This window comes from Camarhynchus parvulus, chromosome Z, assembly GCF_901933205.1.
Source record: "Camarhynchus parvulus chromosome Z, STF_HiC, whole genome shotgun sequence".
Taxonomy (NCBI): Eukaryota; Metazoa; Chordata; class Aves; order Passeriformes; family Thraupidae; genus Camarhynchus; species Camarhynchus parvulus.
Window position 1 is genome coordinate 38761189 of NC_044601.1, and position 144179 is coordinate 38905367.

General features: G+C 38.5%; 3 protein-coding genes across 10 annotated transcripts; all 3 read left to right on the forward strand.

Annotated features, from left to right (window-relative positions):
- The first annotated feature begins 10126 nt into the window (after positions 1-10126).
- FREM1 (FRAS1 related extracellular matrix 1) lies at positions 10127-72455 on the forward strand. Of its 6 annotated transcripts, XM_030968390.1 has the most exons (38): positions 10127-10394; positions 11723-11883; positions 15207-15702; positions 20776-20870; positions 21390-21691; positions 22194-22390; positions 23061-23384; positions 24762-24870; positions 26670-26801; positions 28345-28689; positions 29352-29494; positions 30064-30260; positions 31394-31484; positions 32515-32682; positions 33240-33448; positions 34041-34134; positions 34521-34773; positions 36497-36694; positions 37900-38085; positions 39070-39266; positions 40039-40267; positions 41842-41986; positions 44099-44240; positions 45497-45692; positions 46418-46682; positions 51609-52023; positions 53141-53342; positions 53794-53938; positions 56124-56253; positions 57620-57692; positions 58560-58709; positions 59895-60133; positions 60847-60894; positions 61172-61327; positions 61519-61644; positions 62312-62427; positions 69606-69691; positions 71060-71259. In XM_030968390.1, the coding sequence occupies exons 3-38, from the start codon at positions 15475-15477 to the stop codon at positions 71257-71259; spliced, it is 6531 nt and encodes a 2176-aa protein (XP_030824250.1). In that variant the 5' UTR covers positions 10127-10394; positions 11723-11883; positions 15207-15474. The 6 variants fall into 6 exon arrangements, 5 of the variants coding, with proteins under 5 accessions (XP_030824250.1, XP_030824249.1, XP_030824253.1 ...); XM_030968389.1 differs by lacking the exon at positions 11723-11883 and having other exon boundaries at positions 71060-72455; XM_030968392.1 differs by lacking the exons at positions 10127-10394; positions 11723-11883; positions 15207-15702; positions 20776-20870 and having other exon boundaries at positions 21453-21516; positions 71060-72455.
- Positions 72456-79608: 7153 nt separating this feature from the next.
- On the forward strand, positions 79609-81341 carry CER1 (cerberus 1, DAN family BMP antagonist). Its single transcript, XM_030969179.1, has 2 exons — positions 79609-80136; positions 81048-81341. Exons 1-2 carry the CDS (start codon positions 79609-79611, stop codon positions 81339-81341), a joined length of 822 nt encoding a protein of 273 aa, XP_030825039.1.
- Positions 81342-90320: 8979 nt separating this feature from the next.
- Positions 90321-127884, forward strand: ZDHHC21 (zinc finger DHHC-type containing 21). 3 transcript variants are annotated; one of them, XM_030968950.1, is made up of 9 exons: positions 90321-90479; positions 93698-93790; positions 96942-97140; positions 97917-98015; positions 100735-100846; positions 101773-101911; positions 109761-109877; positions 122242-122285; positions 122774-127884. In XM_030968950.1, the coding sequence occupies exons 3-9, from the start codon at positions 96987-96989 to the stop codon at positions 122904-122906; spliced, it is 798 nt and encodes a 265-aa protein (XP_030824810.1). In that variant the 5' UTR covers positions 90321-90479; positions 93698-93790; positions 96942-96986; the 3' UTR covers positions 122907-127884. The 3 variants fall into 3 exon arrangements, with proteins under 3 accessions (XP_030824810.1, XP_030824809.1, XP_030824811.1); XM_030968949.1 differs by having other exon boundaries at positions 90321-90460; XM_030968951.1 differs by lacking the exon at positions 109761-109877 and having other exon boundaries at positions 90321-90460.
- The last annotated feature ends 16295 nt before the right edge of the window (positions 127885-144179 follow it).

The window sequence follows — 144179 nt, forward strand, 5'->3', positions numbered from 1 at the left end:
ATTTCAGTGAGGCTCTATGGGAGCTCAAAGATCCACCTAGACAATGATAATTTATTGCAGGATTACAGGTTGGATACTTGGCCTGCAGGGTAAGCAGCTTTTTGACCAGTGTTTAAAATCAAGATAACTTAAGTTTCCTGGTTTTGAAGCACATTGATAGAATAGGGTTGAAATTAATATACTGTTAAAAATACTACATCTGATCTTACTGTCAGGCCTCTGATGGTGCGCTGCTGTCACCTGAAATCCTCAACAGCTGGCACCAGCAAGGGGGGGATGCCAGATGCTCAGCACCTCTGCAGATCAGTGTATTGCAGGAGGACATCCAAACACAGGGCAGCCAATTGCCATATCCAAGGGAATTTCCTGGCCCTGTCTGGTACTGACACAACTAAAAGGGATTCACTATGACAGACTCCTGCAAAGAGGAAGATGTTAAAAATTGTCAGGACACAGCTTCAGGATTGAGAAGAATGAGGCTCCAGAGGATTTCATCCATGACTTGAATGAAGATTGGGAAGGAGAAAACATGTGCTGAACACATTAAAACAGAAGAAACAGGTCATCAATTTGGATTAAGAATTTTTAATTTTTTTTAATTATAACTTCAGTAAGACCTTCCCCTTCTCTTTTTGGTTTGAAACACAATGACTTTCTGGTTTTGGTATAACATGTTTGGTCTACTCAAATAAATACTTTAAAAATAGAGGTCTAAAATGAGTTTTGGCTAAGACTGTTGGCCTATATAGAGACTTAAAAAAAATATTGGTCAAGGATAAAAGGTATTTTTTTCTATTTGCATTATTATCTTTTCAATGCACAATAAAAATCTGTGGATCCTAAGGAGTAAATCCTGGTCCTAAAGGAAAAAAGAACTCAAATAATTGTCAGGTCTTACTGACTTTAGCAGAGACGGTCTTCCATCTCAAAGCTGACCAGAATTGTGTGGTTTTGTAGCTTTCCTGCACCCTGGTTTTTAACAGTCCTGATAAGGTCAACTTTGGGAATAAAGGCACAGTATTACAGGCAAGACAATGTTTTCTCTCAGACAGACGATTCCTTTTGTCAGTTGTTTTGTTGGTCAGTATCCTGCATCGTGCTGGAGAAAAAAGGGAAAGGCAGGAAAAAGGAAAAGGCATGTCAGGGAAGTGAGGGGTGTCTGCTGGCCAACACAAACTTACTTTGAACATTGAAGTCAACATAGAGTTTACATTAAACACTGAGGTCTGGTCAAGAACTTGCCCTTAAACTTCAAGAACTGCCCCTAAACATTGCTTGTAAATGTAATTGGCTATACTTCCCTGGAGGCTAGAAAAGCTTGACCAAGCAATTCCCTGCTTCTGCAAGTCCCTCTTTTGGGGAGGAAGTCCACTATATTAGGAAGATGCCGTAGTAGAGAGAGATCATAGATGTAAAGGATAAATTTTTGTTTAAAATATGGAAACTACCCAAAATTTGCTGATGTACAGTAGTTACCAGTTTATCAATGCATCCCTCAGTTGTACTAATGACCCTCCTTTCCATCCAGTAGTTTTGGTATTTGGTTCTAAATACCATGCTGTTTTACACTATTTTTTTCAGACCGTAATACAAGCTAGTTGACAGCACATAGTTGAAGTCATTGCCTTCTTTGGCCACAACCAATATATAATTTCATGGAATGTACATCTGAGCTAAGTGTTTGTAGGATGACGTCTCTCTGACACCTCAGTTTTCTGCAGAAGTGCTATGGCAGTGTTGTGAATGGTGGGAATAGGCTTGGTGAAAGGAAAGAGGTGTGCACGGTTAGTTGTTTCCTCATAGTCCCCTCTCATGCCAGTGAGACCTGCCAGTTCACAAGAGAATGTTTTCCTGTCAGCCTGGGGAGACAGAGCAGCCCAAGCCGGGCCTGAGGAAGGAAAGATGTTTGCAGTCATTCACAGCAGCTAGGTCTGCCACAGCTGGGATTTCTGCTAGCATCCTGCTCCTCCACCTTGAGCTCCCCCAGGTCCTACCTAGCAGGCATCATGTCTGTGTTTATCACAAGGCTCCAGCTCTCTCTGTGCCCAAGCTGGTGAACACAGAGGCAGTGAATTTCTCACTTTGGTCTGGAGCCAATGCAGCACATGTGGGAAGAGTAGTTCTGTCTGATTTGTTTGAAGTGTTGCCCCAGTAGCCCATGTTCTGGGCTTTCCCAGAATACAAGCAGCGCAGAAAATGTCTCCCAACAGTGGGACCCAACAGTGCTACTTCCCTCTGAAGTCCCTCTGAAGGAGGATGTACACTATGGACGCACACCTGTGGTCTAAACAGTCAGTAAGAGAAGGATCCTTGAACAGAGTTAGCATGGCTTTTTCCTGCAAACTTTAACAGTGTATGCATGGCCATGCAAGTGGCTTCAACTGAGGAATCCCCTCACTTATGTACATACTTCTCCTCTCCTCAGCATAGCAGCCAGGCTCAAATTTCTCATGTTGCAAGCATGGAAAGAGAGATAAGAGCATGTTTGTTTGTTTATTTAAAAAATAGGGCAAACTTATCTTATGATTTCAAACTCTTTTACATCAATAAAACTTTTTGAAACCATTCCTTCTACCTTTTTTTAGGATGGAAGAGCAATTAGCAGAATACAATAGCCTCAACATAGTGAAATTCATTAAAGACCATGAGTCAAGATCATATCTGTCACCACAGGTAAGAGGTCTTTGATACTGTCTGTATAATTCCCTTCTGTGTGATTGCAGATGTGATCTGAGTACATGACTTAAAAGGATCAAGATACAGTTTTTGGCCGAGTTCTTAACAGGGTTTTTGTTGATGTGTGCACTGGTTTGTTATAATAAAGCTATTTGCTGCAAGACTGAATAGTTCATAAGTGCCACTGGTGAGTCTTTTGGCTTGTCCTGGTTCAATATTTGAACTTTAGTGAAGAGAAGTTTGGTACACTTTTTAATGGTGACCCTATGATGCACATTTAAATATGTCTGTTTACAATTTAAAACTGTGTAATTGTCCCAGACAATTGGAAGTGCAGTCTATACATTTGTGACATTAAAACTTTTTTTTTTTAAACCAGGTTGTATTTTAAAATATGTCTTTTTCAGGTTTTGACGTCTCCTTAAGTATCCAGTAATGTTGCTGCAGGTAGTGATGGGCTAAACTGCTAGGAAGAACATCCTGTCAGTTCTTACATCTGCAGAGGACAGGATTACCTCTCCTCAAAAGCTATAAAAACTTCAGTTCAGAAGTTCCGTCGCACTAGAAAATGAACTAATATTCACACACTGAAAAACTCTGTATATACTCAAAATACTACTTTTTTTTTGGTAGAGGTTAAATCAGAATCAGACCAAAATCCATTTTTTGTAGATTCAAGTAGAGTTACCTGCTTTCATGCTGTTTTACAGTTCTAAATCCTCAGCTGGTGGCTGAAAACAGTCTGATGGCCATCTCAGTTCTTGTGCTGAAGTTGTTGAGGAGCTCTGAGGCTATCTCCTCAGGTGATCCTGCTTCAGGGCCAGTGAGCTCTGGAGAAATATAATTACAATTATATTGTAATTATACTGGAGCTGGGGTCAAACGGATGCCCCTGAAGCTCTCCTGAGAGATAGTGAAGTGCCTTAGCTCAGTACTGCTGCATCCTCCAGGACAAAGGTCCATGTTGACATGGCTGCACATCAGCAGGTGTAAAGTGAACCCCTTCTGCACCAGCCAGGCAGAGTTTGCTCAGCATGGTGGTGTCCCACAGGATAAGCTTCCTTTGGGCTGGCAGTCACACATATCTTCAAAGAACTTAGCATTCTTGAATTCAAGGTAGATTATTTTTTTCAGATGATTCAATGTGACATCTAATTCAGACTGGAAAATGCCATTTTCCAAAGTTGTGAGCAACTGAGACACGCAATGCAAATACAGGTGCATGCATCTCTAATTTTCCTAATTACAGCCATGCACACTGTAATGCTGTTAAGTAGGTTTCTAATCACTCTGCCCAGGCTCTCTTTGGCTTTCTATTCTATCTGCACTAATAAAGTTATTGTAAATGTCAATCTAACAACACTTAAGGTGTGCCCCAATCCATCCTATGAGATGAGGTTTAATGAGATTTTGAGCAACCTGGTCTTGTAAAGGACACTTCTGTCCATGGCAGGGGGTTTTGGATACATGATCTTTAAGGTCCCTTCCAAACCAGAACACTCTCTCATTCAAGAATTCCATGAGACTTGTTGGTGGCCTGGAAATTCTCCAGCTGGTTCAACATATGTGTTGTAATGCTCTCAATTTGGGTCTAACCTTGGGTACCTTTGGCTTGGGAAAGGCAGAAAATGTGACAACTTTCTTTGTCCCTCATTCATATTTCTGTTCTTTCATAATATCTCAGCTCTTTCTGCAGGCATCTGTTTTTCTGGCCAGCACCCTACGCTCCTCAAGAGACTTTGTCCTTTTTCACTCAGACCTAGGCTGGCTCATTTAAAATTCTGTTTGGCCTGCCAAGAGAAAAGACATCTCACATTATCATTCACTGTTACTCTGTAAAGAACGTCAGCTGGAAAGAGGTTTTAAATGAAGTATATTTACTTCCTTCAGTTTTTTTTTTACTCAGCTTGTCCTCTGACCAGTGCAGGAAGGATGGTTCAAGAAAGAAACAGACACTGTGAAAAAAAACTAGGCAGTTCCAGGTGAAACTGAAATGGACCTACATTTGGCCATTTGCAGACTTAGAAAAGAAAGAATGCAAAAAATAGTACAAATAGTGAAAGAAGAAGAGAAGGTAGAATTGATTTTTCTTTTTTTTAGAATCTACCAACTACACCGACTAGGTGCTGAATTTTTAGAAAGTCTCTGTTCTTCATAGCATGTCTGGGTGTTTTGTGATGTCTTTTGCCATTTCCTTTTTTGTATATGGAAGCTCATGAAGTTAATACAACTCAAAACACCTATTCAAGATTCTTTATCAGACATTTAGAGGTTCTTATTTAAGAATTTTCTCCTCTTTTTATTATCTACTGTAATCCTGAGTTCTTGAAAAGGAAAATATGATTCCTTGCTTCCCGTGACCAAACATAATTGCATTACTTGCATAATTTCTTATAAAATTCTTGCTGAGTTGTATCTGCTTGTACACATAAAGATACAGATCTGTGTCAGGATGAGGAAGCATTTCTTTGGTCTCAACAGATCATGTCTTAACAGTAATGTGCTGTTGAGTGAGAATGTTGAAACAAAGGTGTGTGAGATGATGCTGCTGGCCATAGCTGGCGTCTGGGTTTCAGGCTCTCCTTTCCAAGCCAGTCTTTGTTCTGGCCTCCTCTTCTTTTCTTTTTGGCTTTGTCTCTCAAACCTCTCATGTTGCCCATTCTGTTCCACCTTCCTTAGGTCTGCATCTGCCCAGATAACAATGAGTACTGCTTGTGCTGCAGCTGGGCTTTGATAATAAAGTAGAAAGATGACAGGAATACCCACATGTACAGTGGGGATATTCTAGAGGAATCTCCATTTTTCCCGTTGCTATGTTTCATTCATTACAAGAAGGAGTCAGATCTGGTGCTGTTAGAATTAAAATAACGCATCTTCCTAGAATTCCCTAAACTGTCCTCAGCAGGTGCAAACCAGTGCAGTTTCTTTTCATCTCCTACCTCAGAAGGCTCCTTCAATTTTCTTTAATTAACCTCCCATCTTAATAATACCTTAGCTGAATGCCAAGAAATGAAAATTCTTCAGAAGTAATCTTTTTAGAGGATTATAGAAGCTTAAAGCACCATTCTGTGCTTAAAGACTTCTGCGTGCCTTCGGAACAGTTGGGGATTGCAGAGGTTTTGGGAATATGTTGTCACACTTAAAGCACTGCTGTAGGTAAAAATGTACACTTCAGAGGCAAGGGAGGTGCTTTATGAGGATCAGTGTTCCTGGTTTTTAGCCTGGATAGGACGTGCAAGGATAAGCATAGAATGATTTCAGTAATCTAAAAAGTATGGGTTTTCTGGAACTACTGCTTAAGGTCAGGAGCAGTATCTGCTGTGTGTTAGACCTACCATATTATGCTTCTGAGCATAATGCATTCTGCGTTTGCAGAACTTGCACCCTTCTGTAGAATACAAAAACAAAATCTGTACATTGTTTGGAAAACTCTTTTTGCAGATCTTTCACAGTCAGTAGCAGAGTGAGCTAAATAAGGAAAGTCAGTGAAACTTAAGAGACATGAACTGTGATGAAAATCCATTTGTAGCAGCTGTGGTCTAAATCCATATGTGGTTTAAAGCCAAAATAAAGGCCCTGCTCCACAAAAGGCTCAATTTTCAAAGACTGGATAAAAATCTCTGGAGTCTCATTAAATTCACTTTGATTGATCTCAATTAAAACAACTAAGGAACCTTTCCTGAGTGCAAATTACCTAAATAGCAATAAGGTAATATTCCTAAAAATCTTTCAGTTTGAAGTAAATTGCAATTGAAACAATTCCCCCTTTGCATTAATGAGGACACATGGTCTGTGAGTTTTGGTTGAATGCTTGGACATGTAACAACAGACTTCAAAGAAAGAGAGGGAAAACATGGGCATTTCGAACATGCATTTTGAAGCCCAGTTGTGAGCACTGTTACAAGAAGTGGGCAGACTGCCAGCATGAACCAATCCTTCATGTATTTTGGGATTATTTTTAACCTTTTTTTAGCCTACCTTTTGAACACATGGTGTCTACCCTTTCCCTCCTATGAATCTTGATGTGTGAACAATTGCTTTTTCTATCGCTTGTTAGGTACATTAAAGAACAGGCCAGCTCTTTTCTAGCAGGAATATAATTATTTCCTCTACCACAGGGATATTGCCATTCCTCCAAGGTCTTCATTTAGTGCTGCTCTCCAATGGTGCCAAATTAAATATTTTCATGGTGCTCAACCTGTCTAGGATCTCTGAGACCAGGAAGAGGTAGGAAATGTTTTATTGTGACCTCATGTGTGACATTTGTGTGACAGACCAGACCCCAGCCACCCTCAAAAGCTAGAAATGCTGATTGTCATCTTAGCTGCTGCCAGCTATTTCATAGCATGTTACCTAAAGGTTTGAAACGCCTAACCTTTAACTTTTTACTGCAGATGAGGAGGGTATGGCAGCAGCTTTGAAGACAAAGAATTAATACTGTTATAGGTGCTGGGAGCACAAATACAAACACTCATGATTTCTAGAATTGAAATTCTATGATGAAGCTTAGACACACAAGCATGTCTTTTAATGCTGCAGGAAGTGTCTTGCAGAATGGTGGTAGCTGAGTTTCTCTTCCTATGAAATTGTTATGGTCTCTACTATCCTGTTCCTCTGCAGGACAAGCCTCTCTGGTCACACAGTCCCACAGCCCCAGTGGCCATGCATGCTGCAGTGAGGCTGGCCTGGAGGGCATGGGGGGAAAACTTGGCTGGAGGGCATGGGGGGAAAACGACTTGGCTGCTTTCTATCCAGCTATGCCTAGTCCCTCTTACTTCTCTGAAAAGAACACCACAGCCTTGAAGAGGTGTTTTTCTATTTACAGCATGTATGCTAATCCCTACGGATGTTTAATTTGAAGAAACCTAACTAGTGGCGATGTGCTCTAGATACATTCAGGCAAAGGACTGCAGGGGTTGCCAAGATGCCAAAGTCTTTGAAGATGTCCCTCCACTGTCCTCTGCAACATCTGAGGGGTTAGCCCAAGATACAAAGTCTTCTGGGAAAAATCAAAGTCTTTAAAATTAGAGATAATAGAACTAAATAGGGATTTCTCGAAGAAGCCACTCATTATGCTGGAAATGACACTCATATTTGTCTCAGACATTCAGGCAACATTCTGATTTTTTGATCTGCTCAACATAAACCAAATATTTTTGTGCTGCCTTGTTGTATTTTCCATAATGCCATTCTCTATACCTAATGCCCTTCTGCAGCCAAAAAATTTGAATAATTTGTCTTTGGTCAAGAACTTCGTCTTTATAGATTCTCTGCATGTATTTGCCAGTGAAGCAGCCAGTAATGACCCAGTGCATTTGATCTTCTGACAGCTGTGCTCCATGTAAGACATTGATGCATTAGAATATTTTCTTTAAAAGTTGTATGAAGAATGGACTGCTGCTATCAGGTATTGTTGTTCACACAATGAAATTTATGTCATGTAGTAAATACCTGGAAAATAATTGTATTTTTTCGCTCACAATGTAGCAGATCTTCTTGTACAGCCTTCAGATTAGGACAGGAACAATTCTTTATTTTCTTTGAGAACCTCATCCTCCTTACAGGAGTGTTGACTGAATGTGCAGATATCAAACAACGTGGGTTTAGGCCTTTACTTATCAATGTAAGTCAAAATGAAAAAGCAGAGATGGGGCTGTGTGTGAGGTGTCTCGTGTGTGTGTGTGTGTGCGTGGTTACTCTTGCCTACTTTGTGCCTCAAGTAAGGTCGTTTTTTTAAATTTTTCAAATAAAAGCCTGTAAAGAAAGTGGCTGATTTTGACTGTATCTTGTTAACAAAAGCTTGCAGAAAACTTTTAACTTATTATCTTCATATCAACAATCTGGACTGCATGATTTTACTAATAATTGATAAAAAATATATAATGTGCTTAAGTTTCATCTGTGGGAAACAGAACTACACAATTTCCTGTGTGGGCAAACATTGAAATGGAAAGACTGAGTGTTGTACAAAAGGCTTCTCTTCAGTGCTCTGGCGTTTATCAAGAAAAGCTTGTGTAATTTTGTTCTATCCTTTAGATAATGTGACCTTGATAGATTGCAAAAATTAATTGTAGTTAAGGAGTACAATAAAAAACAGAATGCTAAGTTCATTGCTGCAGTAATAAAACTGGTTTGAAGACTGCTTCTGCAATGATATTATTGATTAATGTGTGACAGACTTTAAAATAAGCTGCCACTGTTTTAATCAGCCTGTAAAGACAGTTATGCTGATGCTCCTAATCAGACCGCTGTACAATACAGACAGGCCATTCATCACAGTGAATTAGAAACTACGTTTCAGCAAGCAAAACCAGAAACACACAGGCTAACCCACAGCCATCTACACAACTCAGAGGAGACAAATATTTATTGCAAGTTTTTCTGAAGCCTGATAAAATGTGTGGTCTGAAATCCAGGACAGTACATTACTCTAATAAGAGCAATGTACCTCAAGGAAATTTTTTGTGCGTGGTGGTTTTCTCCCTAGGGAAATATAGGCCAGATTGTATCATATTACACATTGTGTAGCTTTGAGTTCATTTTAATTTTTAACAGTCATCTGTTTTCTTCATCTGTACATAAGTCATGCCACAGGAACATCTGCTGGTTCTTTTCTTTCTTCCTATTGACTTCAGTTTTGCATTTTTATATTGTGGTTTTGTCTCCATATGAGGGTTAAAGTCAGCTTGCTTATTTAAAGAAGGACAAGGGGAGACAATGTTGCAGCACTACAATTGTGCTGGATTTGACTCCTGTTTACACAAGCAACCTGGAAGTCAGTAGCTCTTCCCCATGCTGTCCCTCTTGCCCTTGTCCCTGTGCCCTATTGCTGGGCTGAAAATGTTTTTGTTCTGTATACTTAAAAAACTCTTTAGGTTTCTGTGCTGAGGTGGATTAGGGTAGTCTGTCCCTGTACTGGGACTTTGCAATTGATTCTCTGTGCTCTGAAAGTTAGGGCTGTCAGGTTTACTCCTCAGAGTGCACCCATGACCCACTGTATGATAGCAAATTTTACTTAGAATCTCATCAGCTGGTTAAATCTGATGTGAATCTCGTAACAGAAAGCTGGAAAGACATCTTGAATCCTATGAGATATTTAATAATTGGTAAGATTTTGCCTATACTCTTTGTCTTTCTTGCTGTTCTGAATGGGAAAAAAAAATTATAATTTGAATACTACTGTAGTGGTGTGTTTGTGTGCATTTCAAAGGAAATAAAGTAGCAAAAGTGGGGTCAAAAAAAAAAAAGAAAACAAAAAAAGGAAAGAAAAGAACAAAAATGAGCAAACATTAGCAACAGCAGCTTAGCTTCTGGTCCCAACAGACTTAACTAGGAGAAGGGGAAAAGAAAATCTGGAGCTGACTGGCAGAGAAACATTGCTGCATGTAAACACTACAAGGCATCTGTGAGTGCTTTTATCATACGGAGCCTGAAAGTATTTGCAATTTGTGACTCTGCAGTCAGGAGCAGTCTTGCAAACAAGGAGTGTTTATTGTGGATTTTCAGTACAGAGAAAACTACAGCCAAGCTGACCAGAAAGACTGGAATTTCATCTATCTATCTCCCCTCCCCCTCTCTGCTTTCTCTCTATCGCTCACTCGTTGGATTTCTTTCTCTGCCAGCCTTTTAAAACAGAAATTACTGGGTCAGGGACATACATCTTTCCTCTTTTTCTAGTATGATCTCATGTTCAGCCTCCAGCAGAAACTCTGCTACCTGTAAGTATCTTATTCAAGTTTGTTGTACCCACTGAATGCTGTGGTGTTTGTGGTTGTAATAGTGCTTAGCAGCGTGCAGAGTTCAGTTTGTTGCTGAATGCTGCAGCAGAGCAGCCAGACAGTAATTTTTGAGCTCGAGATGGATGAAAACTCAGTTCTAACTTTGAGGAAAGCAGGCACTGGGTTTTGCCAGTGGTTTAGTAGAAGCTAACTTGAAAGTTTGGATTCCAAACAGCTTACTTTATCCTAATATTCAAGTTGATATAAATTTCTCAACTATGCTGGCTTTTTTTTTCATCAGATATAATGAAACTTTGCGGTTTTAAAAGCTTGGAAGAGCTCATTAAGATTTATTTGCTTAGAATTGTCTTATTAATGACACACTCTAGAAGAAATGTGATAAAAAGCTCTGAAATATAGACTAAAACCTTTTGATACTAGTAAGTCATTAAAAAGGATATATTTCATTTAGTTGGGAAAACTTATTTTTTAAATGCATGTTTTAAAATTGTACACTTATTTTGCAATAGGGAACTGTCAGCATTTTTACGTTTTCTTCTTCATTCAGACAACTGATTCATCTGAAAGAGGCAGAGGTTTATTAGTCATATGCGTGAATAAATGTTTAAGTGTGTCTCTTAATACATATGCTTACAAAGGTTTTACATTTCATCTTGATCTCTATGTATTTGTCTGGAACCATCACCTTTTAAAAACGAGTTGCTTTTACTGTGTTTTGCTGAGATATTCCAGCAAATTCTGCAGATAATTATACACTGTTTCTTCAAATGGTTATTAGAAGGGGATTTTTAAAGTTACATATTTTCTAGTTAGAGAATTCTACTAGTCAAAATCTCAGCTAACTGAGGATTGCACTTTACCTTAGGCAAAATGCATCTCTGCCGTTGGCATGGGTCCAAGGTGTAACTACTTACAGGGTGTTATCTGCCATTCCTTAACTCAGCAAATACCTTGCCAGATACTTAGCTTCTTGGTGACCTGTAATTCTTGTTTGTAGTGCATGGAAGAGAACCATTAAATAGCAAACAGTCCAAGGGGTGCACGTGTTAAGTGCACATTCTCCTAATTTAATAGCTCATGATACTTTCATTTCCCTGTGCCAGATTTTAATTGCTATAATAATATTAATCTTGTTTCCTAGAAATCATGGAAAGCTCTTTCTTGTTTTCTTTAAATGTGTCCTCAACATTTTTTGTATGTTCTTTCTGTTTCTTGCAAAGTTTCTTGCAAAGTTTTTCTGGTATTCATTAAAACAAATCAATCCAACTTCCAACCCACAACAATCATTCTCCATTATCCCCTTCCAGCTTTGCAAAAGATTAGGGCAATTTTGATCCATCTGCTGAGGGAAATATCCCAGGAAACCAGAGATTTTATCACATACGAGAAACTCTTGAAGTCTCATCCAAATCCCAATGAAGGCTTTGGGTGTCATTGAGACTTGGCTCAAAGCCACTTGTGATTACAGGTATTTTAGTCAAGTTTTAGTTATTAAAGCTGAGACTTACTGGTGCTGCGTCAGATTTTACTTTCAATTGGTTTGTGTTGGTAGATAGCTATCTAAATAATTTGTATTAATCTTTTACTTACATCAATGTAGCTCTGCTCACAATCAGACTCACTAGTTGTTATGTTTGTAATTAACCATTGCATCATTTCTCACATGTGCACCAGCAGCCCTGAGAGAAAACCAGTTCTGGCACTTGGAGGAAATTTTTAAGAGGAACCATCCTCTACATTGTCCCTGGTATGTCCCTCTGTCAGCTCTACAGACTCACACTCACTCCATTTCAGAGGCCCCTTCTCCCTCTGCCCTCCCCTCAGGCTCATCTGCTGAGTGGGCAGGAGCTGCCAGCAGATGAGTAACTCGCTGGAGCTTCCCTTGCCAAGTGTCCCTTATTCAATGCCTTGGGCACACCTTTGGGACTTATCTTTTAGGCTTCCAAATCTCAGAGCCAGCTTGGACAATTGCCTCTAAATTTGGGAAAGGAGATCTCCTTGCAGGTTGCCACATTTTTTATACCAGTATGGCTTTATATTTGATCTCAGGGGAATTGCTGGACAGGTGGCAGAGTATAATGCTGTGTTTTTGCAAAAATACACCAGGTTATTAATTTCGATCTTAGCAATCAGATGGCTCTGCTTTTTCAGCTTAGAGGCAGCACATGATTTAGGGTGAAAAGGACCTCTGCAGGTAACTGTGCCTACCTCTTTTCCAAGAAAAACCAGTTTTATGGAAAATTTGGCTTCAAAGTTACATCAAGCAACTCGGGCCTTGATTAGTTGTTTATTAAATAAACCTTGCTGTTTTAGTGGGTTTGTATGTCTCTTCCTTGTGCTCCAGGCACTCTTCTGTTAGAAGTCTAAAAATAAGCAATAAAGATTCTCCTTCAGGATGAACAAATCCAGCTGTTTTGGCCCCTCTTCATAAATTAAATCTTCCATCCCCACTAAGGAATAACAACTAGTGTATGATATATCACGGAACTGACATGACTGTTCTGCTTCTGGGACCAAAGCTGGCAGATTTCTGTGAGCTTGTACTCACATGGTACACCTGGAGTTGTTCAGTTGTTTCAGTTGTTTTGGCATATAGACAGACCCTTAGAAAGCTGATGAGAAAACAGCTTAATTTCAGCCCAATTTCCTTCTATGTTGTTTGTGAATACCATTATTTCATTAGGTCACAAGGTACATCTGAAATATTTTGGTGCACTTGGAATCAAACAGTCCCTTAGTTTTATGTCCCTTCTGGAGACACCGGTGACGTGGCAATGAGGAGCAGAGGAGAACCAGGTTCAGCTGTGATATTAAGGGCAGAGAAGTAAGGAGATTGTAAGGAAGTTCAAAGCAGCCACGAAATGTGACAGTGGTGTCACCAGCAGCTATGTATCTGCTGAAGAGCAGAACACTGTCAATCAGTATAAATACCATATAGCACACACATGACTTCTTTGAAGCAATGACCTTCTTTACAGATAGGGAGGATGTTAATACCTTGGCACTCACCCCAAAACCTTCTCATTTTTATTGTCATTATGTGTTGAAAGAATCTCTTGCCGTTTCGTCTTGCTGTGATTGTGTAAATAATTGAGAAAGTGAGGTTGTACTTCCCAAGGTCTTCACTTGGACACCTCAGGAGACAGTCCTGCAGCATCCAAGTAGAGGCCAGTGGCTGCAACATTTGGGGCAAACATACAGTGATACAGGAGCTCTGTCTGCACCTTAAGGCAGTCAAAGCAAGACTGTAATACACAGTGACAATAGGCCAAATTTGTAGCAGAGAATGTCTCATACATCCACCATGAAATTGATCAAAATGCTCCTGAATCCTCTTGAACACTTTCTGTTCTGTTTTTGACGCTGGAAAGGGCAGCATAGAAGCCACTGCCTGCACCCAAGGTTTACAGCTGTATTCCGTGCTGGGATTTATGGGGCAGGCACCAGAAACAGGTGTAGCAGAGTCAAGATGCAGAAGTCTCTGCATGAGTATCATTTTCAAACTGGTGATGAAGCTATCTCTCAACTTTGACATCATTTTATGATAGCTATCCACATTGGAGTGGAGCAAGTCAAAACTATCCAGGTTTTAATTTTATAATTTCTGATGAGGCACCATGTAAGAAAATGCCTGTGAATAAAGCTATTTTTCACCATATTTCTATGCCTCAGCCTGCTATTATGGAGCAGAGAATTGGTGGCATTGTCATGAGATGCAAGCCACCAGGTCTGTGTGTCAGAATCATTAACTGCCTCTTAGCACTTTGCCAGGTCCTAGTCTGAAACTAAAATTTCTAATTATTTTCTTAGCTGAATTTTCTACCATGCATTTCATTTCTCTTCCACTGGCTAGAATTCTACATTTTGTCTCAGATTTTCTTCAGACTGGTATGGTTTCAATATTTTAAACCAAAATGGAAAGACTTTCAGATAAATAGCTAGAAAACTAGAGTAAAAATTTGCATTCCAGACTACATAGTCAACCTACATCTAACTTTGTATGTATGTGAGACTCATTGTCTTCAATCTTAAACATGTGATAAAGTGAGTGGATCTGTCTTGTTTAACTTTTGGAAGTGAATAATTTTACAGAACTTCTGAACTGCCAGTTGTTTTTCAGTGAAATTTAAATCTGGGTGGATATTTAGATTCAGTTACAGACTGCTCAGATCATTCTGCCAGAAACAGTAGAGTGAACACTTACCTATTAACAACAATAATGAAAATAAAGACATAGAAGGACTTGTTTTTCAATTCACTTTCAGGAAACCTCACTGTTGGTTGTAAAGTTGTGGCAAATAATTGGTCAGGGCATTAAGAAGTTACAAAACCTAAAGGAATGTTGACACTTTTCTATCTTGGAATTCTTATGATCTTCTCAAATTTAATTAAATCAATATCACTTCCTATTTGTGCTGCAATTTCAGTTACTTTGGTGGATTGTAGAAATAAGGCTTTTAAAAGGATTTCAATAGTGCTTGTTTGATGCCAGAAAAAAATTATTTTCTTATGGGGTTATAAACATGAAAGGTGAAGATTCACTGTAATTAGGGGCACGAGAAACTTGTATAATTTATTTTCTATATTATCTTGTCTTCTTTATTTCCGTTGAATTTTTCTCAGACTTTGGGGTTGTCTGCTATTTTCTGATCATGTGTGCACTGAATGGTATTGAAATGAACTGCATTTGTCAGAAATGGTGAAAGTATTTTGTATGTGTTAGTTGTTTTGTTTTCATCCCTATAGTTGCCTGATGCCTTATAGCAACTTCTTTCTCTTGTTTTTTTTCAGGATTAACAAACCTTGACAACACATTCATCATTTTGTCAGGCTTGACCAATGAATTTTATAAAAACCTAAGGATATTTTGAAAATATCTGCCCAATAACTGCCCAAATTTCAGTCAAGGAGAACCTATTAATAGAAAACATGTCATACATTTTTTATCTATGACTAATAATGCCTTCATTTCACGGTGAAAGTCTGCTGGTGGAGGAAGAAGACTCCTTTTGTTAAGAAATTTTTTCACGGGTGGAAAAGGCCTGCGTCCGCCTATAATATGAAGCCCTTTGAGAAAGGCTGGCTGCTTCTACTGCTGCCTGTCATGTTAAGAGTTGTGTGCTCCTCCTTTATTAGTGTGAACCTTGGGGTGAAAGTGATGAAGGGACAGTCTGTCTTCCTGTCAGAAGAAGACCTCAACTTTTCCATCCCCAGAGAGAAAGATGTCTGCAAAGTAGAAGTGATCAATGAACCAATAACACAGAGGGTTGGGAAACTTACTCCACAGGTATTTGGGCTCTGTTTTGCTGCCTTGAATGTTAGTGTGTGAAGGTCTGGGAGAAACAAAAAGGGGCTGCTTGACTGATTTTTGTTCTTCTTTTGGGTAGTGACTAAAAGGCATGAAACTGAATGATGTGTGGGATTCAGCCTTTTGCTGAAGTAGACAGCTGGCAGAGAACTACAACCCTGAAATTCAAAAGCTGAGCTCAGTAGCATAAATGCACAGAAGTGAGTCTGGTCATAGTCTCCTTTCACAAGTGAAGAATGGGTATTTTAAAACTTCCAGTCAGGAGATATCCTCCAGTCTCTCAGCTGCTTTTTTTCTCCCATTGAGGGTAATTCTACAGTGCCCCTCGAATGATGCATACCACACTACAGCATTTTCAATTTTAGTCACGGAGCCGCTACTTAAGGGCCAATTAAGAAAAAATCATCACATACAATAAGCACATTGTGTGCAGCATTGTTTGTTCTGCTCTGCAACAGCCAAATTGTTAGCAGATGGCAAATACATTAAAACTCCCCTGTTTTCTTTTCAAATGTTGAGCTTGTAGGAATAATGAAATTTATTTCACCTATTACATTTCTGCTACTCATCTGCTTTACAAATTGCCCACCTGAGTTATAGCAGGAAGGAGCTGAACACAGTTGTCATGAAGATGTAATGTTATAGACAGAAGATACATGGTTTTAATGGTTCATAACCAAGAAGGTTTTGGTGTTTGAAAAATTCTGGTTTGTGCCACAGCATACCTTTTCGTGTGCTTGTATATGAATATAGTTTTTAACCTCCTTTCCAGGGTTTTTGGTGGCTTATGTGAAGATAGGTGAAAGAGCACCGATCTCAGTAGATTTTTCAAAACTTCTGTCTTGGTCATCAGTATTATTTTTTGCAAGGCACTGACAAGTACTTCAGCTGAATCAGCACTCCTAAGGAGCAGAGGCATACCAGGGAAAACAGGAGGTGATGGACAGGACAATGTGCGATCTTCTCTAGAGACTGCCTTAAGTAGTGTAGTGCATCTGCAGAAACTACCCAGGGCTTGTTTTCTGCCAGCCAGGGACACTGACCTTAGTACCCCACCTCTACTTCCCCAGTACAGGTTGGTCTTGACTCCTACAAACACAGAACCATTAAGGCTGGAAAGACCTTGAGGAACAATGAGTCCAACCATTAACCCAGCACTACCAGGTGCACTACAAACCACGTCCTTAAGACCTACCTATATATGATTTTTGAATGTTTCCAAGTATGGTGATTCCACCATTTCCTTGGCGGACCTGTTTTAACGCCTGACCAACCTTTCAGTAAAGAATTTTTTCATGATATACAACCTAAAGGAGAGAAGGAAAAGAGGCACTTACATGTGAAACTTACAGTGAACCTCTTCTGTAGGCAGTCTGTCTGGCTGAGGAGTAATTTTGCTTTTAACTTCTGCCTCAGCTTCTATGTGCAGTGGGACCCGGGTATTTTGAAATATCCACTTTGCCCTGTGTAACCCAACATCTTTCAAGCACATTGCTAGAGGCCGTTTTCAAGAGATCCCAGGAGATATGCATTCACTGCACCTTATTTTCCAAACGACCTCCTCTCTCCCAGCCCCACATCTGTTAAGCACCTGCTCTTTCATGGCCCGGAATACCTGCCCAGGCAGCTGAGTGTGGAAGCTGCAGGCACACATGTAGAGGGACAGGCTCTGCTGGGCAGAGGGCCATAGGGCATCAGGCTGGACGAAGACTGTGCCTGCTAGTGGTGCCTGAGCTTTCACCATTCCTAAAAAAAGGTGCCAGAGTCCAGATCTCCTTGTGCCACTCATGATCTTTCTACAGGAAATTCTGCAGCCAGAAAATGTCTCTGATATAATCTGGTTTACTTCCATTAAATTGGGTAATGTTCTAGGAATGTATGACAATTTAATTATAAATTGTAATTGAAAAGCAGTTGAAGAGGAAAAATCCAAAGCCCAACAGTAATTAGGAAAATATTTAGATTTCCTTGTCTTACCCAGTGAATTTATAGACAATTAGAGTTGCCTGTTAATACAAAAGGAAAACATATCAGGAAACATAATCCAGATGTTTCTTTTTTGCAAAGTAGATTGTGTCTAAATACACATATAAACTGACTGTCAGTCAGTGGTAACAAATCTTTGTTCTAAATTTTCCAATCTCTTGTTACCAATTAAAATGTGGAACTAATGATGTTTTAAAAATAAGGACATTAATTCTTTGATATGATTGGACCCAGTGAGATGCATCCCTGAGTCCTAAGGGAACTGGTTGATGTTGCCACATTCCACAATATTTGAAAAGTCATGGCAGTCAGGTGAGGATGGCTATGGTACCCATACTATAAAAAGGTAGATCTTTCCTGGGAATTATTGACCTGTCAGCCTCTGTTCTGTGCCTAGGAAAATCATGGAACAGATCCTACTAGGAGCTGTGCTAAGGCACATGGAGGACAGGGAGGTGATTCAAGACAGCCAGCACGGCTTCACCAAGGGCAGGTCCTGCCTGACCAACCTGTTGGTTTTCTGTGAGGGAGTGACTCCATCAGTGGGCAAGGCAAGGGCTCAGATGTCTTTTATCTGGACTTCTGTAATCCCTTTGGCCTTGTCCCCCGCAACACCCTTATGTAACCAAAATCCTACTGGCTTTGAGGGTTCTACACTGATTTATGTTAGTGAAGAATCTTACTTTCAGTGTACAACATTAAGCTTCTGAAACTACCATATGAGTGGGTTTTGTATATAATATATATTTTTTCTTTCTTCAAGATAGCATACCACATAACTACTTCTTAATTTTATTTTCCATTTTTGCAGACTCTCACATAAGACTATCCATTTTATTGCTTAAACATCATGTTCCTTTATGTTAGTTTGTACTAAGGAAGAAAGGACATTAAGTAAGAAAAAGGAGTATTTTTTGGTTTTGTTTGAAAAAAAAGCAGAGCACATATTTGTACAGAATTTGTAAATAATGCAAAACAGAGGAGTCACAACATAGTCAAAATTTTCATCATATGAGAGTAATTTTGTCTCCCACATATTGTTCTTGTCCTTGCTTTCTAAGTAGACCCAACAAATAAAACCAAGTGTACTTTCCATAACACCACAGATTATACCAAGAGGTTAATCCGTGTATGTCTGAAAATCAACTACCTCATCACTTAAAAAACCCCCCAAAAAACAACTAAAAAAAGGAGAGACTGTACAATGCACTTCTTGACGGAAGTTAAAAGCAGGCAATAAATTTTAAAATTGCTTGGAATATAGAAAAACTATCACATTGCTTGAACACCTGAGAATTACTTCAGTGGAAGTAGACCTTTTGACTAATAATGAAAGCTGAGAAACTCTAACTATTCTTCCATTAGAGAAGGATGTAAGTTATATTTTGTGTAATGGTTAGAAAGAAAAAAAGTTCAATAATTCTTAAATCCTTTAATGTAAATCCACAAGGTGGTCATGAGGTGCTTCAGTTAAGTATGTAGTAACTTAATTTAATTAAGAATTAATTAAGAGTTAATTTAGAATTAAATTATTACATAAATTTTACACTTAAAGTCAGAGCATCCAAAGATTTCCTCTGTGAGTTACACTTTCAGTCAAAATTTTAGAATCTTACTAAAGTCCCTCAGCCATTTCACCATCATCTAAAGTGGTTAGGGGAATGAACACAATTCATGCAAGGCATTTGCATGAGTTGGCACAAAGAATCATTTTCATGATTCTTTTGTCATATTTTAAAAAATTACTGTCATTAAGAAATTACCTCTTCTTTTTTTGAAAAAAAAATGTGGTTAGTCAGTCAGCCATGTACATATATTAACAGCTATTAGTTATGGCCTTATTATGTCTGTTAGTGAGTGTTGAACAAATTTCACTTTGTGGAAGTTCATATAACCATTTGTGAATACTGTCCCAAATAATGCAATGAAAACTATGTTTAGACAGTGAAATGCTTAGGAAATGCAGTGATTTTGGTTTCTTGCTGGCTAGAATATGCGTTTTGTCTCTGTAGATTTGAAATATGAGCATCTTCCATCCTCCATGGACTGCATAGGGATTCCCTTTTATCACAAGATTAACACAGTCTATCAATGCTAGGAGCTTTCAGCTGGTGATTCAGTAAAGAAACAATTCTGCAAGGGAATTATAAATTGCCAGTTTTGCCAATTGCAGTATTTGAGAACATGGAAATTGTATTCCTCGTAATCCAAATCCCTTTTCCAAAGAACGGGTGTGTCAAAGCAATCCTTTTTCTATTTGTGTCAGGCGTGTTTCCTCATTGCTTTTCTTTCACAAACCAACCAACCATTAAATAAATCAATCTGCCTGAAAGAAGTGTCTGCCTTAGATGGTTAAACTGTGGCCAGACAGAGTCACAAATTTTGCCAATATCAGGTATGTTGTCAGAATTATTCTATTTTGAATTAGCTGTAGGAAAGCATAGGTATCTGCTTGCTTTTGTGCTGTGGATTACATTGATTTTGGGGCTGGATGTTTGTATGGCACAGAGATGATGTCTGATCTAGAAAAGAGCTACTGTACAAAGTCAGTATCACAAAAACTGGGAACAATTCTAAGTTAGCTGTGTCGTACTTTTTTGGTATAATTGTGGTGGACATAAAGCAAGATTTACTATATAATCAAGCTATTGTCATGAGCAACTTTAAAAGTCAATAGGTCTCAAATTATAATGCTGGAACTGCTGGCTTTTCAGCACCACTGCACTTGTACATACTGCTGGATTTATCTACACCCTTAACTCTGCAGTGGTAAAGAAGGTGAGGTCAAACTATTTGCTGTACTGAGGAGGGACTTGGCAGCCTGAAACAATCACATAGGCCCTTTACCCTTCTAATTGTGGAGCACAGGCAGCCCCATGTTAAGTGGTTGCTCTGACTCTCACTGGGGGACCACAGTACAGGTGAATACCTGTTCACAGAAATGAACCACATATTAAACATTTTGTTATTCTGGTGCATTCCAGGCACTCAGAGAGAAGTAGAACAGGGGCTGTAAAGTTAACATCCTTGGCAGTGTGGTGCCAGTTTATTCTTTCTCCTTCATAGGTTTTTGACTGCCACTTCCTTCCTAATGAAGTCAAATATACCCACAACGGATGTCCGATTTTAGATGAAGACATGGTCATGCTTAGGCTGTACAGGTAAGCAGCAGCAGCAGATCACTCTTCACTGTCACCAGGAACCCAGTTGACCTTAGCAAGAGCAAGCAGTCAATTTCTTACAGTTAAAGCATGTTCTGCTGTACATGATGTAACCACTTAGATCCAGTATCTGCATCATTAGTCAAGAAGTGACCATCTGTTTACAGAAACATTTCTCACCATGTATTGCAGATACGCTCATTTAACATGTAATATGTATTGCTGGCTTATTACGCACAGTCAGTGATTTTTCATTATGTTGTGGAAAGTGGAAAGTCAAAGCACTTTCAGAACACTGCATGTTCTCTGCTGCCCTGCTGATAGGGACAGACGCTCTCATATACACACAGAGAGTAACCCTTTCTTTCACACACACACATCCTTATAAGTAGGGGAATTTGGGCAGTAGGATCTATGTTATGGTGATTCAAGGCTTGAGCACACAAGAGAGAAATGCCCAAATCACAAAGCAACAGAAGATGGCACGAAGCATAACTAATTTTCTTCTGTCCCTTGCAGGTTTACAGAAACGGAAACCTTTGTAGAAACATTCACCCTTCATGTGCAGTTACTTGAGCCAGACTGTAACATCATAAAAATGCGCTCCCATGCGTTGGAGGTCCCTGAATACTACGGTCTGTCCAGGGTGATTGACAAGAATGTCCTCACCTTTGATTATGACAGGAAGATAAACCTGGAGTGCACCATTTCCATAATCTCTTCAGAAACTCACCTGCCTGCTCATGGCCAGCTTATTGCCGGGAAAGTGCAGCAAGGGCAGTTTAGTGGAGATCAGCCATGGAGCTTCTTCCCTGGCACTAGTATGACATGCTTTTGTTGTTTGCATTAGCACCTTCAGAGAGATGCAGCAGATTAAGTCTGGAGCAGTGGGCTGTTTCAGACGTGTGTGTAACAGTGGGTATCGTGTGAAGTTTAATGAACAGCTTGAGCTATCGTGGGCCTGAAAGGGACATGAAGTTTTTGTGAGGCACCATGCAGATCACAGATCTGGGTCAATAATTCCTTGCCTGGATTCTGGCCATGTTTCTGGCCCATAGATGTGTGGACCAATGTGACAGCTTGTGTGTGCCAAGACTCGGTAGAAACAGCACAGGTAATTGCTGGAGGCAGCACCTAACCAAAACACCAAGGTAGGATGGAGTTGGAAGACATCAGTTGAAAACAAAATCCTGTAGGAGAAATTAAGGATAGGAGCCCTACTTCTCATCACACTGTCTCTCTCAGGGCTGCTTTAGCTACATGGGTAGGTTCCCCATGGCGGTTTCTGCTCTGATAACTTTTACTATTGCTTTTGGGTTACAGAGCACAGCCTGGGCCAGCAGTGCAGAAACAGGAGCTGTGCACTGGGACTAGGAGATATCAACAAGAAAAAGATGAGCTGTGAGGAATTTCTGAGGATGGGAATTCAGTATCGACACCTTGACCCCCCTTCACCCGACACTGATTATATTCCTGTGAGGTTGGATCTCTCAGACAGCAGAAGCAAAACTCTGCACAAGGTAGGTTTTTATGCAAGTTTATAAGGTCTTATTGTCATCTTGTGGTTTTTGTCATTGTTGTTTCTTTTTTAACAATTTTTTTCCTCCTTGTCACAGTTGAAAAGCGATAGGGAGCCTTTAAATTTTTTCAGTTCTTAGAAATTTGCCAGCTAAGCTAAAGAAAGGCATTATCTCCATGCCTCTATGATTAGACCATTATGGCTACAGAGAAACAATTCTGATTGATTGCTCTCAGACATAAGTAGTTTATCCTGAGAGAAAAATTAATTCTGGCACAATTCCACAACTTTCGTACAGCGAGATCTGCACTGACTTCAGCATACACAGTAATTATAAGTTAAGAGCTCTGTGAACATATTCAGTTAATAATAATTAATAGCTTGTGCATGTTTCTGTCAGATAAAGTTATTCATTAAACTCACATCAAATTAAGTAAGTCATTTCAGCCTCAAATTAAGGACACAAATAAGACTAGTGAACCTGAAAGTCATATTCATGATGTCTCAATATTTAGTCTAGGCATTTTCTAATTAAAATATCTTAATTTTTCTTTTCAAAATAATTATTTCTTAACATGTACCCTGATTTGCTATGTGAAGCTAGAAGAAATTTCATTTATTTTTTCTCTTTACTTTGCCTTTTCAGTTGTCTCATTTTTTTCCTATTGTAGACGGAGTATGCATGGCTCCCTGTTCAGATTAGAGGTGCTGTTCCCAACCAAATACCCAAAGCTGCTCCAATGGCAAAGTTCATGCTGGAAGTAGATCAATTTATTTTAACGCCTATTACAACCACAACCATTGATGCTGAAGACAATGAAACTCCAAAGTCCCTGCTTATATTCAACATCACCAAGCCACCTCCACAAGGCTTTATCACTCACCTCTCTGACCACACAAAACCTATTGGCTCCTTCACGTGGAAGGATCTCAGTGACATGCTCATTGCTTATCAGCCTCCAAATAACAGCCACACAGAGAGGAGGAATTATGAGGTAACAGTAGGATGTGTGAACATTTGCTGGTTTTCACCTCCTTAAGATTAAGTAAAATGGAAATAATCATAATCGTATGTAATGGACATTTTCAGGGGAAAATTTTTTAAAACTATATGCAATACAGGAGCAGAAGCAAAATCTTTTACCACTTTCTCCTATGACACATCATCTTAACTAACACAAAATAGATGTTTATTGCTCACTCCATAAGAATTTCTTTGTACTGAAAACCTTTTATCCCCTCTGACTGAGGAATACCTAAACAGGATTTTTTTTTTAGTAAGAGGAATAGTGAAATAACAGTGCTTGTACTTCTACCCAAGAGGCTTTGGAAAGATCAGTGGTGCCTTTTCCACACAGCTCTTATCCCTGCATGATGTTACTGATCCCTGTGATCTGTGCAGAGGTGACATATTTAAAGTCATGAAAGATAGACCAGTTAAAGGCCAGGAATGCTCTTTGCCCTTACAGCCTACCTGCTGTGATAATGAGGCTTTAGGGATAACAAAAAGGGGCTCCCAACAGTTCCTGCTGGGAGTAGTAAAAGCATATAACTAACACAGAGAGCATGATGGAAATGATGAATGAGGTCAGGTTTCTGCCTGCAGGTTCTTGAGTAAGTTATGAAATAACTGTCTGATAAGTTACTTAAGGACTTATCAATCAAAGCAAAATGGTTGGTACTGAAGTAATAAAACTGAATAAACAGGAAATCAGAGCAAGGCAAGCTGAGTAAATAGTTGCCTGGAAAGCAGAGCAACAGCAACAGTAATTGGCAATTGATGCTGACTTGTCTCACCTTTTTTTTCTTGGCTGTCACAGGAACCTCATTTCCCTGTTTCCTTAAAGTGAGGACCAGACATCCTACCAAAACATCTGCTCCTTAAGTGCCTCATCTCTGCTCTGCTTTCAGCATTATCTGATTGCATGTTCAAGATTTTGACTGTTCTGGAATCTGAAAATTCAAGAGTTTGATTTTTTTTTAAATTTCATTTTTTCTGTACTAGTGCATATATTTTCTGTCATATCTATTTCTGGTCCTACACATCTTAAAAGAGCAGGAAATGTCTCCCTCGCTTTTTATTACTGCTAGTTAAAAAAAGCTCTATATTAATTGATGATTTAACTGTACCCCAAACAAAGTGAAAATTACACACACTACAAACTAAGTTTCACAGAATTCACTGCAAAGAGCAAAGAAAGCTCAGTTTTGTGCAGAACTTATGTGGTTCTTTTTAGAAGCTAAATCAAGTTTTGTTTATTAACATATTATCAGATGCCTGTAAGATCTCTCAGAAGAGAATGCACTATATGTGTTTTGGAATACATTTGGTTTCCAGTTTTCAATAAGCAGTTTATCTCTTTTCACAACAGGTGGAGTTTGAGGTGCATGATTTCTACTTTGAAAGGAGTTTACCACTCACTGTGCATCTTTCTATCAGAACAACAGATACAAATGCCCCTCGGGTTTCGTGGAATACAGGTGAGATCTCTTATGCTAAGTTAATTTTGCTTCAGAATCAATAACATTTTGACACAAATATTTGACAAAGCTCTAAAAATCAGATTTACACCTGGAGTCTAAGGATTATTAAACTGAAGGAGTAGAAATGTATTTTCCCCTATATCCATTTTGGAGGGAACATGTTACAACAACTTGAAAAAGATCTAATGTCTTAACTGGAATGAAAAATAAAGAAAAAATAGTTACAGGAAAACTGTGATTTATTTATACAGCATTTTCTTGAATAAAGGACTGTACATTAAAAGATATGAATATTAAGGGCTATTCCTATAGAATAGGAAGAGTGGGGTAACATGTGGGAAAGACCAAGGCTTGTTGGTGTTGTTTAAAGTGGAAGCGTCGAAAAATTAACAACTAGGAAAAAGGGCATGATATACCACCAGCATTTGAAGCCTGGAAACCTTACAGGATTAGGTCTAACTCAAACAGATTTATAGTGCCTGCACTGGAAAGGGAACAGAGTCTCTCATCTAGAGTGCATTGATATTTAATCATCAAAAGGAAAAAAATATAAGATCAAACACGTCTAGAAGTTAACACCAGGGAAAGCGCAGTTTTCCTATGGTAGAAAAGGAAAGGTTCTGAGAAGAAAGCACCTCATGTCTTCCAGAGAAACCTCACCTGAAATTACTAACTAATTAAGAAGGAGCACTGTCCTCTGTCAGGAAGATCAACATATGTTTTTAACTGCAGACTCACAAAAAAATCTAAATGCCCAGTTTCAGACATTGTGAGATTTCAAGTGCAATGCTCTTGTAGGTGCAAATGTGCAGAAATGTGCCTCATTAGATTATCAGATAATTAGAAACCAGATGTCAAGGAAATTTCCTGCCTTACCTTTCAGATACCCTTCTCTGTGAGTCACAATTGCAGTAGCCAAGACTGAAGCCATTGCACTGCAAGGACTGAAGCCATTCACAGCAGGTGGCTTCAGTGACCCAATGGATGTCCTGCTTGACTTCCCACACTCACCACACACACACAGACAACTTTCTGTTACTGCCTCAGTCTGGGTTTCCCTTACTGGAATCCTGGCTGTTTCCTTTATGTAATTTAACTGTGGTGCAGCAGCACAAAATTAGCTCAAACTGGGTGTCTGCAGGGAGGGACCCCAAACATAGGAATCCCTGACTTTTATACCCCCACAGTCTGTGTATACTTGTTCCAGTGGTGATATTTGTTCTTGTTGCAGTCTCTGGGTGACCAGACACACCCCATGCTCATTGATGGCTCTTTGCCTGGGGCTCCAGATATTTCCCGCACCCAGGACAAAATGTGCAACTTGCACGTGAAGCTACCTGCACTAGGTGCATTCTACAACACCAGAATTGGTTATTTCTCTGGAAAAGATTCCTTAAAGACAATGAAAAAATTCAAGTATGTCAGAAGTTGTTGTCAGACTTTTAGGCGGCCTTACAATCATAGCATTATTGGAAGTATTAAGGTTGAAAAAGACCTCCAAAATTATCTTCATCTGAATATCACCATGCCCACTAAACTATATAATGACATGCCTTGTCTGCTTGTTTTTTGAACACTTCCAGTGATGGCGACTCCACTACTGCCCTGGGGAGCTTGTTGTAAAGCTAAATTATTCTTTCAGTGTAAAAATTTTTCCTAACATCTAAACCTCCACTGGGATGCCTTTCATACACAGATGTGTAGATAAAATTAAATATTCTGAGCTTTTTTCCTGGTTGGAAACACCTTTAGAAGCTTTAGATGCTGACAGTGATGTAACTCTCTGCTCTTTGTAGGACTCAACCTCCTAGAGGGGCAATCCCGACCCATCACATGGCAGCACTTCCAAATTGTAGACAACGATGACATCCAAAATGTTCGCTTGGTCACAGTTGATGGCTTACAGCATGGGCGGCTCTTAGTCAGAGGTAGGTAATTTCAACTGCAGAGACTGGAAAAATCTCCTCTGTGATATAACAACAGCTCTGCTCCCTCTGCTGACCACCTTCCCCTGCTACAACCATGCTAGGCATGTGTATTAAAACAGGAATGTTCAAAAAATTCAGTATTTAAACCTTTATTTTCTTAATGTATGTTTACACTCCAAAGGCAAAATTTTAGAGAAATCAGCTATGCTTTCATTGAGAAACATGATTTGGGAAAAGCACAGTCAATATATTTTCAGTTCTTACATTTTTGCTTGCAGATGTTAAGGAATGCCGTTACTGGCAGCTTTAAGGTTTATTTCAAAAAATTGAAATTAAATTAGACTTCTAACTCATTAGCCTTCTGCATTATCAGTATCACTAGTTCTACTCTCCAGCATATCAGTCACCACAGTGCTTGGGGAAAAGGTTATGTAATGGAAACCACTCTGCTCTTTGGCAGGGTGGGAACATGTTGCCACTATCAATGCTGAGTTTTTTTGATAGTTGAATGTGTTCATGCAAAATGCTTAACCTAAAGAATAAAGAATAAAGAAAGGTGTTGTTTTGAATATAACAGACATAGAAACGATTCAGCAGTAAACTTAACTCCAGAAAACTCCTGACAAGTAGTCCAGTGTCTGCAAGATCATCCTCCTACAACGCTACAGACAGGAACTGTGTGTTGGCAGCAGTGCTAGGTGGGTTGTAGCAGTGCTGGCAGTGCTGTCTCTCTCCAGAGACAGTGTTAGGGAGGCTGTGCAGCCAGTCAGGGCCCATCTCCTGGTGGCAATCCTGCCTGTGCATACTGAGTTTGAGGGTTTCTCAGGCTACCATGCACCAGCCAGAGCTGGGTATTTTATCTCCAGTGACTGTGCCTTATTCTCTTTTGTCTCTCCTCATGCCAAGGAAAACATCACCACAAATTCTGGAAATTGCCTTTTTTTTTTTTTTGTAAAACCACAGAGGAATGCTTGGCTTCTTTTCTTGGTGGCCCTGGGGAGATCATAACTTTTAGTGCCAGCTTGCAGTTCTTGAATCCTTTAGCTTGCATGAATATTTGTCTGTATGCATAACATTTCAGTGAAGCAGAGGTATAAAACTGTCTTATTACAGACCATAACCTTAATATACCAAAATCCCTACATCATTATATTGTACTTGAAATGCAATCCTGATCTTTAATTATAAATATATATATATTGATATATTCTTTGATGCTTTAAATGCCTGTAAAATGCTCTGATAAGAAAGTAGAGGTTGAAATTAAAGTGGAAACAATCACAGTTAAAAATCCTTGATGTCTCCAGTTACCTTTAGTGACATTTGGAGGATTTTCTCTGCTGTCACAGTTACAAATTTTGCATTCTTGTTAGCCATTCCAACTCCTACAACCTTTTCTTTGATAGGTGAATTTGCATTTAATTTTTCTAGTTAGCAACATGCTGTTAATCTATCTCCCTCAATTATCTTCATATTAGTGGAAAGATACTTTTATGGCCTGAACCACACATTTTTGATGTGTTTTCTTCCACTGTTTTAACAGGAGGGAAAGGATTCATGTTCACTGTCTCTGACATTCAGGCTGGAGTTGTCCACTACCATCATGATGACAGTGATTCTACTAAGGACTTTGTGGTATTTAGAATTTTTGATGGCTCCCACAGTATTCGTCATAAGTTTCCAATAAATATCCTCCCTAAAGATGATAGCCCTCCATTTCTGATCAGCAATGTGGTCATTGAAGTTCACGAGGGACAGACAATCCTGATTCAGCGCTCCATGCTCCATGCTTCGGACATGGATTCCAGTGATCATTACATACTATTCAATATTACCAAGCCACCACAAGCTGGAGAAATCTTGAAGAAACCAGGACCAAACTTGCTAGGTAATGAGGCACATCCATGAATGTACATTTTTCTTTGTCCCCTCCTTTTAAAAATACAGTAAATTTTACATTCAGACACCTTATTTTGGCTCAGGACAAATAATGGCAGATTTGGACTTATTTCATTGTAGTGTAAAAGCCCATCACTAATTAATTTTGGTCTCTGCACTAGCATAACTGTCCCATACAATATGTACTGTAATTTTTCCATTTTGAGCCCATTTTCCTGCAGTTCTTTACTCTGGAAAAAGTATTGTTGTGAGTTAGTTTACATGCAAAGATCTGTGACAAAGTCAGAGCTAAGATATGATCCTAATTATGCTAAATGCTAAGAAAACTCTTCTTCCATGTAACAACCCAGAAATTCTTGTGCTAGGCTGGACAGGCTGCTAGTCCTGCAAATTCTTTTCTGACTTTTGAACAGGGCTTTCGACCTGTTTGCTTAATTTTTGAATGATCTTTAAGTGACACAGAAAAGAATTTGATGGTGATCTTCAGAGAATGTGGAAGACAATGAGAGAACATTTCAAAGGACTTGCTCCAGCTAGGGTGAAAAAGAGGACATTATACTTCCCCAGTTACTTGGACAGCTAATGCATAACTTTAATGTAGCATTAAAATAATGGAGTGCTCAATAGACGATGACTTCTTCATTTCAACAGGATATTCTGTCAACAGTTTTCTTCAGAGGGATCTATTTAATGGAATGATTTATTATCATCATTTGGGAGGAGAAGTATTTGAAGATTCCCTTGAGTTTGTGCTATGTGATAGTCATGACCCTCCAAATCTTTCAGAGCCACAGGTATGGAATGGAAGAATCTTTGCAGTCTCGTGAATTTTTTTCTTCAAATGCTGATATCTTCCATGTTCTGACAAGCTTTCAAATAAAACTGGTATAGATTTTTTCTGATGACAGTCATCACCACAAACAGTGTTCTTTAGGGCTATTTCTTGTTCTTGCTTTCAATGGGGTAACTCTCTCCCTGGCTGAATAGAGTCAAGTTCATCGAAATCACTTCTTCCTATGCTATAAAACAAAATGTTGAAAACAAATCATATTTGGGGAGAGTACAAACAAATTAAACAACCATCCTGAAGTCAACTGAGAAGAAACTATTTTTTTTCATGCAAGAGCCCAGCATACTGAATTTAACTTTGCATTTAATTTAAGGGGAAACCTCTAAGATTCAAAAGCTTTGCCTTTAACTGTTATATACCTCCATTAATCATGTGTTGATGATATGGCATGACAGCCACATGTGTATCTCACAGTCCAGTGATCCACTTCTGTGTGCTTGTTGGCAAACAGCTACTTGGGACGCTCTCTTACTGAGAGCAATGGCTGATGATTCTACTGTCTCCCAATTGCAGGTGATGATGGTTCACATTATCCCTGTGGATGATCAGCTGCCCAGAGAAGCTCCAGGAGTGACCCGCCACCTGGTTGTTAAGGAGACTGAGATTTCTCACCTAACTAAGAAACATCTCCACTTCATAGATGTGGAAGAGCAAGACAGGGAGCTCACATACACCATAACCACTTCCCCATTTTTCTCTTGCACCCATGGGTAGGTGTAACCTGACAAACATTTCAGATGGGACAGGGGAATGACCCATGTGAGAGCAGCAGCCTCAGTGGCAGTAATATACTTGTGCCTCAAGTTCTTCCTCTGTTTATTGAAAGTCCAAGTGACAATAGCTGGATGCAGCTCTCCTGTTGATGATTAAGGGTAAGCTAGAGCCTGAAGCAACAGAGTAATACACAGAGTAATAAAAAATAGATAACTCATAGTTGAACTAGAAATAAGAAGGAGTAAACCTTGTGAAATACTTTCCTTTTGTTTGATATGAATTTTCCACTGACTTTTGGGATTCTGTACAGCCTCAAGCCCAAGTCACAGCACCTCTTCTAACTGTTAAAATGGGGTTGACCTGTGCCTGCCCCAGACTGAGACCAGGAGGTGCTGCAGCTTTTTCAAGAATATGTATCAGACACTCCTGATTGTGGACTAGGAAGTTGTGGAGCAGGAAACAGGCAAAACACACTGTGGGAGCAAGGGAGGTATGGAATGAATTGGTGTAGTAGCAGTTTACGTCACTGGTGCTGTCATCTCATTAGAACATCAGCAACAATTTGCTAAATGAAAAGTTTTAAATCCAGAAATTGCATGGTTTAAGCTGAAGATTCGCACTTTCAATTTTGACCTCAAGCAGCAAAGGATCATTATGTAGCTGGGAGAGAAGGTTGTTTCCCTAATCAGTCAAATAGTCACATCCAGTTTGCTGGTTATTGCTGTTGGAAAGCTGGGTTGCTGGAAACTGGTTAATTTCAGAGTTTATAAGATGCATGAAGCTAGAAATAATTAATTTTTCCACTCAAAGATAAATGCAGGTGTGCAAGTAATAATAATAACACTGTGATGGGCTAGACTTGCAGGTGATATAAATAGTATCTGGGGTGTGTAGAGATGCACTCGCAGTAATTCCAGAGCTTGCTTATGATATGATTTTTCATGATCATCCTGAAAAGTATTTCTTTTGGTCAGTTTTCTGTGGTAATGTTAAAATGGATAACAAGGATGGAAGAAAGGAAAATACTTTTCCTTTCAATGCAGGTGGAAGTTTGAGCTAATTTGAAATGCAAGATTTTCTTGTTCTTTGGTATTGCTATGCAAGATGTGACACATATATTTTTGTGTAGCTACTCAGATGCTGGGAAGCTGTTTATGGTGGACACCATCCCCAAACTGGTCAAGGATCCTGCTGCTCTTGCACTCCAGTCATTTACTCAGGTTTGTTATGCTACCTGATACCATAATGAGTTCTAAACAATTAAAAAAAGTTACAAGTGTACAGATTTTATTTGACAGGAAAGCAAGAGGTGAAAACTGAGGAGCAGTACTATCACAATCTTTGCTTAAGAAGCTCAAGACTCTATTCCAATAAAATAGATTTTAAAGCAAATTTCTATCATGTTTCAGTTTTGCAATCTGTAAACACAAATGTCCTAAAACCAGCAGGGGATACAGTTGTTTGGGTAGGCTGAATTTGGCTTCACATGATGGAAGAGGAATGAAAAAGTATGCATAATGTGGAAATGAGATCTTGAACAGTTTCTTGCTTCATCTCAGTGTCTCCACCAGTAGATACCAGTAGTACAGGATAGAACAGGCTGGAACAGACTTTCTCAGGATTTTGTAATTCAGTTTTCATGCTTTTGTAGCTTGACAAATAAGTATCACTAAAGTGTCCTGTTTTATATCCTGCTATATGGTTAAAGTGGCATAATGATCATTGCAGAACCATAATGAGAGCTCTGACCCTACAGACCCTAAACCATGTGCCTAATATGGGTATCTGGATGCAAGATTTTAATGTTTCTATCACTGGCCTGTCCTCACCATGAAACACAGGGCACGCATTTACTATTCATACTAATGAGGGCAAATTCAGCTGCTATGGGAGATGTTAGATTTTATGAATTTTTTATTTTAAAGTCACAGTTAGAAAAGGTTCTTGGACCAGCATTTTGAAAGGGATCCATAAAGAAGTTCAGGCCATGACCTCTGCTATCACTTCTAAACCATATCTGTATTTTTTTGCTAGAAGTTTGAGTACTTGAACGTATAATCACCTCATTTGTATCTAAAGATGCATTTAATCAAGGTATGGCTAGTAGCTAAAGTGCACATACAAAATTTCTAAAGTTTGTTTTGATGGTTGGATAGCCCCTAAGCAGGGGATGATAAAGATCCCTAATGTCATGGATTATGAATATCCCCGTCATCTCCTCTTACATGCACCCTTCTTCTCTTTTTGTAGCATGCTGTGAACTATATGAAAGTTGCTTATATGCCACCCCTGCAGGACATCGGACCCGAACCTCAGCAAGTCCAGTTTGTTTTTTCTGTCAGCAATCAGCATGGAGGCACTTTGTATGGGATCTGCTTCAATATTACAATTCTTCCTGTGGATAATCGAGCTCCAGAGGTAGGGTGGTGTGTAGGGTAGGAAAGTGAGAAGGAAGGATTTGGAAATTGCTTTGGGTAGAAACAAAATGAAGAGAAATGTTCTGATTTTACTGAGATAAAAAAATGAATTTTCTGCAGTATCAGGGTTTCAGAGTCTTGCATACAGCTTGCATTGGGATAGAAGTACCTGGTGAGTACTTCTCTAGTGAAGTCTGGCGAGTGTGCAATGTCATTTTTCTTGATAAGCAGAGGACTACCTTTGGCATCTATATATATGTACAAAACATATATGTTGCATCTTGGTTAGCAAAACTGCATCCCTATTTTGTGTTGCTTATTGCCTTAGGAGGTCAGAAGCCTCCAGAAATTGGATGAGAACTAGGATGCACATATTATAGCCCACTGTTGGTAATTTCCTTAGCTTTTTCTAACACAGCAGAAAAGAGATATCCTTTGGCATATTTTTTTTTTTATTGTGTCACACATCCTTATAGCACAGCAAATGGGATTAACCCTGTTTGCTGTGTATTTAGAGGTGCAGCAGCATGGAAAGCTCAGCATTTCTCCTCCCTGCAGGTTTTTGCAACCCATTTGAGAGTGCAAGAGGGTGGCATGACCCCTATTACAGAGGGACACATTCTCATCTCTGATTCAGACACGAAACGAGAGCATCTCTTCCTGCTCCTGCAGAGGCAGCCGCAGCATGGGGTAGTGGAGCTGGATAACATTCCCATGAATGGAGGTGACAGGCTTTCCTGTGAGGACCTGCGTACCCTGGCAGTCAGGTTAGAGGAGTGGTGGCTGTCTTTTGTGGTAGCTGAGGCTCTCAGTCGAGTGAGCTAAAGCCTGAAGTGGTGCAGGACTCACCATAGCAGTGTTCGCCATACCTCTGGCAGAGCTGCTCCAGAGCAAGATTGCTGGCTGAACCTTGGGATTTACAAGAAAACTTTTGTTAACATTAATTAATGTAAAGAAGAAAATTTGCTTCTTTATTTGTGGCAAGAACAAGACACAACTCATGCAGAATTAGAGCTCTCTTGCTCTATTTCCATCTGTTAGAAAGTAGGCACCCACCACAGTCCTGAAATACATGTTTAGCAAACACCTCACAAGCAGCCAGGACACACATGACAAATCCTTAGGGAAACCTTTCTCCTGACTGATGAATGGCTTTCTTTGGGAGTTTTCTTCTTGTAGGAGACCCCAAAAGCCCTTTGGAGAAACTCTGCTTCAGAATCAGCAGTGTTAGGTGTACACACTTATATAGGGAACAGCTTTTTATACTGGGAGGGATACACATTGTAAGGCATGACCAGAAAACATGGATTCTTTTTATCTGTGAGAAATCTGTGTAGCTCTGTAATCTTTTTTCCACAGATATCGTCATGACGGCTCTGAGACTCTCACTGATGAAGTTTTCTTTGCAGCCTCAGATGGCATCCATTTTGTAGAGTTCATCCTGCACGTCAAGGTCAGTGTGTTGTGTGTTTCTGAGAGCAATTTTCTGTGTGGAGGCAAATGGTTCAAAGCTTGACTTATGAAAGTCCTTGCATTACCTTGGAAACTGGAAGAAAATGGATATACTAGGCTTCCACTTCAACCCTAGGTTTCAGGTTCATGTGGCAAATTTAGGAGGAGCTTTGACTTGCACTTCGTACTTAAACTATAATTATCTAGTTTGGTTTACTTATGTCTTTTATGCTTAATTCAGCTGGTTTCGTTTTGTTCATAGAGAAAGCTCAGTGTACTCTGACAGTGGCATCAAACTGTTAGTTTGAGCTGCAAAGCAGTGTACTGAAACAACTGGCTTCTACTGAAAGGAACAGTAAGAAAATCTTAAATTATTTTTCTGTTTAGGTGTCGCCCGTGAATGATGAGCTACCTGTTATGCAAACAGGCCTTGCTCCCGTGCTCCACTGCCTAGAGGGTGAAGAAGTAGTCCTCTCCTCGGAGTACATTTATGCCACAGATGTGGACAGCGATGACATGGAGCTGGTGTTCATGCTGGCCCACGAGCCGCAGCACGGGGTAGTGAGGAGAGCTGGCACTGCCGTGGATCGTTTCTCCCAGGCTGATGTCATTGCTGGTTTAGTCACATACAAGCACACCAGTAAGTGAGCTAAGGACAGAATTAGAATGAAAGATGGTCAGACAAGTATTAGTAAAAAAAAATCTTAACCTGAGTCCACACCTTTGCAGTTCCAGTAGGAACTTAGAAACCATGAGTTGTGACTAGGGAAAAAAATAAACTGGTTTTAAAAAAGAGCTCTCTGATAGACAGCTACCAAATGTTTTAATATGTTCTCCAAATCCCTGCCTGAATTGAAAATTATATTCGAACAAGCATATGAAAGCACCATAATCCAGGAGGAACACTTTCACTATTGCTGACAAAATATCTTGGGCTTTTTTGACAAAATTATTATTAAGTACAAACTAGAGTATTTTGATGTGTTTTATGACAATAAAAACCCCATTTTTACTTCTTGCTTGCCTTTCCAATCTAGAAGGCTATCTACTTTGAACAGCTCATAGTCTTTCCATACCACAAGATAAAGAAAGTTCTGACTTTCTTAATGAGAAAAAAATGTTTAAAAGGCTTTATTTTGTGGTTTTATTGTTAGTACCTTTTTAAAAAAAATTTAATTACTGGCAGAAATTGAGGGCTGATAAACTCCCTTTCTTATTTAAATTTATCCTTTCATTGGGATTGATTTATCCTTTCTACATCTCTGAATAACAGCTTTAGTGGTTTTTTTCCCCAGAAACATTCTGGTTTTCTGTTTAATTATTCTGTAATTCTGTGTTAGCATGGAGAATAGATGTGGAATTTTCAAGCTTGGCACTGTCTAAAATGAGCAGGTGATATTTGAAAAGGAAGTACTTAATTGTGGCCACCAACAACAAACTTTTCTTCTTCATTCTAAAGACATCACAAACTGTATTTCAAAGACAATATTTTGCAGAGGCAATGAAGTTTTACTTTCAAGGGTGTCATGTTTGTGGTTTTCACTTCCAAATTTCTAACATTAAATGTGCTGTCAGTAGGTATCACAAGAGAAGTCTGGGAGTCACTTTCCTTTGCAGGCTGCATATTAATGATATCTTGCAGCAATGTAAGACACAGGCTGCCAGAAGTGCTGACAGCTGGAATGCTCTGAGCCCACAGATGCTTCTTGCAAGGGGTGGCAGTTCCCAGTGCTTCCCAGTATCAGCTCACATTTTAACTGTGATTGCATATAGGCATAATATACAGTACAGTAATAAAGTACAGTGATAAAGTACAGCCCTTGTTATATCCATTTTGTAAGGATAAGAAGCACATAGGAATACATGCATTACTTGCTATATTAAAATTTGTCTTTTGAAAAAGCATGGATATTACCATTTGTCAAAGAGGAAAACATATATAAAAGAAAGATTTTCCTACATTCCTTGAGAAGTGCAGAAAAAACACTTTTCTCACACAATATAAATTTTGTACGTATGGTAGTGTACAAAGAACAGAATCTTGAGGACTATTAGCTGTGTTATTACCATATAACATAATATCATAACATTACAATTATAACATTATAATTACTATAAAAATAATAAGACTCTTTTCTACACCCTCTTATTATATCATAGAAGTGAGCTGGTTAAAATTAATAATTAACAACAAACCAAATCTCTAACCAAGCAAAACACCACCAGTCAGAATTAAGAATTCCAGTAATTTTGCTGCTGCTTTCTTTTTCTTCTGACTTGATATTGAAGACTGTCCTTGCAGGATAAAAATTAGTCTTCAGGAAGTTTTGGTAAATAATTTCTTCTAAATATTTTTTTCCCAGGTGGTGAGATTGGTCTGACTCCTTGCATTGAGATCTTAACCTTGATTGTCTCTGATGGCGAGGCTGGCCTAGATGTGAAAGGCTGCTGTTATGATGGACCTCCTTCTCCCCCAGTTTCACGTGATGATCCCTTTCCTACCTATGACCTTAACATCACTGTACTTCCAGTGGACAACCAGCCTCCATCAATTGTAACCGGTGAAAGCTTCTTCTCATTATAGCAGTACAAAGGGGGCTACCCAGTGCTGTAATGGCTCAAGACTCAGAGTGGCTTTTTTTGTTATTTGATTTTTAGCATTAGAAATAGTTAGTTGAGATCAGCGTACAAAAGTTTTGTATCAGAATTTTCGTCAATTTTATTTTCATTTCCTTGTACAGTGCAAATGCCCAATCCAGCTGCCAGTGCAAGTCCGAGCTGGCTGCTCTTCAGCTGCGTGTTTAAAGCATGCAGCTAGAGATAAGAGCACTCAGATCTGCTTCCTACCATGTCTACATGCTGATTGCTGCATATGTAAGCTATGTCTAGATAAAAGTGATTTAATATGATCTATATCTTGTCCCTGAACTGAACTCATGGCTCAACAAGTATCAGGTTTATACAGAGCAAAAGCATAAACATAAATAGAGATATTTATTTACCTTTGTGTGTAGAGCATAAAAAAGAAATTTGGGACAGAATCATTATATTTAATTATTTTAGCAAATAAAGACAAAAGCTATACATTAATAGATATGAAGCCACATTTTCACAACTAGTCTTCAGAATCTAAGAAATTCAGTTAAAATGGAAATAGAGTTCATCATGTACATCTAGTCCAACTGCAACCCATTATGTGAAATTTCCATCAATTTCCTGGGCTTTTTAGTGTGGTCTGTGGTATACATGATGAAAGTATGTTTTCTATATGCTTGTCTCTTTCAATGTCATTTGTTTGTAAATATCAGGTATATGTTATGTATCTCAGAGACTATTTAAGCATATGTATGAGTAGTTTGTAATTTGCAGGCACTCACCCAAGTAATGTTCTGGAAATGAAGCATTGTCCCAGCAGGGAAATTAGGCAGTGATGCATGAAAAATTGTTCATTACGAGCAATTCTTAACAGCTCTCATGTAATTAATGCTCTGACAAACAGAGGTAACAACTGTTTTTGAGCAGTATATAAACCTTAGCTAATAACTTAACCAGTAAAATAATTTCATGATCCCCTTCTTCTCTACTTCTGTGATGGCAAAAGCAGAGATGTTGGTGAAAGCAGAGAAAAAACCGTTAAAACAAAACTCCTCAGTAATTCAATATTTGTTTTATTTCCACCCTTCGTTATTATTTCCATTCTTAGTAACAAAAACAACACTAAAATCAGCTCATGATCAATAATGCTTAGCATGTTTTTTGTGCACAGGTGCAAGCTTTGTGGTGGAGGAGGGCTCCTCAGCAGCCCTTACTACCAAATATTTGTTTGCCACTGACCCTGACACCACTGCAGATGACTTAGAGTTTGTGCTGGTTTCTCCTCCCCAGTTTGGTTACATTGAAAACATACTGCCTTCTCCTGGGTTTGAGAAGAGCAACATTGGAATAAGCATAGGTAAGTCTTAACAATTTAGGATAATCAAGCAGATTAGATCTGGAGGGCTTGTGGAAACTCTGCAGTGGGCTCTAGTGGTGCAGATGCAGGTGTGGGCATTCATACGGGCTTATGAGGAGCGCAGGTGCTGACAAATGAAGAGCAGTGGGACTTTGTGGAGGAGTTCAAAGGGAGACTGAAGCAATGCAAATATGAAGAATTGGCCCTTGAAGCAAAAAGGCAACCTTGTTTTATGCATCCAGCTGAGATCTATTAGAAGTCACGATATGAGATACTAATCTGCTCTCCCTGCCTTCCTCTTCAGTCCCCCATGAAAGACTCCAGTGTCCTTTCACCTACACCTCTGCCAATTAAATGCAGTAGCCTGGGTCCAACATTTATTTCCAAAGCAAATTGAAAAAGTGATAGAGGTGGCGTTTGACTTAGAGGGTGACTTCCCTTGGCCACTTTCAAACTGCGCAAGGCAGTTTCACCCTCAGCAGAACAGACTGTGACATGCTTTGTAATGCTATCAGCTTTTACCAGCGTCTTCAGCTGGAATCACTGAGTCTTTAAGTTCTCATTTCTGTGGTCTGTCAGTCAAAGTATAACTAGAATAATATAATCATAGAATCATTTAGCTTGGAAAAAGCATCATGTCCAGCAATTAACCTAGCACTATCAAGGAATCTTGGACCTCAGATATTTTCCTACCTGTTATTTGAGGTGGTTTTATGTGGACTCAGTTTTGTAGTCTGAACTGAAAAGTGAGAAGGTTCAGAATCCCACCTGAGGCAAAATTATGCATTTTTGGGGGGGAAAAGGGCTTGTTTCCTGGAGTAACATGTGCAATGTAACTCTTACAGTCAAAAAATGACAAAGAACTTAAAAAATTCAAGTTATTTGTTCTTTGAAAAAAGACATAGTTTCAATTTTTAAAGTGATGGATAAGACTTGGAGGCATGAAAATATTGCACTAACTAATTTTCTTTTTTAAATCTGTAGGTTCATTTCAGCTGAAGCACCTGAAAACCATGAATATAAACTATGTTCAAGCCAGGCATGTGCGAATGGAGCCAACAGAAGACAAATTTGTACTTTATGTCACTGATGGGCTGCATCGCTCAGCAGAGACTCCATTTTTTGTGCTAATCAGCCCAACCAACGATGAAGTTCCAGAGTTCATAGCCAGGAATATTACTGTAAGGAAATAAGCAAAATGCCTGTCATAGAACTACTTTAACCAGAAACCACTCTTTAATATAAATAAGAACATTGTCCTGATACCTGTTCCTCTGCATATTTCCCTTACTTTGTGTAGTTCAGCCTACTTCAGGAAACAGCCCAGCGAAATCCCATGTAAACCTATAAGATAGAACTTCAGTGGGATAGGAGCAGTGCATAGATCTTGGAAATTTGCACTTAAGTAAAAAGAAGTGATCAAATCTTTAAACAAATATATGATCTAGAAAGCACTGAGATCTTTCGTCTCCTGCATTCCTAAGAGCTTTCACATTTTTAAAAGAGTACTTTTAAATATTTCTGGCCTAGCTTCTCCCTTCTCTGTAGACTGTCATGAATATAAATAACTCTGTGAGCAGAGTGTAAACTTACTGTAAAGTAAAAAGTGGATGTATAAATGTATATGCATCCACATTTTTAGATACCTTTATATATTCAAAGGCTTTCTCCTTTGTGCATTTCTGAGCCCTAGATTTGGGACTGATTTAAGGCATTTGCTATTAATTTGGACAAACATGAACTCCTTATTGCAACTTCTCTCTTCGTTACTGTAACCACTTACTTTCTCTGTCTCTTAAACTGGTTGAAATCAGTAGCTGGTTAAAAAGCTACTGGGTAAGGGTGGATGAATCAAGAGATACACTTGTACACAAAAATACTCATGAAACCATGCTAGAATTCTATGATTTCTTTTTATGTAAAAGAATTGGATGTTTTTTCTCTCACGTTCAGGTTCAAGAAGGGGAGATGAAAGAGCTGGATCTGTCTGTTATCAACGCAGTTGATCTGGATGTGCCTCAAGATCCTCTGGTATTTGGGGTTGTGCAGAGGCCCTCATATGGATTCCTTATTAATGGTGTTCACGGCAGTGATGTTCTACACTATAAAGAGTTAATTAACCATGATCACCACAGCCATGGGTTGCTTGTTCATGGCTTTTCCATGGGACTACTAAGGAATGGTAGGTGCAGCATTCGTCTTACAATGGTCTTTCATTATTTTGATGAGGCAAGTGGCACACCAAAGAAATCTTCATAATTTGTTTATTTGCTTGCTTTATGTTTATTTTCAAGACAATGTTTAGGAATGGAAGTTGTCCATATTTAATGCTATGCTTATCTATTGATTTTAGGAACTGTCTATAAAACCATTCTGAGAGACCTCTGTATCAAAAAGGGTAGTAATACGAGTAGGAAAATCATCTGTTCCAAAAAAAAAAAAAATAAAAGGAATAATGTAACATAATTTAACATCATCAAATAGATTTGTAAATATTTTGCAGTACCTAGAATAGAGAGACAGCAAGACTGATTTAAAAACACATTAACTGATCATGGGGTTTCTTCAAATGCTCACAGAATTGTAAAACATTTTAGGTCGCAAGGGACCTTTAGGGGTCAGCTAGTCCACCTGCCCTGCCATGGGCAGGCACAAATTGCACTGGACCAAGTTTCCTAAAGCCACATTCAACTTGACCTTGAACACTTCCAGCGTTCCACAACCACTCTGGACAAACTGTTCCAGTGTCTCACCACTCTCACTGTAAAACATTTTGTCCTTATGTCCAACCTAAACCTACTCCTGCCCCTTGTTATGTCTCTACAGGCGTTGGTAATGTCTCTCTATGTCTCCCACAAACCTTCTTTAGACATTGAAAGGCTGCAATATACCATATGTCTAGCAATAAGCATACAAATTGGGACTCCACAGCTTAGCATGAGCAGTCAGCCTGCTTTAAAGCAGCAAATCTGTAATGAAAAAGTGTATTTAACAGTGCAAGGAAAATCCCTCCTGACTGTGGCTATTTAGTACAACATGGAATCTATCAGTATTAAGAGGAGCATGAATTCAATACTGTCACTCAAATTTCACTTCAGCCCTCAAAAACTGAGAAAAGATTTCTTGTCTCTCTGCCTGTCTAATATGAACCTCCAGAAATATCAGGGGCCCATTCCAAATTCTTCTGCCTTCCCAAGTCTTGGTTTTGACTTTCTTTTTTGGCTTTTTCCTGTTGTTATCCACAATTGTGAATGAGCCATCTTTAGCCTAGAACATCTGATTGTCCATGGTCATAAACACAAGGCCAGCTGTCCTTCCAAAGGCTTCTGCAAAGTTCCATGAGGATTATTTAAAGCACAGGAAAGTGTTGCCTGACAGTTTCATCCTCTCTATGGTTCCCATCAAAGTGATTTGGAATAAGGAGAGGAGAAGAAATGTACCTTTTTCAAATTGACAGAGACTCATTTTTTGGAGAGCCACTCCTTACTTAGGTCAGGCTGGTGACCTTGAGTCAATACTACATTGCTAGATCACTGATCAGCAGTGGCTCATCAAACTCATCTTCTGATAGCTAAGGCAAACTTGTTGTTACCCTAGCATATGGGAAGGGGAGATGGAAGAAAGGTGATTGAAGCAGAGTGAAATGATGAGAGGGATTTTGCAGGAGTCAGATTAAGTTGTTCTTTCCATTTATCTCACCCATTGTCCCTCTCCCTCTCTTTCTCTCTTATTTTTCCCCCTTCCTGCCTCACATAGGAATGAAGCTGATGTACATGCATGACAACTCTGAAAATCTCACTGACAGTTTTAAAATTCAGCTATCAGATGGAAAACATAAAGTCCTCAGAACCATTTCAGTAAAGGTCATTCCAGTTAATGATGAGAAACCAGTGCTGAGCAAGTAAGTCACATGTTCCTGTTCCTGACAGTGGGATGTTTAGACAAAATGATGGAAAAGAGAACGAAACACCAAATCATAGAATCATACCATTGCCTGTTTAACAAAAAAAGTTTTTACTGAAAGGAGAGCTTTAGTGTTGCTTAGTGTTGCTCTGCATTAAGCAAATAGAGGAAAAATAAAAGTGTGGGGGGAAAAATTTTGGTTGTTTCTTTCATAAGCTTCTTCAAGATGTTTGCCAGCTGTTGTGTCTCTGCTGAACACGGACCACCATGGTACTGCTTTTCTCAAGACCTGCCTAAAGTACCTCTCTGAAAGCAGCTCTGGATTTTGGAATGGGAGGATCCACAAGGCTGAAGCAGGGGAAGGGCTTTCCAATAATAATTCTCTTTTATATTCTAAAACTTTTCTCTGCCATGCTTCAACTGCTGCGAAAGTACACACTAACTCCCCTTACACTTCAAAGCTAGGAGTCATAAATGAACTAGACATGATAAGAAATTGCCTGGCAGACCACTTATAGATAGGCAGCTGGCTGCAAGAGACCCAAACCTCCTGGGTATTTTAAAAAGGACCTTATCCCTTGGGATCTCCAACTGATGACTGTCACAAAGCATCAGGACCTCCATACTTGTGACAATTTTCCAGCCCCAGACCGACAGACAGGAAGCTAAGAGTCCAAAGGTTTTGTGGGTATAACTCTGAAACTCTAAAGTTTGTATTTCAGACTCACAACTGCCACTAAGGAGGGAATTTCTGATCCATCAGGGTATTTGGCCTGCTTTCAGATCAGAGTAATTATTATTTTTTTACCAGTTAGACCTTCCTGCAATAACAAATGTCAGTTTCTTAGTTAAAAGATTTTCAATCACCACATAATGCTAACATGAGAGAATTTTCAGTTAGAATAAAGAGTATAATTTATGTATGCATATATCATATACAGATAATTGTTGATAATACCTATTTGTTCCTCACATGCTATAGCTTGTTGATATGCCGTTTTCCACCCCTTCTCTGTGAAAGAAGATGATGAAGTGAAAGAAGTCAAGTGTTTTTAGCTTTGCCCAGCTAGATCCAGAAACTGTTGCTTCCTTGTCTGGCAATATTAGGTCTCACCATTTGCCATTCCTGTGGTGAACAATTTCATAGATTGAAACATTTACTCCCAAAATAGCTATTCATTTACAAGTTACTGCCTCTTACCTGTTACTCCTCCACTTAGATGCGATGTGTGGCCAGTATTTAAGCAGTAGTGCTTGAAGAAAATGTTCAGTTTGACACTGAGGTGATTTAGCTGACACATTCAGTCACTACATGTTCACTATAGGGTACAGAGTTCCTTATACTAGTGCAGTTTTACAGCTGAATATTGGGCAGTACCTGAAAGCTTTTCTTAACCTTTTGATCTTGGGTCACTGTCCACCCCAGGGATTTTCAGCTCTCATCTCCATTAGTTATGGTCAACAGACTGAAGAACCTGTGATGGGATGTTTTTGGCTGGCAAAGAGTTCCTCTTATTCAGAGTGATTGCCAAAACCTCAATCTGTCACCTCTTTGATTGCATCCTGTAGCAGAGAGTGCCCTTGGGGAATGTAAAGCCTTCACACATTCCTCTTGAGAGCTTCTTCCCAAAATGAGATGTGGGTTCTAGAAGGAGCACAGAGAAGAAGCCAGTTAGATATGGTTGTGTCTCCTACAGATAAAGGTGAGCCTTGGAGACTAGTTGTTTGAAAGACAGTCATTTCCTAAATAAGAAATCAGTTCATTAGAGCCACTATTGCTGTGCGCTGTATTGGCAGTAATAATGCAATCTACTAGTTTAGATTGTCTTATTCCTATAAGTTGTATGAAGGTAAGCAGAATAGGGCACAGGGGAATGAGAGATGTGTTAAATTAGTGTTTTAGGTATTCTTGTTGTTTTTTACCATTGTAAGGAGAAGGAAGCATTGCTTGTTTTTTTTTACTCTTTTGAACTGAAATAGGCACCCTTCTTCTATTCTCTCTGAAATGGTCATTTTTTTTAGCATTTGGTTAAATCATATTCCTGGCAGAGAAATTACATGTTGAAAAGGTTCCTTTATTGCATCAATATGTGACTTTTAATTTTTTCAGGAAGAACGATATAGAGGTGAACATAGGTGAAACTCATATAATTTCTAGCGCTGTTCTGTCCGCAGAAGATAAAGATACCCCCAGGGAGAGAATTTACTACTTGTTTGAAAGACTTCCAGAAAATGGTCAGCTTCAGCTCAAGGTTAGTCTTTGTACTTCAACAAAAAGCAGGCATGCAAAGAACTCTCTCTTTTTAGGGCAAAATGAAGTTCATTTTCCTTTTCTCCCAAATGCCTGTCATATTTTGAAGTAGACAGCTTGGTCAGTTTAGTTGTTGAAGGAGCAACAACAGTGATGCTGTCCCAGAGGCTTTGGCACTAAAACCCAGATCCTGAACAGGAGAAGATGGAAGGTAAAAACCATGGCAGACCATCTGAGGTGAAAATTGAGAGATTCTGGAATAATAATCCCACAAAGGGGGAAAATCAAGCTGGGGGGAATTAAAAAAAACAACCCTTACTTCAGTTACTTCAGGGTTCAGAAAGCGTGGAAGGAGTTGCATGTTAAAGAGTGAGTAATACCCCATCAACTAGAAGAAAATCACAGGGGGAAAGAAGGGAAAAGGAAGATGATAGAAAGGATGTGTCAAGAGGAATCACAAAAATTAAGATTAGAAATGGAAGGCAAGATGATAATCTGTTGACCTAAAATAAGAAAAAGAAACAAAGATTGAAAAAGATACCTCTTTTAAATAGTGTGCATATGTGATAGAAATAAAATTCTGTTTCTAAATCTTGTGAACTTGGAAAGCATTTTGATGCTGGATCTTAACATCAATCTGTGGATCACATGAGACTTGAACTTCATGGACCAGTTCAGTTTAGGGTACCAGGCTATCTTCAGAAAGGCAAGGAATCTTATAGTGTAAGTCAGGTGTTTTTTGGTTTTGTTTTGTGGGGTTTTTTTTGTTTGTTTGTTTGTTGGTTGGTTGGTTGGTTTTATTGGGTTTTTCTTTTTGCAGCTGAGGACTTCCGGGGCTTAAAATTTCCATGCTTCCCTGAAGCTATTTCCCATACTGTTTTAGCTATGATTTCAGATAGGATCAGGAGCAGATTTGTGAAATTACGAAATAGAAAACATAAGCTGGGTCAGGAACTATTTAATTTTCATCTTGGTGTCTGACTGAGCAGTGTGCATAAAATGATTTCCTAGAGTAAAAGTGGCTAAACTCCATATTACTCTGTATTATTAAGGATCATTGTATCTTCTCCAGCCTTATATCTGCTGGAAAAAACTCCAGTTATTTTCTGCCCTTCAAAACATACTATGAGGAAAGAGCCTATAGAAAGAAAGCCAGGTAGCTGCCACTAACAACCTATATAACTACAAAGAAACACAATTAACTGAGAAGGATGCATGGGTGATTATTAGTTAATAAAGGATGCTTGTGTTTTCTAGGTAGGACAAGGGTGGGTTACTCTCCTAACTGGAATGAATTGTACTCAGGAAGAGCTGGATATGAACCTTGTGAGATACGTCCACACAGGAACTGTGGGGTCCAAGAAAAAAGACAGCTTCACATTTTACCTCTGGGATGGGTACAACAGATCCCCAGCTGTGGACTTCTACATAAATATCAAGGACTTGGAAAAGGGTAAAGATCAACTAAACTTGATGTTTTACAGTGCCTGTTTCTGAAACCAAGATACCTGAGTATGTGTCCTGATCCTTTCCTTATATAGGCCCTGGCCAATGTCCCTGCAGATCCTGTAAATTTAACTGCTCGGATTTCACTGTTGGCCAGGTCCTGGGATTTGAAAAGGCTCTGCTGAATACAATGTGTTGCACCTTGCCTCCCAGGACTACCAGCTGCTTTGCAAATAGAGCTAAACATATCTTTCTGAAACTAGCTTTATGTCTGAGTAAAGCAGCACAGAAAAATGGCAAGAATATAAAAAGTAGGCAAAAGACTGTTCAAAAACAGCTCTGTCTTCCAGGTTATGCTACAGTTTTATGGTCTCTCCTTTTTTATTTCCTCTCTATTAGAAACATAAAGGTTTACCTGACAATGCTAGGATTGGAAGATGTGTCAAAAGAGGCTGTGGTCTCTTCATCCTTGGCCTCAAAAGGGTAATAGTTTTCAGGTTCCAACAGGATAAAGGCCCAAGCAATGTGGCAATGGCTGATCTCATGGCTGACCCTGCTTTGAGCAGAAGGTCAGAATAAAGATATCCTGAAGTCCCTCCCATGTTGAATTTCTCTATAATATTTAAGTCTTTTAATTTTTCTACCAGTGACGGCTTTCCTGTGGCTAAACAAGGCAGAAGAGATCATCCAGTTCAACATGACTATTTTAGTGTTGTTTTGTCTATTCTGCAGGAGACATTGCTATTTTTACAAAACTCCTTAGAGTGCCAAAAGGAGATCACAGCTACATTACAACTGATATCCTCCTTGCATTGGACGGTACTGACAGGCCAGAGGAGCTCCTTTATGTGATAACCTCCCCGCCCCAGTACGGACAAATAGAGTATGTCAGCTATCCTGGCATCCCCATTACAAGCTTCAGTCAAATGGATGTAGCACGACAGATTGTCTGCTATGTTCACAAAGCCAAGGCAGTTGTTCATGAAGATATGTTCAGGTAAGGGGTAGTATCCCACCCCACAACCTCTTCCTCTTGAATTTTTGAGGTATTTAAAAAACCCGCACTACACAAAAAAACCCACCCCAAACCCCCCAAAATAGTTTACTAAAAGAGCTGGAGGCTCTGTGTGAATTCCCAACAGCGCATCTATTTCTACTGCAACAAATATAGTTGGGAATGCTTTGGTAATAAATGAATTTTCTCATTGACTCTGAAAACGTAATGAGAGACACATTTACTCGATACCAGCTTCAACATTATTATAGCACCCAGACATACACAGCTGTTAAGATTTAAGCGAGAGAGAAGGATTGAGGACATACTTGGTGGAATGTTCCTTTGGTTTCTTGCTACAGCTGGATGTACTCAATCTACTTTGACACTACCATTGGCATGCTATTTTGACACAGAAATTCATGTAGACTCTTGAAATTTTGAGGTAAATCCATAGGTTTACCTACAGGTCCAGTTCAGCAGCTTAATGATAATTATTTTCACCTATTTCTGAAATTTTACACTTAGAACAGTTTAGACTAGGTGCATTCATTTTGTTCTTAAATTAACCTCTCTTGGTTATAAAGTAGAATGATGCAATGAATCATTCTGTGTACTGTGGACAGTTTTGTAAAAAAGGTCAAAAACAGGGAAAAGAAAAAGCTCAAAAATAAATAAAATGTTTCTAAAAGAAGAATGCTTACTTTTTGCTAATATTGGTAATTTTCTCTAAAAACAGCTTTTGACAGAAGATGGACTTACTGTAAAATTCAAAATTAAGAGCTTATTATTTTTCATTTGTGACTATGAAAAATTAAAGAATTGGCTCTTAAGAGCTGCAATTCAGAAAAGACCCCTTTTTACACTCTCCTTGAATAGACTTCTGATCTGAATGGCTTTTTCTGTGAGGCATGATGAAGTACAAGAACATGTTGCATCACCCAGTTTGACAACTTTTTTGCAGGCAAGTCAAGCAAGTGGGGCATGGAGATGTTAAATAAATCTCCCTGTGATACTGGATCAGGTAGCATTGTCAAGAGTTAACCCAAAAGTAATTCTGAAACTTTCTTCAGATGAAACATTTTTAACCATCCCTTCCACTGCATTTAGTGTGGTGGAAATTCTAGTTAGGAGATTTGTCTGATTCATTTGTACTCACTACAGAAAAAGTGAGCAAATATTCCCTGGTTTTATGTTTCTTAATTGTGAAACATGTTCACCAAAACTAGAATTAGATTATCTGAGTAAGGTTACAGTCATGCAAATCCTAGTCTGGGCAGTGTAGTATAGTAGCTTGTGTCAGTATGACTCCCATATCACACTATCAAAAGCAGATCAAACAATTCTAGGCAAATTGAAAGTGTGTATAAACCCAATGTTTTCTGTTTAGGCCAATGGCTAAGAAACAAACCAGAAAGTCAGTCTTATTAAAGTGAGGTTTTGATGCTTTAATAAATATTGATATTTGATAATTATTTTAATCCCAATAATTCCATTCCTTGATGTTATCATTTGGAAAATAATTTGGTTTTGTGTAGACATATAAATATTCCGGCTGAACAGTATTATTATTCCAACAAGGAATTAATTATATGGGTAATTGTGGGAGGAGGAGAAATTAACTGACCAGATTTTTACTTCCCACTAAAGTACTTCCTTCAGGCGTAAATTTACCTATATTGTTTGGTGCTGTTGGCCTGGAAGAAAGATTTGGCAGTGCTTGTTTGGACAGATGACTTCAAGTGATTAGCAACCTGACATCAGATGCTGGCAGCAGAATGCTAAAAGAACATGCTAATGTCCTCCATTTTGACATGCTGGCTCGATTTTGTAATGAGTTGGCACTATTTATGATTCCATTTTTATCTTTTAAATACCATGACAGATGGTAGGTCCTGTAGCCAACTCCATTGCCATCAAATTGCAGAAAGCATGAAATGTTGGTAGTTGTGAAATCAAACCATGCAACATGTCCTCCAAACTTTGCCTGGGAATTGTATCCTAAATTTTATCAGAGTGAGAATACTGGCTGCTCTCCATTCCTGAGGAAATTACAAAGCAGAGATAAACTAGAAATAAATAACCAAAATTTCCCAAAGTGCAGAAGGACATCTTGGACACAGGCAGTTTCATCACCTGTGACACTAAGCAGTGAATGAAATTCATGGTAAATTTCAGTCTGATGTATCCATGCAGGAGCTTTGTTCCTATCTGGCATTCTGGAGAAGTCTGGATGAATATTCAGATTAATGAACTGAATTATCTAAGTCTTTCTCTAAATATTGTTTGAAACATCATCCAAAAGATTTTACACCATCAAAAGAATGAAAAAAATTCACTTCTGCTATAATGCTCCAGGTGTTTTGAGAGAAGGTTAAGGTTTTGACTGAAGGTGCTTTACCCTTTTTCTCCTAACACAGTATTTATCATCATTATTCTAGTTCTGTATTTGATTTCAGATCGTTTGCAAATAGCACAACCCTTTTACCATTGGCACAATAGCATTAGGTCAGTGTAGGCAGATGTCTCTGGGTTCCCAGCTGGGAATACCATCCTCAGTAAACATATTTCAAACTGCTACATAGTCCCCAGTCTGCCTATGCTCATTCCCATCTGTTTCATGGCACAGTGCCAGTTTACAAGTGATCAAGCTGTAATCATCCAGTGTTGGTGAAGGCAATGAGGAGCTTTAGATGGACAGTCTCTGTGACACAGTAAGCTGCTCCATGACCTACTGAAAGTCACTCCCATTCAAGTCACGCAGAAATACACTAGGTGTTGACCCTGTAATTTTAAAAGTACATCTTCAAGGTCTGCAGTCAAGAGATCAAGGGGAAACAGATAACTGAGTAAATGTCAGCCACTCCCCATTTCACTTAAGTATGGTAGAAGAGTGTTACATGGAAAGCAGCCAGCTAGGCTGGCCCTCATATTGTCTGAAACAACTGTCCCATTCTAGTACAGACAAATTTCTTTGCACACTAGACTCTGCTCTGACTCAGGTAGAACAGACCTGTGTGAAAAACCACCTTACAAAATGTTTTTGCATGTACTGTGCAGCATAATCACTGAAATTTATGTAGAAAGACAGGTAGCTCATACATGCTGTAAGTTGATGGGACATGGAGGATCGTGAAACATTTTCAGTGCAATTTTTAGTTTCATATACCCTCAAAAGTTTTTGTTACAGGCATGAAACTGTTCCATGTAATTATTTTCAGAAGAAAATATATAAATAATGATCTTGCCCATGAAATTGAAGATGAATTTTAAAGGCTAAAAGATTGGTTTTCTCCTTATTTTTCTCCACAACTAAATTTAGTAATAAATTTCTGCAGACCATGCTGTCACACGTATGGCGAAAGCCCATACCCAGCTGGTAGGCTTCTGTCATGGCTTAACTGCAGCTGGCAACTAAGCACCAGGCAGCTGCTTGCTCCCTCCCCACCTGGTAGCACTGGGGAGAGAATTGGAAAGGTGAAAGTGAAAAAACTCATGGGTTTAGATACAGACAGTTTGATAGATAAATTGAAAGCTGTGCACACAAGCACAGCAAAACAAAGAATTCATTCACTGCTTCCTGTGGGCAGGCAGGTGTTCAGCCACCCCCAGGAAAGCAGAGTTCCATCATGCACAACCGTGACTTGGGAAGACAAATGTCACCATTCCAAACATCTCCTCCTCCCTCCCTCTTCTTCCCCCAGCTCTATACACTGAGCATGCCACCAGATTTTCTGGGATGTCCTTTGGGTCAGCTGGGGTCAGCTGCCCTGGCTGTGCCCCCTCCTAACTCCTTATGGACTCCCAGCCCAATCACTGGCTGTGCAGTGTAAGAGGCAGAAAAAGCCTTGACGCTGTATGAGCACTGCTCAGCAGTAACCAAATCATCCTTATATTATCAACACTATTTAACTATATTTAGCACAAATCAAAACCATAGCTCCATACAAATGACTATGAAGAAAATTAACTCTACCCCAGTCAAAAACAGCAGAGCTTCCAACAGATTTTCTCTACAGCCTTGGGCACCTTTCTCTTAGTTTTGAAAGGAAAACTATCTGTAGTGAATAATCAAATCTTTAGTGTATCTAAAGAAACATCACTACTTGACAGAGAACTACAAGAAACTATGTGCCTATTGATAGAAATTCCCAGCATGGAAGAAGTGCTGACAGATATGACCATTTGACAAATTTGTGCTATGGATATCTATGTTATTAACATTATCCTATCAACTTGTACAGTTCTACTCAATATCTTAGCATTTCAGCGAAACTTTACTTGACTTCTGTAAAGAAACATAAATCATCTATTGTCTATCTGCTGAATAGACGAAAATTTAAAGATAGAGTTAGTGCCTAAACAAACCCATGAAGTGAGATAAGGCTGAATCTTTCTCCAGTTTGGTTTTTCAGATAGCTTTGGGGGCATTGGGTAGAAAAGATTTGTAACAGTGAACAGAAAGAAACCCAAACTAAACCAAACCTGGCAGGTCATGAACTTCACATACCTCTCTCTGTAAGCTGTAGGTGCTACTGCCAGGTAACCAAGTGAAGATAAATTTTAAGGATGTGTAAAATATGTACACCAGAAGCTACAATAAGCCCCCCTGGCAGCCTTTCCTTTTAGATCTGTTCCACCTGTATCTCAGCTAGAAGCTGAGATCAGCTCTGCTATTACTGTTGATGTTCAAGGCCTTTCCTCTGGCAGTGCATTGTAACTGCTGTCATATACCTGGCTGTCTGCTTTCACGTTTTTATGTTTTACATCCACTCCACTCATTGTCTGGGTTTGTGCTCCACCCAGCTCTTCTACTTTTGCAGTATCAACACAGGCAAGTCCTGTAGTAAAGGTCTGCATTATCATTTCATTTCAGTACATGCTGAATCAAGAACAGATGCTGAAGACTGCCTTGCCTCTCTTTGCCAGATTCATCATCAGCAACGGACTGAGGACTAAGCATGGGACATTCAAGATTGCCTTGGAGGCAGCTGACCAGGTTTTGCCCACTCTATCTAGGAACATGGGGTTAAGATTAACTGAAGGAGCTATGGCACTTCTTACTCCAGATGTACTGCAGCTTTCAGACCCAGATACTGCGAAAGAAAACCTTACCTTCCTCTTGACTCAGCTCCCCCAGTATGGTCATCTCTATTATAACGGGACTGTGCTACTGCAGTACAATTTCACACAGCAAGATGTGGACAACAGGGATGTTGCATACAAGCACCAAGGCGGGAATTTCCAGACTGACAGATTTACATTTGTTGCCTCAGATAGGACTAACCAAGGCTTCATCGTGAATGGGAGGGTGCAAAGCGAGCCAGTGACTTTCACCATTCAGGCAAGTGTGACCACAGACCTGCTTAAGAGAGATAAATAGTATGATAAAGCCAAAAATGTAGCAGTTTTGATGACAGCTGGTACTTACTGCAGTCTCTGATTTAACTGTGCAGCTTGTACGTTTGCTTTTTGTGTTCCACGAATAATTAACCTGGGGAATTAACTACTTGCCAAAATGCATAAAGATAAGCAAGTAAATACTTAATACTTGCATGCTAAAATTTTTACATAGGAATCTCCACTATGGAAAGGATAGAACTTTCTGCTGCTCTGCTTTCCCACTTGGTGCCTGACCCTGTGATTTGCACATATGGGGGTGTGAGTATGATTGCTGATCTTCATGTCACAGGAATCCTGAATTACAGCCTCTTCGCTTCCCCACCTAGACATCATGTCCTCTCTTATCTGTCCTCTCTGTGTAAGATGCTCTGATTCTTCTTTCTTTGCTAGAATCTTTCTGTTCACTTTCCATTTCCTGTGTTTTCAAGTCCTTCATACTTTGTCATAGGCTCAGATTTGTTTGCTGTGATTTTTTGTATCTATCTATTTATGTGGCATGGTTCAGTACACAAAGTATGTCTGGTTGCACTGCATGTCAGAATTCTGTGTTTCAAAACCCTGATGCTAATGAAGAGACTGTTAATATTTCCTGATGACAAAGTTTCAAGTTATACAACCAGTGAGGAATACTATTTCAGCAGAGGGTGATATATGGGAATAGTAACAACCATTGTGGACTGCTAGAATTTTCACCAGAATTTGTGAAAGATGGAATTGTTATTATAAAAAAGAGGTGACAAACCTTTGCCACAGCTATCTTTTGCTGTGAAGAAAATTACATAAGAAATGAGGACTATGGAGAATGTGGGACATCAGGGCAGAGGTATATAGAATCCGTGGTTCACTCCCCAGAGTGTACTATACCCTGCTATATGTGGCAAGTGATGGGTAATCTGGACCTGGAAAGTTTTTATGTGAAGTACAACTTAACTAGAACTCAGGGGTCTGCAACAGACTGCGAGCCAAAGTGGCTACTGCCACCCTGATCTGACTACTGCTCTTTTAGCAGAAGCAGGACAGAGAATATATTATAAAATGAATGTCTAACTTTGATTTAGGTGGATCATTTGGACAAAATGGCACCAAAAATTATTCATCTCCATTGTTTTTCTGATGTGGAACTGCTGAAGAATGGCAATTATGGGATCTATATTACTGCCAGGTCCCTGAGGGCATCTGACCCCAATACAGAAGATGACAAAATAATTTTTAAGATTTTGCGGGGTCCTCATTATGGCTACCTGGAAAATATAACAACAGGTGATTTCTTTTATAATCTCTATTTTGGGCCATACCAGACCAGACTCCAAACCCTACCCTGTTAATGTTTGCTTGATAGAATCAAAATTTCTTAGTAAACTTTGCACAAAGTTTGACTGTAATAACAAAACTTTTACAATGAAACCTGAGTCTTAAGTTTGTTATGAATCCTCAAAGAGTTTGAGATAATTTTAATAGCTGTTGTTGAGAAAATTTTTTATTTCTATCAAGAAAAAAAAGATTAATATTGAACTTGGCCTTTTGATAAACAGGTTACACATAAAGAAATTGGCAGGGCTTATAATGAACAGATATTGCTGTTTAGCTACAAACCTGCATTTCTCAAAATTCAGATTCTCAACTAAAAGTAAAGTTGAAAAGAGTCTATATGATCTACATGGTTCTTATTAGCAGACTTTTGGCTCACCTGCATACAACTTGTCTTTCCTAGGTGGATTCATTCAGGAAGGATTTAGCCAAAAGGATTTAAATAGCAAAATCATACTTTATGTCATCAACAAATCACGAGAAGTGAATTCAGACAACTTGGAGTTTCAAGTGACAGATGCCAGTGGAAATTCTGCAGCACCCCAAAGGTAGCTCCACTCCTTGGTGACATGGGCTGTGCTGCACTGTGCTTGCCACCCCTTGGGGCAAATGAACAGATGCTGGGCTTGAAGCCGTGCAGACATGGACATAGCTGCAACTAAGCCTGCCATTGCTTTTGTAAGAGTAGAGAAGACTTCTTCCCCTCAAGAAGGTGAAGCCTTCTTGAAGCCTTCTTGAAGCTCAACAAGTCTTGAGCTGCAGGTTAGACTGTGTCACAGTTCTCAAGCGCCTTCAGTATTCACCAGGAAACATAATGCATTTAGTGGGGTTGGGCATTTGGAGATCTGAGATGCTGTATGCTGAAGGATGGGACTACCACTTCATGAACATGGTCCTGTAGCTGCAGGTCACTCTTGCCCTTAGCAGATGGCAGCGCATTTTTCACAAGCTTGAGATTACAGTGGAGGGGATGCTCTCAAATGACAAAGCAATGAGTGCCATATTTCTGCAAAAGAGCACTGAAAGAAGGTGGAGAGCACACAGCACCTTCTTTGTCATCCACTGCATGTACTAGGCATACCATGCAATATCTCCTTGTGACATACCATAAGCCTCATGTAGAAAAATTAGAATGTCATCTGAACTGGGCTTTGATGATAAAAGCCAGAAGTGCAAGTAGCTCTTCAGTAGAGGTAATGCTTCTTTTTATTCCTGAAAATAGGGCTAAGTGTTCAACCAACTTGTTTAATCAGAAGAAATTGAAAAAAAAAACCCCAAAAACTCAATATGCTTTTTCTGGGCTAATATGGCTACTTACAAACCCAGATTCATGGTGAAGAAAGAAAAACAGAGAGCTATGCCCAGAGGCAGACCACTTCTCTGCACACTGGAGGGAGGACAGGGACTGAGCTGAGCTGGAGGCAGCATTTAGGCAGTTATGTGCTGTGCCAAAAGATGTCCCCATACACAAACACATCTGAGCATGGACAGCCCAGCTGCTCTGTACTGGCTTGCAGATGAAAAATCACCATTATGTGATACCACTTCAAATGGGAAAATGCAACTCCTTTTAAATGAATGACAATGCATAGCACAGCTTTAGGAGAAGAGCAAAGAAAAAACTCTTGTTTTGCAGAAAATAGGTGTTTCAGTGAAGTTATCTGCTAGTAGACCAAAGGGGAAGTTTAGTGAAAAAAATAGCATTTTAATATTGGATTTAAAACCTTGTGAGGTATTTTTTCAATTTAAAGTAGTTATCACCTAATGATAACAGTTTCAAAAGACATAATTTATTGTTCATGTCCCAGCTTTTATTTGAATGCTACTGGACTACATCTGGCACATCCATCCTCTTTAGCAAAAATGAAGCAAATCAGCTTCCAAATGGGTTTCTCGCAAAATCAGCATCAGAGGGTAGAGGAGGACAGGAGAGAACTTCCACTGGTGATAGAGCTAGTCAGCTGTGAAAGGCCTAGAATTGTGCATTAGTAAAGTACAAATTGTAAATAGCTCAGCTTATTTTCCTTCTTTGCAATCTCATTCATCCTTCTCTGACTCTTACTAATTTTTATTACAGCTTTAAAAAAGGAAAGATCTTTATTGGTGATCCTGTGCAGCACACAGTCTTCTGAGGTTCAGACACTGCCCCCATCCTCCATAAAAAATTCTAAAATTCAGTGCGTAAGACACCTGGAATCAGATAGAGGAAAGGTTGAAGAGTGAAGTGTGCCAAGTACTAAAGTAAGGGAAGAAGTCCCTTGCATAGAGGCAGAAAAGTCCTAGAGCATACTCTGTGTGCTACAGGAGGAGAGATGGAGGATACATGACGGAAGATGGGTGGAAAGGAGGATATTGGTGAGGAAACACTGGGGACTGAGAGTATAATAAAACTGCAAGGCTAAAGGGAACCAGAACAAACAGTGATAACTTGACTTGGCCTATTGTTGTAATGGACAAACTGGTCTTCTCAAAGTTAATGCAGAATCCCTCTGTAAAACAAGGCTCAAGTGTGGCTTAGGGTACGTCAGGGCTAGCCTGGAAGATTTATTACTCCCTCTTCCTAATCAGTTAAATCACACAAATATGTTGATTTGGAGACAAAGACTCAGTATGTGTATTGGCTAAATCAGCAGTCGAGAGAGAAGGCTCCTCACACGGCCCCTGAGCAGCACAGGCTGGGGGTGGCTGGCCAGGTGGCTTTGCTCTAAACTCACATTCCTTTCTCTCCCACAGGCTGGAGCTACGGTGGTCTCGAATTGAAATGCTACAGACTGAATATGAGGTGTGTGAAAACACAGGAGTGGTGTCTCTGAAAATCACCAGGGCAGGACACCTGGGGGAGTCTGCCTTTATAACCGTGAAGGTAAAGCCAAAAGCCAACAACCTAACTTAATAAGTGCAGCCTGTTATTTTACTCCTCAGATGTAAATATAATTCAATAATCATCAAAGAGGCCATGTGATTCAATCCATACTTACTGGGACATTGTCTCTGCTACTGCAGATGGCTGAAACACTTCTGACAAAATTTCTTGGGCTTTAAGTAGAAATGCTAATTAACCAAACCTGAAATGTTTTGGAGCAGCGTTTCAGTTTTGATGAAAAAACAGAGCAGGCAGTTTCCTCTGGCACTGTGCTCAGAAGCTTAGTTTCCAGGATCTGCCACTTTAAAATTCATGTTTTGGGCAATGTGGGGCCTTGGGGCTTTTGTTTTGCCTTCTCAGGCTGGAGGAGCCCGGGAAGTATAGGTACTTCAACTACACAGCCATGGCAGCCTTCTCCATTTCACCCCCTACTGCCTATAGCCAAGGGAAATTCCCCTGCACCTTCAATGACTGCCTCTGTCTTATGTCAAAAAGACTAGACTGAAAGCTGCAGGCTATAATTTTGTAAAACAGGTTTTGTGCAACTTGCCTTCACAAATTTTATCTTTCCTCATAAAATGGAAATTCCAGTATTTTATAAGCTCTTCTTGCTAGAGAAATACCATTTTTCCCCTCAGAGTTTCTCAGGATTATAGCCGTAATGAGAAACATAATTTTGATTTTTCTTCTACTGAAATTAGTGGGAATTTTGCTAATGATGCCCTCAGGGGATATCTTGTCCTACCCTCCACAGACTCTGGTGATTCTACTCCAGCAGTCACTTGCAGAAACAGATCAGTGAAACTGATTCCAGCATCAAGAGCTGGAAACATACACAGTGCGAAACTGGTGTCCTCTGGTGCCTCTTATGAAATTTCAGGGAGTTGCTAGTATGTACAGTTCACATCTATCCTAATGAGTCTTTGGGAGTGACAGAAGGCTCTGTGCGAAATAGCTTATTTCAAGATATCACAAAGGGCCAAATAGGAAAACATGGCCAAGTTGTTACTGCTCTTATGAGATGACAGGATGTGCTTTTCCAGGAGCCAGGTATGGCAGGGTCCCCAGGCATGGTGAACAGCAGTGTTACCTGGTGTCAAATAGCAATCTCAGAGGGGAATGAACAAAACAATAAGATAGGGATTTTTTTTAAATGATTAATTTTGTAAGCCATAAGCAAGAACAGAATGACAGTTGCACATAAGAAGGTTTATTCTTCAGCTCTTTATCTTTTTTCCCAGTCTGAGTATATGTATGGATTGGCTTGTCTATTTGAGACATGCAAAGTACCTTCAGCATGCAGCGGAGTGCAGTGTCTTGGTGAAAAGAGTCACAGTGTATTATTTACTGTTTGATTTCCTCTCAGGTCAATGAAATATCTGCTAGGCTGGGAAAGGACTTCACGGTGACTCCCTCCAAACTTGTTCAGTTTGATCCAGGTATGAAATAGTGTACTGAGTAATTCTAAAATGAATTCACTGATTTTAGAAGAGTAACCTCTTGCTTTGGAGAGTGAAATCTATTACATATATATAGCTAGAGAAGCTGAATAGTATTTAAGATTTGAGCTTATTTTTTGGAAGTGCTGTGGGCTTCTTTAGTGAATTTGTATCCTTATTATTTAGCATGAGATTGCCCACGGTCTTTTACTGGTGTTAAAATACCAAAAGTGCTGAAATGATGTCTCCTGATCTCCCAACAACTAGGCTGGATAGGACTCACCCTGAGCTGATCTGTGGGATGCTTTAAGGACTTCAGTCATTATAAGTAAAGCCCAGGACACAGGTCAAATTTAGACAACACATAGAACAACTTAGGTTAGTCAAGATGTCCAAGGCCCTTTATCATTCACATACCAAGTAAAGACAAGGAAACAAGAAAAAACAATGGTAAGATTTGCCTAAAAGGTTGCATTTCAATCTAACATGGTTTTTGATCCATTTGCAGGTATTTTAAATAACTGTTCCATCTTTAAAGTTAAACTTTTCAGATACAAACTCTATGATACATTTTCTCTTGAAAATCAGTGGAAGTCCTAAATCAATGTATTGCAGCGCAATTTCGCACATCTACATCAGCATTTTGTTACAGTGTATGCACTTCAACTGAATCATCATTGCCCAGGAACAAATTCAAACGTAATGTTATTTGGAAGAACAGCAGGAGTCCAGTCAGTCAGCAGGAGCACAATAGCATACATAATCTACTCCGCTCTAGCTGCAGACATGTTAATTAATCTATTTCTTTGACACCCTGATTGATTGAAATAGCACTTAAAGAGTAATTAAAATGTTTATTTCTGCTAGGAGTGTCAACGAAGATGTGGAATATAGCAATTACCTATGACGGATTAGAGGAAGATGATGAAGTCTTTGAAGTAGTTCTGAACTCCCCTGTGAATGCTGTTCTTGGCACACGGACAAAAGCTGTAGTGAAAATTTTGGACTCAAAAGGAGGTATTCTTTTTTGATCTTTGTGACTAAGAAGGTGGGACAATCTTGGCTGAATAGCTACCTATTTTCAACCACAAGTTGTTTCTAACATTCACCATTAGACCAAACTGCCTAATTTATTTTCAGAGAAAACAGGCTTGACACTTGCAGACCTTTTATTCTCTCACAAAATCACATGCATCCTCTTAGGAAACACAGCATGAGAAAAGCAATGAGTACAAAATGAGAAAAATGCCAGGAAAGAAACCACTTTTCATAACAACATGTGTTCAGTTTGCATTTACTAAAGTGGGAAAAATTGGGTTTAGATCCATTAGATTTTTTCCCCCAGTTATTATTTAGTTATCACATACCCTCTAAAAGAGATTTACTTTTCTCTCAAAAAAGAAATGTAGCAAATTAATCCATCTCTTAACAATATATTTTCCAATACTTAAAAAGCACAGTCCATAACTTCACAGCAAATAGTTTAGTCTTCGAAGACTGCATTATCATTATGTTTTTCAGCAACCAAATATGGAGTGTCTGAAATCAGAACAAAAAGGAGTCAGTTGTAGAAACAGAATCATAACAGTAGAAAAATAGAAATAACTAGAAAAGCAGTTGCAGCCTCTGACTGCTGAAGAGTGTCTCTTCTTCTGGTGTTTAGTGAAACAATTTTAAATACCCATATTGCAATGAATTAGGCTTCATGTTACAAAAAGCCCCTTTGAAAGTTCAGATTTGTCTTCTTCTAAATATTCCTAGTGTAAATCAGGACTTAATTGATGCAGCGACTTCATTGAAACAACAATATCCTGGATTTCCAAGAAGAAGCTTCTCTGGATGTGATGGAAGTCTCCTCAATGGTGGTTAAAGATACCTGTATATTCATGGCCAAAAACCCCAGCACTTCAAAGCCCAGTATAAGAATGAAAGCAGGTGTTTTCAGCAGATGCTTAGTTGAATTCTGACCTGTGGGTAGACAGATGCATCACATATAAGATCTTACTTTTAGAGATAGTAGTTGCAGTTATAGTCATAGATAACCCCAGAAATGAGGGTGACTGAACAAACAGCAAATCAACTACTTCAAGTGAAAGAATCATCCAACTTTTAAGGACAAGCTGTTTATGTACCCATGTGAACATGACCAGTTATTTGCTCATGCAGTTAAAGCTGACCATCTGCCATTTTCTATGCTTTCAGGTCAATGCAGCTATTCTCATTCTTCTGGCCAAAGCAAGCACGACTTCTGGGGGAGAGGCATGCTGTTTCCAGTTTCCTCAGGCTCCTCATCACCTTCCAGGCCTGGCAATGTTTCCTTGGAAAGGATTCCACTGCCTCCTTCCAAAGGGATGAGAGGGCATGGAGGGGATCTGTGGCAGGAGCACAGCTTGGCGAATTGGTCAAGGACCAGGCTGAAAGTAACTGGAAATGGCAGAATAGTAAGACACTTCTGTAGTTCAGTGATGAACTGATTTGTGAATTTATTGTGATGTGACATCTTCATTTAACTGTCATTTTTGTAGCAATTCTATCTGACCACACAATAACTATAAACTACATGAGTTTGCTCTGAGTCAGACCTGGGGCTATTTAAAAAAACTGTAAGGAAAAAGCAAAAAACAAACCAAACATTTCGAGGATCCATGTATGCAAGAGAGGAATAAAATCAAGACTTGAGGGAGGAAACAGGCATGAAGCAACTTCAGCAATTATGAAACTTCCAATCTTATAAAAATTATGGGAAAGTTAGAAGTTGGTGGAACCAGGCAAATGTATAGAAGCTGTGCATCTGGTACTGAAATTATAAAGCTGAAAATACTGTTAGCTTAAACAGAGAATAGTTATTGAAACCTTTTCCACTGATTCTCCTGCTTAAGTTATACTGATTTAGCTAGGTATTCAGTAACCTTCTGCTATTGTGACCTTAAAAATGACTGGAATCTATTTTTATGGACACTGAGCATTACACTTGTAATTTGTGCTTTTTAATGGCTCCTTTCAGAAATGATACGCTTCTATACTAAAAGAGAAAGAACTAAACCAAGACATGCTCTGCATGATGTATAACCTAGTAGTAAATGTTGCACAAAGTCTTCTTGTTTCTATAATACATGAACATACCCATCTGATTCTGCTGTTCTATGTCTTTCAGGTTCCTCCTTCATCTGTATATAGAAATGAAACAGATGTGGTTTTCAAAGTAAGAGTATTATGGGTGTTGGTTGGATATTTCCATGATTTCTTTCTGATTCTGCTCTTTCCAGGCTTTATCACTCCTAATAATTTGTTATGTCTAATACTTTATTTTTCTATCTTTCTTTTTCTTTGGTGTAATTTCCCTTTATTTATGATAATTTATATAATAATTAATTTTTATTATTTTTAATTTAGTTTAAATAAACGAATTTAAAGAGCTGCTTGTAGGTACTAACCCTTTCTTTTCCTCTCCTGTTCTTGTGTGATACTGTAAAATGAAGTATCATGGGATTGTATCACTCAAAATAGAGGATGACACCTCCTCAGCTGAAACCAACAAGAAAGCACAACAACAGATAAATGTAATCTCTAGGAAGACAGAAATCCCTCTGTCTGATAAGGCAGAACTTGCAGCTGAACCAAGATCAAGACATAAGGTATGAAATATTTTTTCCATGGGCATTTTCGCCATCTGTTTTCAGTCCTGTTGTTTTCCAAAATGATTTAACACCTAGAAGAGTTTTCATGGCATACAATTTTAATATAAGACCTAATTAATCTGTTTCATTTCACTTGTTTCGTGTAATTATTTTCCTTCAAATATTCAAATGACATTTTCTCTTTCCAGGACTTAAACTCTTTTCAAAAGGCTTGTACACCAGATTTAAAGGGTCTCTTGCATTATGAAGAAAGCACACAGAAGTTATTTCAGTGTGATGGGATATCATGGAAATTCTGGAATTCCCAAAGCAAGGTAAAAATGTAGCCATATGTAGGTATCTACATCAGAGCATGGAGTCTAGGATTGGTGATACCCTAAAGCAGAGGACCTGTTATTTACTTGAACAGGGCATAAATGTTAACCAGATTCAGGTTTGCTTTCAGCAAAAACAAAAATTTCCCAGAAATATGAAGAGGACTTGACTGCTGTGGTTGCCTTTTCTCTCTGTCATCCACAGGTGCTCCTGGACAAACCACATGAGCACTAGTGTTGTGGTGCTTGGGACAATGGGAACATAACACAGTCAGTGAATGTAGTCTGTGGGAGAATAGGTGGAATTTAGTAAAATAAGCTTACTTAGGTATTCTGTAAATATACATTCCCCCCAGCACTTAAGATGTCATGCTGAATTTTGTTGCACTGCTTTCCCTGTACAGAGTACTGCAGTCAGAAAATGGTGTCCAAACTAATAGAAAATCTTTAGAAGATTTTTGGAAGTGAATCCTGCTGTCACCATTAAAGCTACTAATTATAAACTGTAGGATCCTCTGTCAGGCATTATCTCTTTAAGTCTTTTAAGCAATGCTGTAGCTTTATTTATAGGCACCAAAGCTCATGCTTGGTTTAATTCTGGACACTAGTGCACAGACTACCTGTGTATAGACAGAAGTCTGCTTTACCTCTTCCTCTTTTATTTTAGGAGGTAACCATGAAGAAATGTCCCTCTGGATGGACTTATCATGAGGGCAGCTGCTACTTCCTGGTAGTGAATCACAAGGTCACCTGGAACACTGCTGCTCGGGCGTGCAGAGAACAGTAAGAGACCATCATGCATTTGCTGTACAGTGCTGTTGGCCCTGAGACGAATGCTGCTCTTGAGACCAAATTTATTTGGATAAGCCGAGCTTTGGCTGCTCTGCACAGCTCCCCCCAAAGTGGCACAAATCCTGGGATTCAAACACAGTGGATGATAGAAATATTACTCTCAATGCTTCAGGTGGTTGTTGAATTCCCAAAGCTGTCCATCTGCAGTGAGGATATTTTCCTAATGGGAGAGTTAGTTTGGGAGAAGAGAAACTCAGAGTCAGTAGAGACTCAGAATTTATTCCTCTCTTACCCACTACTCCCCTGGCACTACCTCCTCTTGATATAACAATGGTAAAATCTTGCCAACTCCTGTGTGCCTCACTGCATTCTTCTGAAGATGCAGCTTTGAAGATTCTGTAACTAGTGAAAACTTTTACATTCAGTTTAACAGTGCATTTCTGACTTTTTAAGGATATAACAACAACAACAACAGTAACGACAACAACAGTAATAATAATAATAGTTGTCTTAAAGTAGGAGACAAAAAACCTGTCAGTCTTGTTTTCTGGATACATGTTTGAGATTTTGGCTTTAGGGGTATTAGGTTAGCCCTGGAAAAAATGTTAGCCATGGTATCATGAAGCTTGTCCAAGGATAGGCATGCTTTGTACCTTGTCCTGAATTGTGAGCACCAGGTTGAAAACCAATCTGAAAAATAGGAGGGGCTTAAACAGAGCTCTCCATTACTCCAGACCTCTCCATTACTCCAAAGGAAAATTGAAACAGGGAAGAGTGGGAAATGATAGAAACAGTGCATGTTCCAAAAGTAATGGATGGACATGCTGAACAGTGAATCATGGCCAAGCATGCATAACAAGCATTGATTCATTCCACTTAGTTATGCCAGATTATGTTGTCTTGGCAACATGCAAAAGAAAAGTTTTGATACTACCTCCTCCCAGCTGATGGAAGATATTCTTTACTAAAGTGTAAATGTTATGTCCTCTTGTGAGCTGATCCTAAATATTGTGTTAATATTTGGTTTACTTACAATTTCAGCTCCTAATTTTTTTTGTTATTATCTGCTTTTATTATGTGACTTGTTAATAAACAATCCTATAAATTGCAATTTTTTTTTTCTGAAGGCTTCAACAGTAAATTGATCTCTTGGAACCATATGTCACTCTTCTGGGAGGTGTTTCCTATCTTCTAAAAGAGTGTGGTCTTTGTGACCCATATTTTTTGTAGGTGGTAGCTTCTTGATAGTATGCAATGTAGATACTAAACTGAAGAAAAGTAAATAAATGTAAACAACAGTAACTAAAGGACAATGTTAAAAAAACTACACAAAAAATCAAGGCATATCACTGAATCCACAAGGAAATGAATCCTAGGGCAGTGGTAATTCAATTAATGCCATACTAGCATTGACTAAGGAAGATTTATCCCAGTAAATGGAGTACTCCTTGCCTCCAACTGGAACTAATTTACAAAAGTACAGCTCCAGGAACATGCTAAAATGTGTTAAAAGAACATAACTTATTAAGTTTTATTTTGTGCTTTTCCCCAGCTCCTCCGGCAATCATCACCACCATTAATTGTGGTGTTTCTGGTATTAATACCGATTCTATTGACATTTAAATGTTTCCAACAGGGAAATAAAACTACCATGGAGGTCAGCCCTCAATTTTCAATAGATCAAACAAACTAGATATTAAATGAAAATATTAGAATTGACTTTCAGTCAATCAGCCAACTTTCATGAAAAAAAGAATAATTTTTTACTACTACAAAAACTGGCATAATTTTAAGATCCTATTCATTTGTCTTGCTAGAATTTTTCTATTATGTGGAACAGAAAAAAGAGCCCAAGCATTGTTGAAGTCGATTCACTAACAGTCTCCTGCCCTACCCTTTTTGAGACAATCTTGCAATCTTGAGATGATGGACTTAGGAACAGGCTATACAAAAAGTATACAGAAGTTGGCAGGCTGAAAAGTGTCTGGACAAGGGCCACAAAGTTGATCAAAGGACAGTAAAGCCTGCCATGTGAAGAAGAAGGCATAGGCGAGGCCTTATCACTGTATTTCGATATTAAGGGGCTAAGAAGAGGATAGAGACTCCCTTTTTACAAGGAGTCACATAGAAATGATGAAGAGCTAAGAGAACAAGTTATTCCTGGGAAGATTCCAAATACACTCAAGGGATTTTTTTTTTACTGTGAGATCAGCCGTTAGAAGACTCCCCCCAGGGAGATAGCAGAATCCCCAACATCAGACACTTTTAAGGCTTAACTAGACTGAGTGCTGGCCCATCTTGTCTGGACTGTCCTTTTGCCAGATCATCCTTGCAGTTCCTTCCAACATGAGAGTTTATGATTCTATTCCATCACAGTAATGTTATTTATTGGGGAAGCAGTTGTTGTCTAGACATAACTACATATGCATGGGCTAATGCAGGCCTGTTTGAGTTTATATTGACATTCATTGTATCCATCTGTTACAGGTGGTATACAACCCTTTTCTTTAGTTTCCATGTTCAAGGGTAGAAGCAGACAAAAATAAGTCTTGTCTTGATGCAAGTTTCTATATATCAGTGTTAACTGGGGATGGGGGACAGGGAAATCTCAGTTAATTGCTGTGAAAATCTTGCACTATTTCTAACCCTTCTCAAATTCAGTGGAAAGGTGGTTTAAGAACTCATTTCTCTAGCTTTGTTTGTATGCATAAAGAGACTCTTGGCAATGTGAAGAGAAGCATCTGGGGGATATTATGGCTGAGTGATCCCACAGCAGTCTGATTTAGAAGCAATTTTGATGATTTATGCCACAGCTCTTGTTTATCCAGTAGGAACATGTCCTCCCCAAGGGTCAGTACAGCAGGGCTCACTTGTGTGTGAGATGGTTTCACTGCAGCCACTGAAGGGATGAAGAACTGCATAGACAGAACCCACAGTTGCGTCTTTTGCCTTGTTAGTCATATTATACCTTTATCTTTTTTGAAGTTGAACATTTAACTAAAGCTCAAATGTTATTAGGTTTCAGGTCCTTTACTGCTAGCTGTGTAAGGCAGGACATGCTATTTTGTTTGAACAGCTACATGTGGCCCCAGTCCTTCAGAATTACAGGCAGAACCATATCTAAAGTAATAGATTCATGATGGCTCAGTGTTCCCTAGGAACATCAGTCCTCTTCTAGTACTGGTTCTCTAAGTGACTGGTTAACTCATATTATTGTGTGTGACTCCAGCAGAGGAATCCAGGTACCTAGAGTAATTTTAAAGGCCTTGTGTATGCTGTCTGGCTTTCAACTCTCAGTCTGGAAGTGCAGGGCTCCTGCAAGCTCTGCATCATGTCTGCCACTTTCATCTGAATGCTCTGAATGATAGGAGGTGTTGTAAGCAACACTAGACACCTATTTCAAGGCATCAGGATGACTCCCTCGGTGACCAAACAAAAGACTGAGATAAGCACAGTCTTTCAGTCACCCCCACACCCTTCAACATCACTATAGGACAGGGATTTACTACAGCAGTTCAAATAAAATGTTATGTCCCATGGAGACCTTCATACTTAGTCAAGTGTGCTTTTGCCAATATTAAATTTACCAAAATGGTACAAGACTCTTAAATGTATCAGGCAATTTAATAGAAAATCAGTAAAGTCTTTGTGCTAAGTATTTTCCATATAATATTTCAAGGTCAATGGTTATCCAAAATGTTTCCTTAATTTGTGCAACTGCTCTAAGATAAAGGATGCTCTTTGCTCAATAACAAAAATTATAAAGCATGCAGGAACAATTTTAAATAGATGGTTTAGAACAGAGAAAAGTGATGTGTGTGGGTTTGTTGTGGCTTGTTTTTGTTGGTGTTTGTTTGTTTTTTGTTTTGTTTGGGTTCTTTCCCTAATAAGGCATAATAACTCCTTATCTTGACTAATTTACATTAGGAAGTGTTAGATGCACACTCCATTAATAACAGTATCTTGTAATTTCCGGTGTCTGATCTATGCCTCAAGGTTCAGTGAGTAACATTATGGAAGTGCTCTGTTCTTTCAGGATGGTTTGCATTTCCCTAAAATACACAACCCCCCTAAACAGGTAAAACAATTAGAACAGTTGTTCTCTCTTCAGTAATGTGTTTGTGAAGCTGTACTTAGAAAACACTCCTATAGAGAAAAGATTAGGTTAAATTATAATTATTGTAGTGCTTTCCTTTTCCAGTGATGAAGTCTCTCCCTGGTATGTGGATTGAAGTCTGAAACTGTTATTGCTCAGACTACGCCTGTATGTCATAAATGATAGAGCAGTTACTGACACATATTGATGCTTTTTGGTGCATGATGCTTTATGCTCACCTAAAGTAAATTACTTAGTTCTTGGGTTTTGAGTGTCCTCAAGCAGAACTCAGATAAAATGCTCTATTTTTTTTCTTGTTCACCTAGTAGTGATACCACAGAAACTGCTGTGAAAACCTCTTCTCAGGTCCATTTGGTCAGTGCAGCCACAGTCACTGGCAGGCAGAATGGAATCCTGCTGCTGAAGCAGTTAGCCTGGGAGGACACCCTGAATTAGCTATGCCTGCTTTCCTGGACTCTGTCTGTAGAAGAAGATGAAGTACAAAAATTACTGACAGTGTTTGTCAGTGTAACAGCTTTGTTCCTAGCTCACCAGAGATTCTGTGCCTGGCAGATTGGCCCAGAAGGGTGGAAGCCTGCCCCAAGGGTGGAACCCTTGGGACATACAGGCACATCTCACCCTGATGACAAGCACAGCTAAGCTCAGCTGACACCTTCACTGGGTGCAGTTTTGGGGGCCTCTACCACAGTGGTTGCACAATACTGACCCCTTCACGACAGTTGTGAGGCTGTTCTGCCGCACCTTTAGGTGAGGAGAGTGCACACAGGTGTCAGTGTGAACCTTTATATGCTGTTCTCTGGTGGCCCAGGAACTCAGAGTGCCCCTGATGGGCCCATTGTTACTGCACAGTGCCTGCCCCAGGGCAGCTGTGATTGCACAGGCAAGGGCCAACACCCAGCTGACCTGCTGGCCTTGGCAGATGCACTGTGCAGCATGGAGTAGAGGGCAGCTCCATCCCCTCCTGCTTTGGTTGGCCTGCAGGGATAATGGAGGAGGACTTTGCAGCAGGAGCATCCCCCCTCAGAAACACAATGAATTTATTTCATATCCTGGCCCTGTGGACCCAGATTAAGGAATGGTCCAGATTTTGTGCAGTATGGACTGCGCAGAATATTGCGGACTATTACTTTGGATTCTTCTCATGTAAATTTTTCCTGCTCCCTTTGTGTGGCATCATATGGAATCCATGGGATCAGTACTCTTAGAAGACATACAGGGCAATAAGGGGAATGGAGTTCCAGGCATGGATCTTTAACTAGGCAGCATGCTTAATGGTGGGCTTTCCATCTAATATCTGCTCATGGTCTCCACAGTGAGCTCAAGTCTGCCATGCCATTCTTCAGGCCCGGTTGCTGCCCCAGCTCCTAAAGAAGAGAGTTATCACTTCATCTGGAGCAATAGTGATCTTCTGTCTCTGTTATCTGGCAAAAGTAATGAAATTAGTAAAATCCTTACAATACCATTTACTTATTCTGATGTTAGAAAAGTCTGTTTTTCCTCTCTTAAAATGTTTTTATGAACAGTGTTGTTTGCTCTGGCCCTATCAACTGTCAGCCAGGATATTCGGGGAGGCTGAAGGGGTTGGCATCACTTTTAGACTGAGCAGCAGTCAGAAACATGGGACAAAATATACGTCAGCACCAGATGTTCAGCATCAGAGGGATGGCAACACCAGGTGTGACATGTAAAAAGGTGATATATCAATGCAGACACAAAGATGGATAAATAAGAACGTGGAGCCACTGATGGCTGACAGTTCCCAGCAAATGTGAAGAATGACATTTGTCTCTTAATGCCTGAAGATTTAGCCTGATCTCTAAATGGCTTAAGAATAGCCTGCTGGTGCTTGTATGTTTGGTACTGGTTGCAAGACTTCTCAGTGGCAAGGCCACTCAGTGGCTAGAGTTTGCAAATCCTCCTTTGGAGCTGGCATACTATAAGTACAAATGCAGAGCAGAGCTTATGTATTGACTTAATTCAGAAATTAGTCTGCTTAATACAAACCAGAACTTCTCTCCAATTTGAACTAAATGCGTACCCACTGCAGACAATCCTCTAAAGAATGTGTTGCTTTCCAGATACTAAATTAAATTTCTTGTGATGAACAACTGGGGGAACCCACGGGATACCTGCATTTACTGAGTACAGGTTCACAGGAGGATGGAGAAACATAACACCTCAGCTGAAACCCAAAATTGAAAAGGATGAAAATGCAAAAAAATAAAGGGTTGGGATAGAGGCAGAGGAAGGAAATGGGCGGGGGGGGGGAATGATATAACAACCCGAATGTTGATTTTAGAGGATGTGTGTGTAACTGTGACAGGGGATGTAGATTAGACATAGTGAGAAGGTTCTTCTCTCAGAGGGTGGTTGGGCATTGGAACAGCCTCCCCAGGGAAGTGGTCACAGCACCAACCTGACAGAGTTCAAGAAGTGTTAGGACAATGCTCTCAGGCTCATTTTGTGGTTCTTAGGCTGTCATGTGCAGGGCCATGATTTTGATGGTCTTTGTCAGTCTCTTACTACTCAGGACATTCTATGATTTTGTGATTCTATCATTACTTCTCAGAACCACATTACCACTTAAATGTATTATTCAAAGCTTCAGTATTGTCAAAATATGATTTTAAAAAGATATCTCCTGCTCTACTACCAAATAGATGAAGTTGTATCTTTCAGCGGCTTGGATTTCATTGTAGGAAGTTTATTATTTTATGGAAAGTAAGGTATCAATAATTGTGCAAATAGTTTAAAACACATTTTTTGAGTATGAGGCACATATTTCCTGCATACATTTCCTTCAGTTGCTAAACTGATTTAATTTTTCTGTTAGAGAAACCAGATTAGGACTTTAGTTCCTCCCCAGGTAATCCATAATTTTAAAACTTCATCTTCATGTAATTATTCCTTCATGCCAGTAAATTGTGGTTTTCCTGTGACTCATTATTTATTTACTTTATAGTAGAATCAACACCCATTGTTGATAAGTTGATGGGAGCTGTCTGTCACTCTGTGGAATGCTAATTACTCTGCCCTCTCTCGTTGAGCTTAGGTACCTGGGGAGTCTAACAAGTGTAGCTAATGAACAACACATGCAGTGGCTGTGGGACTTCAGTGGGAAGATGCCCTTTTGGATAGGCAAGTATATTGGCTGCAAGCCTCTGCAGATTGCAGTTCCTGTGCATGTTGAAAAGCAGAAACTGCTGTAGCAGTTCAAGCCCAGTTTTCAAACACTGTATTGTTCTCATATTTCTGCTGCTTTATTATTTCAGTGCAAGGCATAAACCAAAAAGCCATCATTTACCTGGTTACTTTTATAAGTCTTTATCAAAAAGATGTGTTTATCATGATGTCTGTTGCCGAACTGTTTTTGCCTTGAAATCTTTCCTATTTTGACACAAGCTAATGAAAATAGCTCCAGCTCCTACAATTTTGTTTATCTTGTCTTTCTTTCAACTGTTACTTTATTTATCCCTAATTTAGCTTTTTCTTTTATTTTGTTTTAACTTAGATGATTATTTGTGTTACTCATAATTTAATGGTGTTGTCTTGTGTTAGAAATCTTATGAATTAATTAGATGATAAGCTAAAGAATATTTCATCATATCATTTCAGATTTAGCTACTTCTTATTAGGCACTTAATATTTAATGAGAAATGGAAAGAATTTGGATGGGTCTTCTTAGTACCTCCTTTCTGTGAATGACAGCCTTAGCTCATATACTAGTGCTACTGCTTTTTTCTAACCTTGTTTCTGCTACACTGTCCTCAGTGTTGTTCTTTCTCTCTGATTCTGAACTGTGATTATCATCTCTTAGTAATTTGCTGAGATGGACCTACTAGGTATGCCAAATTAATTTAGAAAAATACAGTTAGTTTTGGATCATGTTTAATGGTATCATAATTCTGCTAACTTGAAAGAAATAAACTTATTTGACCAAGATAAAGAGTACAAGGTTGTTATGCCAATTATGGTCTCATAAGAAGACGAGTAATGTCTGAAATTATGCCATGCCTATTGGTCTTAGTAACTCAGAGGCTAGGGGAAAAGATATGTTTTCTATTGTACTAATTAACACAAATTAGTTTTACAACTGTTAATTTAAACAGTGTAAATCAGGTCCATAAAGATCTGCAGAATTTTATATTCAGAAGAAATCTGAAGGCATCTGATGCTGCCCAGACTCCTTGCTATTTCAAGTATCGAAAGAGAAGCCTATGAGGTCATAGACATGCAATAGATGAAAGGAGAAAAAAACATTTTAGATACACACTATCGCAGAGAAGTGTACTTTCCTTTATTCATATGGCACTAACTGTGACTCAAGTGGACTAATTAAATCCTAATTGTGTTGTGCTTGTGTTCTATCAGATGTTTTCTTTTCTCTCACCATGCAACTGTATGCATTTTTTAATGAAGAACAACTTATAGAACCGCATGAGTCTCTTGGCATCTGGCTCCAGTGACAATAAACATCACTGATTTGATCTTACTGATTTCACACAGGTTTGAATGACCAAGTCAATCCTGGACACTGGGAGTGGAATGGAGGAGAGCCTGTAACCTACACAAACTGGAGAAGAGGCTCCTACCACTTTTCAGTGAGAGGAAGAAATTGTGTATTTGTGCAGAAGCGAGGAAAATGGCAAGCAACTGACTGCAAGAAGGTCAAACCAAACAGCTATATATGTTCAAGAAAGTTGTAATGGATGGAGGATGCCTCTGAAAGAATATGGACATTCAGGCTATTTCAGTATGTTAGCTGTGTTAGAAAACCATTTTAATCATCAGCAAGGCTTATTTTACGTGCTGCCAGAGGTGCAGATGCACTGGCAACTAACGAAGGTATAGAGATCAGATGCAAAAAGTAAGCCCAGGTTAAGGTTTTGAAATCTCCCCAAAGACTTTGATCTGTCACTTACTTAGGAGTATTTTTATACCAAAGAGCTGGGTCTCAAGGCTTTTATCACACTTCTGTTCAAATGTACTTTTCCTTTAAAGAAAGTACCTTGTCAATTGATTTGCTTGGCTCTTAAAGGAAGGGTTATGAACTGCAGTTTTACTCTACAGTCACACAAAGAGGAATGCTGCTGGGGCTGGAAATAAGGGTAGACTGTTGCCTAAAACCAGATCTTTTGGGTGATGATGTGAGTGATATCATGTAAGTACTGGAATTTGTTTGGTGGATACCCAAGTACATCTTACGAAAGTACCAATGGCTGGACATTGCCTGGTGACAGAGTACTAACAGGAGCAAAGCCTTGTATTTCTTCTACCTCCCACGGCCAGCTTGAGAACCTAATGGATCTGCTCACACAGAGTTGCATCTGTTTCACATTCCTAAGCAAAAATTTTCTGGTTTTTTTCCCCGGAACTACAGGATGGTGTTGTAATTTTTAGTATAATTAAATAATGGGACATCTCTAAATCAAATCTTACAGCAAATGATGATTTATTTAAAAAAAAACACGAAAACTTAATCCTAGGATATTATCTGGGGATATTCACTGATACATGAACATCAACAGGATTTATATGTGTGTATAAACCAATGTAATCATGAGACATATTTTGTAGTAAAGAAGCTATGGCTTTTGAAAAGTATTAATCTAAGTCCTTATTAGGGATTTTGAGGCTTTTAAAAATCCAGATTTATTTCTAAGGATGGCTTAAAACTCAGCAATTAATAGGAAAAAAACAGCTGGCCAGAACTTTTTATTTTAGAAAAATATAGTTGCACTATAAACATTTTGTAACATTATAGTAGATTTATATTTGACCTGTCAAAAGCTTGCTTTGGAAACTTTTACTGCCAGCCTTAAAATTACAAAAAACCCCCCAACCAACCAACCAACCAACCAACCAACCAACCAACCAACCAACCAACCAACCAACCAAAAAAACTCCCCAAAACCAACCAAACAAATAAAAAAACCCAAAACAAAACAAAAGAACAACAACAACAATAAAAAACCAAACCAAACCAACCAATCAAACAAAAAAAAAAACAATCAAAAAAAAACCAAACAAAAATGAAATGAGGATCCAAGCATAGGCTTCCTAAAAAAAGAAAAAAAATAAAGGTCCTCTCAATAGGAGCCAGTGTGTGGCAGTTGGTTTGGAAGTGAGTAGGGTGAATTTGCCCTGCACCTATGAACTCTCATCCTTCCCATCTGCCTGCCTGCTGCTGGCAGTTGATCCCCCCCTTGCTCATCTGTTCAGCCAGCCTCTGGATCAGTTTTGCAATAGAACTGCAAAACCTCCTTCTTGGGTTACTCATAGCAATTTCTCAGTCCTGCAAAGGACAGACAGATCAGAATCACCTCTGCTTTCTGAGCTAAAGGACACTGTTTCAGGGGTTATATCTTCCTCTTCTTTGCCTTTGTCATGCATGGGTTACTCATCCTTCCTCCTTGCTTGCGACAAGTTTTATCAGCATGTGAGCAGCTTTGTATATAGGAAAGAGCCTCCCTGAAAGGACTGCTCCCAATAAATACGGGTGCATTGCAGAATCAGAGAAAAAACATACTGGGGACAGAACCTCCTCACCTTTTCTCTTGCTATTAACAGATGCAGACAAAAATATTTCCAGGATTTCTCTCTTTTTAAAATTTTTTAAAGATAATAATTATGAGAAGTTTTTAGACACTTTTGCTAGACAGAAACTCTTTTGTTTAAGGAATTTTCTAGGTCAACATAGATATGCTACTTGTCTCCAAACCAAGTACTCCTGAATATTTGGTTTTAGACCTGATTTTATTCCTGAAATTTTTCATTACAGAAAAAAACAAAGCATCTAAAAAAGCACTCTCAGTATCTTTTAGTGGTGTATTCTGGAATTTCAGTGAAAATTGACTGAGACATAAACTTTTATTTCTTTAGGGCCTTTTTAAAATAAAAGATGTAGAATTTTTTGGTGCTAATTTGATAAAGCCTATTGAGATTATTCAAATACCTCTCCCAATTATTTAATGCATTAATGATATCAACAGAGTGGGGATTTTGACAAAGGTGCTTGTTACTCGATCAGTAACTAATAAATGACTCATGTCATCTGACAGAACAGTGACCTCAGGTTTGCTTTTGTGAGAGTAGGGGAAATTTTCCCTTTTCTGTACTTCATTTGAACTACTTTATAGTGATTTCTGTGCATGATGATTTTACTACACAACAAGATTTTTAGTTGTGTAAACTGCATGAGTTTACTGGCTTAGTTTTATCTAAAACAATACACTAATGAAACTAAAATTCTTATATTGCAGAGCATGTATATTTCTGCCCTGAAAGGCTGCAGATTTTTTTCCCAATACAATTAACTGTTCCAAACATTTAAGTAATAAATTTTATTTTTCCTGTCCTTAAATAGGTATTTTTGCACAGATCTTTACATCTTTAATTTCATTGTTAGATACTAGAGTTCAAAGAACAAAACATACTCAAATCAGAGAAGGCACAAATATTTTTTTTTCTGTTTACATAGGAAATTATGGCTTCTAAGAAGTTTAGAAATGGATGGGCCTACAGTTCTGAGGAGTTTTGGGGATTTTTTCATCTTCGGCATTTTTGAATTAGATGCTGAGTAAACTCCTGGAAAAATCAGTATTTAGGGGATCAGCACTATAAGGAGTGATATAAGGAGTATTTCAAAAGGCTGAAAATAAGAAAAAGGAGCACATAAATTCTGGTGTTCACATATGGATGCCACACTTTCTGGATAAACAAAGGATTTACTTCACCAGAACTATCCATAAATCCATACCCAAGAGCAACAGAACCAAGATGCTAAGTGAAAAGAATCTAGCAGTTACATTAGATTTCTATAAAGGGATGGGCTGTGTGAGCACTGTGTGTGCTTGTCACTTTTAACCACTTTCACTCCCTGTCAAATATCTCTTAAATATGTCAATATTTCAAACAAATTTGATAGGGAGGTAGTTAACTCAAAGCCAATGATTGTGGAAAAAATGGATAGGCAATAGGTCACAGGAGCACTTGTTCTGAACCAAAGTATTCTAAAACACTTGAGTTTTTACTAACTTTATATTTATCAAGTATTTAGTATGAAATGTATTAGAAAAGTTTTCCAGATCTTCTTCCTACATATGGATACTTTATTGAATGTCTTCAAGTCTTTATTCACTGAAATTATCAAAATAACTTTGAGAGAATTATGCATAAGATTCAGTGACTGCTGGTGATTCTGCATTATTTACATCGCAAGATTGGTGCTATGGTAATTCTTCCATTCAAAACACTATATATATTGTCATGTTTAACTCTGTAATGTGTGTTAATAAAAACCCAACAATATACTTTATTGAATATGAAATTCTTAATTTCAAAATTGCACAAAAACTTATTTTCTAGTGATAATGACTTTAGTTATTAATATAAATAATATAAATGTATAATATAAAGATAAAAAAAAAAAAAAAAAAAAAAAAAAATAATATAAAAAATAAAAAAAAAAAAAAATAAATTAATAAAAAAAATAATATTATATATAAAAAAAAAATATAATATTATAAAAAAAAAAATTTTTTATTTAAAAAAAAAATATATTTTTTTTTTTTATTAATATTATTTTTTTTTTATTATTTTATAAATAATATAAAAAAAATACAAAAAAAAAAAAACTTATAAGAAAAACATAAAAAAAAAAAAAATAGAAAAAATAAAAAAAAAAAGAAAAAAAAAAAAAAAAAAAAAAAAAAAAAAAAAAAAAATAAATTAAAAAAATTAAGTAATAGAAAAAATTTTTTCTTAAACAAAACTTTTTTTTTTTTAAAACAATCCTCTTTTCTTTTGTTTTTTCTATTATTACCCTTTCTTTTGTTTAGAAAATAATTTTTTAAATTATTTTTTTAATAATAATAATAAAAAAAAATAAAAAAAACATTTAAAATATTTTTTTTTTATTTTAATTTTTTTTTTTAATTTAAAAGAAATATAATAAAAAAAAAAAAAAAAAAAAAAACAAAAAATAAGTATAAAAAAGGAAAGCAGTATTTATAAGAAGTAGTAATTTTAACAAAATAAAAAAAAAAAATTCATAAAAAAAAAAAAAAAAAAAAACAAATTAAGAAGAAGATGAAAAAAAATTAGTAGAAAATCTATAAAAAAAAACAAAAAAAAATAAAAAAAAAAAAAAAAAAAAAAGAAAAAAGAAAAGAAAAAAAAAAAAATAATAGAGGGGAATATATATATTATAGAAAAAAAATAGAAAAAAAAAATTAATTTTTTTCTTTTTTTCTCCTTCTTCTTATTTTACAGCCACTCTTCAACAAACCCTGTTCCAGAAAGGAAAAAAAAAGGGGGGAAAAAAAAAGACTTTCCTTTTCCCCCTGAAGGTTTTTTTTGAGTTGCTAGGCAGACAAAACCACAAATCCATGAGCCTGATGGGATGCACATAGAGGTGCTGAGGGAGCTGGCAGATGTTGTTGCTGAGCCCACACTGCATCTTCTTTGAAAAATGATGGAGAATGGAGAGGTGCCTGATGATTGGAGTAAAGCCAGTGTCACTTCTATCTTCAAAAAGGGACAAGGAGGACCTGAGAAACTACCGGCCAATCAGCCAGCCCCACCTCCGTTCCTGGAAAGGTGATGGCACAGATCATTCCGGAGACCATCAAAAAGCATACAGAAGACAAGGTCATCAGGAACACAGGAGCAGTAAGGATGGATTCACTGAAAGCAAACCAGATTGGACCAATCTAATAAGACTTCTGTGATGGCATAGCAGGATGGGTCGACGAGGGAGAGGAGAGCAGTGGATGTTGCCTACCTGAGCTTCAGCAAGGCTTTTTATACTGTCTCCCATAACATCCTCATAGGTAAGCTCAGGAAATGTGGGTTAGAGGAATGGACAGTGAGGTGGATCAGGAACTGGCTGAAGGCAGAGCTCAGAGGGTCATGATCAGTGCAGCAGAGTCCAGCAGGAGGCCCGCAGTCAGTGGTATTCCCAAAGCATCAGTACTGGGACCGATGTTATTCAACTTGTTTATCAGTGACCTGAAGGAAGGGATCAAATGCACCCTCAGCAGGTTTGCTGGTGACACCAAACTGGGGGCAGTGGCTGATCCACCTGAAAGCTCTGCTGCCATTCAGTGGGACCTTGATCAGCTGGAGGGTTGGGCAGAGAGAAACCTGGTGAGGCTCAACAAGGGAAAGTGCCAGGTCCTGCACCTGGGGAGGAGCAGCCCCAAGTGCCAGCACAGGCTGGGGCTGACCTCCTACAGAGCAGCTCTGTGGAAAAGGACCTGGGACTCCTGGTGGGTCACAAGCTGTCCATGAGCCATCAGTGCCCCTGTGGCCAGCAGGGCCAATGTCATCCTGGGGTGCATTGGCAAGAGTGTGACCAGCAGGTTACGGAGGTGATCCTCCCCCTCTGCTCAGCCCTGGTGAGGCCACTCCTGGAGTGCTGTGTCCAGTTCTGGGCTCCTCAGCACAAGGGAGACAAGGAGCTACTGGAGAAGGTCCAGTGGAGTGCCACAAGGATGATCAGGGGTCTGGAGCTTCTCTCTCATGAGGAGAGACTCTGGGAGCTGGGACTGTTTGGTCTGGAGAAGAAAAGACTGAGAGGGGATCTCACCAATACATAGAAATATCTCAAAGGTGGTGTCAGGAGGATGGTGCCAGACTCTTTTCACTGGTGCCCAGAAACAAGAGAAAGTAGCAATGGCCATAAACTAAAGCACAAGGACATTCCACCTCAACATGAGGAAGAATTTCTTTACACTGAGGGTGGCAGAGAAGAAAGGGTCAGGCAGGAAAACAAGTTTTTAGAAAAGAAACAGTTTTTTTTTTGTAGAAAGCTGAGATTAGGTCTATTTGGAACATAATGGTTATGTGTCCAGTGTAATGCCAGTAGTCAATTATTGGTCTATGCAGTCAATGTCACCACAAAGAGACTTGCAAATGCGTGCTATTTTTAACTTCAGAATGACTATCTGAGCTTGCTGTCTGAGCTGCGATGCCTTCCTGAGAGCCTAAGCAGAGAGGCTAAGGAGAGACCTGCTACCTCTACACAGTTATATATAGGCAGCCGACTTCAAAACGGATTATGGTAGTATTTAGATATTGAAAACCATGCCCAGATGTACCACGTCCCATATCTTACCACTTTTGCCTCGTGGAAAGCAGCCATAGATATTATTATAGGCATGAAGGAACAGTGTTAGACTTTCTTAGCAGAACCAGAGCTGGCATGCTGCTTTTTGGTCTCATCAGATCTTAGGGAACACCATCGGGACCCCAGGAACTAGAACTGGCTTGACCTAGTAGTGAAGAGAGCTCTTTTATCAGCCTTTGGGTGGCCAAGCAGCTTGCAGAGTGAGTTGCTGACATCACTTTGCTTTGGTCTTCTTCCCTACCCTTCTGTAAACAATAATTTTTACATTTACATCTGAAGGTCTCAAAGGCTTCTCTTCTTGCTGTATGTTACAGGACAGAATGGTATGTACCAGGAGTGGATTCTGATCTTGAAGAGGCTTTTTCCATTGCCATTGCACTATAATGTAACATTAGCAGCAAAACATCTCTATATACATGTCAATACTAAGATTTTTATACATTCTTTGTTAGCAGTTGCACTGCACCCAGGCCAGTTTAGTTTAGGTAGTCTGGGAAGTCAAATCATTCCAGTTCTAAAATTTACTTAATTTTTATCTGTGCATCATCAGAGACATCCTTAGATGACCTGCAAATATGCATCTTGCTTCAAAAATTTAATGTTTGAAAGGCATTGCTGAATAGTTTTGTGTGACTGTTACCAGTTCACATCAGATAAAATGTATTTTAGCTACAAAAGTCAACTGCTTCAGTTCAAATTGTTGGCGAACACAAATACGATGTGTGGAATCAAAGTGCAGTTCTAAGCAATAAATTAATTCCTTGAAAATTAAAGTAAAGTAACATCATGCATCTAGTACACACAATTTTTCAAGAATAATACAAACTTTAGAGTCTACTGATAGCGTTTCATAGAAACAGGAGTGTGTGAAGATTAGCATACCTAAATGGCAAATTATCTGGAGCAGAATTTCTTTTTTGTATTTTAATATTGGGATCACTGTTTACAGTGTTTATTGAAAATAACTTTTCTTCCTCCCAAAGCTTTTCTCTATATGCTGTTCTAGCAGATTATTTTTTCTTACATGTTGCATAACATGGTAATTATGCAAAAGATGCCTTTGTTTTAAGGTCTAGTAGACTTTTTAGGTATTTCTGTTGAGACTTTGATAGCTAGAATCATAAATATCTATTTTTAACACATTTCATTTAAATATTAATTTATCATTATCACTTGACAGGATGTCTGGAGTGGCTTTGGTGCCTGAACAGGATGTAAGAGAATCTTTGAAAACCCAGGAAGCAGAGTTTCTTCACCTTGAGACCTTCTGCTCTGTGCTAGTGACATGTCTGTACTCCAGCAGCCGCAAACCTGCTGTGAGGAAGATGAAGTGAGGACTAGTGCTTCCTGACAGATTCCTCTGACTGTCTGAGCACCAGTCTGTTAGTCATGCAGACCTTGGGTCATATCCTAAACCTGAAAGTCCAAAGTTAGACTTAACTTTTGAAAACACAGTCTCCAGATTTCAGCAAACTTTAATCAGCTTGCCTTTTCCTACTGTAATGAAATAACACTCCTTGTTTTGACAGTCTCTGGCTGTATGGAATAGAAAGTCAAAATAAACAATGGAGGCCACAGTGAACATTCTAATACACAACCTCAAATGTTTACTTAATTCCTCAGCCTAAACTAGACACCTTATCCAAATATTTCCCCCTGTTGACTCCTTCTGTCCTCCACAACATCCTGGGTTACTAGATTTCAGATAGGAGCTTCTAATACACATAACTCAGATTGAAAGCAGAGTTTCATTAGCACAAACTTCCCTATCATAATTGTAATCTACAGTAAATGAATGCAATTAGCCCCACCAGGGTCCCCCCAGAGCCCTCCTCTCCGCTGCCATAATCTCTTCTTGTATAAAGCTAGCATACTACATTCACTGCAAAAGCAGCAGGTCTACAGGGTTGCCCTTTCCAGGATCATGTCACTGCTTCTGCTTCAGATGTTAGTGCTCTCATGTCTTGGAGCCACAGAGCTACAGAGAAATTCACAGCAAAGGAAAAGCAGAGGGCCATTTCAGCACTTTCTCTACCTGAACAAAAATCTGTTTGAAAGTCAAAGTTCTCCTGAGGGGTTAAGTGAGAACCCAGTAGGAGTTGAAGAGACCCTGAAAGTACCAAGCTTTTTTGTATCAATTCCACAGACAGCATCTGGAAGTGAGAAGAAAGAGGAGAAAAAAATGTCCCGATTCATACTTCCCAGTGCAGGACTCCATGCAGACCAGAACTCAAGAACCTGGGTTGCATCCAGAGAGACCTCTCCTGTGGAAAACCTCTCTCCATCACATTATTCCAGCAAGAGAGAGTCTGAAGTTCCCTACAGAAAAGATGCCAAGAAATTCTGGGACCATTTCATGTTAAAGAAAAATTCAGCATCTGAAGAGGTTGTCCTGCCAATCAAGACCAATGAAATGCACCAAGAAAACTGCAGAACCCTGCCTTTTGCCCAGGTAAGAACAAATATCCAAGATCAACAAACACACCTTTCCCCCGTCTCTTGTAATCAGCAACTAAAGGGACATGGGTTTTTAAGTGGCTTAGTCAAAGGGCTTCAGAACACTTGATCGAAAGTGGCTGAAAGACTCTGATGAAAAAGTTTAGTTTGATGAGGCAAATTGCTGAACTGCAGCACTGGAAAGCCGCAGACTCAATTTTTATGGAGTTATTTATTATTTTTATGCACAGATATTTGACATGGTCTAAGCAGGAAGGAAATTGATGAGTAATTATCCATTCAATAAATATATATCTCAACTGTTTGTACATCTGAATTATGACCTCTCTCTCTTTTAATATATATATGTATAGATATATGCGTGTGTGTGTGTGTGTGTGTGCATGCATATAGAGACTCAGAACAAGTATTTACAGAAAAAAACTGGTTGTTCTCTTACACCTAAGCAAGGATTGTCTTCTTCTGTATTAATTAGAAAACTGATGCTTATGTCTAACTCTATGCTAAAAATTTCAGAAAACTGGTAAATTGTCCCATGCATAGATGAAGCCATTCTGTCACATGGAAACATTAAGACAAGCAAACATTATATGTAAAAGTGCTGTATTCCATGTAAATCACCATCAATCACCATCAATTCTCAGTGTTTCTGTAACCATGATCTGTCAAGGACCATGTCTTTTCATACCCAAAACTAAATTTATTTCACACAGACATACATACATACAGATGTTGCCTAGAAACCAGTACTATTTGTTCTGAGAAGGAAAAAGTGCACTAGCTTTTTTTTTTCCTTTTTTTTTTTTTTGCTCACGCCTTTTTTCCTTTTCTTTTTTTGCTCATGCCTTCTAGCAAAGTCCATGGGGTCATTTCTGCATTAAAACATTAAACTGCTTTCTGTTTCAGGGTGTTACTCATAACAACTGTGAGAAGGTGACAGTGCAGAATAATCTGTGTTTTGGAAAATGTAGTTCTTTTCATGTTCCTGGTTCAGAAGATCATCTTTATACCTTCTGTTCTCGTTGCTTGCCCAGCAAGTTCTCCATGAAGCGCCTGGATCTCAACTGCACTGATTCTGTTCCAGTGGTCAAAGAAATCATGATTGTAGAAGAGTGTAAATGTGAAAGTCGGAAGATTAAAGACCCTGTGATCGGATCTCTACTGTCAGACTTCTATGAAAATGTACATGAGCACAATTAACTTGCGCAAAGAACCTCTTAACTTGATCGTAAGAATTTGCTAATGAAAAACAAGTCATCACTCTAGTACAAAAAAAACATTAAAAATGTTGACTTTCTACATGATTTCTGTTTCAACAATAACTTCACCTGAAGTGTAACAAATGTTTCCTTGGCTGTTAAGGAAAATGAGGTGAAATTACTGGGCTTATGTGTAAAGGTGTTTAACAAGGGAAAACTTCAAACATTTTCCACCCTTCCTGTCATTGTTTCTTGGATGCTAGTCAACAAAGACTGAATTAACATGATTTATCTGTGCAAAACCTGAAAGTTGACTTGTTTTCTTTGCCTTTGCTTGTGAGGAGTGCCAATATAGCTCTATTGGCAACAAAGATGAGATTTTAGTCTGTTTCCTACAAAACCAGGTCTACTTTTACAGCAAGATAATGGCTGGAGAGTGTAAAACATAAATGGACATGAGGTACATAGAAAGCTGCGACTAGTTAATGTCATGCTGATTGATCTCAGTTGGAGTTCAGCTCTCACTGAAAACTAATATACCACGCAATTTACACCAACAGATAATGGCAAGGGGTATTTTGCCATAGAAACCACTTTCTCTCTTTTCCACATGCCTGCATTCACTCTGTACCTTTATTTTTACTTAAAGTGTTCAACTGCAGAAAGAGAAAAAAAAGCCATACTCCTACAGAAAACATCCCAGATAAATACAGTGTTGTTATTATTTAAATTCACTGTGGAAAGACAATGCACATTTTCCAGTCTGATGAATTTTTACATTGTCACTGAATCTAAGATAAAATTTAAATAATGTTCTCAACTCTTAAACTAAAGCAGAAAAGGCATTTGTGTGATAGAAGATCTGAGGAGGGCTTTATCATTATAGCAATACCTTAACAACTTTACAGGAAGAGCTGGGAGAGCCCTGCTAGGAAGCACTGGAGTCTAATGCTAGGCAACACAGCAATAGTCATTATTAGCTGAACTGCTGGTTTTCTGGCTCTTTCCAGCTGCTTCTCCCTGGATTTCTCTTGCAGACCTGGCACACCTGACAGAGATCAGCTTCCAGCAGAAGAGTTCAGCATATTTCTATGCCAGTTTTTTCAGTCCTCTGGAAAATCTGCTCTCAGATCTGGGCCGCAGTTGTTAAACTGTCCAAGCTCTTCTTTAGGGTATTGGAAATCACTACCGACTTAGCTTATTCAAGGTCAAATTCAAGGGCTGGGGTAAATGATTCCTTGTACTTGAACTGCAATGGAATTAGAAATATCTTAATGTTCTTTCAGAAAACATGTGCAGCATGGCTTTGGAGTCCAAGGCCCATGTTGAATATTTACTAAAAATTGCATCTGAATTATATTCTGATACTGGATGTGAAGCTGTTTGCTTTTGCAGGTCACTTGCAGTGAACGAACTAAAGATTAGTATACAGTTACCTCTCATTACATATAAACCTGTTTTTAAATAATAAAAATTGTGTACTAAAACTCAAGCAAGTCTTCTCTCTATTCTTTTATATGAAGGACTGATGTGAAAACTATATATGGCCGTTTATATCCTATATATGATGCCATTCCAAGTAACTAGATATCAAGGTTTTATAATCCCTATATTGTGTGTGAAAATTGGTGTACATTTTAAATCAAGCCTAAGGAAGAAACCCACAGCATTAAAGTTCTCAAACTTTTTCTCTTTATTGATGATTTTTTTAATCTGAAAAAACAAGTGTTCTGAGATGTTTTACTCAGAATTTTGACATGTTTTAAAGCTGTCTGAATATATAAGAATGTTAATCCAATTTTTTTTTTGTTGTTTTCTGAAATGCAGGTTTGCAGGTTTCCTGCAGGTTTGCAGGAATCACTTGAAGGCAGGACCTACAAACACTCCCAGTAAAATCACATGTCCATTAAAAAGAAAAATCTTCCAATCTTGTAATTTTGACAATACTGACGGATATAGTATGAGTTTATTATGATGATGTCTGAATAGAAGCTATATTGTGGACTGCAAAGTATTCAGCCTAATTTTTAAAGCTTCTTCTCTGTGCTGAAGCGTTACAGCAGTCAAAGAAAGCTATTCATATAAGGAGTTTGCAGGATGAGATTCTTAGTGTGAATTTGCACAGCTTAAAAGTAGGTGAAAAGAGGTAATGACAGCTGTAGTAATTGCTAATTAGATTAGTGCTGTAGGTTTTTTGGATGCATGTTTAATTAACTCAGCAATGACTGGTTGCATGTAATTAGCACAGTATTTTGCAAAATCAATCAACGTGTTAATTGGATCAGATTTCTCAGCGTTTAAAAATTCCAAATTAGGAATATATTTTATCCAGGGCCTAAAGAGATTTTGCTCTCTGGGCATAATGATTACCTCTACAAGCAGAACACTGCGTATTAGAAAGGTGAGGGGTGTGACCCATATCACTATGTGGATGCTTTCAGTAGTAATATTATAGCAACAGATCCTAGTTGTGTCTGCTCAGAGCTTGCATGCGTTCTGTAATGAAAGCTTTTCCAATGCAGCTATGCCGATAAGTGCTGCTAACGTCATCTATTTTAGAGTACTCCTTGTGCAAACTTACTTACAGAACAAGACTATAGTTGCAGAGCTCTCTGAAAATTCTAATCAATTCCAAGCAGAGTTTCTACACTTCTGCCCTTTTATTTGTTCCACTGTCTCTTTTTCAAATGGGTGTGCTTTGTGTAGAAAATAAGTGAAGTGCTGTTTTTTTCCTACTGCTTTAGCAAAATAAATCTTCAATCCAGGCTATTCCTTTAAGTGTGCATTTAACGCAACCAGCTTTAATGCCTGTAAATACATCAAATACCATGTTTACATCAAACTTTTATTGAATTCTGCACAACCATATATTCTAGGGAAAAGTCTCTGAAGCTGCACTTCACACTGTGCTTCGTACTTTTTTCACCGCCTATGAAACATTCACAACTAACCCCACAGCTGACTAGCTTTTACTGGCAGGTAGTGAAATTGCTTGCAGTGCTTTCTCCTAAATGTACTTGCTCCTTGCTGCAAGAGCAAAACACGACTCCTTACTCAGACAGAAGCTCTCTGCCAGCTGCATAATCATGTCTGGAATCATAATATGCTGAGCTGGAAGGGACACCCAAGGATCATTGAGTCCAACCCCTGAGCCTGCATAAGATATCCCCAAAAGTCATACCATGTGCCTGAGAGTTTTGTCCAAACACTTCTGGAACTGCTGCGGTTGTCCAAACCCTTCTGGAACTGATCAGGCTGCTGCTGTGACCACTTCCCTGGGGAGCTGTACCAGTGCCCAACCACACTCTGGGGGAAGGAACTTTTCCTAATATCAAACTTCAACCTCTCCTCACACAGCTTCAGGCCATTCCCTTGGATGCTGTCAACGGTCACCACAGAGAAGAGATGAATGTCTACCCCTCCCCTTTCCTTCACAAGGAGGTTGTCTTCCAGAATGAGGTCTCCCATCAGTCTCGTCAGTCAGGCTGAACAGACAAGTGACCTCAGCTGTTTATCATAAGGGCTCCTTCCCTCCAAGATCCTTCACTATTTTCACTGGCTTCTTTTGGATGCTCTCTAATAACTTAGTATCTTTCTCATATTGAGGTGAGCAAACCAGTCCCCAGCATTCGAAGTGAGGCTGTCCCAGGTCAGAGCAGAGCAGGACAATCCCCTCCCTTGCCTGGCTGGTGATGCTGTCCCTGGTGCCCCCCCAGGACAGGGTTGGCCCTCCTGGCTGCCGGGGCACTGCTGACTCACGTTCAGCTTTTCATTGAGCAGGACCCCCAGGTCCCTTTCCATGGCACTGCTTTCTCTTGTTGAACTTCACATGGTTGGTGATTGCCCAGACCCCTCATTTGTTAAGGCCTCTCTGCAGGGCCTCCCTGCCTTCAAGGGCATCAGCTCCTCTTGGTTTTGTATCAGCTGGGAACTTGCTTGGTATCCCTTCCAGTCCTACAGCCAAGTAATTTGTGAAGATGTTGAAGAGCACTGGCCTAAGGATGCAGCCCTGTGGAACCCCACCAGTGACAGGTCCCCAGCCTGATGTCACCCCATTCACTGTAACCCCTTGTGCCTGTGAGTCAGGTGCTCACTCATTACATAATGTGTTTATCCAGCTGTGTGCTGGACATTTTGTCCAGAAGGATCCTGTGAGAGACAGCATCAAAAGCTTTGCTGAAGCCCAAAAAGATTACATCAGCTGTCTCTCCTTGGTCACCTGTGTGTGTTACCTTGTCATAAAAGGAAATCAGGTTTGATAAGCAGGACTGTCTCCTCATGAAGCCATGCTGGCTGTGACCAATGACTGTGTTGTCCTTCAGGTGTATTTCAATACCCCTCAGAAAAATCACCATAATCAGGCACTGAAGTGAGACTGACAGGACCCTGTGGTTTCTGTCTTCTGCAAGATAAGTTCTTTGTCTCGCCCTTCTTAAAAACCAGACAATGTTCTCCAGCTTCCAGTCAGTTGGGACTGCCCTGGATTCCCAAGACCACTCAAAAATCATTGAGAGAGGCTTTGCAATGACATCAGCTAATTCTGTGAGGATTTTCAAATGAATCCCATCTCATAGATTTGCAGCGATCCATCTGGAGCAGCAGATCCTGCACAATGTACTCAGAAGTATCTGCTGTGCCAGATGGTGCATTTTTAAGAGGTGTGGAACTGGGGCTACTTTGGGTCCTCCATCAGACACTTTACCAGTAGAAACAGGAAACATTAGTAATGAATTCTAAATATTTTGCATTTTCTGTTGTGCTAAACCTAACTCCTTGAATATCTGGTATGTAACCACCAACTTCAGCTCACCTGAAGACATTCCCTGGCAGCTGTGCACAATCCTTCTGCTCAAGTGAGAAAGAATGGGGATGAAAAGACTCTGTAGCTGGCCCTAATGCAAGAATATTGATAAAAGGTTAGCTATCCTTATTGAGAACAAAATTGTCCTATTTAGAGCACCTCAGGCTCCAAGGCATCAGCAAATTGCATTTTCACTTGAAAATTAAAAATTAACCAGAAGCTAAATACTACTACTACTACTACTACTACTACTAATTTAACAATGATAATGGTAATGATAATAACAATAATAATAACAATTATAAAAATAATAATTACAACAATAATAAATAAAAAAGGACAAGCCTGATACTTCTCTAAGGGTTTCTATGAGGCATTTTCATTTTTCCTGGTTTAATTACGGCTTTTACCAGTCATTTAATCTGACATTCTGCTGGTGGTTGCAGCCCACAGTCAGAGTGTTCAAACTGAGCAGGCATGTACCTAAGCTGCCTTCTGAACAAGGCTGTATCTGCTGAAGCTTTTTCAAACTCACCTCACTGCGGAGATGTGGAACATTCAAGCAGTCTGTTGCCCTGCCTGGTGTTTAAACAGCAACTCTTGGAGGAAGAGAGTCATTAGAAGAACTAATACTAGGACATCTGCAGATGGAGACTATCTGAGCAGAACTCCTCACACCACTGAAGTGAGGAGTGAGGATGAAACTAAGATGAAAATTAACTCCCTAAATTAGACTACTGCTGGTCTACCTTAGCACTCCCTTAATCTATCTGGGCTGCAGGATCAGGAGATTTCACCACGTCTACAATTGAGGCAGGCAGATCAGAAAACATACCTTGTCTTTGATTTTTCTGGCTATTATGTAAAAGAGAAAATGGAGCCTGAGACACATTTTCCTTTAACATCTACAGCCTCATCCTAAATATGTCACATAGTGACTTGTGGGCCACAACAGGTTTTGTTTCAGCATGCTGTTTCTCTGACACAGACTTTTTTCTTCATGATGTAGATCTTCATGACATCAAGAATTCTGCTCCCATTTTAGAGTTTACAACTGTTTTTATGTATGTCACCAAGGTTTACAAGTAAGTGAGCAATGCAGTGCTGCTGCAGAAATGTGGTAGCAACAAATTTTAGAAGGACCCAGGAAACTGAATACTGCTGAGAAGGCTGACTTCTCAGTTCAGTATGTATCTGTGCACAGAAAATGTCCCTCCTGCATGTTGGTCAAGTGGCACAGTTGGGCTAAAAATGAATCCTGGATAACAGCCTCAAGAAGGCAAAGGGCTTGTAAGCTGTAAGAACCGTGGGAGTCACAGCGCACACCTCTTTCTTGCATGTGTTCCCCATAACAGAGCCTCAGCTGTTACTGCACATGGCTTGATTTTAGCAGGCTGATTTAATATTTACAGAGTGCCAATAAAATTTATAGGACGACAGCTGGTGGCTCCAGTGGTAATTTATAAACAGCAATAACAACACAACACAGACATCAGAAAATCCAAGAGGAATTCTATGCCATTGTGCAATATTCAGCATTGAAGACGGTGAATAATTTTGCAGACTTCTAATGATCTTTCTGTAATACATCCATATTGGATTTTATTTAAATCCATATTATGCAAAGCTAGGACTCATAGGCATGTTTTTCCACACAGAAGGTAGTTAATCACAAAGACTCATTATCTATCTATTTAGATTTGATATTCTGGCAAAAGAGTCAGGTAATATCCCCAGGTCAAGACTTTTCAGTTGGGAAGTCCAGCACACAACTGTCTGCTTTTCCTCCTGCAAAGTGCTTTCTCAAAAAAAAAAAAAACATTAACAAAAGGGGAATGCTGTGCTATGACTAAGCCAGAAAAGACCACTGCCCTTGTTCCATGACCTAGGTTTACATCCCATTCCTGAATAGACAAAAATATAACCTGCCTGGCAGGACTACAGGTCTAAAGACTGGCCATTACCTATGCACCGCTGCAGAAATGCAAATGCTTGGTATTCAAATGGAAGATAATACTACTGACTGATTCTTTTTCATTCCATATGAAATCATACTATTATTCTTTTCTTATACTTCCACTTTACTTCCCAAGAACACAGTTTCCTTTAAATTTCTTGATTGTTTTGTTTTGGTTTTTTTTTCCCCATTGAAATTAATTCTTCAAATCAGTGAAAAATTTTCACAGCTTATTAGGTCTTTTATATATAGACATAAATATATATATATATGAAATTTGTCATGGAATAGAGCCAGAGGCTGTTTTTTGTTATTTTTAAATATTTTTAAAAGAACAACTTCAGTTTTTCTTTTCCCCTTTATAATAGACATATTAACAGTCCAATTAATAAGTCCATTATTTTCAGTGTTACCTGCTCCTACTGACATATATGGATTGTTCTGAAAGACCTGATCTTCTCTGAACCTGGAACATGCTTCTTTCTTCTTCTAGACAACCTCCAGTTTCTGCTACAAATACAGCAATTTTAGATTGAAATGTTAACAATTGCCCTGTGTAATATATTTTTTTAATTTTTGTTTTGTTGTTGGTTTTTTTTCCCCCTGGAATAATCATATAATGATTAAGTTTTAGGAAGAATCTGATCAGTAATAAAGGTGAGTTTTTGGCATTGGTAGTCTTCACAACATTACTCTTCCATCCATTTCATCCATCATTGTGAAGGAAAACTGCTCCAGGGTAAGAGCCTGTCAATTTACAATGGGAACTATGCCATTCAGACAGATGGGCTACCTTTAGGTAGCCAAAAGATCATATATGTTCATCAGCAATGGGTGCTTGAGGCATGATTCCCAGCTGGGAACACTGAAAATTTTGTCTGTTACAAGCTGTCTGTGGCTCTTACCCAAAGCTAATTCCTTGCAGGTCTGAATTATCTTTTTAAAATGACGATTGGCTTCTGTGGACAGGTAAGGGCTCTACGTGAGCAAGGGACACAGCACAGCAGGCGACCTGAATGTCATAAAAATGTTCCAACTGGTCTGAGATGATTGAGGGGAGAGGCAAGGATGCAAAGCAGAGAATTACAAGAGTAGTTCTTCATTCATGAGCATGAAGAAGTTGTGTTTAACAAATGGTTGTGTTTAACAAATGGTTCTTATCCCTTTCACGCATTTATAAACAACATGATTCGAGCACTCAGCACATAACCCACATTCATGCTGCTATTCTAGAAAACAGCAATAAATCTATGGTGTCACTATCCAGCTGATTCTTTCTTGATTTAGGTGTCCCGGGAGTTGGTCTTGCTACAACCACCAATACCAGATAACAGCAGGCTTTTGGCAGAGGCGTTGAAAGTACTGGGATTCTGATGTTTCCTTCATAGTCCAGAGGCATTTTTCTTCTTCATGGGTGGCTTTATGATTCTGAGAGACGAGATAGAAGAGGTCCTTATCTGCAAGGTGGGGGGTGTCCTCCTCCCTGGGGGGCGTCCTCCTCCTTGCAGTGAGCTGGGGCCTTTCACTTACCCCGTGAAACCATGGTTATGTGGTATACAAGGTAAAGAAAGTGTCTCTTAAGGAAGCTAGTGTTATTTTATACTATTAACTTCAAGCTATGAGGCCTAGCTGGGGCAGCTGCCAGATTCTCCTAGGAGCAGCCTGGAGACTGAGGCAGAAGCCTTGTCTGCAGGGCTCATTTTTCACAGGGATTGCAAAGGGACGCTGCAAAAATGAAGAACGGAAAAGAGCTCATGCGGATTGAAGTCCGTGCTCGGGAACGAGCAAGTGACAGCGAGCTCCAGCCATGGGGAAATGCGGCTGATCGAGTTTCCCACCGGGCAGGGTCGACCACCCTTCCAGAGCGGCTCCTCCGGCGCTGCACACACTCAGCATACAGACCCCTGCCGTGCCGGCCGCGTGGCCGCCTCTCGCATAGGAGGCCAGACGCCCACGCCCCGCGGCCGCGAGGGGCAGCCGGTTCGGCTCGGGCGGGTTCGAAGGGCGGCTCTGCCGGCGCCGCTCCCTCCCTGAGGGGCGCGGTCCCGCCCGCCGGGGCGCTCGGAGCGCGCACGCGCGGCTGGAGCGGCGGAAGCCCACGGTTGGTTCCGCCGCCTGCCCGGGCGGGGGCGGCGCGCGCGACCCCCGGTGGTCCGGGGAGCGGCGCCGCGGGCGGGCCGGGCCGGGCCGGGGCGGCGGGAGGGGCGGGGGGCGGTGGCACCGGCACCGGCATCTCCTCCGGCACGGCCCCGCCGCGGCGGGCGGGCTCCTGCGGGGCATCCTCCATCCCTGCACCTCCCCTCCAGTGTTGCTGTTGTCTGTGCTGGGAGCTGGGTAGGGAAGCCCTGGGCAGATCTGCCAGGTATCTCCCCATCTGTGAAGTAAGGAAATGGTGTTGTCGCTTTCATTCAGGTCCAGGGTGCTGGTTGCCCTGTAATGGGGAGGAGGGTGTTCGCTGGTACTGAGGTGGTAGTAGGAGAGGCACGAGGTTTCGATTTGCTGTGTGTTGCAGCAGCGCGGCACAAGGAAATGCAATGGCCTTGGCGTCCCTGGGTTTCACACTTTCATTTCTCAGCTCTAGTAGTTAGTCAGAGGAAATAGCAGGTCTTCGCCTCAGACGGATGATCCAAACAGTAATGTTCCTAACGTGCATTATCTGTCTACAAGTGGCTGGTCAGCAGTGGGTGGAGATAGATTTGATGAGCTTGTGATAAAGACGGTAAGGTGTGCGTATGTTAATGTCAAGCCACATCCCTCTCCAAGCCTAAGTGACATTTTTTATAAATGAAGTAGTTGTTTACAGGTACGCTTTGCTAGATCCTATCAATGCAAAGTGACTGGGTGGGAATGTCTTGCCTACCTCAACAAACCTGTCAACAGCCGCCTAGCAACTGCTTTGTGCCAAGGTCTCTGCTGCAACCATCCATTCTATAAATACGAGAAATGCCAGGTGTGTGGGGGTTTGTCATGGCACAAATGTGTACGTTAACTGGCTATTCAGATACCTATTCTGTTTTGTTAAACAGAAGTGTTGCAAAAAGCTTAATGGCAATTGTATTCTGACACGTGACTTCCTTAAAATCTGGTTTGTAAAAGAAGTTCAGTTGATTGGTTCAAGTCCACCTTGTTTTTTTCCATTGAAGTGTTAGTATCAGTAATCTTTGGCAGTAATTATTTAGATTTCAGGAAGGTCACTGGTGTAAAAATGCAGCAGGACCCAGAAATGGGGGAGGGCTGTTGATTGTTGTTGCCTTGCCCTAGTTATCGCAAATATTATAATAAGTGGGCTCTCTTGTGTTTCTACTCTCTGTTCTTTTTTCTGGCTTGCTTAGGATACAGCCTTTTTAGAAAGTGTTGTTTTTTCCACTCTCAAAATGTGTATTATGGTGCATAGTATTGTTCAGTTTGTGTGGAGTCTTAAAATTGTCTTTTATGGCAAGCAATACAATAAGTTACTGATCTGTGTTGTTCTGTACTTGTTTAAGGACTTGTGAAAAATGTTCTGCAAGTCAGATTTCAGAAGTCGTACTTTTTTTAAGAAGAAGGGCTACAGTGAGGCACAGTTTCTAGTTGTGTATCAGTGCAACACCCATGAATGTGCAAGAAACAGGATGTCCCCAGAGCTGACTGTTGTGCTTCTTAGGCTGAGAAATTGAGTACTGCTCATGTTGCGTGTGTTGTAAATGATCAAATCGGTAGCCAAATTTATAAGAAAATTTAACAATGATTTATTAACAAAAATAGAATTTCGGAAAAAAAGACCACCACAGCCAAGACAGCGTCAGCCCCGGGTGCAGGCGCTGGGTGAACCTGGATCAGACTGACAAAGTGTGTCAGAGTCTCCCGGGTGGTTCACCCCGACTGCTTCACTATGCCGCTAGCTTAGATACAGTTTATTCTGCCTGAGGCAGAGATGACCGAACATTCCTTTGTGTCTCTTCACATGTAGAACTGAATCCATACATGTGCAGAAATAGACAAAGGTAGGTCCAGGTGTCCAGATGGATGTCTGAACACTTCGGAAGAGCCTGTATTCGCATGTAGCAGCGTGGCCCCGGTGCTTGAGTAGGGTAGATGCAATCTTGCCAGGTGCAGGTCCTCCTGAGCGGCTTAGGCATTCCAAGGAAGCTCGCAATCATGGCCCGGGAAGGTTTCATTCATACGTTAACAGGCTTGATATTATCTTAACGTTGTCCAGGAACTAATTGAATAAACATAAGACTCTGCTCCGAGCCAGGGTGGTCAGAGACATACCTTAGATTTTGCAATATTTTATACATATATAGCATGAATTATCTCTACCATATACTACAGGTGTATTTATGAAATACAGTTTCTAAGTATGTTTTGGGACATTCTTGATGCAAAATGGTATACTTTTTATTTTTCTAAGGTTGCATTCAAATGAGTCTATTAAAGCAATTTATATTTCACCTTAACATTTCTGGTTAGCACAAAGCTTTCTCATTTCTTGGAATTGACTTTTCACCTGCCTGACTCATTCTGTGGTCTCAGTATTCTGTGGATGTCTCATGAAGAGTCATATTGCAGGTGATTGTAGTGAGCAAAATACTGAGTTTGTGATACCGTTGATGGAACTGCGGAGAAAGAAAAAGGTCAGGAAAAAATGTTGCCCAGGCATCCTGTAATAAAAGTGGTTTTTTTTGGAAAGGCAAGAACAATTCCCAATAATGTAGGAAAGATTCAGTCATGTTTTGGTGCAGCTGAAGCTTTTCATAGGCACAGCTACTGTTGGCTTTCAAATGATTTGTATTTGAGTTATTTATTGAGAAGAAATAGCTATACATTCAGGCACAAGGGAAGAAAACCACAAAAGCTCTAACATTAGTGTTCTGTATTTTCTCCTAAATTATTTAGTTGGAAAATTACTTTGCTTGGAGAATTTCATTGCTTGTATGAATCCTGAATGTATACAGATATAAATCACTGAATTGTTTCTCTCCATTTATTTGTTTTTAACCTTCTCATAGAGTTTTTTCTTTGCATATTGTAGTTTTTCTGATCAGAAATTATGAATTTTGAAGAACAAAATTATATGAGATCAATCGTCTCTTTTTTTGGTGCTGTGATTGAAAGTGTAATACATTCACTTTGTTTGTGATTTAAATTTTAATCTAGTACTTCCTTCCTTGTTATCAAATTTTGAAGCTCTTCCTTTTTCTTTATTCCTCACACTTTATATATTTATGCATGGTACATAAACCAAGAGAAAGAGGGGACAAAAATCACTTTGCCAGAGTAAGTCAATATATTGACATTTATTTGCTATTGCTGCTGAAGTATAATGAAAAATATAAAACTTAATTCGCGATTATAGGAAACAGGAAACAAATGTGTTTAACTGAAATACATTGGCAGTACTGCAGTTTTACACAGACATTTCTCTTTTAAATATATATTAAACTTTTGAAATGGCCTAGAACTGAGATTTGAGAACTGCTAGTTAGAATTAACATGTCTGTTTGGAGACAGCTCTACTCTACTGAGTAGAGTGGGGTTTGAAAAGCAGAATAGAAAGTAACCTGTTACATGCTGCCTTTCAAACAAATGATAATTGTTGTTTGCATATCACTTTCAGGAGATACAGAAGACAGATGAAAAATCACCCTGTCTTGAGAGTGACATCTGCATTTGTGCAGTTCTTGCTTAATTCTGGATTTTGCCATCCAAGGTATGGTTTTGAGCATGGCTGAGGTTTGTTTTGGTTTTCTAATTATAAAAGTGAATATGGTCATGCAGGCAAAAGTAAGTTACTGAGGGATAAAAATTTGTAATGTATTTTCTTGATAGGCATTCTTACTGTTTTCTCCTGTATCCCTCTCACTGCTTATTGCTCACACATGGTACAAGTAGGTCACTCAGGAGCAAGTATTTCAGTAATTATATCTCTCTGTTTTGTCTGTTGAGCTGTTATTTCCCATTCTGAGGAAGTGCTGTGAAGTCATGGAATCTCTGCTGCTCTGGTAAGATGGAAAACAGATGGATTCCTCAGTGGTCAGCAGTGTTTCTAGCTGCATTTGGTTTTTTTGGCCTCTATATTTCTGTTAGTCTGCATGATTTTCCCTTTGTAAATTCATGGTGATTACTCCCAGGCCCCTTCTTGTCCTTCATGTGTTTGAAAGTAGTTTCCAGTATTGTTTCCTTCACCTTCCCAGGGACCAGGTTGAGGCTAGTAGGCCTTTAGTTGCCTGGCTCCTCCTTCTTGTCCTTGAAAACAGGATTTTCATTGACACTTGTTTTCTTGAGTCCTCTAGAATGTCACCCAGCAGCAAAAAACTTCCAAACTTAGTTGAGAATGACTTCACAATGACAAAACCAGCTCTCTCAGCACTCAAATTGGCACCTCAGCAGGTCACGTGGAAGTGCTAGGTCCAGTTCACTTAAAAATTTGTTAATCTGATCCTCCCTCACTCAGAGTAACTCAGAGAGTTTTGTTTTCTACACTTTCCCATGGTGTCAGGGACCTGGAATTCCAGAATGCAGGTCTTAACCATGAAAGAGCAAAATAAATAAGGTGCTTTGACATTTTTGTATGATTTTGATACTTTCAGCAGCAGACTGGCGTTTCCTCTCTAGCCTTCCTTATGCTGCTCATGTAGCTGTACAAATCTCTCTTGGAATTTCATATCTCTCACCAGATTCAACTCTAGGAGGACCTTGGTTTTCCTAACTCTATCCTAGTGCACCTAGGTGGTGTTCCTGTGTCAGTTCTGTGCACACACTTGGTGCAGCCCCACTTCACCTTGGTTTGGTTGGTTATAAGATCTCTGTTTTCCCCATCATCCTGCATCCTTTGCTTGTGAAATGTGACCACCACCTTCCTCTATCATCTTTCTTTGTTTAAGTGTTCCCCAAGCTGATTAACCAGCCTCTTGGCAAAGATGGTCTCACCCATGTAATTTCAGGTGGATCTTGTTCCCCTTCGCCCTCAGTTTTTGAGCCTTGTAGGAGGTTCTGTGGATGTAAATGCTGCACAACCACTTGCTCATTTGCAGGATCTGTCTGCTTCTCCTCAAGTTCTTCCCGTTCATCCGCAACGTGAATGAGACACCACTTGTCTACTAGACTTTGGCCAGGACCCTGTTAACTGTGTAGTCATGCTTGGTAAACTCCGGGTCTCCCCTGGCTGCGTCCATGGTGCCTGAATAGAAAAGCAGCTAAGGGTGATAGACTAAGGGCCAAACTACTACCAGCCTCAGTAACAGTCAGTCCGTGGTATCCAGGACCCAGGCCACTGGCAAGCAGCATACTTTGCTGGGTGCCTGGTTGGGCCAGCAGAGGTGTCTTTGTCCCAGAAGCAGGGACCCACTGCTGCTCCTTACCCCATGCTTCCTCATACCCAGTATGGGTACTGCTGCAGGACTCAGGCACAGATGGCTCAGAGGCTTTCTTGGACAGAGCTTCTTGTCCATGTGTGCTACCAGGGTCTCAGAACCTGCTGTGTAGATCAGAGCTGCAGGCAGAGCAGGGGCTGTCCTCTTGGTGCTGGAGCTCAGAGGCTTGGCATGTCTGGCTTGACAAGCTGAGGCTCTGCTTCTCCGCTTGTGGTGGGGGTTTCTGTAGCTGCAAGAACTTGGTGGGGATCTGAATGATACTTGAATGGGAACACTGTTACATTAGAAAATAACAAGCAAAGGGTGATTATAAATAACACAAAGGAGAAGTGTGGAAAAATGGCAGCTTGTTTGGGTCTGATTTTAATTAGACATCTAAAAGAAGAAGAAAAGAGGACAATGAAATTTGTGAATAGTATTAAGTAAATTTTGAATGCATTTGAGGACAGTCAAACATGAAACAAGTAAGCAAAACCCTTGGAAACAGAGATGTTTGATAAACAAAAATTTAGTGGAACAAGTAGGAGCTGAAAGGAATGGAAAGAAACCATCAGAAATGGAACAAGATTCCTGAAGCCCAGAAATTGGGAAAACTAATGGGTAAGAGAGTAGATTGGGATTTATGTGTGCATTGCAGTAATAAAATACGTGTATGAAAGTAGTCTGACAAAAAAATAACCGTAATAATCCCTTCGGTCATAGTCGTGCTGAATAGTGGTTAGGACTTAGTGCTGTGTTATTGAGATCAGTTTATGAAGCCCAGAGGTTCACATTGTAGGACTTGGTGAGGTTTCTTCAGTCTAAAACCAAAAGGAAATCAGCCCACTAAAGTGTAAGGATGGAAACCTTGATGTTTTAAATATGATTAATAGAAAATGTTCTATTGTGTGATATTTTTAATAATCTATGTGAAAGACGTCAGAGTAATTACTCCTTTGTCTGTTGGTTTGCTGTTAATGTCATGAAGGATGTTTTTTAAGCAAGGAAACCCTGAATTCTTAGTGATGCTTTTGACTATTTTAGCATAAAAGCTTTAATAAAACAACCAAGAAATACAGGGGAGACTGTAATAGATAGGTGGGGTGAATCTTTGTGGAACACAAATAATTCCCTATATTTCTTATTTGCTTTACAACCTTTTTACTTTGATAAAAGAGTTTTCTTTGCTGCTGCCACCTGACTGACAGTTGCTATTTTACCTATTGCTTAATAATTTTCCCAGGTAGTGGTTTTACTTGCATCTTGGTGATAAATGTTGCTTCTTAGCCAGATATATCTAATTAATGAATTCATAAAATGTTTTGCATGGTGCTTAAAAAATGTGTGTGAAATGTTTGTAAGTTTTTATGTAATTCCTTAAATCAACAGTTGACAGGTTTTTTTCTTTCTTACTTGAATGTATGAATTTGAATGTATGAACCGTATAGGTTGCACTGTACTAGTTAATTTACTCTTTTTTTAAAAAATATTTTTTATTTATCTCTTTAGGATTATCTTCCTGGGTCGTGACGATTTATTATCTGTTTGTGTTCAATGGGGCAACGGATTCACTTTGTGGTTGACCCTCAGGGTTGGTGCTGCATGGGCCTAATTATCTTTGTCTGGCTGTACAATACAATCTTCATCCCAAAGGTCATCCTTTTTCCTCATTATGAAGAGGGAAATATTTCAGTTGTGGCAGTTTTCTGTAAGTAATTTTAACTTTTTTCTACTAATAAAATAATGCCTCTCCTTAATGTACATTAAAAAAAAATCCTATCAGAAAATAAAAACTAGGGTGAAAGTAAAGATAAAAGGTAAGATAAAGGGTAAATATAGTGGATGTGTCTTATGTTTTTGTGTTCTGAGAAGCTGCAGCACTTCATTTTGCAGGTGTTGTAGAACTTGTTTTTGTGGAAACTGGTGAAAAGGCTGAATGTGGCTTTCAGTTCCTGTACTTAGAACTTGTTGACTGGATTTCAGGTTCACATCTGCAAGGGCCTGTCAGAATCTGGTGTGATAGTAGTGATGACTGGCAACAAGCTAAATTTTGTTAGTTATGTTAGTTTATGTCCCTGTATGGGTTAGCTCATACAAGTTTGGCTCATAGGTTTGCTGGGGAAAAGTCTTGAATTATAGCTGGAACAAACTTCAAGGTGAAGATGCACTGTTGGGAATATCTTCCATTTGGAGGCTTGGAGGTGTGATATGTTGGTGCTTGTGTGGTGAGATGGTGGAGGAACTTCTGAAAAACAGTAGTATGGTCATAGTAGCACCTGTTGGTGCTATCAGAACTGTTTACTACTTTTTTCACTCTATTTATTGGGGAGTACTTAATGTTGTGTACTTAATATCAAAAAAATATCTGGAATTGAATGAGGAGGCTGAGTATTTTCCAGCTGAATTCTGGAGCATCTGTATTTTTTGATCCAGTGTACTTTGCACGTATGAAAAAGTCTAACAAATGCTTATTTATTTTTTTAGGTTATTACTTCTGCTCATTGTTTTGTGTAGCTTCATTATTTAGAGCCTCAGTAGCCGATCCAGGAAAACTACCTGAAAATCCAGAGATACCAATTACAGGTACATTAGCTCGATTCTATATAATTGAATGCAAGTTATTTTAATAGCCTCAAAATAATCAGGAATAAATTTGTCTTTGTGAGACTTATTGGAAACCATGATCTGTCCTTGCTGAATAAAGTTATTATGTCACTGTTTTAAAGTTGTAAATTTCTAGCACTTTTCCTTGTATAGTTTCAAAACTTCTTTTTCTTAAACTTGTATTCTACCAGAAATTCTACCATTCTTCAGTTATGTAGGATCTTCTGCTAGGAAATTTTTTCCACAGGAAGATTTTTTTTTTGCATTCTAGACTTTCAAACATTATGCATATACTACTAACTTGATAATATTTAATGAAAAATGTTTATAGATAGCTAGCTATTTTAATTCTATATCTTTTGTTTTAGTAAATTTGTATGATGTTGAAAATGGTGTTGGAAGGTAGTCCTGTGCTGATTTTTACCTGTGTATGTTTTGCTGTTTTTTTTCCAGAGTCTTATGATTGTATGGACTGTTAACAAAAAACCTAAACCATGGTGCTAGTTACACTGCATTTCTATAAAGTAGCGACTTAATTGATCCTTTCTGTCCTTGCAAATTTATCCCACAATTCCTGTATGGTATCCAGTGCTCCAGAACTTGGAGGAAATTTAAAACCTTAGTGATTCTCCACAGAGAAGGACAGTATTTTTAGGAACTGTTGGGAGCTATCATCTAATGCATAGAGCTTTTACTTAGGAGTTTAGAATGGAGTAGGGCTGTTAAACAGCATGAGCTTTGTCACGTTAACAGATAACACTTCATGAATGAAGAAAATGTGTCCCATCCAGTGAGGCTGAATGCTTCAGTCTTGTCTTCAGATGTGGTGAATGCCCAGAATAAAATTTTGCTCTCTCTTCCGGATGTTACTGAAAATCTAGGATGGTGTGTTTGGAGACATGATCTTTTTGGCCTTAGTGCTGATGATATGATGTGCGTGAAGTAGACCGCTTATGGTAGAAAGGAGCATATTTCCCTGGGATTCAGGTGTGTCACCACCAAATGCAGAAAATCTCATGCCAGTGTTCTTTCTGCTTCTGGCGACTGATCCTTTGATCCAGTAAAACATCAGGTGTTTCAGACGGGTTCTGGAGTCAGAAGTTTTGCTTCAGGGGGAGCAACGTGGGTTTTGCTACCTGAGCTGGTTAATGGAGACACTTGCTAGTTACAGACAGTTACATTTATACTGGAGTTTTCATTTACCTTCTTTTACCAGGAGCAGTGCAAATATCCTTCATACACAAAGGGTTTTTTCTAATTTAAGGTATCTCTTTGCATAGGTCTCCAACCTTTGCGTGCTCCATTCAGTCCATACTTAATAAGTACTTCCGAAGGTGAAATGTTTAGGCTGGGTCATGACTTTGATATTTTGATTTGGTGCGTGATATATCAGAGGTATTGTACTTTTGGAGGTAGCGCTTCAGTTGTCTGGTGTACACTAGGCTGACAGGAGGATACATTTTTGCATAGTATAAATTTTGTTAAAAATGAGTCCGGGTGTTTCTGAACTCTGCTGGTAGCTACCCTATTAGTGAGTGCCACCTTTGTGACGCTGGATTTATGCAAACAGATTGTAAATCAGTTTCCATCTGTCATTATTACTAGTTTAATGATCTCAGATATTGGGTTTCTTTACTTCCAGTGTCCAAATGTTTTGCAGCAAGAAAGACCAGATTAGAGCTGTCTGCAGGTGGCTCAGAAGTGCTAAATATAACTTTATTTTGTTTACACTGGGACAGTGTTTTACAGTATAAAATTTCAGAATGTCCTACTGTAAATATGAAGCTTCTTTTTCCTTTTTTTTCCCTCTGTCCCTGAGATATGAGAAATTTTTGTGCCTCAGAAAAGATTGTTTAGGTAGAAACAATTTGAACAAAGTATTTCTCAGTCGTCCACCTGTTTTCCTTAAAGACAGAAAATATATGCTTTTGTGGCTGGAATTACTTCAGTGTTAATCTTATTGTTTCCCATGTGAAGATGAAATTTTTGAACATATAATTTGAATTTTGCTTTTCAAAGAATTCCTCTAATTTGGGTGGTGCATTTGAGATAAATAATAGCCAAGCTGAGCAATAGTACTCCTGGTACCTTCAGCTACTCAGTATCTCTGAATATTAGCTTTTAAAGAATCTCACATTAGTAATTTAAAAATAGTATATATTTCTATATACAGCCTCTATCCTTGATCTCTTTCTTTGCTTGTCTTATATGTAAAATTGCATGTGGTCATATGCATGTTGTTAAAATGCTTTGGGACGGAAGATGCTCCTGAAGTGTTCACTGTGTGTCATCTTTTAGTTAGCTAGCAGTAGCAGTATTTCCTCAGGGGTTTCTGGAATAACATTGAGATTGTATCCTGATTCTGTCTAGCAGATAATTTTTTTCACAGTAGAAATGTAAGGAAGTAATTGAGTTACAATCTTCCTTGTCTGAGTCACAGGTTTGTTCTGTAATAATTACTTTGTAATAATTTATAGGAAGAGAGGGCATTTTGGAGACGGAAACTGGCTTGGAGTAGCAGTAATATCTTCCAGTTTAATTAAGGTCACAGTGGGAAAAAGCTTTTTATGTGGTGCTTATCCTTCTCAGATCATAGTAAGATTTGTTTTTTTAATTAGAGTTACAAGCATACAGATTTATTATGAGTATGAATTATTGAGTTTAAATCTCTCTAATGTGTCTTTACATTTTCACCTAGAACGAGAACATTGGGAGTTATGTAACAAGTGCAATATGATGAGACCAAAGCGTTCACACCATTGCAGTCGCTGTGGACATTGTGTGAGGAGGATGGATCACCACTGTCCATGGTAAAATCAGGACATTTCTTCTAATTATCTACTGTTTTAGTGAATCATTCTGAAATTTGTGGTCTTGACTGCTGCTCATTTTTCGAGTTTTTTTCCCAGTAGTGCTTAATGATTTAGACATATAAAGCAAAGAAGTAATAAATTTGAACTTTCCTATATCTACCAGTAAAAATCAGAGTAAGTGAAAATAAACATTTTTGAAAGAAGTTCTGAGTTATAATTTTTACAAGACAAACTGCAGAGTCCAGAAATGACGTCAGGATTCTCTTATGTTGGTTTAGCCATTTTTCGAACTACCTTTTTTTGTCAAGTTTTTCTACTTCAGAGAATAGTACTAGTATAGTGCTTTTGTCACTCTGGTTTAGCTTGTTGTCTGTGCCGATGATTGTATGAATTTACATCCATGTAACTTTTGATCTTGTACTTAATACAGATAGAATCCTTGTGTTTCCTTTACACTTTTCATGTTGGAGTATGCAGGACTTTCTAAGTAGGGATGCCTGTATTGTCTTCTGTGCCTTTGGTTCATTTTTAAGTCATATTTCTTTATTACTGGGTTAGCCTGTGATCACATTTATTTTAAAACATTTGTTTGCATTTCCAGTTTTTGCACTCTTGTAGTACACAACCTGTGAAATGTATTGAGTAGCAGAAGATAAGACATATTACTGTGAAATTTCACAGGCTTTCAAAAAATAATTTTATTAATAGAGTTTTACTTAAATTTGCAGCAGTATCTTTGCTATATAAAAATACAGAGAACTGTTCTAAGCAATGATCTCAGTAGCGCAACCTATGCTTTAAGTTGTGGTGCAAGGGATCCAGTAGTTTGCTCCTTAAGCAATCGTAAAGTTTTCTGTTCACAGTATCATAACTTTAGTATTTGTATTTCTTTTTTTATATATGTATTCTTTGTTTCTCTACAGGATTAATAATTGTGTTGGTGAAGACAATCACTGGCTGTTTTTACAGCTGTGTTTCTACACCCAGATCCTTAGTTCCTATACGCTGATACTTGACTTCTGCCATTACTACTACTTTTTGCCTCTGAAAAAAGAAAACTGGGTAAGAACCTGTTTTCTCTGTGAAGGGAACAAATAGTATTGCAATGTAATTTGTGTTGGCTTTTAGTTACTGCACATTTTTGGTAGCTCAGTTTCACTCTTAGTGAAGAGAGTTCAACTAGCTGTATGTTATTAAGTAAGCAAACTGATTTATGGTAAGTAACGAAATATTTTAATGAAAGGGCATATGAGTTCTTTGTGTTAAAAACACAACATTAGTTCTCATAGGAATATAGGAAAGGAGGGAGAAACCAGTTAGCTTTCTTTGGAAGTGATTATCAGTACTGGAAAGAGTTAAGGTAACTACTTTAGATGTATTAAAATTTCCTTTTACTTTTTCCAGAGTAGATTTATGCAGAATATATAGCTATCCTAATATCATGTTTTAAAAAGCTGATACTGCTTTTTTAAGAAAGAAGAAAAACACATTATCATTCTGCAAGGGGAAAAATATACATTGGTTTTGTAGCAGTATTTTCTGTTTTTTTGAAAAGGTTATGTGGGTTAAGGGAGTATTAAGTTTGGTTTGTTTCATGTGGACTTACCGTCTGGAGTACAGTAAAAAATCAAGGACTTCCTTCCCCTGTGAAACTTACATTTTAAAGCTGCTATCTGGTGCTCATTTATGCCTATTATCTGTAGTGTTCAGAATATTGAAGATGGTTGCTTGAAATTTGCTCAGTGCTTGAAAGTGCTTTCTTGATAAGAAAACTGTTATGCTATCTTGCTTATGAGGAACCATAAGAACTTCTAGCTTAAATCTGAAATGAACTTTGTATTTGTACTGGACTATAACAAATACAAGTACACGAAAGAGAAAAACCTAGAGAACAAGTTTAAAACATTTTCAAAATTAGGTAACATTCCAAATGTCATAAGAGAATAAGATCATCTCAGATATTACACTCTAAATTTTGTTGAGATTTTTTCCAAATACTGAAATGCAGAAGATTTTTAAATTCTGTGTTGATGTGACACCCCAGCATGCTCTCTGCTGGTGATGTCATACCCATCTTTCCAGGCTGCTGGAACCTGACCCTTCACTGTGGGTAAGGCACAAAAAAAAATTCCACTTTTTTGAACAACTAAAGTTTGTCATATGATTTTTTATCCTATGTTATATAAGAATTTCACTTTGTGAAAAATTCTGCTTCTGGAAAAGGATGTGGCATAGTCTTCCAAGCTTCTTATTTGTTCCTGTGTCAGTCTGAACTGGGTGTGATGTTCCCATAAAAGTGTATGTGAAGATGATGTGGTAAAGGAGAGCTGGAAGTGTAGGAAGACTGTATTACTTGGTTAATCCAAAACTGATAAAAGTGCTATATTCAAATTCATAAATACCAAGTTTTTATTATGTAGAACGTTCCAAAGTTGAGGATTTTTGTAACTCGTTCTTGAAAGAAATTGTATTCTAAAGGAATTTAATTATTTTTTCCATCTACATCAATACTTCCATTTAAATCATTAAAGGGATTTTAGAAATATGGAACAGAAAAATAATTTGCTGTCTGCTTGGAGCATCTTTCCATAGGCACTGAAACAGACTTGTTAGCCTCTAATAGTATAATGTCGTGGTAGGATATTTCCTTTTTATTGTGAATATTCCCTGAATGCATTATTTTGTGTAATTACACTGTATTAGGTAACATGCCAAAGTTCTGTCCATTAGCCTTGCTTTTTAAAAGTAGTAGGAAAAGTAACCAAATTATTTGATTGAGGGTGGTCTGTGCAAGAGGGGGAAATGAAAATCATGTTTACTTCAGATACTTTACAATACCTAAAGTGGTGATGATAAATAATTATTAATAATGACAGTTAAAAAAACAAGTGTGAATATGTATAAAACTTGTTCTTGCTGGTATAACTGGATTCTTTTGAAGTTGTTTGTAGAGAGGCCTAATTTTAATGCTCCTGCTCCTTTGACAGGTGACAGGCTAGAAGGCAGAATACATGTGCAACAATTATTTTAACCCATTTTAATGTGTTTCCCTGAGGAGGGGATCAGGTTCTTGTATTTGGCTGCCTAAGTTTACAGAGAACTGTGGAAGAAATTGCTTACTTTGCTCTGTTTAGTTTTGTTTAGTTTTGCCTGTGGTTTTTTTTTGGCTTTATCAATTTCCATATGTGAACACTTCAAATGACACTCTACCTTTTACAAAGTGGATCTGTGCTATAGTATACAGTATTCTGTGCCCCAGAGAGGAAAAACATATTTATATAATATAGAAAGACAGTAGACAGAGCAGGTCTGGGCTGTTAAGACCTTTGTTCAGTACAGTGTAACACTAAATAGTATTTAGCTTTCGCAGTTTTTCAGCTGTAGAATAGGAGAGCACACAGCAAAGTAGAGAAAACTAAAATAGTTGTCATGCTTAGTCAACATATCTGCCTGGAAGACAACATCAGAATTCCATGAAGCTGTTTTTTTTAAAGTGCTGCTAAGGATGTGATACTGTATAGATTTGTGCCACGGAATAATTTGTCAGAACTATGTCTTTTTGACACCAAAGGAACAGGACTGGTGAAAAGATTGGCTTAGTAGTAGTTAGGGTTTTAGGCAAGCATTCTGCAAGATTTTTTTTATCTCCTTTATATCAATTAAAGCTGAGGTACCACAGCATTCCAGAGAGTGTGGTACCTTCAGCCTTTCACAAAAACACTGTTCTTTGTTGAAATTTTGGCTGTAACTGGGAGCTTCATTTTCTGAATTTACAGGGGCTAGTGTTTAGAACAGATTCAAAGAATTGGATGATTTTTTTTTTCCAAACAGCCATCTGGAATATGCTTATTCTTGCTCATTAAAATACTTGTGAATTTTTTGGCAGTGTGCCTTCATCTACATTTTTATTCTTCAGATATAAAGTAGTACAAAACACAGAAGCTGTAGAATAAAAATTGCTTTTAGTGCTATTGTGAAATGATAATTTTATTATGGTACTGATTAATGCATTATGCAAATTTGACCAGCATGTTAGTACCTCTTTCCAAATTTGAACTTGTATTTTTTTTTAAAGGGTCAAGAAAGAAAACCCCAACAATTTTTAATTAACTATTCTGAGTTAAGGGTGAAAGCTCTAAAGGTAATGGAGAAAGCTGTTTCTGTAGAGATGCAATCTTTCAGCTTCACCTCTTACTGCAGAAAATTGCTTCATAGTAGTCTTGGTTCTTGTAACTGATACACTGCCAGAAATTTAGGTTATGGTTGTTACCCCCATTTGTCCAGCAGGAGGAGTGCAGTTACTGCTAGAAATAAAGGAGATGATAATTAAATTGATTATGTAGGGTGATAGCGCAAGACAAAATATATTGTTCGAATAAAATCAGCATATTAGTTCTTCTGCAGGCATTAGTGATTTACAGAGGTTAACACAGGAATATTCTTAGTTTTACATTTTCATGAAAACATGTCAGGAAGCCTGTATATTTTAGGAAGTAGTCAGTCTTCTGAATAGTGAGATGAGAAGAATAAATACTAGACTTACCACTACATAGTTGCTCTCTGCATGGCTGTGCTGGCACAGATTCTAGATACAGCTTGTCAAATTGCAAAAGTAAATGCTTTGGCAGTATATTTTACCTTATTTATAGATGGCTTTTAATCTTTTAAGCAAAAGGAATTCTGTTGATACATTCTGTTTGCTAGAAATGTTGCTACAATAATTTTCATAGCCAAACCTCTTAACATACAAAAACCTAGGCCCCTTTGCTCTGATTTAGTTTTATTTTGTTCCTGTTTCTGCAATTACAAATCATTGTCTTTGACTTTGGAAAAGGATTTTTTGCAGTAATATTAATATTATGCATTGACTAATGTTACTGAAAATCTGGAAATATATATCATCCAAAGTCCATTTATACTGTAAAGAGAGTCTAAAGGAAACTTCTCTTAGAATCACAAAACTGTGTATCAGACAGGAGAGATTTTTAAAATGAAAGACATCACAATTTTTCTTCTCAGCATTCTGCAAAACTAACCCAACCCTGCTGTCCTATACTATGGTTGTAAGGACAGTACATGAATATTGAATTAAGTCCTTCCTCTTTCTTTCTACAAAACCTGCAGTCTGTATTTTTGAGTTTGCTTTCTGAAAAGCCTGGCTTTCTTTTGTATTATATGTTATTTTTGTGATACCCAAGTTGATAGACTGACTTCATTTACAACCGAGCACAGACAGCCAGGTTATCATGTGTTACACAAAATATCGTTCACCAAGAAAAAAAGAGGGCTTTTTATGTATTGTCTTGTATATTAATCTGTGTGTGTGTGTCATATTTCAGTAAAGAATAAAGATTGAATAAATTAATCTTCCATTGTAAATGAAAAATTATGAAGATGATCTCTTCTGGAACAGATACAAAAAAGCCAAAAGCCCTGTCCCTCAGGACAGTGTGCTGCTTTAAAGGAATACTATAAATCCTTGAAAACAATAACACCATAATGCACATGGCAGGGACTTGTTACATGTTTTTAAGCTTTTTTTTTTTGTTATTGTTGGTAGGGGACAAAGAGAGTTGAATTTGGAAGTGTTGTCTTATTATGGACTACAATCTAGAGCTGGACCCATTGTGGTTTTTGACCTCTCTCCTGTATGATAGCATAAAGCCCTGGTAGCTGTTGTTCTAGTCAGTGGTAGCATTCATTGTAGGGGTCATCTATAGTGGTTGATGCTCACAAATGAAGATGAGGCATGTTTTCTGCTGTGGGGTTGAGGAAGTCTCTTGTTTATCTGTCCCAGAGACTTCTTTCTGTAGAATGTTTTGCTATTTTCTGTTGAGATAAAGATACTAGATCTCATGGTTTGTAGTCCATTTTTCAATGTAATCCTAGAGACCTACACATGTTTTGTGACAAGTTCTTATTGTTCACATTTCTATGCATTTTTATTGGTAACTAAGAATCCTTCCAGTTTTACTGGATGGATAGAAGTAGCAGCTAAATGGAATTTAGAAACCTTTAGAACAGACAGTAGCCAATGGAGAGTGCTGTGTGGTGTGGTGTAGGAAAAGTAGAAAGGCGGTGGCAGCAACCTATGTGAACATGAAGTTTTGGCAGACCAGTTAGGCCGTGGAGCTGACATCAAGAAGATTAGAAAGAGGCTACGTGGAGGAAAGCTCTCATGTTGTTAAGAATATGCTTTCAGCATCCGTACCAAGGCCATATATGACAGCCAGCCTGGCGCAATGTAAAAAAAAGCTGCTGTGGAACAAAACCCTGTTGTGCTGTGATAGCTGAATGTTCATGTACTGGTGATGTCAGCTAATCTGTGTGTATGCTTGGTAGCCCAGTCTGTACAGTTCTTTCTGTTAGCAGAAGTAACCTGCGCCCCAAACTCCAAAATCACACTAACTCAGTACTCACACTGCACTGAGAGTGGTGAATACTGTTGAACAAGAGGATCTGTTCAAAACACATTGAAAGAGGGATTCGTTGATTATTGACTAGTTTTGATTGATTATAGTTTTGATTGGTTTTCTCATCTGAAAAAGAGTTACTGTCAGTTCTAAAAAGGGATAATAAAACCAACTTGCATTGAGTTTTCATGCAAAGCTGCAGCATCCTGAGTATATTATTATTACTGTTATTATTATTACTTTTTAAAATAGTCTTTTCTTCTATTTTCATGGAGTTAAATATTTCTATTCCCATGTAGAATTGTGTAATTCATTCTATTATTAAAGTCTGGTTACCAAAAAACTCAGTTACTGTATATACTTTGGTTTTCTGTAAAAAAATGTGTTTCTGTCTGTACAGATTTGAGTGCCCAGTATTGATTTCCAGTTCATAATTGCTTAGGAATTCATTTGCTAGGGATGTGGAAAAAGAGAGAGGGCATATGGGACAAATATAGGAATATTGACAGGGAATGCAGGGATACGACAAGGAAAGGCAAGGCCCATTGGAATTAAGTCTATTGAGGGATATCAAGGACCACTAGAAAGGCATCTACAAGTATATCAGCAACAAAACAAGGATTAGAAAGATCCCCACCAATGTGGAGATGCTGCTGAATTTAGATGGGTAACCTGGTGACAGAAGACACAGAGAGGGCAGAGTGAATTACTGCTTTGCCTCAGACTTCACTGCTGAGGCCATCCTTCAGGAATCCCAGACCCTGGAGGTAAGAGAGGGAGGCTGGAGAAAAGAAGACTTGCCCTTGGCCACTGAAGGTTTGTTTGGAGATTGGCTAGGCAGACAAAACCACAAATCCATGAGCCTGATGGGATGCACATAGAGGTGCTGAGGGAGCTGGCAGATGTTGTTGCTAAGCCCACACTGCATCTTCTTTGAAAAATAATGAAGAAGTATTTTACACCTAGTAGAAATTGTCTTACCTTACTTTTCTTTAAAGCTTTTATTAGCTAATGGAAAAGGAAATAAAGAATAGTATGACTGCTTTTATTTTGAGTTGATTTATCTTTGAATTAACTCATTAAATGAGTAAGAAGCATTAAAAGAAATGGAAATCAATCTATTTTCTACAGCAGCAAGAAAGGCCAGTATAAACAAGTGAGGGGAGAGGGGATGAACCATTACAATAGTTCAGAAATGACTGTTGGGGATTGTTTTTTGTTTTTGCTGCTTAACTAGTGCTTTCTGCTTGTTCGTTAAATACTGACTTCCTTCACAGCTTTACTAGGCAGTTTAAACTTTTTTTCCTGGGTGTATATTTTGGATCTTCATGGAAATTACTTAAATGAAAAATTAGTTTTTTGGGGTTTTTTGCTAAACATAATTTGCAGTAACTATTCTCTGTTTAATTAAAACCCAGTATCCCTCTTACTCAAGTTCTAGTGGTTGAACATAAACAGTGCTGGGGGGGAGGGGGTTGTTGTTGTTGTTTTGTTGTTGTTGTTTTTGGTTGGTTGTGAGGTTTTTTTTGTTTTGTTTCATTTTTTCATTCAATTCTCTTCTATATTCTGGTTGTAATAGAAAGTTCACTTGAAAGGGTTTAATACTTTCCTGCCATGATCTAACTTCTGTAAGTGGAAAAAACAATGTGTATATTTGAAAGACAGCCTTGAGAATATAATTATAACTTAAAAATAAGAGAATGGGGTCTGAACTCACAGTAGACCTAATGTAACTGCCATGTAGAAATGTTCTTCTGTGATAAAAATAAGGTGCTCTATCCTTTGAAGATAACATTCTGTAATACTTTTTATATTTTCTGCTGTTTGAGAATAGACTTTCCAATGCAGCTGATTGAATACATCCATATTTCTGTGTGCCCTGAAGCATCTGTACTGCTCATCCTTATCCAAAGTCGCAGTAATCCACCTCAAGGCCAAAATTTAAAAGTTGAGATAAGTTTATATTGGATAATAGATAGCACTACAGTAGTAACAATCTAGTAGGGGTACTTGGACTTTATGGGTACAATCTTCAAGTGTCAATCTTGAAATGTTTGTTTTCTTTCAGAAGAGGTGATGTAAAAATGAAATGTGCTGTGCCTGGTAGCTGAGATATAATAAACCAGACCATTTAACAGAGTAGTTTTCCTGTATTATATAGCTTGTGTGTAGTAGTTTAGCACAGTTTGAGATGGAAGATTCAGAAATAATCCATTTGAGCTTGATCTATTTCCAAAACCTTAACTACTTGAAGGAGTTTTTTTAACAGTCTGGCAAAATAAACCGCCAACTGTTAACATGTATGAAGAAAATATTACTGGTTTCTGCTTTTAAAACATAAATATACCAATGATGTGCAATGTAGCTCAGAATCCAATATTTGCCTTCAGCTTTAAGGCTTTGAGAACACCTCTTACAGCTTATTTCCACTTGGTTCAAAGACTTTAATTAATTTGTAACTAAATTAAAGTCTCTCTCTTTTTTGTGTCTTGTTCTAGGATGTGTTTGTATTTAGACATGAACTTGCTCTCCTAAGAATATCTGCCTTCATGGGTCTAATAATATTAGGTGGAATAAGTCGACTCTTTTACACTCAGCTAATGGGTATTTTCACTGTAAGTATCTAATTTTAGAAGTATATATTAGTTTTATTTTCAGTACAATTAGTCAAAGCAGAGAAGTGGATTGCATTCAGGGGAAGACTAGAAAAACACTTGCAGTACGAGGCACTTGTTTGATACGTGGTCTGTCAAGCCTCTTGACACCAGTGAAATCTAAGAAGCTTTCTGACAAAGAAGTGACTAATTTCAAGTCAGTTTCCTGATTTGTATTAGTAATATGGACTCATACCTTGTTCTGGAATTGCACAGTGTACAAGATATGTAGTTGATTCTTGTTTTTATTTTAAACTCTTGTGTAGCCTGGTCAAAATTTATGTGACAGTGAGGCTAACTGATAAATCAAATTTTGAGAACAGACAGCATCTTTGTTAAGTATTTTGATAAATATGCTAATGTTCATCTCTTTATTTGCTAAACTGTGCAAGGTAATCGTGCTGTTTACAGTCCAGGTTGGTATTCTGCATTTAGAGATACAGAAAAAAATATTCTCTGCATGGAAAAATTTTTCAGTTAAATGGATTTGATAATGTAATAAATACTTGCAAGAAACAACCTTTATTTGGTGTAACATCCTGTTCTGTACATTAGAAGTTAATAACTGCCAGCAAATTTTTGAAGTTGTCGTGAGAATCCATACAAATGTTTAAAATATCGTTCAACACGACAGAGAGAGTACCTTAGTTGGCTATATACATGTTGAAAGAGTCTATGATGTGGCCTGCTGAACTTTTTTTTAAAGGCAGTAATGTACAAGGTGGCAGCATATTTTCGGCTACAACTGTTGGAGATCTGCCTGAGATTTTACTTTGGAATTATGAAGGCTTGCATAGCATTAACTTTTGTAGGTCTGTAATGGAAAACCTCCCAGCTGTATGGTGTAATTCTTTTGTATTGAATAAAGGAAAAAAAAAACTACAGTGTAGTTTTAAATTATGTTAGATAAAGCAATAATACTGCTTTTTGGTTTTACTGTATTACCTTTACATATTTACTCCCTTTTTCTTTTTCTGTCATGGTAGTTATACTGTCTGTTGTTATTACCATTATTACCATTCCCCAGCTACTCTACCATAATGTGTTCTACACGTACTCTCAACCCGCAGCTCAACAAATTTACCTTTGTGCACCTTTACTGTGTGCCTGATTTCTGTTCCGGGGTCTTGCTGACAGGTTTTCTCTTCCCTGTTTAAATGTTGCCTTTATGTCTGCATCATCTAGGGCTGGGATGTTTTCCTATGCCACTACTATGGTGGCTATCTAGCTGATGTGGTGAATTCTGCTCACCAGTAACAGGTGAGACAGAGACAAATACTTAGTGAGCCTAATTGTTAGGTACTGAAATATGGATGTTGTTTTAGTTTCTGTTAAGTGGATATATATATGAGAAGGATCAGAAAACTCATCTGATCAGTACTGCGTTAAACCATAGATAGGATACAGAAGAAAACAAGAAAACCAGACCCTAAGTTTATAATTTTGTTCTGTGTGCTGCCAGAAGATGGACTAAATTTTAGAAGTGACCATCAGCACCCATTCAGATACTATTACTGGATGTGAAATATGACCTCTCAGGCTGAACCTGTTTATGTCAGATATACCTGAAACCTGGGCTGTTTCTGTTCTGACGCAGGATACTAACTGCACTGCCACTGTAACAGGCACGAATGCCCAGTTGTAACTTTGCTGTCCTGAGCCTTAACACTTTCGGGCTGCTGCCGCCACTGCACTCTATTTATAAACTGCTGTAAAGTCTTTTTTCCTCTGTCAGTTGTATGTACCATGAAGTACATCCTGTACACTTACAGAGCTGGCAGCTACACTGGAGCAGGTGTGGGGTGTAGCATTTTTACCTCCAGTTTTTCTGCTGAAATCATTGAGCTGCAGTATGCCTGGACAGTTTTTTCTGTTGCCTTTGCTGAGCTTTGTGAAACAAATGTGCTACAGTAATTGTGGATGTGGATGGTCTATGAGAGGCAGATGCTAAATAGTACAGCTCTTCATTAGGGCCTCTTACTGCACCCTACCTGTCACCCCAAAAGCAGAGGGGCTATTGTCACATGGACAAGTTTTTAGTCTTGATGGGATTGCTGGGGAAGTGGAAATCCATTACTGGTGTATCTCCAATATTAATTCATTCACACTACGTGGATGCTGTTGCATTGACTCACTGAAGAATGTAGGTCATGTAGTCCATCCCCCACTCAGAGTGTTTCATACCTGCAGCACAATTGTCTTCTCCCTTTTCATTCCTTTGCAAATACAGAATCAGGAAGAATAAGTAATACAGTCATTTTGAGGAAATCTGCTTGGCAACAATTACTCAGACTTCAAACAAGCAAAGCAAGTCTGTTTGGTGCAGTTGTGATTAGTCTACAAGTGGTGTAAGAACTGAAATGAGCTCTATATTAAATGTGGAATTTGTGATGAAATTAACTTGCTATAGATTAAAGTATAGATTAAAACTTGATAGCAGAACTCAATCATGAAAGTGTAATATGAAGAAAAGCACCTTGAAACAAACTTAAGATGCTTGGAGGCATGGATATGCAGTTAAAGCATTCATGTCATATGAATTGCTCCATGGCTATTCTTGAAAGCATTAATTTCAGTGATTGCTCAAGCTGCCTAGAGATGTGTGCAAGGGACAAGAACATGGACCTTTTGATACAGGCAAAGCAATTCTTGTGCTTGTATGGGAGAACAGGTAATACACATTTTTGTAGTTCATGCTCTTGTGCCTCTTTTTTGCAGTTTAACATCTACCAAGATTAATTCCACAGCTCCTGGGAAAAAAAAGCTGGTTTTAAATAGTAGAGACAGCAAGTGTTGCAGCTCTGTGATCTAAACTTTGGTGGGTGCAAACTGCTGCTGAACAAGTCCAGCAGGTTAAGGTTCGTTGGTGTTTAACATTACAAATGCTGCAAAAATTTTTGGAAAGAAATATAAATCTAAGATTAATCAAACTTTAACTCTTTTGTAACAAGACTGCCTGCTTTTCCATAAGGTAAACTTGCTTGACCATCATTACGTAATTTTCCAGAAATGAATCTAATATCTATTGATATTGGTAATATCTATTTCAAGGTGTTTGGAAAAAATGTGCTCTCTGGTAAAAATGAAAACTTTGTAAACTGTATACTAAAATTTGTCTCTTACAGGGAGAATGTTCCTGAGCCTGTAGTGCTTGATAAGGTGATTAATAGACTAAGTAACCTACCTTGCAGTAATTTCTCTCAGTACATTTGCCACCGCTGTGATTGTGGTATCACTGTTAGGGTATCATTAGCACAAGGCTATTCATAACTCATTTGGAGGTCCAGGAAGCCAAAGAGCAAAGGAGGTGACTTCCTACAATAAGAGGAGAACAGCTGGTTGGCAAAAACTGTCCTTAGAGGAACTTCTGACATGAATTGTTCTGATGAAGAGGGGAGCAGCTGAGGTGGCCTCTGCATACAGGATTAGTGCTTTCTCCCTAGAAACTAGCATATGTGAAACACACTTCTATCAGAAGGGGCACATGGCTCTTTTCGTCCTCCTTCCCCAGTTGCTTTCTCTGAGCTTTATTTGCCTCTAATTTTGTTATCATCCTGAATTTTGATACTTCTTCTAGCATGTACTTTACATTACTCTTGGGGAAGTTTTATCTGGGTACTTTAGAAATAGAAGTATCTAGATTCCCTCTAATTCTTAAGCCTCTGAAATAGGGAGAAATTTAAAATCCTAGTTTAAAAACTCTAGGACTCTTAAGAAGATACTCCTCTTAAAATCTCATCAACAATTAGTATTTTTACTTAAAATATTCAAGTTTTTACAGAACTGGATGGAAAAAATTGGTTTCACCCATGAGTTAAAACACTGTCAAAGGTAATTTCCAAAATGATTATGCATTTATGTTGAAGGCCTGCCTGCCTGTCTCTAGTGCTTGTTACTTCCTTTACCACTCCTCTATTTCGTCTCATTTCTTGTAGAACAATTTAGAATGTTATATTCCTTAACTGGAGCCTGTGTTCTTACATTCTCAGACAGCCTGATTTTTAAATGGCATTGTTTGAAAAGTAGAAGCAAACTTTTAAATAAAACAGAAACATACCAGAAAGAATTTATGAGTTGTACGTTACAAGGGTGCAACTCTTTTACTCTCCTACAGAAAGTAACAATTTTGAAGATTTTTGTTACTCTTTACTTCAGGCCTCCTCTAGCTGTTTGTACTCCGCAAGCAGTCTTTGGCCTGAATCACTGCAGGTAACAAGATAGCTCCAGTATAGACACTTAAAGTTTCATGAATATAGAGGTGTGGGTTTTTATTGGTGCTTTGTCGTAAGTCATAGAAGTATGATTTATAGGTAAATTATCACTTTGTCCATTTCAGACAGTTTTAAAATCTTCTGGGGAAAAAAAATATGAGACAATCTGTCTTGTGCAACAGTTGCTTGCATGTATTAATGACCTTGTATTGAAGCGACAAAACCAAAGTTTATCTAGAGTATTTTGCACTTAAGCTAGAAGAAAGTGTTGAGAAGGGTGTGTCTGTGTTACTAATTTTTATTTCCATTTGCTTTTTTTCATGTTGTTGTATGAAATAATAAAATTTATTGGGAAGCTAAATCAGATAGTACCCAGAAACTTGCTTGCTTTCTCAAAACATATTTTCTTGACATGTGTTTTTCAAGGATTTTTCTCTCATTTTTATATGTAACAGATGTTTTTTTTCTCAAAACCTCCCATAACTTGCCTATTTATTCATTTATTCATAGGAAAAAGCATAAAGTCACCAAGGGAAAAAAAAGTGTTTTATCCACCCCATATGGTTTCTGATGTATGGGATGCTCATGTGTATATTAATAGAATATTAGCCCTGGCTTTTGCGTTTCTCTCACTCATATTCCATTTTAGTTTTAAGAAATTATTTCTCTGTGTCTTTCACATTAAGAGTTAAATTATAATAAGCCCAGTTTTTGTGTTTATACTGCAGGATTCTTCTGTTGGTTATGTATGATCTACAAGGCATTACTACAAAACGTGTAAAAAATGACGCGGCATACTGTTTTTTAAACAATGGCTTTTCTGATTATTTTGATATTTGTTCACATCTAGTGAGGTTTTGAATTGCACCAGACACTGCTAAGAAGTATTCTATTTGTTGACTGCTTTTTAAAAGCTGGTACCTTTTGCATAGATGAGATTTTCTTCCTCTCAGGAACTGTGGCATTCTTTATTTTGTTGGCTGCCACCTGTCTGAAGCAATCAGCCGCTTCTTTCTCTGTACAAAAGGAAAATCCGGTCTTTCCATGGATGGTGGAAGGTAACAGGATAATCAGTTCAACAGTGATCCTCTGATGTCATTGTGGCAGCCCTGTAAAAGCGGATTATCTGTGACCCAGATAAAATAATTAGAAATTACTTGGACACTTACAAATAACTGATCTACTAATCTCATTTCCAAAGTTAAAAAAGGCCTGTCTCTCAACATAACACTACCAGATGTTTCAGTTAAACAGCATCCCTTGCAGAGACTAATCTGAACCCTAATTTTAAAGGATTACCTTTGATTGTTTTTATCTCAAGCACTAAACAGTGTTTTCATTTTTCTATATGTTGTAACAAACTATTTCTATGGAAGAAAAGAAATTTTCTTAATTCTTCCAGTATGGTCCATTAAATATGATTTAATGTGATTTATGCTAGTATTGCAGAGGAAAACTTTTCATTGAAATTATTTAGTAATTAACTTTTTTCTCTGGGGCAGAACTATTTAATGGATAGGCTTTTATAAATTTAATAGATACCATGTGGCCTTTGTGCAAGGTAGTAGATGCATTATCGTAAACTAAGTGGACAGTGTCTTTATTAATTTAATTAATGCTACCAGGGTTTCCTGTTAATTAACTGTTTGAATGGTGTCCAGTGATATGCCAATATCCTGTTCCATCAGTACTTTCTGAATGTGAAAAAGAGAAATTTCCCTTTATTTTCTGTAGGAAGGATAGAGTGTTCAACAGCCTGCCTGGTGCACAGTATGGTACCTACCACGTACATTTTTCCACTTAGAAGCTTTTAAAAATGCTGATACTTGCTTTTTCTTGTTGCAGTGTTTCTCCTTTTCACCTTAAATTAGGAAGCGTATTTTACCTGGTAGTTTTCCAATCTTTTTTACAAAGATTGTGTCTCAAAATAATGAAAATGTAGCTGCAGTTATTCTGTTAATAAAATCAAGAACTTTTTAAAATAATTCTTTGTATATTTGTGTATTGTATAGTATTGATCCAATGCTCATTTAATATGCAGAGTGACAAATGATCTAGTTCTGCTGAAATGCGTTTTGTCTTTAATAATAAGTATCTTGTAATTAAAAATATTTGCAATCATATCTTTAATCAGATAATCTATGAAATACTATTTTGATTAGTGAATACTAAGGGCTTTCCTGTTTTTTCAAACATGGCAGAAGTGTAATCAAGGAACTATTAATCCTCATAATTAAGTTTAGCATATTAAAAATTAGGATTGGTAGGGGAAATTAGGATTTCCAGGCAATTGTATTATTTATGTGGCTACAATATAAAGTAAAATAATTACAGAGGGAAAGCAAAGTATACATAAATTATAACCCAGAAAGAGTAACTGGGAATTACTAACAGAAAATAAACTAATATTAACATTATCTGTCTTCCTTGTTATTCTTATCTCTTCCCCTTTTCCTGTCTTTACCTTTAATCCACCTATAGCTAGATCTCCTAATAGAAGACTGCATGAAATTCTATAAATTAAATTGTCAGGAATTAATAATGTCCTGGTCTTCGAATATGAGTTTGTTAACTGTGTAAATTCTTTTGCATCTTTACCTTATTTCTCTCAAATGGGTTTGCACTTTGTTTAGCATTTTTAATATATGTACTCTGACATCTATAAATACGTATTTACCATAAATTAAAATGTGGTATTTATTTACTAGGTTTTTTTTATAAAAACCCTGTTTTTTATGAGCTATTTAAAATATAGGAATAAATGGAAGTGTAAGACATTCTAGGTAGAAAAAGATCTTATCATTTTTATTTAGTTCATTGTATGGTCTTATGTAAATGTGAATTTAAAAAAATTAATAATTTACAATATTTTAAGGAAAAAGTGCAAGTTAGAAAATGTAATCAGATTTTATATTGTGCAAGGAGTACAAAATATCATCAGATATGTCAGAATTATCCATGGTTTATCACTTAAAGAGGAAGTCCTCTAACTAATATATTTTCCTAATAGTAAGGTATTAGTAATAGTAAGTAGAAGGTAGCACCTTCAACTATTTGAAGATGAGTTACTATAAAAATAATATTTTAGTGTTCCAGGGGCTGAGTACATTTTGTTTACATGTTACTTGTCAGATTTAGACATCAGACTATTAAAATGACTTCTGTGTGAAGATGATCAACAGCTATTTCTTAAATATTTTTCCCTTATATTTTTATCGTATGGTATTTGTAGGGATCATTAAATATAATATGTTTTGGCCTGTCTCTTGTTATGCAGCTGTCTGCACCAAACATGCTGTGGATTTGCAATAGCCTGAAGTTCAGAGATCTTGTGGTGCCTCCATTTTAGACAGTTTCTTTTCATTGAGTCAGCCTCCATTTTAGACAGTTTCTTTTCATTGAGTCAGTATCTCATAGCCAATAAAAAAACCTATAAATCTATTTAATTAAATTAATCAGAACATAGAGGAGTCCAGAACTATTCCTTAGAAGTAATGGAGTGTAGCTTTATTTTTTGTTTAGTACATGAGTCTGATATAGGGTTTTAACCTTTAAATAGAACTAATAGTTTTCAGACTGAACATAATTTTAATTGATAAAATTAACTATCTTATATGAAAAGTCTAGATTAAGGAAAGAATGCTGAGAAGTGACCAGAAGTAAACCCAATATGTATTTAATGCCAAAAGAAAAAAAAATTTCTCAAATTTGATGTATTCTTTCTGTGTTTAGTATTTTCTATTCTTGAGTTGCTCATCTGTCACTTGCATGCACACCATGAAAGGATGTTAGATAGAAGATTAAAAAAACCCTTTATATAAAGGATGTGTTGTCTTGAACTTTTAGATAAAAGCAAAGGCTGCAGATCCAGGAAGGCTTGCAAGTTTGGTTTTCTCTATGCTTCATCATACTTTTCTGCTGATTCACCTACAGTGAGCATTTGAAAATAATAAAAGCATGGCATAATGCTTACATTCTACTACTGCAAGTGTTTAATAGAGCTGTAATGATTGCATGTCGCTTTAAGCAAACACAAAAGAAAAACTGAACCAGGGATTGTAGCTACATGCTTTGGAGTTAGTCCTGTAAGTTACAAATTACAGTTTATGCTTTGGAAAACATGAATCAGTAAGGGAAAAATATCCTTTGTGTGTGCTTTTTTCATGATGAATTAGTTCATGATAAAACCCATCCTATAGGACAGTTGGTTAACCAGTGCATGTGATCTTTCTAATTTATATTTTATTTGGCAGTTGGTTATGCTAAATAGAAGCATAGATGTGAAAGGTGCAGTTCTCTTTGGAGCTAATTTGGATGCATTCATTTGTGAGTGAATCTGAGGTTGGTTTGCAGAACTCTGTCAGTGCTTTTACATACATACATTCTCTCTATTCTTCTCCTTCCTCTTGTAGCAGTCTTAGCTGTGGCAGTAGCTTACTTAATTTAGAGGAAGCAAACTGCTCTTATGGATTTGTAGTATATCCTCAGAGTGAAAAAACCCCATATTTTTTCTCTCCTCCGCAGAATCTGAACACTTTGCCCTATTCCTATTCCTGTGTTAATTTCCTCTAATTTCTTTTTCCTGTCTCACTAAGGTGTGATTTTTTTCCTGTAGTTGCTTTAAGATGCTTATCGTTGGGTATGTATCTCTGAATAACCAGGTGCAGGAGCAATTTTTATTTCCAATCTGGATTATGCCTTTGGGAATCTAGATGATCCATCATGTCAAATTAATCAGTTGTGTTTGTCAATTTCATCTTGTATTCAATTTCAAATTTCAAGGTATTTTTAGAGATTACTAGGACTGCATAGATATGTGATGTTTGCTCATACCAAGGTATTTTAAACTTCTGGATGAGTACCAGCGCTCAAAAAAGGTTTTAACATTAGCATTAGCTTTGAGTCTAGAAAAAAATCTTAGCACAGTTCTATTTGTATTAATAGTAATCCAAGCTGATAGTAGATGCAGACAGCCAAAGCCTCTTAGGTGAACACAGTAATTCTGATGTTGTGGCAAAACCTTGGTATAAATCAAATGCATAAGAGATGATACTCTGATTGGAAGACATTTATGAGATGGTGGTCTGCTCTGTTAATGAGCAGACCACCTTTTTGTTCAGAAGAATAGTGGTTATTCTGGTCCTTTGTCTGCAAAAGAAAAAAAATTCATGTCTGAGAAGGAAGCCTTAACTAACAGGTCAAAACTCAACTGTGGTACTCTCCTTTTCCTTCATCTCCTGTCTCCAGAGGGGCTACTGACTTTCCTGGGGTGCTGTGAAGTTTCACTTTCATGTGAAAAGGTAAATTGATTCACTCTCAAATGAAAGTGCATTTCAGATGAGCCTGTTTGGCAGCAGTGTTGGGGGAGGGAAGGTATGAGGGTGCAGGGAAGGTATTTTGTTTCTTAAGTTCAGTCCCTAGTACTTGTTAAGCAGATAAACTTCAAAGCAGTGTTTCTTTGCTAGTTTGCAGCTTTTAAAACGTGGCTCTAAATTTTTTTTTTAATGTTGAAAAAGTATCCAAGAAGCAAAGGGCTCACTGCTCAGCCCCAGTTTCTTTACTGTAAAGCAAAAGTAATCTGAAGTGTATGTTGGCATTTTAAGGTAAGGGGAGGGAGGAAGGAAACAGGCAGGCAATGAAAGAAGGGAAGGGAGGGAGGGAAGGGAGCAAAGGGAAGAGAGGAAAGGGAAGGAAGTTAGTTCCTGGTTTGGTACTTTAACTTAGTTAATTTACCAGGTTACAGTTTGGAGGGCAGCAGACCCTGAGAACCTCTCAGTTGTTGAAAAGTTCTCAGGGTCATGACAACATGCCATGACAACTTAAAATGAAATACAATCTCCAGGTTTCAGTCTGTGATTTTCCCCCAAAAAATCTCAAAACCTGTATTTTAGGGAGTGGTACAAGTGTATTAATGAATAAGCAATGTGCAGAAACACAGCAGAAAGCCATGTTTAAGATATTTGGTGATGTTACTTCTGTACCCAGAGCTGGTTTAAAGACCCCTCTTTTGAAATGGTAGAATACATATTCCATAGCTACATGTCCATTTAGAGTCTGGAGTAGCATGTTAATTGTTTTACAAAAGACCATTTGCCATTATTGCTTTCAAATATGCTAATACTATTTTGTACTATTTGATAAACAGCTTTGAGTGGACCAGAGGATAATTCCTAGAACTGAGATATTTTTGCAGTTACAAAAGGGACTATAGCATCTCATGAAAATGGTATTACCACCTTGCTGAAATGCCATGGAAGTAATCTCTTGTTTACTTAGTCTTACTTTACTTATTCAAAAAGCCATGTCTGAATTTTTGTGGTAGGTGAAGATTGTGTTTTCTCTGACAAAAGCTGAATTTAAAAAGCTAGTCCAAGGAAGCAAAGTATTCCTTGGCTGTGAAATCGGGTCCTGCCCTAACAAGGAGAATGACTTGTGTAATGCCATGCTTGTGGCAGGAGAGGGAAGACAGGCCTGTAATGTGAGAGGAGCAGCCGTTTATTTATGGGAATCAAAACAACAGGCAGTGTTTACAGTTTTCTTCTCCAGTCCTTTCCTCCCTCACTGCTGAGTGGATGTTAAAACCCACCTAACAATGGAGCCAGCATAGTTTATGTAGCTTTGGCTGGTCATGCCTTCTCTGCACAAACTTCTGGGCAAGAACTTGTGCATCCTGGTGGATTGACATGAGAAAAAGGGACTTCTCTCCTTTGCTGTAGTGCATCTGGAATTCAGCTGGATAGGTTGTGGACAGAATTAAGATTTTTGCTGTTTAGTGTGTGGTAAGGGATCCTGTTCCAAAATGCTTCAGAGCTGGGAAGCAGAATAGAAAAAATTGGCAAGAGAGTTGGGGCAGCCCATGTCTGGTGGAGCAGGAAATCAGCTTCCTGTATGTTATTTCCCACTCACATTGCGCCCTTCCCCCTTAAAACTGTCTGAAAGATGGGGGTGGAGTCCCAGCAATGCCTGCACTGAATGGCATGCAGGAACAATCAAGGAGCACGGTGTGGTTTTTAGTGCTAAGTAGTGTTTCCAGATGACAATGAAGTTGCACCCTAATTAAACCACAGTCCTTCTGTCTGTATGTGGTTGGGATGGTTGAGATTAGCTCTTGGTCTAACTCACATTCTTCCATAATTTGACAGGTACGTTATGTGCATGCCTGAATCAGTGAAAAGTAAAGGGAAATACCAAACTACCAATGAAAAGGAGTTGAAATAATGAAGAATATTTCAATTGATTGTGTTTTGAACTTCACAAGTGATTTCAGGGTGTAATGAACTATAAATGTATATTGAAACTCCCTACATGATACTCACAAATGAAGCTTTTTTGTGAAATCTGTAGTGAAAAGTTAAAAAAAAGCACTATTGGTAATTTTAAAAGTTTTATTTGGGGGTGATCTAAGCTAAAACGGATCTGTTACTTTCCATAACATTTTATAATTAAAGTATGAATTTAAGTTGCTCTTATCTGCAGGATTGCCTTCACTCTGCACATTATTAGCTTTTATATTTTAAGAGAACAATTTTTATATTTGTATTTAATTATAGGAACTGTAGAAACTCATAGTATATTTTCAGTTGTGCTGTTTGCATTATAATACTCATTAAGCTAATGGTTTTAAAACTTCTGACTAGCTCCTGCTTTTCAAAATGCTACATCTGTTAATGACTGCATTTTACTAGCTTTGAAGTTATCTCAGTGAGATACTCCAAGTCTGGAATGAATGCTTGTGGAAAGAGTGGGCCTTATACACATTGCTGCTAAATGTCCTGTGCATTAATTGTAATATCTGAATTAATTTTAGCTATGATAATGCTATAAGTTTTTGTTGGCATTCTTTGGTATTGTAATCAAACTACACAGTATAGTTTCATATCATGCCTATAAAAATAATTTAACAGACAGACTGAGTTAAAATTTATGTGTATAATCTCACATTTATTTAAGACTAATATGGCATATGTGTAATATGCATCCTACTGAACTAATGTCAAAACAGTGTACATTAATAATTAATTCCCTGCTATGGTTACTTGCTTTCATAATGACATTTTAAAAGTTTGGAATGTAAATAAATACTTTTAAATTGTGGGGTTTTTTCTCTTTAACAGGACACTACAAGTATAGAAAAAATGTCTAACTGTTGTGAAGACATGTAAGTTCTGTAAAATTCCTACATTGCTGAAATGCTAAGGGAGTTGGTGTTTGTTAAGATGATTTTGCATGGTACTGTGCTCTGTACTTCCTATCTGTAGCAGCACCTCACTAATCTTTTAATAGTGGTTGTACACAAAATAGCTGCATGTTGTTCCCTTTCTTTCCCTACTCAAAGCCAGTGGAACTATTTTTTTTTCAAAAGTACAGATCAAAAAATACTTTCTGCAGTGTTTTGACATACATTTCATTAATATTGAGGTCTCCTGTGCTTCAAAAGATGCCTTTGTTTGATTGATGATAGATAATTTCTGTTCTCCAAAGTTAACTCTCAGCTGCATGTCGTAATGAAATAAAAGTTGTGTTTGCGATGCTTGGACACAATTCATCAGAGTCCAGTATTGGATTCTCAGCCAACCTACATTGTTGTAGCTGACTGAAGTGCGCTGTGGGCATGCTGTCTTTCACTAATAATGCTGTCTTCTGTAGATCGAGGCCCCAGAAGCCGTGGCAGCAGACCTTCTCAGAAGTTTTTGGCACTCACTGGAAGATCCTGTGGTTTATTCCTTTCAGGCAGCGGCAACCACTGCGAGTTCCCTACTACTTTGCCAATCATGTCTAAACAGATGGATGGTGGGCACAGATGGGCCCTCCATGCTGGAAGTTCATTACAGGTTTTATGATAATAGGACTGTGACAGTCTTCAAGTCAATTATAATCCAGTCATAGGCATCACAGTGTGCCCCGGGCATTATTTTAGTTATGGTCTTGATTTTATTCTGAAATTAAGGCAAGTTAAACAATCAACTTACAGCTTATTTGCTTTCAAACTAGCTTTCCAAAGAGATTCCTTTTGTCTTTGAGGTTAATACCAAAAGCAAACAACTGGAAAGTAGTCTTCATCCAGTTTGATACTGGCTCTTTTTTCTTTTCTTCCTTTTTCTTATTCATTTCTTTTTCCTTCTGTTTTAATTTTTGTGTAGAAAGCACTGAAGTTTACATTGGTGGTTAGCTTTCTCACTAAGTGTCTTATTTTGCTTTGAATTTTTTTTTAGGGTTTTGATCAGTAGGTCAGTCTGGATAATGATAATGTCTTTTTTCTGCTGCATATGTTTAAAATTCCATGATTCCATGAGTTATTTATGATATGCAAAAGTAATCCTGCAGCCCTGCACTATAAAAGGTAACATTGAAAGCTAAAGCAGAGTACTTCTCAAGCCTTTCTTAGAGAGGTTTTGTAGAGGCACACAAATGTGTGTGTTTACATAGAGGACAGCTTACAGTTATCTTCTGGCCTAGATATGATGTTAGTGAAAAGTGTTCATGTCTTTATGTCAGTGAGAGGGATTAACTATTTCAGGGTAAACTATGCAGATACTATGCGTGTTTTCCCTATATCCCAAGGATTTGAATCAGCAATAACCAACAAAAAAGTTGCATGGTGCAAATATTAGAATTATTACTTTTTAAAAATATAGATGTAGTTAGTTAGCATAATGTGTCATAAAGAAGAGTATATTGTCAATAAAGTTTAAAATTTTATATTTACTTTTCTTTAGTCTTGATTAGCTGGAATTGGTCTGTTTGTATATTTTAAATAAAATTAAATAATATTTATATATATTTATAGATTTGCTATTAACACAAACATTGAAGTATATAAACACATTTAATAGGGTACTATGTTGATGTTGATGGCTTTTAAGTTGGAAGTAGTTAACCAAAGAAAGCATCTTTCAGATCTGGTAAAATGATAATTATTTCCAAAGTACCAGGTCGGTCTTCCTGTCTCTGAAAAAGTTATGTACTTACTTCAGCCCTCTGTATCTATACAAATGTTAACTTCAGATGATTGTGAAAACTACTGTGGATTTCTAGGAGAAAGTCACAACTCAGTGTTTCCAGTTATTCTGCTTACTGTGTTTTTTGAGTAGTCTAACAGGACTAGGATCCCCCTTAAATAACAGCCATGCAGCAGGACACAATAAAAGACACAAAGTCAGGATTTTATACATATAGATTGTGCAGAAAGTAATAGTTTATTTGTGAACAGTAACTTCAAAAAAGAAGGGTAAGATTTTTCATGACTGGTGTTTGCAAAAAATTTTTAGATCAACTCTCTTAAGGTCTTAGTACATTTACTGCCAATGTTAGGTGTCCCTTTATTGAATTAACAGATTTTGATCCACTAAAAGTTCCAGGAAGTGCATCTGAAAAATCGCTTGAACTGTAAACGTTTGTAAATGTCTAACATTTGATCCAACTTTACTTTTCTGTCCTATTAAAAATAGATGCAGTGTTTTCTTAATTTAAATTTCAAGCCTAATGTTCAGCTATTTTTCTTTTTTTTTTCTCATGCCAGTTGTAGTGAGGTTAGACTTTCTTTCAAGTGGTATTGGCATATTGGCAGCAATTTAAACAAAAAAGAGCTTGAGGAAATGGATGAAAAGACTGAAGCAGTGCTTGAAATTGAAAGGAATCTGGATATACATAATAAAGTAATGGCTCTATTATTGTCTTTTCCTTCCCCCCACTATTTTAGTCTCTGGAATATACAGGGAAATAATATTTCATTTTCTGTGCCAATATTTAAATGTTTCATGAGCAAAGATGTTTCGAAGTTTTTAATGCTATTCAGTTGTCAGAGCAGATTGTACAGTTCTGAAACTTATTCAGAAAAAGAACCAAGAATTTAACTATTTTTGATATATTTATCATGGGGCATATAATTGTGTGTTCTGCTTCCCAGTATTACTGTTTCAGGCTGGAGTATGAGTTATACTTTCCAGCAAGTGATGTCCGTGAAAATCTTGCCTGATTCTCAAACAAAAGTGCTAATTTCACAAATTCATTTTCTCAAATGTTCCCATGTTGTTTGATTTCCTTTGAAATTTACTTTTCCTCAGTCTCCTACTCATCATAACTGATAATATTCATAATAATTGATAATATCATAATTGATAGGCATCAATTTGCAACATGATTAAGCCTGCTCATTTTTGTCCCTTTTTCTAAGTGTTTGGGGGACAAAGGGGGGACTTTGGAGAGTCTTGAAATTTTAGGAGGTACTAAACTTTATTCTTTGAATGAGAGGCATCTAAAATGGTAAAAGTAATAATTTTTTTCTTAATTCAGCTGAAGGACCCTATCATGTTATTAGTTTCTCCAAGTAATGTTTCTGAAACTAATTCTCAGAATGAGTTGTTCTGCCAGGAAAAATCAGACTTTTATCAACAAATTAAAATCTTTCAGACCTTGAAATTCTTGAATCCTTTGAGCCATCGTTTTCTTTTCCTCCATAGAGAAAGAAAGTCTTCCTTAGAATTCTTTCTTTTAGTAGAAACTGCAATTTTAAGACTGATTAGTGTTTGTCATGTTTATGCATTTAAAAAAATCTTATAGACAGTGTTACTAAATTTCATCCTAATATAATGTCAGAACAACATGTACTTTATTAAGAAAAGTGAATCTTATCTTCTGACTTGGCAACATTTGATTTCCTGAAAGGCACAAAGAGAACTTGAAGAACCAATGAACTCCTCCCTGAAAAAATTTGAAAGTAGCTGGTTTATTTACAGTGTGGGATAACTTCTGGTAGGACTGAAAAATGTTAACTTGCTATCTTCTCATAATCAGAGATTTGAGATTTCATTTGAAAAATGCTGATGTCTAAAATAAAAGATAATTTATTAAATAATATCTGTGAATCTGTCCTCTGATCTGTTGCTTTGAAGGAGAGATTCCATCACACAGCTGGTCTAGAAGTTCATGTACACAAAAATTTTCAGTCTTGAGCAGGAGTTATGAGTCTAGAATTTTCATATACATGGAATTTTAAGAATAGATTTTTCTATGCATCTGTCTTCATTAATATATTTAACTTTTAAAATATGTTTTGAACTGTCCTTAAGATATTCCTGAGAATTATTTTGACTAATTGGTTTATAAATACATGGTTAATAAAACACCAAGTGGAATGTCATGTATCCTGGTTTATCACCAGTCAGCAGTTAAGCACCACAGAGCCACTCAGTCATTTTCCCCCAGCAGCATGAGGGGGAGAATTGAAAGAGTAAAAGTGTGGAACTCTTGGGTCAAGATAAAGACAATCTATAGGTTTGATAGGTAAACCAAAAGCCATACAGGCAAGCAAAGCAAAATAAAGAATTAATTTACTGCTTCCCAAGGTCAGGCAGGTGTTCAGCCAGCTGTAGGAAATCAGGGCTGCACCACATGTGACAGTGACTGGGGAAGACAAACACCATCACTCCAAACATTCATGTGTTCCTCCTTCCCCCAGCTCTATTTGCTGAGTGTCACACCATGTGCTGTGGAATATCCCTGGAGTCAGTTGGGGTCAGCTGTCCCACCTGTGTCCCTTCCCACCTCCTTGTGCACCCCCAGCCTCCTTGATGGGGTGGTGTAAGGAGCAAAAAAGGCCGTGCCACTGTGTTTCCTTCTGACTCAGCTGTAAGGAAAGAGTTCCTGTGCTATCAACACTCTTCCCAGCACAAATCCAAAACACAGCCCTGCATTAGCTCCCTGAAGAAAATTACCTCATCCCAAACCAGCAGACTGGGACAGATCGTGTTGTTTGCATTCAGAATCCAGGACATTTAATTGTTCATGTTACCATGTTTAGTTTATGAGAAGCTCAACATGACTTGATAATGTGTGCTTTCAGCACAGCAAATCACCTGTTCCCTGAGCTGCATCATAAGAAGTGCAGCCAAGAGGCTGAGGAAGGTGATTTTCTCCCACTAAGAAGTTGAATCTAGTTCTAAATTAGTTGAAGTATTAGGATCTCAAAAGTAACAGTGTGGTGCTGAATGGTGGTCGGCACTGCTTTTGGGAAGAACAGGTACTTCTAAATACACCGTCCATACTTAGGTAACACACTACATGACTGGATACTTCAGAAAACGTTCCTCAAAAGATTTTTGTACTACTTTCTCGCTGGCTGAGTATTTGCCCTTAGGAGGCATTGAAATACTTGTATCTGTGGACTGCATAAGGCCTAGGATTTCAGTTCTGCTGAAATTATCCAGTGGCATCTTGTGCCTTGGCCAGGCTATGGCAGAGTGGTTAAAACCTCTTGTAGCAACAAGGGCCATCTAAGTATCAACTGTGTAACTTATATTTACAGAGGTTTTCAAGTTAGAAAATAAGAAATTTAACTTCTAATTTCTGAACGCTTCTGGGTGTTTCAACGCACATTCTCTGGACTCATCTGTATATCACAGTAGTTTGCAGACAGAAAATTATCACTCTGTCTCTAACAGGAAAAAGAGTACTGATTTTTGTAAACTAGCATTCTGAATTTTGTAGCTGAAACATGGGCCTGTGATTGAGTTTTATTCATTTGTTTTTAGTTTGATCTTGACTATTTTTAAATAATGCTGAATGAAGTTCCTACTAGAGTTGAAAATTATGAGGTCTAACCCTGGTTATGCCTGAATGGTAATGTACAACGTGAATGACTGAATAATAATCAGAACAGGAAAGCTTACTCTGGTATTCTTTTAATCAAATCTGAAAATGGATGAGTATGTTCAGATGATAAGCAATGTAATTTTTAAATTTATCTTTGTTAATTTTATTCATGCAATGTTTCTGTGAGATTTCTTAAAATTAATTAAAATTATGGTTTATTTTTTCATTCCTACTGTGAATTTTTTTGTTCTGTATTTTTATGAAATCTTATTTTTAAATAAAAAAAATTAAAGTTTTTTTTCTTTTCACTGAATTTTATTTACATTGATTTAAAATTGTGTAAATTGTTTACTAATATTTTTCAGATGTTTGTAGATTTTTCTAATTATGTTACAAATTACTCTCACTGCTGTATTTTTTACTGTAATAAGCAAAAAAGCTACAATCCCAAATGACTATTTTGAGAAAATGAACTGTGAAAAATTGCTGAATAGTTAGTGAAGTACTTACTATCTGAGCTTTGTTGTTTACTTTTAAGAGAAGAGCTGAATGTTGGTGGAAACATTGAAATCTTTCTCTGTTAGGAGTAGTCTACCAACTGCTGTTGGTATACAACACTAATTACAGCATTGGTTAGTTTTCTTGCCCATAGTTACAGCCAGAGTAGGAACCTCTGATGTTGGTATCAACTAAGATTTATATAAATTGCCATTTTTCAAATTGCAGAAATAGAGTTTGGGGTTTTTTAGTCTTTGGCTTGTGTATTTTTTTGTTACAATGTATTAGTTTGTTCATCCTTGGAGTAGTTTTTGAGAGAGCCAAATGAATCTGAATCAGCAGCTCTTCTGTTTTGTGTACATGGAAATTTATGTCAGATTTTGATGCAGAAAAATTTCACACACTTTGGTCTATTTCAAATGAGATACTGGCTTTGAAGATGGAAAAAGAAGTGCTGCAGTGGCCACAGGAAAAAAGTACAGAGAGCAATCAAAAGCTGCTGGGTGTGGTGCAGTAGTCTCAGCTTTAGAAGTACAGGGAAGATTTTAGACACCTGGGAAGATCACTGCAAGACTAGTAAACCCAAGGGAAAAAAAAACAGTGTTTATGTCTGCAAGGAAATGATTAGCATAGCTGTACTGTGTCACTTCATGAATCAGGAGGCACAAACTACTTGGTTATGGTTTGTGGTACAGGCCTTGCATCTTCTGTTTCAACCCAAGAACCGGATTCAGCTAATAACAGTAATAAAAATCACTTCCATAGCAATCTTTCCAGGCTTGTATGGGTGCATGCTATCTTTTCAATGTGTGGAAACTGGGATCTATTCCCAGTTGCCCATAAAAGTAATTTTAAAATGTACTCTCCAGTATTTTTAGTGTCTAAGGCTCCTGAAAGTACCTCTTGATGTGTTGCTCCTGAAAGTATTTCTTGATGTGTTTTGTCAATTTATAAATTGAATGAAACAGTATTTTGAGTCTATAAATTTAAGAGCCGACCAGGTAGTACAGATGAACAAATACATGCAAACACTCCTGTAGTCTGATTTATTACTCATATGAGCCAAAGTAATACTGATGCAGAAGTGCAGTTGGAGGGAAAATTTGACTTTGTGTACTTCAAGCTGAATAAATAGGGTCGAGGAAGGATGGAGGATGTGTTAGTCTGAATAAAAAGAAGCTAAGCTAAGCTGGAAAAAACCTGGCCATAATTTGTATCAGTTATAGCACATTTTTTGTATGTCTTCTAATTTCACAATAATTTTCTCATTAGACTTTCCATCTCAAAAACCTTCCCTTTGCTGAAAGATTAGTGTGACAACAGACACATGGAGCAAAGGCTTTGTATGGAGTAAGCCAAAAAGCTGTATTTCAGTTGCACAGAGATAAACATAAAATAAACTAGATGGGTGCTACTGAAAAGTAGCAACTCTTTCAAGCCCAAGTAGTAATTTATTCCCAAATACAGCATGATTTTGCTGTTTAGGATATGCTTCCTGACCTCACTTTTATTCCATGAAGCTTGGACTTTCCTGTAGCTGGGGCCCAAACCCCCAAAAATCCAGTCTGTTGGCTGCCATAAAGGGCTCCTCTTTTTTGGTAAGTATAAAGTGTAAGATATGTAAATGTGGACAGTGCAGAAATTTGAGCCCTATAGGGGTGGAATGTGATCATTTGTTTTGCTAGCTGATGGATGCTAACTCACTGGGTTAGACTGCAAGTCTGGGGCTCAGAATATTTGCCTTCAGTTCTCTGCGTGACCTGTGATTCTCTTAGCAAAGACACCTGGGTTTCCAATGAGGGAGTTGTACAAAGCTGCAGTGCTGAAGGTGTACTGCTCATGTCAGAGAAATCTGAATAATGCACTTCAAAGGAAACAGCCATATCCCACATGTCACACAAGGAAGGAATTTGGCCCCCTAATGTCCTAGCAGTGCATAGGTGACTGGAATTTGAAGCATAAGTGTTTTTCAGCTCATTCCCATGAATTTCTTGGACACACCAAGAAGAAGAGAGATCACAGAAGAAATTATTTAGTTTTCTGCTTCAAATTTGGATTAAATTTAAGAATAACAGATGTGCATGTCATAGGAAATCACATGAGATAAATTTATTTTGCTTTAAAATATTAAAACTCTATGTATATGCCTTTTTATACAAAGTACTTGTAAGGAAATAGAAAATACCTTTCTGAATTTAATTTGGCTATTTTCTACACAGTTACATATTCAGGGCATATTCCTACAAAAACATAAATGCAGCATGTGTATGGATGAAGACTAATTCTGGTTATTTTTCACTAACAGCCAGGACTGAAAATTTTTATTGTAAGTCTCTTAATTCACCAGTAGTACATCTTCAGCATCATGAACTGTTCAGCTTTATGTCAAGGTTTTTTAATCTGGCACTGAAAAATCAGAATTTAGTTTCCCTGTTCTACCTCAATACTCCCAGAACAAAATAGCTAAGAAGTGTTTTCCTTAGACTAGTTAAATGATCTCATAGCCTCATAAATCTGAAAAAATATTGCTATAGAGTCAAATGCAACAGGGACTACCTTCATATCCTTGGTTAGTGAAAAGCCACAGCAACATGGATGAACTAGGAAAGGAGCTGCAATGCCTTTTTTGCTGGTCCAAGTGTGTTCTTTTATTTAATTCTTTTTTGCTGCATATTGGAGAGTCAGGAGCCTTGTTTGATGAATAGAGCCTGTATTTTTAACCTAATGTTAAGATAGAGGAAGTAACAGCACTGCAGCCACAGCACACTAGGTGGAGATGAGGCTGCAAAGGATTCTGTGAGTAGCAATGTGGCTCTGTGACTCTTTTTCTTCTTGCTTGTTTTTGCAGATGAACAGAGAGATGTAGCATCTCCCTGTGGGTGGGTGATAAAATTTTTGTTGCTAAGTTTATATTAATTTTCAAGTAATGGCAGTGAAAAAAAAGTCTTACTTGATCTTTTCATCCTTTCTACTGCCATCAGTTCAGCTGCTTTTGTTCTGCTAAGCACAACTCTTTGGTGCTTTCCTGTGGAATAGCTGAATTATGAATGAGTACCTCTGGATGGGACATACAGTGCACCCTTCCTGCACTGTAGAGATGGCAATTGCCTAGAGATCTTACTTTTCAAAAACTAGACATTTCAACAGTGTCAAAACTGCAGATACTTGGAAGATGGAGCACTGATGGAACTGTTGAAGTTTAGCCATCATCATGTCCACCTGATCAGATTTCTCACCTGCATGGCTTTTTAAAGCAACAAAATTATTCTGAATGTACATGTACTAGCCTGCCAAATTGATATCTCTGTGCCCCAGAGAGTATTCTCATTAAAATACAAGTGCTGTTTTCTGAAAAATTAATTCAAAAGCAGTTGAAAAGCCAGAGGTTAATGTTGTCACTCCCTACATATCTTACTTTATCTGCTTAGAAAAAAGAAAATTTAGCTATCACAGTTGAAATCAGTGTGCGTGTATGATTCATAGGAACAATTTTCCAGTTTTGGAGAAGTCTGAATGAAACCATTATTCTTACAAATAGATCTTGAATTAATAAACACAGCTGATATAGAGCAGCATTTAGTTGAAACAATTATCTCAATTACATCTCTTTTGTTTGAGAAAGTCAACAATGGCAAATTTTCTGACAGTTATTTGCAGCTGATTCTGATAAAAGATTAAAATTTTTTAAGCACATTGTTTCTGTTTATCAAATTTTGGGAAAAAAGACACATGAATGAGTGAAAGAGCAGTTTGTTTTCTCATAAAAGATAGGCAGTAAATAACACTAATGTATTGCTTAAAAGGGGTTGGAGAGAAAGGTACTATGTCTCCATCTAGGAGAATACTGATGAGGCTTCATATGTCCACTTACCATTACTAGGTCTAGTAAGGGTTTTGGCAAATGTACCTTAAATGTGCTTTCAGTTATAATGCCTAAAGTCTTTGAATGTGAAGGTCTTTATTGCATTACAGCTGTGGTTGTGTACAAAACCAATGCCATGGATGTTGAACTGTACGTATTTATCGTGTAAAATGGATAGCTGGTATGCAATATGTAATTAGTTTGTGAGGAGGACAGCAATTCCAGCTTTAGTGAGCTCTTTGCAGAATGTTATCTCAATCCATAAATTTTGTGCAGTTATTTTACAACGGCCCAAGGGCATTTGAAGGTAGAAATCTTTACCATTAACTAAGTATGTTTCAGTTATTATCACCCAGAGGAGCTGGCTAGGTGGTTAGAATAATTAATTCAATTTGTTTAATATGTCCTTAGAATTTTAAATTGCTCAGATGAATTGAACTACATTATTATATAAAGTCCTTTCAGAAACAAGCTTTAAAAAACAGACCCTGCTGAGACCCCGGAGCAGTTTTCAGACAGGTAGTAATTTTCCCAGATGTGAACTGAGTTAAATGTTATACTTCTTTCTATTTATATACAGTTTGTTCTCTGTTGTAACTTGCTGTTCTGTGCTTCATTGGGGTATAGAAGGATGATGCACTGAAAGAAATGAGGTCAGCTTCTTATAGTGCTGCACCACTGAGCTCCGTGTGGACTTCTAATTACTCATGTTTGCTCTTCCCTGCAGGTTTGTGATGTCTAATGGGGCAGCAGAGGATTTGTCAATTTGTTGAGTTACTTCATACTCTGCCCACAGTGTGCTAACCTTTATATGGTAAAACTGGACAGCAGGAAGATTCAGAAGCACATGAATATGAAAGAAAACACCTAAACAACAAGGCACGTCAAAACTTGTATCAAGTCACAATAACATTGTGCACAATAGCAATAGTCACAGTAGCAGGCATTGATAACTATCAGCATATATGGATAGGTAGCTAAATCACACGCCCGTAGTCACAGGGGTACTGATAACTACTCAGTTAAAAAGCTAGTGCTTTTGCTGGGAAAACTCAATCCTCCCCTTTGGCATCAGACAGATACCTGTGTGAGCTCCAATGATCTGGCACCAAAAGTCGAGGCAAAATACGTCTGCATAGACCCTTCACACATCTGGTTTGCCTACCATGGGCTGCAGACTGAGGAATAGCCTGAAGTGCTGTTTGCTGGAACAGCACCAACCTTCCAGAACTGAGCAGGACAGAATGTAGAGAGAAGATTATGGCAGATGCAAGCCTTTTAACAACAGGACAGACGCTCCAGCAGAAAAATACTTGCTGAGAAATTACAGATCTTACATTAACATCTTACATCTGCAGGGATTGCCTGTGTTGGACTCATAGTGGTGATCTCTTGGAGGACCAAATAGAAATTGACTTTATGCCAAGGGAGACATATGCTCAGCTGTGGGACAGCACAGCCTCTGTGACTGTCTGCAGCAGTAGAGACTCTCACAGTGTTGAGTGTGCAGCTGAACACTGTTTAAAAACCTCCTGTGCTTCCTGCCTTCCTGCATATAGGAACTCATACAGGTAATGCATTAGCATTCTTCACAGAATGGTGCTGGGCCTGACCCAGCCTGGTGCTGAGTGAAATCAGAATTCTTGCTTAGCATCTGGAGAGGATTATGATTACTATCAACATTATATAAGGAAGTCTCCTTTTGCTGGCAGATGCTGTCAAAAACATTGATTGGTCCAGTGGAGTTAATAGCAAATACAGTTCCTAGATATTTTAAGTAGGAACTTTTCTTTTAGTCCTGGCCTGTTCTCCCCCTTTTCTCAATTCAGCTGAAAATCATTCAGGTGAAATCAATTGCAGCTATGCTACAATGCCTTACCCTACATAAAGCTTAACCATACCTCTGTAGTTTTCTCTTTACAAGCAGAATGGGCTTTCAGACTGTGAAATCCGTGAGGATGTGAAAGAGCATTAAAATCCTCACCATAGGGAAATCGTTAACCATTACTACCTGGGCAGCTAGGTCAGTGAAGATAACCATAAGCCTTTCTCAAAGATAAACCAGTTAGCTACACTGAAACCATTGGATTATTCTCAGCAGATACACATGATGACCCCCAAACCAAGAAGACTTCACTATCTATGCCTCGTGTCTAATAACAAATCCCTTTTACATCATTCTGCCAAAAACATCAAAATGAAATAAAGGATTTAAATATAAATATTCTTGGAAGAAATTATCTGGAACAGGGCCTTCACCTTTCTTTGCACTTCACCTTCTCAGGAGTTTGTTTCATCAAAGAAAACTGGTGGAGACTGTATTTTCTGCCCCAGCTGTGCCATCTCTGCATCTCTGGTTTGACCAGTGCTCAAACCAAGGCACCTGCCATGCCCAGTCCTTTTGCCTTGGGGGAGTTTGCTGTGAGGGCCTGCAGCTGGTATTTAAGGACGTGGGAAAATCCCTGTCCCTTAGGCAATTACCCATCACATTCTTCCCATCCCAAGTACGGTCTACCACACAAAGAGGTTACCTGGACAATCTCTAGCTAAGGAACAATGATTGCCAGTCATAATTCAATTCCCATGTCTCCTTACCCTCACTGAGGTAAGTAGTCCTCACACCTAACCAGCTGATAGAAGACAGGCAGAATACTCAATATGTGTGGTGACTATGGACTCAGTGTCAGACCTGCTTGCTTTAGGCAAAGTAGCCCCAGGAGCCCTGTTGTGGGTTGATACTGGCTGGATGCCAGATGTCCACCAAAGCCACTCTGTCTCTCCCCTCCTCAGCTGGAGAGAAAATATAATTAAAAGCCAGTTGAAATAAGGACAGGGAGAGATCACTGACTGATTACTGTTGTGGGCAAACACATCCAGCTTCAGGAAATTAGTTGAGTTTATTACCAATCAAAATCAAAACAGGATTGTAAAAAGTAAAACAAATCCTAAAAACTCCTTCCCCTCTCTCGTCCTTCAATTGAGCCTTCCCAGGCTCAATTTTATTACAGATTCTCTACTTCCTCCCCATCAGTAGTGCAGGGAGACAGGGAATTTTTGCTGTGGTCAGTTCATCACGTGTTGCTTCTGCTGCTGTTTAAGGAGAGGAGTCTTTCCCCTCCTTAAACACTCCCTCAGTGTGGAATCCCTCCCACAGGAGACAGTGCTGCATGAACTTCGCACTCTCAGTCCATCCTTTCAGCTGCAGTTCTTCATAAACTGCTCCAGCATTAGTCACTTTCCACAGAGTGCAGTCTTTCAGGAACAGGTTTCTCCAGCATGGGTTCCAGAGGTCACAAGTCCTGTCAGCAAACCTGCTCTAGCATGGGCTTCTCTCTCCACAGGGCCATAGATAAAGTGGGCTTTCCATGGAATCACAGCCATCTTTTGGGCATCTGCCTGCTCCTGCACCCTCAGTTGGCTGAAAGTGGATCTCTGCTCCAACATGAACCTCCATGAACTGCAGGGACAGAGCTGCTTCATAGCTGCAGGGGAATCTCACATCCTGTGGTTGGAGCACCTCCTTCTGTGCTGACCTTGGAGTCTGCAGGGCTGTTTCTCTCTTCCGTGGCTGCAATTACTTCTGTGCAAGAGCTATTTTTTTCTTCTTTACCTTCTTTCTTTCTTCTTTTCCACCTCTATTACAGAGGTGTTACTGCCATTGCTGATGGGCTCAGCCTTGCTCAGCAATGGGTCCATCTCGGAGCTGGCTGACATGGGCTCTGCTGGACATGGGGGAAGCTTCCAGCAACTTCTCACAGAACCCACCCCTGTAGCCTCCTGCTACCAAAACCTTGCTGCACAAACCCAATACAAACCATACAGAACTGAGGAATCACTAGCAAAGACTTTAAGTCCATCAAATTAGGAGAAAAAGTTGCCACTTCTGAGGGGTTACAAGCAAAGGAAACACCTGAGTTAAAAGGGAAGACAAGGCAGGAAATGTCTTGGAGCTAGCCTCATCTCACACCAAACTAACATCAATGCTAAACATAGAAAGATATATTGGGAACAACTAAAGTTGTGAAAATGAATGTGAAATGGAACTAAAACAGAGTAGGAATGTGTTGCATCAAGAAATATGCCAACCTACTTTTTGTTTGGAAATAATTTATTTCCATGACACATTAAATAAAGGAAATCCATCTAGACTATTTTATGCATGTAATATCTCCAGTAATAACTGGAGATGTGAAGAACTGATTAGAAATTGTGAGGTGTGAAAAGAATGGGATAGAACTATCTGAGAGAAGAGCAGCAGTTGTGAACTGATATATATATGGCATACATGGTTTCTCAATAGTGAAAGTGCTATGTTTGTCCCAGAGGCAGGTGCTGGCTTTGAGCAGCAGCAGTATCCCCACCACTCCAGCCCACCTTGAGTGCACTCAGCAGGGCTGTGAGGGCGCAGTGTGGCACTGCAGTCTTCGGGCACTGTTGTGCAAAAGGAACAGTGTTTCATGGCAGTGAAATGGCAAGGAGTCACTGCTAAGGGGTGGGTTTGGCTTCCAGACCTTTACTGCTAACAGTGTCCTAGAAAAGGGGAGCAATCAGCTTTGGTTTTTTAGTACCTCTGCCACCCCCTCAGATTTGCAATGCAGTCTGGGGTAAGGGCACTGCTTTCCCTAGAGCCCTCTGCTTTTAATGGCTCACAGTGAACACCATGTAAGTGTTTTGGTCTTGGCTGATAGAGCTGTTTTGGCAGCCACTGAACTGGAGATGGGCTGTAAGCAAAGTGCCTGCTCCACATCCAGTTACAAAAGTGCACTGTATTTGATAAAGCCTATCAGTATGCCCCTCTCTTCAAAGAAAAGGTGAAAAGAATCCATCTCTTCTAAGGAGATTGTGAGCTGGCAGCATAATGACCTCCATTTATTTCTGGGCTTCTTAGCACTGCATCTCAGGGGATACAATTCAGATTTGTATGATTCTCAGCTTGCTCATAGGGATGAAATCCAATCTACAAATGAGATGGATGGAGTATTATCCTGTACTGAACATTAAAGGCTACCCTCCTCATGAAACAGGTACTTACTGAATAAAGAATGCTTGTGTGAGACACACAATTCTTAAATGTCAATTTTTTTTTTAATGGCAAGTGTAACTCCACCTTCACATTTGAATAATGGTTTTCCTTTGGGAACAGTGTTTTTAGACATGAAAAAAGTTACGTATTGCATTTTATAAACTTTTAAAAAGAAATAAATATTAAAAAATGCTAGAAGTTTAGCATGTTGATTTATTGTGCATTGGATTAATTATTGTACATTGATTATTTTGATGGAAATAATGCAAATTAATAATTTTCTTACATTTTTCTTGTACAATTGAACATTCCAGTTGTGGGCATGTCGCCATCATTGACTATCTGACTATTTTCTGCCCAATTTGCAATGTACCATAGCCCACAAGCATATATATACATGCATATATACACAAGGTGCATCAGTTCTTTTGACATAATGAAATTGTATCATTATTCATTTCTCAAGTTAAACAATCATATTTGCCTTTTAGTTGGACTGATGTGTGCTTTTGAACATAACAACAGTTTTCACTTTGCCTTGCTAGTCAGCACTTCACATATATTACTTCAAAAAGCTATTTGAAACAAATACTTTAGCATTGCTTTTGTTCCTGAGTGTCATCACACCAGGACTGAGTCTCTAGCCTTTTGGAAGCCAGCTTGTCCACCCCAGATGTTACATGCCATCCTCTTTTTTCTGCCTGTCCCAAAAAGTGCTATGCTAGGCCTGGAGGACAGGAGAAACCGCAAGAGTGTTGGAAGAACACTCTCAGATGGCCTCTCTGTCAGCCTTCACTTTTACTTTCAGTGGAACTGCTGTGGCTTCTCCTGGATCCTCTGCCAGGAATCTTTGTAACTTAACTGTGGAGCTCTTCATGTTCCTGGAAGTATCCTGCCATGTCTTGGACACTCTGGAACTTCACAAAAGAAGAGGTATTTCTACCCATAAGAAAGAGAATGCTTAGAGGTAAGTGTCTGATTTTAAGATGCTTTAAAATGGCTTAATAGGAATGACAGCTCTTCATCACCCTGGAAGTCAGCAAAGATGTTTCTTGGGCAAATACTGCCATGGTTTAATTAATTTTTTAAAAGCTTTATTTGTCTTTTCACTAATGTCAAATGAGGAAAAATAGAAAGGCTAAACAAAGTTAATAGCAGGTATTCCCCACCTCCCCACCCCCATTACTGCCACATCATAAAGGAATAATCCAATTTATATTTTCCAGGGTACGTGACTCAGTCAAAGCCAGCAGATTGTCAGGCTTTTGTAGCCATGTCCTGCTCCCTTAGTAGAAATGAAAAGACGTAATGCCATTAAGGATGTTTCTGTGTGAGTTTATTTCAATGGGTTTTGCAGCTGCCAATGATGATGAATTAAAATATTTACCAGAAAACAGCAGGAGAAATGGGAAAGGTACATGCTGAGGAGGATTGTGGGGAAGTCTCCCTAGGTTCTGGAGATCAGCATTCCTTCTGGATTCCCAAGAAGCTCTGAGGCAGGGCTGTATGCACCCCTGACCAAAGAAAGGAACACCAAAGGGGCTTTCCAAATGCCTGTCTAAAACCTGTAAAATCTGTCACTATAAATAGCTGGGACTGATCTCCCAGCTTCAGCCCATCACCAATGAGTGTGTGCAAGCATGGATGAGTTTGTTTTCTGCAATTACTTAAATCTACAATACTAATTTTGGTCTCTGTCCCAGCACTGCCTATCCTCCAGAGGAGAGTACTGTGAATTCTTTCTTGGAGCATATTAGTAGGTGTTGGAACCTTATGGAAACAAATTAAACATTCCTAAAGGTTCCTTCTGGGTATGAAATGGAACTGTTCCCCGGAGTAGAATCAAAAGCTGAGCAAGCCTAGAGAAAACAAACCTTACAAAAACCTAAACCTTTGAGGAAAAGCTAGATTGGCAATTATTTTCTAATGGAAGACAGATATTAGAAGTGGGTGAATTTGCTTGCATTTAATTTATTTTAAATATGAAACAGATTTTAGTTCTGCCAAATTTTATATTTTCATACATGTCTTTTACCCTTTGAAAATATTTTAAGAATGTTTAGCCAAAATGAATTTATGTCAAATTCACTTGAAAAATTAATTTTAATAATCCAGCTCACTTGAAAATTCAAATTATTCCATTTAAAAAACTCCAAACTTATATAAATATGAAAGCCTGAATTACCTTGAAATTCATTGCTATTATGTAACAAGCATATTGTACTGTATGCTTTCTTCAGAAATCTGTCTTTTTCTGAAAGGAAAAAGAGGTCATCTGAAAAATTTTGTCCAATAACGTATGCCTATGTTGGTTATGATGGAATCTCCAAGCTGCATAGGAGATGTGGTCTCTCCACATATTACAGTATTTAAAAAATTCCACCTGCAAAACAGACATGGCTGGGAGAAAGGCAGACCTCCCAGCAGGCAGGAGGAGGCGTGGGAGCAGCATGTGTGGGGGAAGCACTGCAGGCATTGTTTTCCTGGGTGCCAGAAATCCCCATTCTGCCTTCAGCTAATACCAGAAGGCAACATGCAGCAGCAGAAGGGAGGCTTATCATTAACTCTGTCTTTCCTGGACGTAAAAAAGCAAATATTCATGTGGTGCTTGTGCCTATAGGAGATGCATAGTCTTCCTGAAACTTCAGGAGCTTTCTAGGATGGAACATCTTCAGTGTTGACTGACTTAGTAAGAGAAGTTGCTGCAAGATTGGATCTGCCGTAGGCTGGGCATCAGAGAGCAGCTTGAGGCCTCTCAGCTAGCTACAGTGTGATAAAACTTTTATCCTCTTTTAAGCACAGTGAACTCGCTCATGATTACCTAAAGTGTGGGCTCACACTCCCAGCCGTCACAGCGCTGCTGGGGATTTGTGAATTGCCCTAGTAAGGCAGATTAGTGGCTGAAGCAATTGGTCTCTTCACCTGTGATCAGACTTCAGTGGATGGGAAACTGCAGAGAATCTCCCTCTTCAACGTCAGTCCCATTTTCCCCTTGTGCTGGCAAATATGCTTGTTAGGAAGTTGGAAGATAAGGGTTATGTGTGAAAGCACATGTCCAGGGTTTATCTCACACCCACAGCTGACTGCTTTCTGTAGACCCACCATGATGAGCATGTTAGTGAAGGCCACAGGAAAGATTCAGCCTCAGGACATCTGCCTGTGCACTGCTTGCCAAAAACTGCATAAAACTCTGCTGTTGGTGCTCTCCATACCTTATAATGTTTATCACAAAGCCAGGCTGTTTGAGCATGATGTAGGGTACGGAGCTGGAGTTAATCCTCCTGTGCACTCTAAGTGTGCTGAGCCATCCCATAGCACATGATCATAGGCCGATTTTACAGTATTCAAAAATTTTCTCGTGTCCCAATTGATCACTGTGACCTAAATGAAATTAAAAAGGAAACATCCTCATCTATTATGCAGAAACTCTTCTAGAAAGAGAGCTATGCAAATTTAAGGGATTGGGATGGCCAAAATCCCCATTAATTTTTGGTCTGACCTTTTTGATGCTGGCCTCATCAGTGTATTTAAAACAACTGAGAAACTGAGGCTGCAAACCAACCTCAATAGCACACAGGGAGAAGGGAAAACGGCTCTTATCTTTTGATGTACTGGGTGCTGCTACAGAGCTGTCCTGTTTTCAGCATTCTGGACTGGCTCAGGGGGTCATTTCATTAGGTGCTGTCAGTGTTTCAGGACCTCAATAAATGGACCCTTAACTCAGGAGCTGATCTTGTGGAAGCAAGAAAAAAAAAGAGAAAATAGTAGTAGTAATAATAATAATAATAATAATAGTGATAATAATAATAATAATAATAATAATAATAATAATAATAATAATAATAATAATAAACAACAATTGTTGCTGTTGCTTTGTTGTTATTGCTGTAGTTATTGTTATTGTAACTATGCTAAAGTGTTAATTTTAAGGATAAAATTTTGGAGATGTGGAGAGGGTGATTACTTTGATGTGGTTTTTGCTAAAGAGGGATTTATTGCTAAGGTATGTACAGAATCTGCAAAACCTCAGTAAAACTGATGCTGACCACTTCATCTAGGACTGGCAAATCCTTGTTCTTCTTTATATAGGTTTTAAATGTAAGCCAGGGTTTATGGATTTCCTCTGTGTGCTTATGTAAGTACTTTTTCTTTTCTGCACCATAAAAAAAAGTCAGAAAAACTTGTTCTTCTAAGCTAGTCCTTCCTTCAGGGAATCACAGATTTTTCCATTAGAGAAAAAGCCCTGCAAGGAAAACTTTGAAGGAAGAATGCCTTCTCACTCTGATGGCAGCACTTAGAAGTGGCAAATGACCTGAAACTGTGGGGCAGAAGGGAGCCGTGATTAAAATAGTTCCTTACCCACTCATTCCCCCCTTCCCAGCTAGATCACCCATAGCAGAGGAAATCAAGGGCATCCATGAGAAAGGGAGGAGGAAAAGTCTTCATCACTGAAATTCTTACTGCGCCTCCCATCTCCTCCTGAGGACTTACAGCCTTCCTATTTCTTGCTGAAGCTGATTGCAAAGAGTTAAACTGTTTCCATATGTCCAGTTGCAGAGTTTGTAGCCATTGGCAGCCCCCGCTGCCCCAGCTGCAGCTGCTACCTGTGTGTTCCCGGGGCGTGCGCTGTGCACGCGTGTGCGAGCGCCCACACACCACGTGCGCACACACGTGTGCTCTGACCTCTGGGCCAGGGCCCCACCGTGATGCTGAACCCATCTGTCCTTCTTGGGGAAGATACTAATTCAGAATAATTTCTTCCCCCTCCTCTCTTGCACTCAGAGCTGACCATGGTTCATGTTAAACAATATACAACTGAGAAGAATGCAAATAAACTTAAGTCCGTGCAGCCCAGCAATGCAGCTAGCCGCCCACTTGTGAGATACTAAACTGGTGTACACATGATACACAAAGAGCGCTGGCTAGTTTCACCAATCCCTTCAGACAAAAAGAAAAAAAAAAAAAGAAAAGACCTGATCCTTGTCTTTATATCAGTGAGGTTGGAGTTCTTGCTAATAAAGGAGCTTTTCCCATGATGCAGTGTGATAAGGATTGGCCTACATGTAGCCCAGCAAGCCACTGCTGATGTTTTCTTGATTAGGTGTCTTATCTTCAATTGAGCTGCATCTGATGAAGGTTGCTGACAGCATAATGGCAGGGAAAGCATCGGACAGCTCCATAAAATGGCAGCTTTGCTATGACATGTCAGCCAGGACCTGGTGGATGGTAAGTTGGTGTGATAACTCTTTTTTCCTCTCCCTGGAAGCATTTTTTTTTCTTTTCTGAACTCCTCCTTCACTGCTGCAATGCACGTGCTGCAAAGTTCAGAGCGCACAGTTTGCGGCTCCAGCTCAGTGACTCTTCAGAGCTCCTAACATCACAGTGAGATAGATAGGGTTTCTCTGCTGCTGTAGGGGCATGGGCCTTCTCATTAAAACAGCAGCAAGTACAGCATGGGATTTTTCTTTTACTTTCTCCATTTTATTTCTCCTCCTGCTCAGCTCTCTCTCCTCTTTTTTTTTCTTTTTCCTTTTTTTTTATTCCCCCCCACCCTTGCACCCTGTGAAATGCAAATTTTTCAGTTTGCCAAGCTACTTGGTATGAGAACGTGGAGCTGGAAGCAGTCACGGTAAAAAGAAGCAGCCTTGTCATCATGCTCTTGGCTAATTGTTCTTGAGTTGGTCTTAAAAATAGAGCAATCTGCCTCTTTATTCTGTTTCCTCTGAATAATTATTTAGAAAGTGTATTGTATCATGTTGTGAGCAGCCTCCTAATCACTACGCGATTGTCCCCCACGCTTCTCTTTAATTTGGAGTCCTCCTCCCTACCAATGAATGCAGTAACTGGAGCAACTACTGATTAATATGCTGCTTGTCATAATTAAATTTAGTTAATGAGGATATGCATATTCAGTCCATTTTTTCTTTGTTTGGATGAGCATGGCTGTTTTGTTCATATTTATACAGCTGCAAATGAAAGCGGAGAGCTGGAAAAAAAGCAAATCATACTGAGCTCAGGGAAGGGTGGACCCTGAGAGACAACTTTTTTAATGTTACCAGGCAAAGGAGCCCAAAACTTTACTTAATCAAAACAGTGGGACTAGGAGAAAGTATTTTGGGAATGAAAAGCTTTTCTCCTCAGCAGAACTACATTTTCTCCACATATGGATTTTTTCACTTGTGGACAATAGTCTCTTGTATGCAATAGCCATGCCATGAAACGGACATTCGGCTGGCTTGCATTCCATTATGAATATTAATTTCATTCTTGGGTTGCTTTGTCTGGTGGCATATTTTTATCCTTTTCATTCCTTCATTGATTGCCTTTGCTTGTTTGTCGGGATGATTATAATGCTTACTGCATGCGCTGCGTTTTTACAATTAGTACAGTGCTGGGACAATAGGCACTTTATTCTTGGGCAGTGGGTCTGGGGAGCGCCAGTGGAGAGCACATCCCAGTGCCTGGACAGAAGGCAGGTTTCTGATTATAACTGCCTTCCTACACTGCTTTGCAAGGACGTCGTTATCTTTCCAAAGGTGGATGTTGATACATGCCTTCAGTGAGGGTATCAAACCTGAAGGGAGTATTTAATTTAAATTATGCTTATTACTTGTGATTGTTTCTGTAGTTTCTGAGTACAGAGAAGAAGAATTATTCTGTCTTTGCTGCTTGTTGAACTGCTAGTGTAACTTTAAAAAGAACAGTAGAATGTAGGTGATAAAAAGCTGTTTTGCTAACCTGCTATTTTGCTGGGTGTTACACTGTTTAGTATCATCTTTCAATTCAGGTTTAGATCTTTAAACAGATTTTCTTCTTGTAATTTTGTACATTATTGAGTAGAGCTGTTAAAGTGACTGACAGTTGTTTAGACATAGATATTATGAAATGTTTGCATAGTGTATTTCCTTAATATTTTGTGTATGAGGGCTTGGTTTTAAAGGATCACATCTTAAGTTTAATATAGTGTTCACTAAGGATGCCTTTCAGTGAGATGGCATTGCTTCCAAAGGGAAAAGAAAATCAATACTTTCACTGCAGTATTTTATCCTGAATGGTAATCTGTAAAATTCATGTTATAT

Bases quoted from the DNA above. Each gene is read 5' to 3' on its own strand.
- CER1 (XM_030969179.1), top strand. From the start codon at position 79,609: ATGTCACTGCTTCTGCTTCAGATGTTAGTGCTCTCATGTCTTGGAGCC. The intron at 80,137-81,047 runs GTAAGAACAAAT...TTTCTGTTTCAG, and splicing joins GAACCCTGCCTTTTGCCCAG to GGTGTTACTCATAACAACTG.
- ZDHHC21 (XM_030968950.1), top strand. From the start codon at position 96,987: ATGGGGCAACGGATTCACTTTGTGGTTGACCCTCAGGGTTGGTGCTGC. The intron at 98,016-100,734 runs GTACATTAGCTC...ATTTTCACCTAG, and splicing joins TCCAGAGATACCAATTACAG to AACGAGAACATTGGGAGTTA. The intron at 100,847-101,772 runs GTAAAATCAGGA...GTTTCTCTACAG, and splicing joins ATGGATCACCACTGTCCATG to GATTAATAATTGTGTTGGTG.
- FREM1 (XM_030968389.1), top strand. From the start codon at position 15,475: ATGAAGCCCTTTGAGAAAGGCTGGCTGCTTCTACTGCTGCCTGTCATG. The intron at 45,693-46,417 runs GTAAAGATCAAC...TCTATTCTGCAG, and splicing joins TATCAAGGACTTGGAAAAGG to GAGACATTGCTATTTTTACA. The intron at 62,428-69,605 runs GTAAGAGACCAT...CGTTGAGCTTAG, and splicing joins GCTCGGGCGTGCAGAGAACA to GTACCTGGGGAGTCTAACAA.